Raw genomic sequence first — 110,769 nt, 5'->3', positions numbered from 1 at the left:
TGTTATCTTAACCTTCGTGATATATTGTAATGTCATTGTAAGATGAGTGGGTCTCATGTGAGATCGTCTCACGGATCTTAATCTGTGAGACGGGTCAACCCTAACCATATTCAAAATAAAAAGTAATAGTCTTAGCATAAAAAATAATATTTTTTTAATGGATAGCCCAAATAAGAGATCTGTCTCACAAATACAACTCGCGAGACCGTCTCACACAAATTTTTGCGTTGTAAGATATTAATGATGACTTTTGGAAGTGTCACGAATTAAGGATTCCAAGAAGCCTAAAATGTTGGAAAAAATTCATATTTAGTGACTATTTTGTATGTCATATATGCTTAATCTATGATAAAAATAAAAATTGTCACTAGAGATAATTTATAAAGTCAATTTAAAATGTATAGTTAACTAACCTATTCTGACATATATAAATCTCTTATGCTAACTTATAAAAAACATTGAAAAATGTCACTACTTTTTATTTATAAGGATATTTTGAAATGCCTTTTAATTAGTTTTACATTCATATTTATAATTGTTACGTATTAGCTTGGATACTCCATTATGGCAACAAAAAATGTGATGTCATAAAATAATTAGCCATTTTCACACCACAATTCACGTAGATAACAAATACAATTTACATACTGGCATAAGTAAACAAAGCAATAAAAATATAAAGTGAAAAATAGGTAATTCAAATGATTGAATACAATATCAAATGAGAAACAAACTATCATTTATCCAAACGTACCTAATAAAATTCTTCATAAACTATCAACTGCAAACATAATTGATCGATATATGTTTAAACTTGAATGATACAATAAGCATATAAACAACAATGTAATGGCGATATCGACTATCACACCACATGACAAACCAAGCTATCAGTCTTCCAAGTGCATCCTCAAACCTTTGTAAATGGTCACAAGGCCTAATTAAACTTTCTTTCGGTTTGAAGACAACATGTACTTGTATTTCACTCCAATTTGGTCCCAACATTTGTCTCTCTGCTACAATATTTGGGTCCATACATCGGATAAATTCTTTCACCAAAATTTTTTTTGAAAAAATATACGTAAGTGAAAAGAATCATAAACAAGAAGAGAAAAAACTGAAGAGTAAATAATTATAAGTACTCATCACAAAATTTAGCTTAAAAAAAGAGTAGGTCTTTTATAAGACGGTCTCACGGATCTTTATTCGTGAGACAGATCAATCATGTTCATATTTACAACAAAAATTAATATATTTGACATAAAAAGTAATATTTTTTCGTAGGTAACCCATATAAAATATATGTTTCACAAAATTGACCCGGGAGACCGTCTCACAGGAGTTTTTGTGTACAAAAAAATCAACATTCAACCCAATGTGCTACATCAAATGCTGAATAATATATAAAAAAAAAATCATTTACTAATCTAACTTATTATATTAAATGACATATATCAAATAATAAAAGAACTGGCTCAAGATAATTATAAACCCCGTTTAAACATGAATTACAAGAAAACGAGATTTAACTTATCAGGTCGTATCAATAAGTACACAATAAAAAATAAAGCAACAATAAATCATTTATTAATATTATTTATATTCTCAACCAAAATACACCATAGTAAATAAAAGGGTAAATTGAAGATAAATCATCAAATCAAAACACAAGTTGTTATTTACTCTCTATACCCTAAAAAATTTGTTTAAACTCCCAAGCCATGTAAAAAATGTCAAAAATACCCTTAAAATTATTATTTGTTTTATTGGGCCAGAAATGGTATCAGGTCTGAGATACAATTATTTCAAACATTCAATATTATTATTATTGTGTAATTAAATGTTTGAGAAAAATATTTTATCAAAAATTACGGATCTGAACATATGTTCATGATGAAATACTTATAGGATTTATTCCAATATTTGGAATATTTACAAGAAGAACTAACTAATGTTAGACGTCAGGAGTAAAGAGGAACATATCAGGATGCTAAGGTAAACTTATGTTCAAAATAATATGTTCCTATACATAGTTTGGATTCTTATAGATTCTCCGGAGATCTTAGAGAGATAAAAAAACGGTACATAACTCTGGCAATCAGCTATAATATATACCACATAAAATTGAGAAAAACCTTGAAAAAAAAGAAGAAATTCTTGGAATATTAAAATATATTCAAAAAAGAATCCAAACTCTAGAACAATAAGCAAGTTCTAGTAAAAGGATCTTGGAAGGAATGTTATCACAATCTTTTGGTACTGGACCCTTATTATACCAAAGAGGGAAGACCAAGGTAATGCCAAAACCTTTAACCGCCGACGAAAAAATGATCAATATATATGATTAAAACTGTCTCAAAAAAGAAATTAAGCAGCTGACAACTATAGAAAGAATTGGTCTAGAAGATCTTTAAGACTTTTCAGATTCTTTTGCAAATCTCAAGGTCGTATATTTGAAGAAAAATACATAGGCGAACCTCCCTCAATAATTTGGTCATCTTTCCATGAACTACCAAGGGAAAATGCGTGATCTCATAATACAAACATGAGAGGACTCCAAACAGATTTCCATGTAAGTGGATAAGTACACCTAGTGGGAACAAGGTCAATGAGAAATCAAATTCTCTTGCACCAAACACCCTATGATAAGTTTGTTTTAGAACCAATACATTTTTATGGGATTATGCTTAACCTTGTTGTACTGAATTTCAAAAAAAGAGAAGATCTCATAGATGACTAGATATCGACTATAAGAATCGCAACATGCACACTTGATCTCGACAAAGAATGATTCATTAATTTTTTAGAAATGAGTCTGACGAGATCAGTTAAAATCATCTAGGACATGAATTCGACATAAAACAAAGAGTTAGTTCTAGCCGGAGAATATCTTAGTGAGATAATTGGGATAATGACTATCATATTTAAAGCACAATTTATAGACGTCGATTATTTTAATAATCAAGACACAGAGAAAAAAAAAGAAATATATTCAAGCTCTGTATAGACTTGAATTCCATGAAATTTGTTTGGTTGATGAATATATTATGTTATTCACTAAATATATATGAAATTTTCAGGGATCAAAGCAAATATAGCAATGCAATTTTTATTTGCCAAAATGCCAAGTCCCCGGAGAGAAATTTTAATTAGTGAATATGACCTGGCAATCCAAATACTTTGGCAGGAAGAGCCTCGTTTCTCCAAGCAAAATTTGCATAATGGTCATCTGACAGCAATACAAAAGAATTACAAACGATTAATAAGTATTAGTAAATGCACTTTTTTATGTTGTGAAAAATTATCTGGACAAAAAAGTGGATTATCAAGAAGTAGGATGTCATTCCAAGCATCAAACTCATCTCATAGCACTGGGCGTACACCAACAAAGAAACTTTCAAAAGAGCTCAAATCCGAGCAAGTGAAAGTTTTAAAAATTGTAATTACTGGACATGTGGAGCAAGATCTCATATATCGACCAACTGTCCAGAAAATAACAGAAATTTAAAAAAAATTCTTCGAACCAACTCCAGATATTGAAGAAGTAATTTATTACCAAGATTTGGTTCAAGTATATCAGTTTGAAGATATTCTTTCAGACGAGGGTATATATGAAGAAGAATAAATCTTGAGTCATGAAGAATGTAATGGAACATAATTAGAATCTGACTGAAGAGTCTTTCGACACAACACATGAAGCTTCGTTAGGTTTCTTTATCCAGACAACAATATCTCATAATATGGTCAAATGACCATGAGGAAAAATTCTAGCCTATATAGATATCAAGGATTATCTACAGGAGAGGTAGAAAAGTTCTTAGGAAATCTTGGCCTAAGAAACAGAAAGCATCGTCTAATCTGTAAAATTTCCAGAAATAAAATGACAATCCCAATGGAATTTACGGGAAACTGGATGGAGATGAAATTAATTATTTCTGAATAAATTAAGGAGGAATTACAAAAGCTCAATATAGATGTAGCATGAACCATGTCTTGGATTCATATTAGAGCAATCCGGATTATGATAAAAGCTACTTTCAAAAATGAATATATCATATATTCACCTATTTATATTACTATATGTGATAAATGAATGTGTAATCTTCAAGATTCAATATTGAGAACAATCTCAAGGAATCTATGTGTAGGAAAAAATTTATGAGTAATTTACTCAAGAATTGCCTACAACCTGACAGATTGAGATTTCAGGTGAGCCATAACACTACATCAAAATTTCAAAGAAAAAAGGCATATGAAATATGATGATAAACCATATTCTAATACCTATCAAATTTCATATGATTTTTCTAATACACATCACACATAATTGTTTGTTAGAAATGAATTTATTGAAATAGTTGGAAAATTTGCTCAGAAAATTTATCAAGAAAGAACCGATTTTCCTTTACAAATAGATATTCAGATATAAGACAAACTGATTCTACAAAAGAATCAAAGTATCAGACTGAAATTAATAAGACTATATTCAAGGATAAGTCACAGGTAGGAAAAAAACACATGTACAGGAAAAGCCCAATAGATATTAAAAAAAATTCGAGAATAGAAAAGCTTAGATGTCCAAAAAATGGGAGAGAAGTCGAAATATTATTTGATATTACAAGACAAATTAATCAATTTCCTTGTAATATTATATACTATTTGAAACAATCTATGATAGAAACTTACCAATGATTGATCAATAATTTTGAATTGGAAGTTCATATCAAAAGAATCCCAAGAAAAGAATCAGATCAATTGGTTATTGGGTTAGAGTTTTTCGAGTAACACGAACCTTGAAATTGTCTAGAGAATTGGATATAATGATGTAGAGTTTGAATCAAAAATATCCCTAGAAAATGTCAAGAAAATGATCAAAGAAAAATATAATGAAGATCCCTTAACATGGTGGAACAGAAACCAACTCCAAGCAAACCTTAAAATTAAGGAAGACGAGGAATATGTGTTCGTCAGATGTAATCAAGGGATATGTGTTCGTCATATACTCGAAAAATCTCCTGAATATGATTATTAACTCAAGATGAAGATGATATGATATTATATACAAATTTCAGTTATCATTAATGGGTAGCGACTCTTACAAAGCTCACACCAGAAGGAGAACAACCATGCAGGTATTACAGTGGACTATTATCAGATTTAGAAGCTGCAAGATGTCATATTACATAGGTAAAAACTTCTTGAAAATATAACTGAATCTAAAATCGAGAAGTCTAGATTATTAAAATGGCAGAGTTTGTGTCAAAATTATATTTTTGATATTGTTATTATTAAATCTAATGATTTTTTTTTTTCATATTTCTTAATGAGATATGGACAATGTTAATTATGATGTCATCATGAAAATGCAGAGACATGTGAGGAACATCTTGAAATGCATCAAACCGAGTTTAATAAGCTTGTCGTAAATGCAAAAGTTGCGGGTAGGCTACAACAATTTGATAAGAGTATTGTCTCTGATCGAGTTACAAGTTGTTTAGAAGCTTGTACTAAGCTATGGTCTGTATTGCAAAAACAGATGCTTCAGGCTTTTGAGAAGCCACTAGTTTTCCAAATAGAGAGTTTTCAATTATATGGCTTTATACTTGGAGACGGGGATTCTAGTATCTCTTAGCACATATACTAAGTTTGGATCATTTTTAGATGAGTCGGCCAAAGAAAAAATTGAAGCTTTGGATCCTTATCTCGAGCCTTCAAGTCAGTCATTTACCTCGGGGATTGAAGAGAGAGAGATATCAACCTTAGACCAAATTGACAAGGGAAAATTTAAGGTTGATACTAACAAGCTTATAGTTTCTACATTTCAGATATATCAATAGAACTGAGAGAAACTGAAAACAAGAATAGGTATCAACCCAGCCACAATCCGAGTTGATATAGGAAGAAAGTGTCATAGGATATGGATGAAACCAAATTACTATCCCAATTAGGTAAAAGCATGGTATGAATTTTGGGGCTCTTGCCTCAGTTTATACTATATCATCTAGCTTCCTAGAAATCTCAGCACTGCTAAAATGGATTTAGGAAGCAGTTTATGAAACAGGGGAAAATAATAATTATTTTTCAAGATGAGATATTTTGAAGCTTTACATTTTATTGCAGCACCGGAACCAGCCAAGAAATGTTCACATGAAGCCTTTCACTTCATCAAGTGGAGAAGATAAGACATGAACATTCAAAAATTCATCAAGGATCCTCCGGAGAATGGAACACCTCTTGTTTCATCACTCTTGGAAGACAAAACCTCCACTAGATGAGCATGAGGATTATGGGTTTTTCTCACAGAGATGGACAAATTCAAGTTTCTATTTAAGTTTTATCAAAATTTTGTAAATAGATCTTGTTTTGTAAAATACCATGACAAGAAAACTACAAGCTTTGCAGAAGAAATATTTGAAAAGAAAAAAAAATCTTCTGTGGAACAGCAAGCTGCCGAGGGAGTAAAGAAACTCGTCAGAAATTCTGCAATATTGCTCATGTGGGAAGAAGATCAGAACGAATCTGCACATAATGCCCAAACCAGAAAAAGAGCCAGCATTCAAGAAAGTTTTCGGCCCAAACATGACCGAAAACATAATGTGGAGACAGATCCAGGAGGTGAAGGTCCACATAAGTCACGTTTTTCCCCAAGAGCATACAAAAGCAAAAGATTTCTCGTTAGAGGTAAATAAGACATGTGTGATCTAACCATTCCAGTAGCGGAGGATGAACCATTCAACCACCACAACATTACAACCTACTAACTAGTAGGGGTGAGCAAAATATCGGTCAAACCGAGAAAACCGAAAAAACCGAAAAAATTTAGAAATTCGGTTCGGTTTAATCGGCTTAATCGGGTTATTCGGTTTAGAAATTCGGTTTATTCGGTTTATTCGGTTCGGTTCGGTTTTTTTGGGAAAAAAATCGGTTAGACCGATAAAACCGAATATATAATAATATATATGTTGGGCCTCAAATTTGGATAGGATGCATTTTTATTTTTACTGGGTTTTTTACATGATGGAAAGTTAGAAACCCAATTCTATTGAAATAAACCCAACTATTGGCTGTCCTAACTCGGTAATAAAATTCAGTTGTAGTTTTGTGTAAATATCTCTGTATATTTGAATCATGTATTAAATTCAGTTGTAGTTTTGTGTAAATATGTTTAAAAAGTTAATTTAATAAAAAAATCGGTTATTTCGGCCGAAAACCGAAATAACCGAATTTTTATCGGTTCGGTTTCCTCGGTTTTCTTTTCAAAATTCGGTCGGTTCGATTTTCCAAAAAAAAATTCGGTCGGTTCGGTTTTCCAAAAGTTCGGTTCGGTCGGTTCGGTTTTGACCGATTGCACACCCCTACTAACTAGTGGTACACCAAACAAAAGATGTTGTCGACCTCAACTTGCAATGCAATTCATAAGTTAAAAGTTCGGATTTCAAATCCACCAAAACTTCTATATATATCACGACAAAGGAAAATGAAAACATCATTCAACCTCTTCATTTTTTTTCAAAATAAAATTTGTAATATTTCAATTTATGCGTGTTGTAATTCCAGCTACGATAAATAGCTAAATAAATTTATCATCCTTTACAGAAAGTTATTATGTAATAATATATTGTATGTTTGAATAAAATAATTAAGGCTTATTGTCACTTTCATGTATTATTTTCAAAATAAAACTTCTTTAATATACGTCTTGTTATAAAAAACGATAAAGGGTTGTGCTAAGCGTTGTTGAAGAAATCTACTTCAGGGACCATTTGTTGCTATTGTGTGGTTGGACTGAGAGGAGCAGTTTATAAAACCAGGTGGATACAACCTAACGACATTTTGGTCAATGAAATAATCTGTTTAATTTATTTTACGAAAGCGTGATAGACAAATAAAATAATAATAATAATTTGTTATATAATCTAGAAATCATGCTAAGTTATATGTCTTTAGATTATATGGCTTTAAAGAACATGATTGAAATGTATAACAATTTTGGAAATTTGAAATAATTAAAGAGCTCAAACAAACTTTTAAAATATCAAGGAGTAAGAATGTGAGGTCTGGGGCCGAAGAGGACGAGAGGTGATCGTCGGTACCATGAGGTTGCACGGACAATGAGCGGCTTCTGGCAGGCTTCTAGGCGGAGTGAACATGAGTGAACCGATCTTACACAAGAAGGAGAGGGATTCCGAAACTGTTCAGGTATGTGACTGTGCAGTTGAGGAGGACTTAAAATATTTGATATGTACTACTCATATCAAGAAGGTGTATCTTCTTTTCGATAGCTCATCACATAAGAACTTCAAAGTTAAGCGTGCTTGACTTATGTAAATTTGGTATGGGTGACCCTTGTAAAGTTCCCTATGGTGCGTGTGAGTGAGGACATGAGCATGCTGGAAATACTTGTATTAATACAGTGGAGACATTCGTCGAATCTGGAGCGCTACAAAAAATAAAATGAGTTTTATGTTTTAAGGACATTGACAATTTGTCCATATATAATTGGGGCATTAATAAAAATAAAAATTAAAAATAAATAAAAATATAGGGGTTGTTTGAAATTTTGATTAAAACTTGTGGAAGAATTCTAAATTTATTGCCTCTTCAGTTTCTCCTAGATGTCTTTCATTTCCAAGCAACCCAACCTTTTTCTTGTTCACCTGGACAACTCCAATCCCCCCTCAAACCCCTGAATTTTCGAGATCAAGCGATCAAATCACAGACGGAATTTGAACACTGCCTGACTCGGGTATGGCTGGTGTATCGCTGATGTGCGGAGACTGCGGAACCCTACTGAAGTCAGTGGAGGAGGCGCAGGAGCATGCTGAGCTGACGAAACACACTAATTTCTCGGAATCGACTGAGGCCGTACTTAATCTCGTCTGCTCCGCCTGTGGCAAGCCTTGCCGTTCAAAAACGGTGTGTTTCTTGAGTAATTCATGGATCTATTTCACTCGTTTGTTGCTTGTTTCGATGTATTAGTTCCTTGTATTAATTTTAGAAAAATCTTGATTATCAGATCACAAGTGTCAATTAATAGGTCGCTGTTGCTCAGTGCTTTTTTATGTAAGCCTTTGGGTGGTGGTGTTTCTAATTAGTTGAATTCAAACCACTTTAGGACAGTGATTTGCATACTAAGAGAACAGGTCACACGGAATTTGTGGATAGGACTTCAGAGTCGACTAAGCCAATAAGTTTGGAGTCTCCAAAGCCCCAGAAGGACGTGGAGATGGAGGAGACTGGCGATGGGAGTGGTACTCAGCAGGAAGGTATATTTTGCAAGTGATTATATTGCTAATGGCACATATCTAAGTGCCTCTGTATGGTTTACCTCTCTAAATTCTAAATGCGGAGGTATTTAAATTGTACTTTTCCGTCTGTCGCCACTCGCCAAGTCATAGTTTTTGGTGAATCTGATGTCGAAGATGAATTTGATGAGATATGCAGTTTGATTTCATGGAATGCTGCCAAAATTATGATCTAGAGGGAAATATTTAAAAAAAAAATGTACGACCACATTTAAATTTATCATCCAGTTTTTCATTCGGAAGTATGAACTGCACTTTAGATTTTGATTGAATTGAATTCTGATCGAGGGACAACCCATGCAAAATGAATATTCAGATCCTCAGATGAAAGTGGAATGTCTTTTTCTCATACTAATATCGGTACTTATGCTTAGCTGCACTGTGAGAGTGTAGATTGCATTTATTTGCTTCCTGATGTTTTTTCTGTCTTAGAAATGGTTGTTCCAGAAGTGAATCACGAGCTACTCAAGGAACTCGAAGAAATGGGATTTCCTAAAGAGAGGACAATCCGTGCACTTCATTATTCAGGTGAGTATTTTCTACATAAGACACATGACTATATCTCATTACTGTACCTTTCAGAAAACGAAATTTATGTTGTACAAGTTCACACGATTTTGAGTTTCTTTCTAAATATTGTTGTTATTTTGTTTTTAAATTTGTGATCATCATCTAAGTTAAATTACTGTTCTGTCAATATATATTATCATATTTTTATAGGCAATGTGAGTGCAGAGGCTGCTGTGAATTGGATAGTTGAACATGAAAATGACTCGGACATTGACCGAATGCCATTGGTATGTATATATGTGTGTAGCATATTATGTCTACATTAACAAAAGGCCATCCATATGAATTGTTGTGTATAACCGGCACTTTATGTCCACTTGTTTATTTCTTTCTTTCACACCCCCTTTTCATCAATAACGTACATGACTCATAAACTTGGAATTAGAAGACCATTTGTTTTGCTCTTACTTTTTTGCGCAGATTCTTATATGATAAGGACGATGAGGCATAAATGATTGCTATGATTGATAGAAGTGTGACTTGCTATACATTCATAGGATTATTCCGCTGACGACATTATCATATGTTTTGGTTTAAGAGCTTGGTTGTAAATGGGTCGGATCTTGTAGGATTAAGATTCAAGATGATGAAATGTATAGACATAAAATATTAGAACTTTGGATGCTGCTGGAATTTTTATTTTTTAACTAAATCTAAATACTTTTCCAATTAATGCTAGCTAACTGTTATTTATTTTGGACTTGAAATGAACTATTCTCGAAATCATTTGTCTAATATATTATTATTTTCATGAATCTGTTCAAATAGCAGTTTGTTATTTATGTTTGTAACACTTATGTCAATGAGCGTATTGTTAAATCCTCTTCATAAAAGATTATTCTTTCACTTTAAGTACACAACAAGGTCAACAAATTGCCAGATTTTGACTTTATTTGACAAAAGAATATTCAGGTCTTTTGTTCAAATTGTTTTATAATGTCTTTTGGTTTGACTATTTCCGATTTTTATGATATAGTTTAACCGACTCATCAAATCAGTGAAATTCAAGCTTGTTTGGTTGGCTTAGCCCCAATCTAATTTCTTTATAGATGATTTCTTTTGTTCCTGGCTGCATAAAGATTTGTGATTTTCCCTCTTAGCAGAATATATACTGTGATGGAGTTTGTTTTAATATCCTTTCATGAAGTCATACTCAGATGATTCCATTCACTTTTCCTTGATTGGCAGATATCAAGCGATGTTTGGATGCATATTTGTTGGATGTTTTCATTCTCCTTAAATAAACCCAAGCATACATTTCATTCTTCATTACAATCTTGCAAAATTATTCCTCCATCTTATTTTTGTGTGTCCCTACGTAATCATGGCTTTGTTTCCAACTTTTCATCACCTCTGACCACTGTAAAAAAAACTTTATTATTACATGATAAAAATTTTAAAATATTTTATTTTAAAAAAACCAAAGATATTGATGTAACATCATTGACCCAGTATATGCTATCATGGTATAGCATCTACAGTAATAAAATGGTGTTTCTTCAGTAAATAAAACAAGACATACATCACCATCTCCAAAATGCATAGTTTCAAAACACGCCAAAAAGATACCCAACATGACCTATGAGTAATCACTTTACTGAATTACTATCTTTTGTTTTTATGACCGGTTGGAACTACCATCATGTCATCTTTTTCCCCTACTAACGTGTAGGTACCTGTGAGTTCCAAGAAACCTGATGCTCCTAAGCCATCCCTGACACCAGAGGAGATTAAACAGAAACAACAAGAATTGAAGTAATTTTTTGTTATTGGAATTCTACAATTGTTTGTTTTATTCTTTTTTTGTTGATAAAATTCATTTGCTTTTCAAACATTGATAGAGTCATTGTACACGATACTTTCAGCCGCTGTGTATGGTAGTAAAGTTTAATGGAAAAAATTTGAGAACTTAGATAATTGTTGGGGTCTATATTGTAGTTGCACTAGCTTGGTTACGAACTAGTCATCTTTGTGACTTACAGATGTTAAAATAACTTATAGTTCTTTTAGAATAATTGAACAAAGAACTTTTAATGGAATTGGGGAAGTCATGGAATTGTCTTCCCTAGAATTATCGATCGTCATATGCAAATGATGTCATCCTTGGAGTTTCTATTAATGCCCACATTTTCCAGATGTTTTTCTCATTATGACATGGACTGATTTATGTTGATCGATTGCATTGTTTATTTGCTTCAGTTCCTTGTGTCATTTGGCTTTATAACCCCTTTGACTTACAGGGAGCGAGCTCGCAAAAAGAAAGAAGAGGAAGAAAAACAAAAGGAGAGAGAAAGAGAGAAGGTAAATTTGTTATTACTTTTCTGATACTTAATTCATGTATCCTCGTATAGGAGTTATTGCTTTAAATGGAACACTGTTTTTCTTTTTGAAGTTTTTATCTTTATTCTATTTGTAAACATTTTCTATTACTTTACAATTCGTCTCAGAAGTATGGTTTATCTTGTATTGATGTTATCTGTAGTTTCTGTTGTATCTGCTATTGGATTGTATTGAAATCACCTAATTTTCTCTAGTATGGCTTCATAAATGACAGGAAAGAGTTCGAGTTGGTAGGGAACTGCTTGAAGCAAAGCGCATTGAAGAAGATAATGAAAGAAAGCGGTCTGCAACCAATTCTGTCCTTTTACCCAGCATCAAGAATTATAGGTTTAGTTGAATTGGAATTTTACTTTGCTCTTGTAGTATGGTAGCTTTGCGAAAAGCTGAGAAAGAGGAAGAAAAAAGGGCAAGAGAGAAAATTCGTCAAAAATTGGAGGAAGACAAGGTCTCAACAGTTTCCCCTCCAACATCTTTTTGTCTTCATTTAATCATTCCTTTGTTTTCAACACCTTGAATTTATTGATAAGAATTAGGCTCTTTACTTGAACAATCAAACATTGTGGTTTAAAAGTCTGGTAGAAGACTTGGTTTCCTTTCATGATTGCTAGTGTATTCTAGTCGGCCTTGTGCAAGGCAACATACATATGAACTATTATTTTTAGATTACTTTCTTTTGCTTGTTTTTCCTTAACTTTAATCATTCACTTCATGTTTCTATATTGAAATGGTTCATCTATGTTTGACAGGCAGAAAGACGAAGGAAGCTTGGGTTGCCACCAGAAGATCCGACTGCCATAAAACCTTCAGCTCCACCAACAGAGGAAAAAAAGGTCTCGCTTTATCCTGATTGTTTCCTTACATAGCCTGCTTCATTTCCTATTTACCCTGTGATATCTTGCCCTGAGCTATTCTTCTCAAAAATAAATTGCAGAGCTCCCTGCCCGTAAGGCCAGCTACAAAGACAGAGCAAATGAGGGAGTGCTTACGAACGCTTAAACAGAATCACAAGGTAGTAATTTCCGTGGCTTGCATGTTGAATTTAACAACCAACGCGAGGATGAATTTAGAAAGGTGAATTCATGCAAAAACCCAGAAGATTGAAACTGAAAATAATCCAATTGAAAAAAGTTAAGAGCTGATTAAGTTTTTTGTACTCGTTCCCAGTCACTCATACGATGTAAAGGAACTGGTGAAAAACAGAGAAGAGAACTTTAACAATAAGATGTGGGTATTGAGCAAAAAGATGTGTTTCCGTGTATAATATCTGTGGGAGAACGTATAAATTATTTGCTTGAAGGGTGAAGATGGTTTATTGCTTGAAGGGTGAAGATGAAACTAATATAATTTTATCTGTTTCGGTGATGAGAAATCTTTTTGATAAAATGCTGTATTTGCGTGTTTTGGACTTCTTATGTTTCAGGTCCAAATTCACAATGGTACTTCCATTTTAATTGTGTAAAATACTTTTGTATGTGACTATATGGAATGATATGCTCTGTAACAATTATGTGTCATATATTTTGTTTACTTTTGCTCCAGGATGATGATGCCAAAGTGAAGGCCGCTTTCAACACACTTTTAACTTTCGCCAAAAATGTAGCAACAAATCCAAATGAGGAAAAATTTCGTAAAATCAGACTAAGCAATGCTAATTTTCAGGTGACACTAATTATTCTTTTTAGTTATTCATTTATTGCTCAAATAAGTCTCATTTTTCCATTTCTAAATGTTATAGTACCCATTTTTTTCTATCTTTTCTCCCCTTCCCAAATTCTCTCAGTTGGTCTTTGACTTGACTGCATCCATAAATGAATCGAATTTCCATAACAGTCCACACTTCTAATTTTCGTATGAAAAGTAGAGGCCAATGATGCCTCCTCATAATTTTGTTCATGTTTATTGGTGACATCATGTGGCATGAGGCCCCAGTGCATTAGAGCAGGCCACATATTCCACATCAGTAAGGGACTGAACCCACGGTTCTGAGTACGCTGTTGAAGACTTAAATTTTTATGTGAATGGCGCATCTGTAATGGCTAAATTTGGCATGAAATATGAAAACATCAGACTCGATGCAGACATTTCTTCTTTCACTTAACAGAGAGACTTTAAAATGTCATATAGCGACCCTGGAAGTGAGTGGCAAGTGGTAGTTTTGAAGATACCATGGCCATATTTGACTTTTATTCACATCTTAGATTCGTCTCCAAGATATCCATGGAAGATTGTTGATTAATAAACCCATTTTTCGTTCTTTTTAAGAGCAAATCCTGTTTATAATGTCTTAACGATCATATATGATTGCTCTCGGCAGGAGAGAGTTGGAAAACTTCAAGGAGGCATCGAATTTCTCCAACTCTGTGGATTCGAGAAAATTGAGGGAGGTGAATTCTTGTTTCTGCCAAGAGATAAAGTTGACATTGCGGTGCTACATTCTGCTGGAAGCGAGTTAAACAGTGCAATTAGCAATCCGTTCTTTGGAGTTCTCTGATACACGTCCCTTCAAGTTTTTACATGTATGCAAGTTATGTTTTTCGGGCCTCTTTCGTCAATTAACAGTCCGTTCTTCAAGCAAACTTTTTACGAGTATACAGCTTCTCTTTTTCGGGCCACTGTCGTCAACAATGTGAACATTGGATTTCTGACATGGCTATTAATGTTCCAGAAAGCACTGTGATATTCCTAAAATTCGAATCTTTCCATGCAAATACCTCTATTCCTGATCTCTTTGTTGTGATGAGAAATGTACTTGCTGACCCCAAATGGCTAATATATTGTGTGTATGCATATATATGTCTCTCTATTTACTTCTTCTAAATAAGCTACGTGATTATTTATTTTTTTTTTTTTTAAAAAAAGCACTATTGAGCTTGAATTAACAGTTAACCAAATCTATAATTACATCATTTTATTTTACAAAAACAAAGGTATACAATTTCAAAACTCAAAATCTGTTCGGAAATGAATAGCCATCCGAGCTAATGTGTCTGCCACTTTGTCGGCGTCACGAGGATGGTATTGAACCGAGTTTCCTAGTTTCTTGAACGGTGAAGGTCTCTCGCGAATGCACTTGCAGCTTAAGAATGGCTTGTACGACAGAGAAAGCATCAGTTTCCAGAATTCAATTGATTGAAGTTTTGGCGCGGAGTAACTTCAATGCCCAAGACGAATACTTAGTTCCATTATCTACACAGCGAATCATGTTTTCTCTTGCATTGTTATTTAATTTCAAGCTACGTTTTCAATAAATTATAATTTTTTTTTAGAATATAGATATAAAACATGAAGAATATGGATGCTGCTAAAAAATATAGCATTATATTAAAATACATCGAACGACGATGATTATAAACCAATTTTCTTGAATAAAATCGAATCGAACAACTTAGCTCCATTATTTACACAGCATGTTCTCTCTTGCATTCTTATTTACTTTCAAGCTATGTTTTCAGTAAAATATAATTCTTTTTTAGAATATAGATAAAAAAAAAACATGAAGAATATGGATGTTACTAAAAAAAATAGCATTATATTAAAATAATTCGAACGAAGATGATTATAAACCAATTTTCTTGAATAAAATCGAATCGAACCCCTCAAACTAGCACGTTCTTCTATAGTCCCTTAAAAATCCCACCAGATTAGCTTCATGCACCATACATAAAATGGATATACGTGTTATGTAAACTATGTAAAAATTTATATATAAAATTAAGTATGTGCAACATAGAATGAAAAACAAATAACATTACTCATTTTGAAAGGTGAAATTCTATCCACACACCAACTTATTGTTTTTGACACCAAATTGAATCCGTGAAGGAATCGATTTTATAAAAATCTTGATTGATGTGGGGGGAATGCAGGATAATAATACCTGATGACTAAAAACAAGTTGTTCCAACATCCTCAACAACAGGAGCCTCGTGGAAAATGAAGAGAAATATAATTTCTTTATTAAATTTATTTCTCAAGATTAAGTTTTTCTTATTGATATGATTTTGAATATTCAAATATAGTTTTGCCTTTCTAGCTTATGTGATAATTATGCTAAAATTTTTGTGATATGCTGAGATTCACCGTATTACGTTATACAACAAATTGGTCTATGTTCATCATGAGAACTTAGAGAAAACTTTCTATAAGTAATTTCACCTCTTGATTTTTCGAAAAGGATGACTATCTCAATATTTTGGTGGAATACTTGATAAAATGGCTCATGAGATGAGACACACAATCAGTATTTGATAATTATTTTGAGAAAATTAATTTTACATTTAATTTTGTAGAAATATTTTAGACCTGCAAGGATTCATACAGCAATTAGGTACGCAATATGGATGTAATAGGTATTTGAAAATAAGTTATCAACCAAAAACTCTGTAATTTACTATTAGTAATTGTATATATTGTAATGAGTATGCCATTTTGTTCATACCGACCTTAGCTCAGTTGGTAGAGCGGAGGACTGTAGTGGTGCTGTAATCCTTAGGTCGCTGGTTCGAATCCGGCAGGTCGGATTTTTGCTTTTTCATTTTTCATTATTTTTGTTACTTGTTTATTTTCCTCATAATATATTATATATACATATTTTTTTTATTTATTGGTAGATTGGGTTTGGCCGAAGTTCCTCCATCCTGATTTTACAAGTAAAATCTTCTCTCATATTCAAATATTACCATCCAAGTGCACATTAAAATCATTGTATCTATTAATCATAATTGTTTTTGACACAATCGTTTCTAAGTACGATAGCAGTGAATTTGAGATTTATGAAGGAATAATCTTTCCATCTTTACGTTTCACCCGACTAAAAAGAAAGAAAAGTTGCTCTTTAGTCTTTACTCCGCGAGGTACACACAAAACAATATCTACATGTGGTCACAAATAACATTTTTAGACATCAATAAATCATATGTAGTTTAATCTATTATGAGATATTTAATAAATATGGTACATCACCGAAATGCTATAATGTCAAAATCTAAACAAATCAACCAAACTTACTCCCTACTAAGTAATTTAAATTGCAATTTTCAAATGGATGAAAGACAAGGACAAAAATGAGTTGTGACTACTAGCGTTTGCTAGACAGCAAGTAACATGCTCGTACCGACTCCCACGTGTGAGGCATGGTTCGAATGAGTTGTAGGTTCTACTGGGACTTTGGTTTTTCAATCTTCACATAGGGAAAAATTCCGAAAAAGTGCATTACTTTCGGGTTCCATTCCCGTTGTTGAGCACGGCAGAACATCAGAAACGTATTGGCAAAGTATGAGTTGAAACCCATTAAAACATGCCACATTGCGTGGCCCTGAGGATTGAAGTACCAGCTTGTGATTTTCTTGCATAAAAGACGGTCAATCAGCCAGCATAGAGTCCCAAGCAGCAAAGTGATGACATACAACTTAGCAAGTCGTTTAGCTGATCTGTCTTGTGTGTAAATATAATACTTGTACATCCTAGGAATGCAAAGAAAGCAAAGCAGTCCATAGTGCAGCTTAAAAGCGATGTCGAAATGAATTACTGAATGTGCTACAGCAAAGACCACGCCGTAAAGGAACAAGAAAGTGGGCATTGTGCTCCGATAATGCCAATCTGGTGAGTAGAGAATGTAGATATAAAGGAGCATTTCCCACACCATAGGTGTTTCATCTCCTTGCTGTTGCCTGAAATTGAAATCCAAATGATTGTCAAACAGGAATTTGTGGCAGGGTGAAAATTGTGGCTAGCTCAAACTATTTTGTCAAATACGTGACCTTTTTCACGTCAAGAGTGCTTTTGTTTGTTTAAGAACTAAGTGGGGTCTAAAGTATATCATTTTGTCACAATGCAGGGATAATACAGTTGGGTTGCGCTTTGGACGGGAGGATTTCATTGGGAGGGAGAGATTTGATTGGAAGCAATTTGAATAATGACTTTGCAATCACACATGTCTGAGTGCATTTCATTTTAAATTCATCACAATAACCATTGTGTCCGCATAAATTAAAAAAAAGGGTAGATTTGATAAATTGGTCCATGCAATAAAATGGTGTATCAATCTAAGCACACCCTTAGGTATCCTGGATACAATTGATCTACAGGATGACATAGCCTAGGAAGTAGGAACCAAATGAATGATCAGATACTACTCATATTTCTGGCCCTAAGATATAGCTTTGAGGTAAAAGACTAAACATATTAAATCAAGAACGAAGAAAAATAATAATTCATATATAGAGTAAAAGAAGTCATTGATAAAAAATTGAGAACTTACAGCCGCCGTAGTGTGGCATGATACAACATGCTGCCTATGGAAAGTATCATATTTGATATGTGAAGGACAGTAAACCTTTTCTCAAAACGCTGTCTTAATGCATTCACAAGACCAATGAATGCTAAAATGATGCACGGAACATTAGAGATTGTGTTGAAATACTCAGCAATATAGGAAGAGTAAGTATAATTAGGTTCACACCACTCGTGTGTTGACGTGACAGGGCCCCAAAAACTCGACACTCCACCAGTCATTTCTCAACAAGTGGGCCCAAATACTTAACAGTTAACCCCTTCAAAGAACTTATCAGAATGCTGGAACTCTCCACAAACCCTACAAATGAAAACCATGCAGCATACGCAAAATAAACACAGTACATCTATTACAATAATCACCTAAACCATGACGCATATGTGCATCACAAGAAAACAGAACACAATACAATGTGGAACTGAAAGCTACAAATTAAACAAAGATGATAAAGCTATTCATTGATCACAATCCAATAGAAAAATGACAAACAGTCTCATGTAATACATTGAAGACCAGGGGGGTCCACATTATCAAAATGATAGATGCAAAATGTTGTGTACAGGGGGATTGATTCATATCATATACATGGTAAAACCGAGAAACAGGAACTCATATCCTTCAACCCTTAACCATAAAGAATCAGATCTAGATGTCGCAAGGATATTCATCCACAACTTCAATTCCTAACCATCTTCCAAGAAAGTAGGCAGCTTAATTAGTTCTTAAAATAAACAACACTCAAAACTAAACAAACTTTGCATCTCTTGCAAATAAGTTGATTGTCTAGAAACTTTCCAGCTTCAGAAAACATTCAGGCATTGAAACATATATCGACTTAATAAACAAGATCCTACAACAAACAGATTATTGAGATCCTGGGTAATCCAAGCAGCATAACAAGGTTACAGTACTATCTGTGTCTTTTAAACTTTTGAAACTAAACCTAGAACTTCCACCAGGATCCCAATTGTAAAGTTGACATTTCATCTCATTTTCCGTTCTTTTGGATGATCCATCGATGAGAAAGGGCCTATTACAAACCATGCCAATTTCGAAAAGTCCTCCAATTAATCCTCATGTTCAGTACAAAAAAAAACCCAGTTACAGAAATCATCCAAAAAATTAAATCTCATCGTTCAAATCCAATGCTATATCGGTAACAGAAAAACGCAATAAATTCGGTACATAATCGAAAAATGCCAACAGCAAAATCACGAGCGCGCACAAACAAATTTAATCCCAACATGTACCTCCGAATCCAGATCAGCTTCCCGCACACGGCACGCAACCCAGAAACCCTTGGAACTTTTTACAATCTTCGGTACGGATTCATGCGAGAGAGGAATGAATAAATATGGGTATTAGGTTTGGGACGGTTTTGAGTTTCAAAAGGATTCCGCATATCTTCCACGTCCAAGATACTTGACCCGATTCGAGGTGTTCCTCACGCGATTAAACAGGCGCGTGCGTATTTTACTCGAAATCGAAATTTTTATTTTCAATTTCATTTAATCCACAAACAATTCACTTGATCTAATGAGTTTTTAATGACATTAAATTACATATCATCAAAGATCAAAGAATATCTAAAAGGGCATGTTATTTGTGATACAGTTTCACAAATCTTTATATGTGAGACGAGTCAACTTTACCGATATTCACAATAAAAAATAGGTAAAAACTTGTGTGAGACGGTCTCACGGGTCATATTTGTGTGACGGATCTCTTATTTGGGTCATCCATGAAAAAATATTATTTTTTATGCTAAGAGTATTATTTTATATTGTGAATATGGATATGGTTGACCCGTCTCACAGATTAAGATCCGTGAGACGGTCTCACATGAGACTCACTCTAAAAAGTAATACTTTTAGCATAAAAAATAATATTTTTTCATTAATTCCCAAATAAGAGATATGTCTCACAAAATACGACTCGTGAGACTGTCTCACACAAGTTTTTGTCTATTTATTTTTTAAAACAAAAGTACGTTTTTTTTTTAAAAAATTCAAATATTAAGTCGACTTAAATTAATTGTACTTTTTTTAAAAAAAATTCAAATATTAAGTCGATTAAATTAATTATATAATCCTTCCATTGGCAGTATGTTAAATATAATTTTAAAATTCATTAAAAGAAATTCAATTTGCCAAAGTTTGACACTTCATCTCCACGTTATATGTTAATTTTATGCAAGCTGGTTGTAGCGTAGAATCAGAGTGCTGCGCAAGTTGTATTTTTAGCATAATCTTTTGCAGCAAATTCATAAATACTTAGCTTAGTTCCGAAGCTAGTTGGTGCTATATTGACGTGTGTATAAATGTTGAATTGTATAAAAATATGGTTTGTCTTATTGTTTTTGTTATTATTCACGTGTTGGTCGCTCTCTCGTATCCAAATCCACTATATCATGTGTGTCTATCGTATTTTAATATAATTTGATATAACATGTTGATGACTCGACAACTAAAATTTGAGTGGGTTTTATGTGAGATCGCCTCACTGATACTAATCTGTAAGATGGTCAACCCTACCCATATTCACAATAAAAAATTATACTCTTAGCATAAAACATTATACTTTTTCATGAATGACCCAATAAGAGATCCGTCTCACAAATTCGACCCGTAAGACCGTCTCACACAAGTTTTTGCCCTAAAATTTTGACATTTCGTAGGATGAGAAAACACTTCAAATGTAACATAGAAAAATATATTATTTCATGCCAAGTAAATCGCACGGGGCTAAATATGGTGTAATTCGTCGATTATGAATAGAAGATCTTCGGGTGAATTGTTTTTACGAGTGGAATAAAATTGAATATAAAATTTCAACTTTTAAACCCCTATGAATATTTAATTTTTTTCCATATTTTTTTTATTGATGCAATCGAGCCATCTCGAACTTGTTCTACTCTTCACTATGGAAAAACAGAGAAACGAAATTAGACAAACCGTCGCAATTTTGGATGTGAATTTGCTTCCAGGAGAATATTTCACCGTACTTTATAGGACACTGCTCCATGAGAAGATCAAAGGCTCAATTTTAACCACACATATGCGGGATCCACCAATTCATAGGCGGGGTCCATCAAATTCTTTAAAATCAATGGCCCAGATTATGTAGGGCACTGTCCCCACAGATAGCATCGACAGAACTGCTTCCAGGATTGATAAGTTGGTATATGTAATAAAAAAATATATATATATAAAAATTGACAACGGTACTTTGCCACTTTTTTAATTAAAAAAAAAAAGAAAAAGAAAAGTAAATTGTCAGTGGGGGCTAAAGCTTCTTTACTAAAATAAATGAACTTGCCACCTCTAGTGACGACTTTAGTATTTTATGTCATAAAGTCGCAATCTTTATTAGCGCTTTCTTTTATTTAATTTTGGAAAAGACAAAACATTCTGAAAACGTCAAAAGAAGTTACCAGTGACTACTTGTAACAATTTAATTAATTAATCGTTTTATATTAGATATTAACTTTTTATTAATTTGTTTTTAAAAAAACACCTAAAGAGCGATACATATACGTGTTTTGAAACATGGTAAAAAAAAGATGGAATAATTTTTTTTTTCACATTATGTTCATATAATTTTAATAATTCTATAAAAAATTTAATCGAAATATTTTATTCAATATAAGATATTTTGGAAATAATTTTTTTTGTTAGATGTTTTGGTAAATATAATTAAGCATGGCAAACATATTTTTCTTCAATTTCATTGATAAATTTATGTGTGAAGTTTTCAAAATTTGAAAAATGGACGAGATATGATAGTTATTGGTATTTTTTAAAAAAATTGAAATAGATTTTTATGATAATTTTATTAAATTTCAATAAGTGTCAAAAAGTTGGACTACTAAAGTATATATTATTCAATTCACACTATTAGTCCACAAGTCTGCATATTTTTTTTTAAATTTTATTTTTTTTCATCGGAGCGCTTATAAATGATTTCCATAATAATTTCAATAATTTTTGGTGACAAGTCGCCATTGTCATGTCTCAAAGTACTAAAACTTAAAAAATATAAACTAGTGAACTCGGATGGTAAAGTGATCGATAATATAATTAAAAAAAATTGAAAGATTGCAATTACAAATTTTAAAACAAAAAATATATTTTTTCCATGTATATTATGCTTATTATTATTAATTATAGTAACATTACTAAATTTTAATTTTATATTAAAAAATATTTTTAAAAATTACATAAACATACATGCTTGCGATAAATATGTAGATAATTAGTAACAGACGAAAATACCTATGCCCTATGTTATTACTAGTTTCGTTCGTGATTGCAAAAAAAAAAAAACAAAACAAAAAAAAGGGAAAAAAAATAAATTAATCTTTCTATAAAATCAAATTTGCGGGAAATAATGATGACAAAAATAATCTTTTCATAAGATTTAAAAATAATGATGACAAATGTGAGACAAGTTAATCAGTTCGAGATCTAATTATAATAATCTTTTCCCTCAACTCAAAAAATAAAATAAAAAAAACGTAAAACTTATAAGGTGACATTTATTTTTTAAAATTATACATAAATTTCTTTGCAAATATATTACATCAGGTAAGATTTCACCTTGCGACTACTTGTCATTGCCTATTTTTCTCTCCTAAAGTGGTACACATTTGGAGTGTGGTATTGTTTTATTGATGGCTTGTTCTCAAGAGGAGATGGAGTTATTTGCTATGATGATTCTAAGTGATTTGGTCTGAATATTGCAAGCACACTCAATGAAAATTCTCATTCGAATTCTGCAAGCAAAATTGATTGGGCTACCTTTTTGCTGGAAGAGAACAATGTGCCTTTTTAACGGATCGGGGCGGAGTTGCAACGACATGAAATCAATCCGATAATTCTGGAGACCACATCTTTTTAATCAACTATGTTTGGATGTATACGTGAGGGATAATATTTTGCGTAACCAAATTAATTAGTGTGGGGGTAGTGGTGCGTGATTCAAAAAGTTTTGTTATTGGTGCTCGAGTGTGTAATGAATTATTCGGGCTCAATTAAATGTGAAGAATGCGCGATTCAAAAGGTTTTGTTATTAGTGCTCAAATATGTTTAATAAATTACTCGGGCTCAATTAAAGGTGAAGAGTTGGCGGCTATTCGAGTTGGATGTATTTTTGTTACAAAACGAATTTACTAATGTGTGTATTTTCTTGTATAAAATTTTAAACTAAAAGATCATCATAATCAAAATCAAAACACCTTCACAATAAATAATAACCATTATTTTAAAAATAAAATCAAATAAAACCCAAAATTAATTTTACATAAAAAATGACATAAAATTATTATATATCACACAAAATTTATTATATATAAAATATTAAAATTTAATATAAATATATGCCTCACTGTGACAAAATATATTGATAGATTATAATACAATAGAAGTGGAAAAAATTGTTTCCATATGTAAAATAATTTCAATTTTTTCGGAATATATAATTTCAAACTCAGAAATCCATCATCCAATAATTAATAAAAAAAATAAACTTTCAACCAAAAGTCCAACTCTTATGCAATTGGCGGGGCATTGCGGGACCACACAGGAAAATTGCTCCTTGCATTTGGTCAACAGACTCCTCAACCAATGTCAGTAACACATGGGGAATTAATGGCGCTACGAAAAGGACTGAATATTGTATTGGAAAACGGATTCCAAAAAATTCATGTGGCGACCGACTCTCTTTTGGCGGTACAAGCAGTCACCAAACCACAAGATGAGTTGGGATACATTGGTACCATTGTGGCTGAGATAAATGGCTTGATTTCTAGCCCAAGGATATCATCCTTTAGTCATATTAAAAGATCCGCAAATGCAGTTGCACACGCATTAGCAAAATTTTCTGTTTCTTCTCCTGCACCGTTCTATTTGGTGCCTGGAGAGTTTCCACCTTGGCTTGTTGAATTTGTATTGAAAGACATTTGATTTCTTAATAAATATTACAAGTTCCCGTCAAAAAAAAAAAAAACATGAAAAATCATTTATATGATTAAAAATATAAATATTTATTACACACGAAAAAGAAAATAAAAAAAATAAAAAAGATTAAAACTTCAAACCCTAAACCCAATAGTTAAGTTTTGTTTCCACTGCGTAAAAGTCCACGATATCCTGATATGGGCGATCATCCCGCCGCCGCCGGCTCAGCCGCCGCGAAGCTGCCAATACCTGGAAAGAGAAACATACTCGTTACCAGCGCCTTGCCTTACGTCAACAACGTTCCTCACCTTGGCAACATCATCGGATGTAATTTTTACAATTTCACTATGCATGTTTAATATTTGCAAGCTTTCAGCAAGTATCTGGTGAATTATGTTCGTATCGAAAATTTTGAAGCTTTGGAATTATAATTAAAATATTCCTGTCAAATTTATTTGAATTTGAACTGGTTTTTTTTAATATGTTCTAAATTGTAAGAGCTGAATGATGCTCATCGGAGCATCCTATCTGGAAAATTGAGTTTATAATTTTTTTCCTTTTCGATGTGCAAGCTTCTTAGCTGCGCATGTCTTTATTGATGTTGTGAATCGTGTTAAATTTGTTTTTTTGTTGTTGTGCTATTAACCGAGTAACGGTCATGCTGGGTATGTTATGAAGATTTTCACACGATGTTGCCAATACATTGAAGTCTTGAAGTAGAATCAGAGAAACTTTCATTTATAACCGCTTACTTTATTAAGTCAGGACCTCAATTCAGTGGATCCCGTACCTCTACCATCAAAGTTTTTTTTTACCTCCCTATATTTTTTTTTGTGTGTTCGCTATTTCCAACAAGTCTATATGCATACATGGAATGATGGTTGGAGAAACTCATTTCTTGTGCGCAGTTATGCTTGCAAAGAAATGTTTCCAGGCATGGTGAATTTAATTTAGGAATTGCTATTTTCACTTATTTTCTCAACAGGTGTGTTGAGCGCTGATGTGTTTGCAAGGTATTGCCGAATTAGAGGGTATAATGTGTTATATATTTGTGGTACGGATGAGTACGGAACAGCAACAGAGACCAAGGCTATGGAGGAAGGGTGTTCTCCCAAAGAAATTTGTGACAAGTAATTTTATCATTCTGAACTCATGTTAAAGAATTAGTTGACTGTTATCTCTGGCCTTTTTTAATGTATTTTTCATGATTCTTTTAGTATTCCATGGGTATATGAATTTGATGAATATTTTCTTTGGATGAATAAAGGGGATTTGTATCAATATTTGTCACTGGTAATTGCAGAATGTTTTTTTTTTGAACGTAAAGACACTCTTTCTGTTATGTGATGTTAGTATTTAAGATATTTAACGTGTTGTGGCCTTTTCAAATAGTTGTTGCCAATTCAAGTATCAAGTCTAGACTGTCATTGGACTCTGATGCTTATTTATAGGACGGCATTTTCATACCCACCATCCAGGTCAATAAATAAAAGATAGGGCCTATTGTTCATTTTGTTAACAAAGATCTACCTTATATGCCATCCCCAATTGTGTTGAGCTTTGAAGTCAGCCTTCCTGATTTGAAAACTGACTTATCATTTTCCTTGTTACAAAAAATTGTACATCATTGCGAAGAAAGAAATATCTCATGATGAATGATTGAGCCAGCATATGAAACTGTACTTTATTTGTCCCATAAGCAATATGTTCATTATTCTGTTTTAATTTTGCTTTCTCCGTTTTTTTAACGGCAGATATCATTTTATTCATAAAGAAGTGTATGACTGGTTTAATATAAATTTTGATGAGTTCGGGCGCACCTCAAGTCCGCAGCAGACTGAAGTTTGTCAAGAAATTTTCAAGAAACTCTTGGAAAATAATTGGCTCTCTGAAAACACAATGCAGCAGGTGCGCATGATAATTCCTGAATATTTTTCTAACTCTGGGATTTTATTATGGTTATCCTTTGCTCTTGGTTCCTGTGCTTCATGCGATAATTTAATGTCATGATATGTTTCTCTAACCAATTGACATAATTTAGAAGTTCATATATAATGATGTCTTCATGCAGCTCTATTGTGAGACTTGTAAAAGATTCTTGGCTGATCGGCTTGTAGATGGTAATTGTCCGACTCCGGGTTGTGGTTATGATTCTGCTCGTGGAGATCAATGTGAAAAGTGTGGAAAGCTATTAAATCCGACGGAACTTCTAGATCCGAAATGCAAGGTGTGCTAATGAAACTGTTGCCTCAGACTCATTTTCTTGGATCAATGATTTGGTGACATTGAGTTGTCCTTCAATTGATCTTAATTGCATTGTGGTGCAAGTTATACACAAACTTCTAACCAAGAAAAAGTGAAAAAAGAATATATTTAGAATTAATTTTAAGCAGTTCAGCAGTTGCAGGGAGTAGAATAAAAAATTTGAGTCTGCTTCATGTACAGGTCTGTCGCAATACTCCACATATTCGTGACACAGATCACTTGTTCCTTGAGCTTCCTTTGCTGAAGGATAGGTTAGAAGAATACATTGGCAACATGTCATTGGCTGGAGGGTGGAGCCAGAATGCTATCCAAGCAACACATGCTTGGCTCAAAGAAGGGTTGAGACCGCGATGTATTACTAGAGATTTGAAATGGGGTGTTCCGGTTCCACTTGAGAAATTTAAGGATAAGGTGAATTTAGATGAGAAGAGTTGTGTTGAAACATAAATTGTGATTTGGGCCCAGAGTTTAAATTACCTTGGAATGGATATCAATCAAGAAAATGCCCATTATTGGCATTATTTCCGTATAACATGTTCTGTTTTGATGACTAGGTTTTCTATGTGTGGTTTGATGCGCCAATAGGATATGTTTCAATCACAGCATGCCATACAACTGAGTGGGAGAAATGGTGGAAGAACCCTGAAAATGTTGAACTGTACCAATTTATGGGCAAGGACAACGTGCCATTTCATACTGTAAGCATAAACGAGTTTAAGTTATGCTGTTTAAGTAATATTTGATGCATGGTATAATGTGACATATAAGCAAAGCATCATCAGAAATCATTGTCTTTTGCTGGATTTTTCTAATAGTTGTTTTTAAAGGTTTTCTTGATTGTTCTCTTGGTAACTGGCTATTGGCAGCCAATCTGACATGGATATTATTTGGTGATATTTCCTCTTTCCATATTTAAAACTGCTGAGTCACTGAGCATGTCTCTAGTTGGTGATTTTTTCTCTCTCTGGATTATAACTGGTGTCACTTCTGCTAATGATTCTCATACAGGCACCAATACAATGTCAATGGTCATAAATGCAATATCTTGTAAATTACTTATAGATTGAAGTGTTTATTTGTTAGGAGCTTCTAGAAAGTATTTGTGAAAATTCTTTTGTTTGGATGGTGTTTAACAAGATGGGAAAAAAGGAGTTCTTGTCAATTTGATATCAACGGTGAACGAGAGATTTTAGACCAAAGACCATGTTCCTCACAAGGCATTGAAGGCAAAGCTGTTGAACTTGAGTGCTCTGCAGAAGGGTAGTCGGTTTAGGCATGTGAAATGCTTTTTGAGGGATTGGACTAGGTTTCTAAAATTTTTTTGGATAGAAGAAAACTATGTTGGCTATTGAATAGAGAAGTAGTGATTCAAGGTAGATGTATATATTGATTACATTGAAATTCCAATATTATAAACTTCGAATCCAATAACTCCTTTTCTTAGCAATAGGGTTTAGATTTTTCCAACAGATTGCACAATCACTAATCTGCTTGTACATTCTGTATTCAGCATCTTGAGTGTTTATTATACTATTGTTGTGAAAATTGGTAGATTAAAGCTATGCAAGTGCTACAACCACATTTGGGTGCTACACCCTATTCATTTGGGTAATAGTTGTTTGATATTGATTCTGTGAAACCAAAATTTTCGTGTGGATGAACCATGGATGTGAGTTTTTCTTTGTTTTCTCTCGTGGGTGTGGACCACTTGGTAGGGAGAGGTGATAGCTTTTTCGAATCTTACTCCTTCATTTACATTAACTTCATTGACCTGGTTATTTGGTGGCAATCCTTTGTTAACAGGGTTAGTAAACTACGTCATAGTTGTCAATCGCGTGTAGCGCCCCGTAGCGCAGAGGTTGCCCGTGGCTATAGCGCGTAGCGAGGGCTATTTGAAAGTGTAGCGCCACAAGCATATAAATATATAATATATAACATATACTAACATCAATTCAATCTTTCATTCTTAAATAGCAAATATATAAGTTCAAAGCATATAAAACCTCAATTCTAAAACTAGAAAAACATAATTTAAAATTCATCTTCATCTTCCTCATCAAGATCGAGACCATCTTCTTCATTTGAAATTGCATAACGTTCGGCATCATTCTCTTCTTCACTTTCTTCATCAAAGTCAAATTCATCATCATCTATAAAATTCAGTGTGGAAGATGTTTCTATAGGCCTTTTCCCTCTAGACTTAGATGTGGCCGCCTTTGAGCTTCCTGTAGATGTAGGGGTCGCCTTCGAGGCCCCTTTGGGTTTCCTCAATGTGTAAGGAGATTCATCTACTCCAACAGCATCTGCAACATCTTGCCAAGTTAAATCATCACCATCATGAACAAAGTCAGGCTCTTCATCCTCCAGTCTCCCTAGCAGCCATTCATTGCCATCATCCACTTCAGTCAATATGATAGGATCGATGGTATCACGACTATCGTATCTACGCCTCAGAGCTCTGTTGTATTTGATGAACACCAAATCATTCAGTCGTTTTTGCTCCAATCTATTCCTTTTCTTGGAATGAAGCTGCATTTATTTATATATGTTTATAAGGCACGTGGCACGAGAACAAATTCTTAAAACTTCACAGTAATAGAAAATAAAAATTGTAATATTATAAAAACTTACATGTTCAAACACACTCCAATTGCGCTCGCAACCAGAGGAGCTACAAGTGAGACTGAGTATCTTTTGGGCAAGTTTTTGTAACTTTGGCGTCGAAGCTCCATATGAGTTCCACCATGCAGCTAGTTAATAACAATAGTTATATTAATATATCTCATTGAATTTATTTCAAAAAAATAAGGAAAAACTTGATTTTCATACCTGGTGATACAACATTTCTCATTTTGATTGCAACTTCCTTCCCAAAAAGACCTTCGGCTTGTTTGTATTTTAACAACTCTGTATGTATTTTTGTCTCCGTCTCAGCATCAAAAGTCAACCTACTGATTGCATTGTACAACCCCGTAACTACTTCCTCATCTTGTTCTATCTCAGAGTTTGAGTAAAAGAACTGAGGGTTCAAGAAATAACCCGCTGCATGCAAATCTTGATGGAGTTGCAACTGCCACCTATTGTCGATTATCTCAAAAACCTCTTTGTACCTATCTTCGTTATTACCAAAGGCTTTTGCTATTTTCTCCTTAGCCCTATCCATTGCCTCGTATATATAACCCATGGCAGGCTTCTTCTCCCCATCCACCAACCGAAGTACCTCCAACAATGGGCCACCAACTTTCATAGCATAAATGATAGAATTCCAAAATGAAGGCATCAAAATAATTTTCTGTGCTTGCTTACCGGTCTGTTCCTTCGCAAATTTGCTTTTACTCCAATTTTCTGAAGTAAACATCTTTCTCAAATGTTGCTTATGCTGCTGAAAGCTTCTCATAGTCAAGAAAGCGGTGGCAAAACGAGTTTTAGCTGGCCTGATAAGGTCTCTTTGGCCGGTGAACTCTCTCATCATGTTCAACAACAGAGTTCGGTTGTAAATATATCCATTAACATTAATTGCCCGCTCAAGTGCCCTCTTCAAATCTGACATTTTGAATATGTCCTCAAAAATCAAGTCCAAACAATGTGCTGCACACGGGGCCCAATACAAGTTTGGATATTTATCCATCAACTTCTTTCCTGTAAAGAACAAGAGAATAAAATGATAGTTAATGAAAATGAAACTAATCAACGAAAGTTAAAAGACGTTATAACCCATGTTTTCAAAACTGGACCGGACCGGCCGGTTGGACCGGTTCAACCGTGAACCGGCCTCCAGACCGGTCCGGACATAAATAAAAACCCGGAAAACAGGTTTAATCGGAAAAAACCGGTTAAAACCCGGTTCAACCGGAAAAACCGGAAACCGGCCGGTCTTCAGGAACCGGCCGGGTCTGTGAAATTATTAAAAAATTGCCCAGAGATCGGCGACGGTTATTTCAAAAACCGTCGCTATATAGCGACGGTTAAAGAATAACCGTCGCAATTTAGCGACGGTTTGTTTAAAACCGTCGCTAAATAGCGACGGTTTTTGATGTTTGCTACTTTTTTTTATAATTAATCTTGATGTTTAATTGGGCACTTAAACTTGGTCATCCCTATTTGGTTACATGTTATGTGTAATTTGGATTTTTGAATTTGAAAAATGATTTTTATTTTGATATTTATTGTAATTTTCATCTTAAAAATTAAATAAAAACTATAAAAACATAAATAATCAATATTTTACTATTTTATTTATTATATAAAATAAATAAAATATTAATTATATTGATCCGGTTCAACCGTCCGGTCGAACCGGTTGAACCGGTTGAACCATTTTTTAAGGCTTGACCGGTTCGATTAACGGTCCGGTTATAAAAACACTGGTTATAACTTAGTATATTAGATTTTCTTACCCGCATAAACATTATTTGATGCACTGTCAGTGACCACTTGAACAATATTATTCACCCCAACTTTTTGCACAAACTTGTCAAGCAACTCAAACATCTTCTCACCCGTGTGAGAGTAGCTAGATGCATCAACTGATTCAATAAACATGCTACCTTTTGGGGTATTCACCAAGAAATTGATAAGTGATCTCCCCTTTCTATCTCTCCACCCATCAGCCATCAAAGTACAACCATTCTTCGCCATCTCCTCTTCATTTTGTTTCAAAATCAGCTTTGTGTGGTTGATCTCCTCCTTTAAAAGTGGTTCTCTCACCTCATGGTAACTAGGTGGTTTCATCCCAGGACCATATTGTCCAATTGCTTCGATCATTGGCTTCAAGCTGTCATATTTGACCGCATTGAATGCGATCCCTGCATCATACATCCACCTTGCAAATTTTTGAACTGCATCAGACCTCAACTTTTTCTGAACTTCATTAAATTGGGGTGCTTTACCACCTTGATTCTTTGCGTCCAGCTTAAAGAAAGCATTTATAGGACCCAAGGACCGTGGTTTTTTGGGCATTAACATTGACGAGTTGCCCGAGGAAGAAATAGATGCCGGCCGCTTTCCACGAGAGGATGGATCCCCGTGTGTATCAATATCATCTCCTTGCTCTTCTATATCAAAAACATCATCAAAGTGAGGCATGGAATCCATGATAGTTTTTTGGGCTAACTTTTCTTCAAAATAATCTTTCATTTCTTGCTTGACAATTGCTGGGGCTTTTGGACAAAGTTTTGTATTTTTAAATCCTCCAGCAAGATGTTTGAGCCTTGTTATCCCACCTTTTGTAACTTTTTGACAAAAGTTGCATAATATTCCATCAGAAATCTTGTCCGGATTAACCATCCTCCCATAGTTCCATCCAATATCTTTTTTTCTCAATTCTTCTTGTTGGTTTTCCATCTTATAATCTCTGAAATCAAGAAAAAAAATTGATTATACATTGAGGAAATCCAATAAGCAAATGGCAGTAGTCTGTAGGCTAGTAGCTAATATTCCAGATAATCAAATTTGCTAGTAACTTATATTATAATGTTCATTAAAATTTGGCAGTAACTTATATTAAAATATTCCTACGCCTACTGCATCCATGGAATGAATTATATGTATTCGGAAATCAGACTAATTGCAAGAATAGGCATGAATATTTAGAATTATGAAGAAAACAAAAAAGGAAAAAAAAAAGAGAAGAGCATAATATTACCGAAATGAAGCGATGGAAAGTGGTGGCCAGATGTCCGGCGGTCGGCGGTCGGCTCCCGGCGGTCGGCGGTGCAAGGCAAGATTTCTTGGGCGTGGTGTTGCTGCTGGGAGAAGTGGAGAAGAAAGCGTAGAAAGCGTTCTGCTGTAGGGTTGTATATTTAAATGGGCCTAAATTATTTAGGCAAAATGGGCCTAAAATTGGCAGTACAAATTGGGCCCAAAAGTGGGTGGAAAAACTGGGCTGAAGTTTCTTACACATAGCGCGCTATTTCAGCGCTACAGAAATACCGATATAGCGAGGAAAGCGACGATAGCGCTCGCTATTTGCAAGTGGCTCGCGCGTAGCCCCCTGTAGCGACCGGGCAACGCTACGCCTCGCTACGCGCTATAGCGAGCGCTACAAGCGCTTTTGACAACTGTGAACTACGTTTCGTTTTTTTTGGGTGTAATATTGCTTTGTTTATTCTATTGTTACTTTTCAGGTGATGTTCCCTTCTACACTTCTCGGAACTGGTGAAAACTGGACTTTGATGAGAACCATTAGTGTTACAGAATACTTGAATTATGAATCAGGTTATTTATCCAATGGATCAAATAATCAAATGTATACTTTCTTGGGAATAGATAATACCCTCAATTCAAAATCTCCTATAAATATTCACCCTTATCGAATTGTTTCACGGTCTTTTGTATAGGAAAATTTTCCAAGACCAAGGGGATTGGAGTTTTTGGGAATGATGCAAAAGACACCAACATTCCGGTGGAGGCGTGGAGGTATTATTTGTTGACAAATAGGCCAGAGGTATGTCTTTGTACTTGAAGTACCTTGAAAACATTCCTATATAATTAATGACTGAATGCTTAATTTTTAATTGATAGGTATCAGATACGTTGTTTACATGGGTTGACTTGCAAGCAAAGTTAAATAGTGAGCTGTTGAACAATCTTGGAAATTTCGTTAATAGAGTCTTGAGTTTCATCGCTAAGGACCCAGGTCGCGTACCTTATTTCTTTTAGAACTTTTGAAATCGTGCTCTCATTTGGAAATACCTAATTGATTTCTTGAAGACTATTTATGGATTATAGCTCAGGCTTGGTTGGTTTCTTAAAGACTATGTATTGAAGCTTAGAGAGTATTCTTTTTTAACTGTTTTTTAATTTGATTCCATTAGTAGAATTTGTATTCAGTTGAGTCATTTACCATCAGAAAATATATAATTTAGTTCCTGTCATTTAACTCGTGGTCGTAACAATAGCCTTGAATTTTTTGGGGAGCATCACTTTATCACTCTATCCATGAATTTCTAATATAAATTATCGACATGTTAATGCTGTAGAGAGTGGAGGAAATTTCAAATTTTCGCAGCCTTTTCCTTTTGGTGTGTGCTGTTACGGGCCCAATTATTATGGGGCCTGTGTATTTAACAAGATTAAGTCCCAATTCAGGAAGGTCCAAAGGTATTTACATTTCACGTGGAAGGAGAGGAAATGAAAAGAATAAAATAAGAGGAAGGAAAGGGGGTACACATTGTACTACCGGGTTTCTTGGTTGGGATGGCAACCACACTGTTGAATGCAAGGATTGATGCATTGGAAGATAGGGTGCTGATTTTTGTGGAAAAAATGAATTCTATGGTGCTGAATATGAACTCTATCGGGTGCTGGAGTTACAGGAGAATTTGAATTCAATAGGCAAAACAGTGAATGAGTTGGTAAACTACAAAAGGTGGTTGGAGCAGGTAATTGGAGGAGAAGAAAGGGCGGAAGTGGGGGACAAGATTGATAACAGTTGCTCAACAACGAGGAAAAGAAACCCAACAAGCTAGCTGTTGAGGTGAAAGTGACCGATGAAGAGAATGATCAAGGCAGTGTGGACGTGGGAAAAATCATGAAAGAGGTTGAACGGCTGGATTTTGGGGGAGTTAAGGCCACGGGGGAATTCTTAGCAGAGGAATTGCATATCGTTGAAGGCAAGCAAAATATTGAAGAAGACCTGATAGAGATAAAGAAGAAGCGGGCTCTCAAACAAGGAGTTATACCTGAGATTGCTGGAATATACCTAGTTGGAAGGGCATCCGAGGCTGAACCATTCTCCAAAATAACCATGGGTTCCCCGATCAATCAATCAGAAATCATGTTCAGTTGTATGAATGATCCTGCACGTCCTTGGTTCCAATGGTTTAAGAAGAAATTCTAGGTAAGGCAATGCCTTTGTGGAAATGTCTTGCTGCATGGATGCCAGGGCATCACGATGGAGTGAGTAGTATGTGGCTAATCTAGTGGGCCGTACAAGAAGAAGAATTTAAGCCCTTGCCTTTTTTGCTTTGGTTATGGATGAGCTGACGGGGACGTATTCAGGATGAGGTAGCTTGGTGTATATTGTTTATAGATGATATTGTCCTGATAGACGAAACTAAAGAAGGTGCAAATACAAAATTAGATAGATGATGTGAAACTCTTGAAAATAAATGTTTTAGAATTAGTTGCTCAAAAACGGAATATCTAGCCGGTAACTTTAGTCCTGAATCTAGACGAATGAGTAGCCCAATTGAGATTGAGTTCGAGAAGTCCCGGAGTGAGAAGCTTTTCACAATTTAGGATCTATTATCCAAAAGACTGGGGGGACATTAGAGAGGATATAGACCCATAATATTAAATTATTGTGGATGAAATGGAGGATGAAATCAAAAGTCCTATGCGATAGAACGATGATTGCCAGATTGAAAAGAAATTGTTATAAGACTATTGTTCGAGTTCGACCAACGATGCTTTATGGCTCAGAGTGTTGGGCCACTATAGGACTACATATGCATAAGATGACGGAAGCAGAGATGCATATGTTAAGATGTATGAGTAGCAAAACGCGCAAAGATAAAATTACGAATGAAAAGGATTATGAGTTGTTTAGGTGTAGCCTCTTAGATTATAAGATTAGGGAGAGACGTCTAACATGGTTTGATCATGTGAAGAGGAGACTAAACACCCTCGATCCGACATATCTTAGATTGACAGGTTAATGAAAGAAGTAGAAAGTGGGGCAAGTCATTGAAAACTTTGATAATAGGTGATTAAGGAGGATATCTGAGATTTTTGTTTAAAAGATGACATGTGAGATATATACTTAGTTTGGAGAACTAATATCTATGTAGCCGACCCGCAACTAGTTGGAATGTGCTATGATGACGATGAATTCGTCAAAACTCCTTTGCGTTCGTAATGCCTGAACGGTCTAGACAGCAAGGGGAAGTTCAGTGACCTTACCTAATCAAGGTTACTACCATTACTTCAACATTGTTGTTAACAGGCATGTTTAGTAGAGAAATCAAAGTCCAATGCTCTTTACCAACTTGGCAGCAGGTGTAACCAACGGTTCCAAAGCATAACTAGAACCAGACAAAGGGAAACAAACAACACTTTTTGAGAAAGCTCTTTCTCTGTTAATAGACACTACACTTGAAATCAAGGAGCATATCTGTGGCAACGGCGAGAATTTTCAGCATTTAGTTGGTGATATATCACAAGGCTGAGTGACATGAATTTATTCATGACATGGCCAAGGCCTTCGACGAGGAACAAGAAGAGTTTCTCCCCACATCTCTTTTGAAGGATTTTACCTTTCTATATCCACATATTGCTTACTGTTTCCCAGCCAGTGTTGTGTTTGAAAAATCACGCATAGGAGTGGAAGTTCAAGTTGACAACATGTTATCAAAATTAAATTCTGGAGCCAAGCAAAAAAGGAACTTTAAAACCCAACTACCAACTCTAAGCCTTGAGGACAAGGCTAATCTTAAGGAGGTTACAATTGGGCCTAGATATTTAACAAGATTAAGGCCCAATTCAGGAATCCCCATAGGCGTTTACAGTTCACGTGGAAGGAGGGGAAATGAGAAGAATAAAATGAGAGGAGAGGGAAGGGAGTATGCATGCAGTTATTGTTTGAGAGTTGTGTTACTAGCGTTGCTAGGGTGAAGGGAGAATTATCCCTTGTACAAATATTTCTTCTCTGGGAAATATATTTCAATATATGTAGTTCATTTGATCTGTTAAAGTGCAAATACTAGATTGTACTCCTAACACGTGCATTACAATTTTTTGGTTGATAATAACATGTTGCAATTTATTAAGAATCAATACATAAAAAATGCCTCTTTAAGCTTCCTTGTGAATGACATTTTGTTAACCACTAAAAAATACCCTTGGAAAATATTTTTAAAGCCAAAGCAGTTAACAGAGTATCAGTGTTTGAATGTGTGCCCTGAGGCTCGGTACTATGATGTAGATTGTATCCTTTGATTGATTCACTGTTGAAATTTTTTTGAGGGGACCTTCCAACCTTTTTAATATATTCTTTTATTACGTCAGGTTCCGGATATGGTTCTATCATTCCTGACGCTCCTGATGTGTATTCTCATCCATTGACCATGACCCTGGGAGAAAGAATTAATAATTATGTAGATCAGTATATAGAAGCTATGGAGAAGGTAATCAAAATATGTAGCTGTCAATTATGCTGTTACGTAATTTTGACTTGAACTTTTGAAGGACTTTATGCCGCAATGATTTACATTTTAACGACCTTGATTCAGGTGAAATTAAAACAAGGGTTGAAGATTGCCATGACAATTTCTGGTGAAGGAAATGCTTATTTACAAGTATATCCCTGTGACGTGCTCTAAAGATATTAATCTTTTGTATGCTAACTATATATTGATTGTGCAAAGGTTTTATGAGGTTATTTCGTTTTTAAGTGGGGTCCTGATTTTATTTTCTGCCATGGCTAACGGATCTATGATGGCTCTCATGTTGAAACATCAAACTTATATTCGCATTTCACTATGTAGGAAAGCCAATTCTGGAAGCTTTACAAAGAGGATCAAGCTTCGTGCTCCGTGGTTATGAAAACCGCGGCTGGATTGGTTTATCTTCTTGCATGTCTTTTAGAACCTTTTATGCCATCATTTTCCCTTGAGGTAATTTGACCCCATATACTTTTTCAATCTCCAGATGAGCTGCTGCATCATTAAACTGTTGTGTTACATTTACTTCCACGACTGTGTAGGTGCTTAAACAGCTGAATTTACCACTTGAAGGACAAGTTTCACTTTCTGACGAAAAAGGTGATATTGAAAAAGTTAAAAGACCCTGGGAGATTCTACCTTCAGGTCATAGAATTGGAACCCCGGCACCTTTGTTCAGAGAACTGGTATTATTCATTAACTTCTTTTTGGCAGCTTGTTTTTTGAATCAATGTAGCTGGAGTAATTATCATGTTTTGTTTCCTCCCTCTATATTATTCTGCCCTTATGTAATGTGCAGAAAGATGAAGAAGTGGAGTTCTATAAAGACAAATTTTCTGGAAGTCAAGCTGATAGGATTTTGAAAGCAAAAGCTGAAGCCAGGAAAATTTCTGAAAAACTTAAGGAAACAAAGATATCAGGTTATGCTCGTTCCGTGTTTTTTGATTAATTTAACGACCCTGTAGGCTGTAACTTGTGGTCTCCTTGGCTTTCCACTGTGCACTTGAAAACTGTTCTGCACTTAACTTTTTTCTCTCTTTAAAATCTGCACTTTCATCTGTTATTGTTTCATTTTTTGTGCTATTATGTGGAGATGAGGTGCTCTATAACCAGTTTTTTATGTGGTGCACTGCAAATGTGGTAAATGGACTTTTTTTGCTCTGTTTTCTTCTCTGTTTCTTGTAATTGTACGGTTATACTTGATGAATGAGGCATATAACGATTTATTTCTTCCTAGTTTATTATTTTCAAACACCAGCACACGATATTTTCTAAACTGAAAAATGAATATATGGATCATCTTTTAAAAAATAATAATAATGCTAGTTACGCTAATCAAGTATCAACCTTCTTATGTGGTTGTTATGCGGGTTGAATGAATAATTCCGGCGCTGATACGAGCACAGGAAAGATAAATGTTTCAGTCTCTTAAATTCTTGTTTTCATTTTCTTTCTTGCCTGAGCCTCACCCGCAAATTCCTCCCTCATTTTAAGCCTTAAATCACCACAACTCCAAACCGCTCAAGCACTGCCTTTACCAGTGGTGGTTGCCATTGCCATTGTGAGTAGATAGAGAGTTCCTCACGCTGTGACGAGCTTGGAGTTTTTTGCATGTGTTGGCTGTTCTTGTCCCTTCCCCTGTCATGCCTGGCAAAAAACAAATGGAAATTATTTGATATTGATTTGCGCATCATGACTTTCGAGTATATATTCTAGATATATCATTCTGCACTGATTCATGACATCGTATAATGTCGTGCATAACATTTTATTCAAAGTACCAAATATGGTGTAATTATTTATGATATTCCAAGTAATAATCATCTTAGAGTGCAGTTATTGCTTGTGAAGTTATAAACATGCCTTTGATGTCTTGTGCATTTTATGGTAGGGCATCTTATTTAGGAGACAATATTGAAAAGGAGAGCTATCTATGTTGAAGAGAGACAGATTATTATCGTCCATCACTCCTGCTTTCTAAAAATAGTTCATCATATATGTTAGTGTTATTTGATATTAGCGAGAAGAATTGGAAGATATGGTTTAATGTATTAATGTAAATTTGACCCGGGTGGAGAAAAGAAGTGAACATGAATTTCTTCTAAGTACGACATCAAGGGCTTCTAACTGAGATTGAATCCCTTATTATTCTATACTGAGGATGCGTGGAATTTTTTCATGTCAGTAACATTTCTTTGCTCCCTTTCACTAAAGCTCGATAAGTTTGGTACAATGCATGCTAAAAGAATGGAGCTTATGAGAATATTTATGATTTGTGCTACCAAAAGATGTTGATGACATACCATTCAGTTCTAGCTTTAACTATCATGCAACTTCTAGTAGCTCGAGATAAACTTGAAAAGTTTCTATTGGATGCTATTTTTCAGCCAGTGCCCATTAGCAGACGCCAGACAACAAGACGTTAAGGGAAGAGTAAAAACATGTCATAGAATATGAGGTTAGAAGACATTTGCCGATAGATCCACAATCTGAAAAGAAAAGAAATGAAAAAGTTGCAGAGAATATAGTTTATGCAATTGTTTCATTTTGGGTTTATTATGTAAAGAGTCCTCCTATGGCTTAGTGTTGAATAATACTAATGAAGAGGCATCAAGATCCCAATCAGTGCTCCCTATGCATGAAGTCTTTAAAAGTGTCTTGACCGAACCTTTAGAATTTTCTCTATACATAACAAGGAAGAGTTCCATGAACTTGAAATAAAGTTATTTTTTTCAGAAATTATGCTACACTAAATTGATGGAAACTTGATAGGATGTAAAGATAAACATGAAAATGAATGTGTCCTTTTCATGTTTCTCATCACTAGAATAATAAAATTAGTTGAGAATATATTGAAGCTTCTCCTACTTGTACTTCAGTAAGTATAAATGTAACGTTGTACATAGGAGTGATATTTTTGAAAATTTTAGTGTTTTGTTTCATTAAATCTCTCTCTCTCTCAACTGTAATGGTTGAAGTAGCATTTATCAGATGCTTCACAGAAGTAAATTTTTTTGTACCCGTATTTGATGTGGACATCAACTCATTGACAGAGGTACAAAAAGTAGGTTATTGTTGCTCAATTACAACTTATTTTTGTTCTTTATAGATGGGAAAACAAAGAAGGATCGGCCAAACAAATCAGCTGAGGTGAAACCTAAGGTTTCATCTCCTGCTGAAACAGAACTTTCCATAAGTAGACTGGATATTCGTGTTGGTCTCATTGTAAAGGCTCAAAAACATGCTGATGCTGATTCTTTATATGTCGAAGAGATTGATATTGGTGAAGATCAGCCTCGCACAGTTGTTAGTGGCTTGGTCAAGTACATTCCCCTTGAAGAGATGCAGGTTCCCTCTCTCTCTTTTATGGAGTCTTGTTTTATATGTACAACAATGAATATACCAGCACTCTAATGAGTGATAATATAAATTGACTCACAAATTGAAAGAATGATTTTTGTTAGAATCGAAAGGTATGTGTTCTCTGTAACTTGAAGCCTGCAGTCATGAGGGGTATAAAGTCACAAGCTATGGTCCTTGCGGCTTCTAATAGTGATCATACGATGGTAAGAAATTAGCATCATTTACTTATTGCCTCGTATTGTTCTGTGTCATGAAATTTTATCTTGTCATAGTTTCTTTTGGTTTGGAATTTGGATGTCTATTTTGACTGAAACTGGTCAAGGAAATCATGCCATTCCTTGTGACCCCTAAAAAAAAGTTGGGACTCGTTTTTGTTACAGTAGAGGACATTGTTTTGCGGTCTTCATCACTCATGGGCAAACTGTATTATGGTTAATAAGTGGATGCATTGAGTTTTTCTTATAAAAGTGAAACTAGTTTAACTGCTAGCAAAGTTCCCTGCATCTGGTTTCAGTGCTGCCATGTGCCAACATTACCTAAAACATTGTACAGTATTTAATAATCACTACGAGAGTAATTTCTACCCATGGCAATTGCAAAATAAGTAAGCAGTTTTGAAAGTTTCACATGGATGATGTTACTTGCTTAGGTTGAGTTGGTTGAACCTCCCCCAGACGCCCCTGTTGGTGAAAGGGTGACAGTCCAAGGGTTCGAAGGTTCGGCGGACGATGTTTTGAACCCTAAAAAGAAAGTTTGGGAAACTGTTCAAGCGGATTTGAAGACTTCCAGGGAGTTGGTAGCCTGTTACAAAGATTTGCCGCTTACAACATCAGCAGGTGTTTGTAGAGTTTCATCAATTAGTGAAGGCTCAATAAGGTAAGTTGAGCTTTCAAAACATTCGGATTTAAAGCAAAATAGAGGAAATTTGAGATTTCCCTTCAAAAAAAATTATAGTAAACCTTAATTTTATTTCGATATTGTTGCAAACAAGCATGAAAGTGCAAATCACATATTATTTCTGTAATAAATTCCGCAATTCCGCAGTTCACGGTGTATAACAAATTTTCATTTTTCTAGGGATATTAACACAGCTTTGGTTTTACTCTGTTGTGATATATCTTGTAAAAAATGGCTTGAAGTTTATCTCAATTCCTTGAAGACAATCCATGCTCTAAAATTCTCTATGCGTTAGTCAGACGTAAGATCGGCGATTAAGCGGATTCTATGGTATCAATATAATAAATTACATATTTTAACTTCAACATAATAACATTAAATTTATATAGATTTAAAATTACACAATTAATAGAATGTTATAAATTTACTCTAACTTTTCTATAATTTTCAACCATTTTTTTGTTATCAGAAACAAATTCAACATCATTATGATTTTTCTTTTCTTATTATGCAAAATCATTATCGCAAAGTTTGTGTTGGGACAAGCAAATAAATTTTATTTTTTTGTCAGATTTTGGTTTAAGACATATAAAAATTACCTTTAATTTGTTTAATTGAGCTTTTAATTTAAATTAAAAGTTAAAATATTTTTTTAATGGTGTTTAATTGAGTTTTTAATTTCAACTAAAAGTTAAAACATTTTTTTAATGGTAAAAAAAACACTAAAAGCCCCAAGACCGTGTAGGCGTTGTCTAGATGGAATTTTATAACATTGAAGACAATAATGAGAATATTTTAAAAGTATATTAAAGGAGTTATATGCCTGAAAACTTATAAATTTTGTTTATGAAAAAAGAATATAGGAATATTCGATTGTAGTTTGTAAATGCGATGGTTTTTATCCCTTAAATCATAGATATCATATCATATATTTTGGGTTATTTGTAATTCGTGTTTGTATTTACAATTTATTGGGTTAGAATATGACATTATAATCGAAAATTCTTATACGTTCATCACCATATACCTAGAATACTATTTCCAACATTCAGAAAATTCTAGAAATATCTATATAATTATCGAACACAAATTTGTCATTATTAAGTAAAGTCATAAACATCAATAATATATTAGTGTCTCTTTATCAACGATCTTTCTTTTACAGCACTTTCATAGGTCACTCGACCACTTTTTTGTTCAACGTAATCAATGAGATGTTCTTTCGAACCTGTCATATGACTTGAACATCCACTATGAAAATATCAGAAAAACGCAGTGTTAGTTTTTAAATAGGTATAAAGAACAGTGCAACAAATTTCAGTCATATGTACACAAATCTTCTTTACTGAAGTTCTCTTGTTGGAGTTGATGCAGTAGGTGTTGTATGACATTTTGGTGTAACATCCGAGTAGCCTCCCAGCTCATGAAGTCTTCTCTCGTCTTGAAGCAATAAGGTTTGATGTGATCGAGTTTAAAGCAATAGTGACATACAAAGCGTTGTCTCTTTCGTTTTGCTTCTTTTGTGCAGAATCTTGCCTCTCTGTTTGAGGGTTCTTGACTAAAAAGGTTACTGTTGGTAAGATAGATGAATTAATACTTTCTTGCATGGATGCAGTTGGTTGTGATATAAAGTTGGATGATTCTCAAATTCAAATACACCGTTATTGAATCACATATTTGTTTGTTGTCTTTTTCTATTATCAGCATGATGCCAATTTTGGTTGAGCTCAAATCTTGATCTTGTGCATCTTCAGGTCCTTCTTACTTAGGATCACCTCAAGTTTGGCCACAGAACCATTCAACTCGATATTTTATTTTGAGAGAATCGATTTCAATTTATTTATTTTGATCCGATAAGCATATAGTTCCTCATATAGTTTTTGTACGCTTTATAAGGTGGCATATTCTTCATCTATTTCCCGGGTTTCCAGATTACTTGTATCAACAGTGATTGTTGCATTGAGACATATTAAGCTTGATGAGTTTGGGGGGATGTTCCTACCAAGTATGACAACACCAAACGTAACACCCAGTGTTACATCTCCTTCGTTTTAGTTTTGTGCAGAATCTTGCCTCTCTGTTTGAGGGTTCTTAACTAAAAAAGTGACTGTTGGTGATATATAGAGATAGATGAATTAATACTTTCTTTCATGAATACAGTTTCTTGTGATATAAAGTTGGACAATTATCAAATTTCAAACACGCCGTTATTGAATCCCATACCAGTTTTGCTGTCTTTTCCCATTATCAATATGATGCCAAGTTTGGTTGTCTCGAGTTGAACTTAGCGAGGGTTTGTGTTGCCTTTTCGAGCACAACCTTGATTTTTGTGAATCTTCGGGTCCTTCTTAATTAGGATCACCCCAAGTTTGGCAACAGAACCATTCAACTCAATATTTTCTTTTGAAAGAATTGAGTTCAATTTATTTCTCTTGATCCAATAAACATATAGTTCCCCATATAGTTTCTGTACGCTTTATAATGTGGAATCTTCTTCATCTATTTCCTGGTCTTCCAGATTACTTGTATCAACCGAGGTTGTTGAATTGAGACATATTAAGTTTGATGAGTTTGGAGGGATGTTCCTATCAAGTGTGTCAACACCTGACGTAACACTCAGTGAGATAACCTGCATCCAACATTTCTCCTCCAATAGTGAAAATAAGGATGTTTGGTTTTCCTTTTCACCAGATTATTGTTCTTCTTCAGATTGTCCATCACTTAAGGAGGCATTCGTTCCCTTGTTCTTACGAAGTATATTTGGACACTCATTTGTAGAATGTCCAAAACCAGCATTCCTTGCATCATACATAGTCGAACCTCTTAGTATCTGATTGAATCCTTCATTCCTCGACCGAAACTGTCTATGAGTGGGTAACATCCTCTGAGTTTTCTTGGGAACAACTATGTTTGGAGGTTTAGGTTGCTGGCCAGTAATCTCTTATCTTTTTCTAATAGTCTCCAAATTGGGTTGTGATCAATGAGATGAAGTCTTCACACATCACACAGATCAGACCTTCCGAATTCCTAGAAAGTTGAAGTAGATCATTGTAAGAGTCGTTAGAGATTTGAAATACAGTAGTCTTCCCTTTGTCCTTCTTTTGTAGGTTCAGGTTCATCTCAAAGGTTTGAAGGGAACTTATCAATTCTTCTAGTCCAAGCTTAGTGGTGTCTCGTGCTTCATCGACCACAGAAATCTTGATATTGAAGTGTTCTGGGAGTGATCTTAAAACTTTGATAACCAATCTTTCATTTGAGATTGGGTCACCAAGGTCGACGATCATAAGCAATCCTTGTCTTGGTTTCTTCCATTCTCAAAATTTTAAATTGGCTGGTTAGCATTCTCACCTTGGTTCTTCACACGTATTCTGATCCTTCAGAGTGTCTTTGAAGAATTTCCCATGCATCATTGGCAGAGACACAATTATTCATTAGACTGAACATATTTGTGTCAACAGAAGTGAAGATAATATTCAGTTCCTTTGATTGAAGTTTGAAATGTGGAGTTCATCAGTCGTCTATGTGCTTTCTGGTTTGAGCAAACTGTCACCGTCTTCATCAACCGTTTTTGTGGAGTCCAACCATCGACAACAAGTTGCCATGCTCTTTCTTCAATGGATTTGATGTAGACTCTCATGTTGGCTTTCCACAGAGCCTAGCTGGATCCATCCAGAACTGGTGGTCGTAGTACAATGTTGACAAGTGGTACGTCCATAGTATTTTTTTCTGTTAAGAAAAAATAACAAGAAACTCACTTACTCTGATACCAATTGAAAGAATTGTTTATCATATAAGTACTAAATAACTCGAGATTTGGGTAGTTTAGGTGTAGATGCTGTGTACGAGGTTGTAGCACCTAACACAACATGCGGTGGAATAAATAATTTAGCATAAAACTATTTATGCAGGTAAATTAAGAAAAAAATTATTATACACAAGTGTGAACATACAAAAGAAGAGAGCAAAGTGCATCTTAAATCTCTATCACTAGAAGATGTATTCAAATGACATACAAGACTAAAATAATTATACACAAGTGTGAACATATAAAAGGAGAGAGTAAAATGCATCCTAAATTTCTATCACTAGGATATGTATTCAGTTTGCATACTAGTGAATAACTAAAAACTAACTTTCTTGACATAGTGAGAGAGTACAGTGCATTCTAAATTTCTATCAATAAAAATAACCAAATAACAATGGATGCAAACACTGTGAACCGAAATCCAATTTAATGAACAATACTCTTAAAACACTTTGGCTAGCTAGGTGTTGTATGCGAAAGTCTTCAACACTTTATGGTAACACAATAACACAACGAGACTTGAATACTAGATTTTTTCAGAGCAACACACAATTTTCTTGGTCTCTCGCCCTATTTTTCACTTCCTTTGCAAAATCGAATCTTTGACATATATAATCTATTTGACTTAGAGATGATTCATTGATTAGATAGCTACAAAACATAGAAAATATAGTTTATTTGAAAATAAACTCTTTTAAAAACAGAATATCATATCTAGAGTTAGTATTAATCTCTTCATTAATATCATTAGTCTTGAAAAACAAAACTCTAATACTTTGAGTAATTTGAAGTGTAATATTATCAAAAAAGAAAACATAATTAAGAAATAAATTCTGTCTCGCATGCTAAGGCATGTTTCCTTTCACTTGCTGTCTGTTTTTTATACATGTTTTGAGTTGCTATATGAATGATATATATCCAACTTAATACTCGTGTATGTGTATGTGTATGTGTATGTGTATGTGTATGTTAACTATCCATTCCGCCTAACATTTTTGATCAAGGTAGCTCATAAAGTCGGGCAGAGAGAATTAAAAGACAGGGATATTCCTTTGCCATTCAATATCAGCAGCAAGTCACAAGTCTTTGAATCAAGAAATCTTGCCAGCATGATAAGAAGAACAAGCAAAACTGAAGCAAAACTCTTGCTATTGTTGGTACTAAAACAACTATGAAAAACTAGACATGATAAAATAATTATAATAATTAAAATAATAGTAGTTAAAATTAACAGTCTTTAAAAAAATAAATCAATAGTTGTAATCATAATTCATCACAAAAGAAGTATTATTTTTATCAGATAATAAGTGACAAAGATTATGGTGAATCGTTCCACCTTAATTTTTCTTTTAAAAAAACATTAAATAAGATACAATCCACTATTTGAGAATAAAATGATCCCAGATTTCTCCATTTGTGTTATCGAGCAAAGGTTGGAGAGGTATAGCTGTAAAAACACACTCACTAATATTTTATTTGGAAAAGAGAGCTGTCTGCATTGTGTGAAAGTGGCAAGTCAACTGACTAAGACAAGAATTTGCTCAAACCTTTCATCTTGAGCTTCCCCCGAGGCATCAATGTTTGTTCGATTTCTTTGTTGCAAAAATGGCGTTTGCTGCTCTTGGGTCCCTTTGCCATATTACAGTTCAGATTCTTGATTTTGATCTGTGCTTCTTCCCTTTCACAAAGGAAAAAATCGAGTCTTTTCAAGAAACTATTGTTTCTTTAACGGAATTTCTTGATAAGTGCCCACCTATTTGCAGCCAAAGAGTCCAAGATTTGATTACAGAAATCAGAGATGCATCATATGAAGCGGAAGACATCCTCGAGTCTCACATAGCAACTCACTTCCTTCGAATAGATGGAAGCGATAGTTATCAGAGAATGAAGAGATTTCCTGAATATAATAGCTTCGAACTAATCAAAGAACGGCTTGAATCGATTAGCATAGAGGTGAGGAAGATTCAGCTTGATGGGAAGAATGACGTACAGGAGCTGAGAATTTCAGCTCGTGCTGGTTCCTTGAGGCCGGCTTCGGTACAAAATAACTCCAATAAGGTGGCACTAGACAAAGATTTGGAGATGAGACTGATGGAACAACTTGTAGGAGGATGTTCCAAAATCTGTGTCATTCCGATTGTTGGTATGGCCGGGATTGGTAAGACGACTATCGCTAGAATCTTGTATGATAGTCAACTGATCAAGGAGACTTTTCATGTTTGTGGTTGGAGTGTAGTATCTCAATTATATGATATTCAGGATATTGTTATTGACATTCTAGAAGTCTTTGGGACACCTTTACATGGAGAAAAGAATGTCGAACAACATCTATATCAAAGTTTATGGGGCAGAAAGTATTTGATTGTATTAGATGATGTTTGGGATATACAGGCCTGGGATGACATAAAAAGGCTATTTCCGGACGACAATAATGGTAGTCGAATCATATTGACTACTAGGGATTCAAATGTGGCTGCGTATGCCAACTCTTTAGACACTTATCATGAAATGCAGATTCTAAGTGAGGATATGAGTTGGAATCTACTCCGTCAAGAGATTTTTCTACAAAAGAATTGCCCACCTGAACTGGTTGAAATTGGAAAGGAGATTGCAAGTCAATGCCAAGGTCTTCCTCTAGCGCTATCTGCCATTGGTGGACATCTCAAAAAGGAGCAGCAGACAGAAGAATACTGGAAGTATGTTTCTGAAAATATAAGTTCTGTCTTAAAGACCACTAATGATCCGTCATTGGAGATACTAACTTTAAGTTATAACTACTTGCCTCATTATTTAAAAGGATGCTTCCTTTATTTAGGATCTTTTCAAGAAGATTGTGCCATAAGTGTTTTTAAACTTGTTAGATTGTGGGTTGCTGAGGGATTTGTAGACCCATGGTCGGATAGCATGGAAGAGGTCGCAGAAGGGTACTTGTACGAGATTATCGAGAGAAATCTTGCTATTGTCAATGCCTTTGATTCATTTGCAAGGCCAAAGAGTGTTTACATCCATGATCTATTTAGAGACATATGCATTAGGGAGGCGGAGAAAGAAAAGTTTTTCTGTATCTTGAGCAAGGACATACCTTTGGATCTTATGGAAATATATACTCAACGACGCTTGGTTTTTGTTCCAAATATTGAAGAAGATGATGGATCTTCTTGTAGCAGTATATTTCCAAGAAACGATAGTTGTTCAGCTATCCGATCTTTTTTTTATCATGGTGAACAGAATTTTTCATCAACAATTGAACCATCTTTCGGATTGCTCAAGGTGTGGAAAGTTAGTACGAAATCCCTGAAGTTTCCGGTAGAAATTTTAGAACTAGTTAACCTTAAGTACCTTGAGCTTGACCAAGTTTTGGACATTCCATCTTCAATATGTAGACTCAGGAATCTACAAACCCTTATGGCTTGGTCTGAAGATTATCCATCTTTGCCATCTGAAATTTGGGAGATGCCGCAGTTGAGGCACCTTTTCACTTATGGTTTTCGTATTCCTGATATTCGTGATGTTCAGGGCAAAGGGACAAATGCATATATTCTTAAAAGCCTCCAGACACTTGTAGGGATAGTCGATTTTAGATATACTCAAGATGTCCTCTCAAGAATCCCTCATCTAAAATGGCTATGTATCTGTTGCACCATTCCATTTCGTTCTTCAAATAGCCTTGTCTATTTGTGCAAACTTGAATCATTACATTGCTTTTTCGAGCATTTTCCAACTGAGAATATCTTACCGAACTTCTTCTTCCCATCTTCATTGAAACAATTGGTGCTAACAGGCAGTCAGATTGCTTGGGAACAATTGACCATTATCGGAATCTTGCCTAATCTCGAGGTTCTCAAGTTGAAGGATAAAGCCATGGTAGGAAATTTGTGGGAAACGAATGATGGAGAATTCAAGCAACTGAAGTCCCTAAAGATTAGATATTCAGATCCAGTAAAGTGGAAAACTGATAAGGACCATTTCCCAAGTCTTGAGTTTCTTAAGCTTAAATTCTGCAATGCCTTGGAGGCAATCCCATCTGAAATCGGAGAAATCCCGACACTTACAATGATTGAATTAATTAGATGCTCGCTTGGAATAGAGTCTTCAGCAAAGGAAATGCTTGGGGAAGACAGTGACATTGAACTTCTGATTGACAATGATGAAAAGGTTTAGTATCAGATCCAGACAAGAAGTCATGTAAAGATAGTTTTATTTTCTTATCTATTTCTTTTTTTTTTGATGATCATTTCTCAGTGTTTAACCTTCAGCTTTTGCAAAACTAATTCTATATTAGATGAACTCCTTGGAATGAGTTTCAAGAAATTCAAGTGATGGGGAATTCCAAATTGAAAGTCTCTGGAATTGCAGCCAGACTTAGTTATGTCATGATCGAATACTTTAGTTTTTGCTTCATGTAAAACTAAACTATGCAGAATTGCAGATAGAATTTTCTGTTACTCATTTTTTTCTTGCACTGTTCTGTGACAATTGGTTTACTGTGAGTGCCACATCCCGAGCCCGGGTCAACGTCTGCGTGACAGCACAATGGAGCCTTATATTAACTACTTTGTATTCGTCATCGCTTTACGAAAATGATTATCCCAAGTTGTTACATAAATTTATTATAATCCATTATAAACTCATTTAAATACTAAATTTTTACCATGGGGAACAAGAGGTATTATCAAAGTGAGGATTCGTAATTAAGTTTCTTGGAAGTAGAGATCATTGTTCTGGAATTGTGGCCAATTTTAAAAATGACTATGGTACTTTTGTTTCTAGTATTCTTATGTTCTAACTGATTTTAACTCAAAATGTTAGGGTGCTACAATTTAACATTAATCTGTATTCATACTTATATTTTTGTGTCATCGAAATTTAATTTTAAAACGAACAAATATACTTCTAATTAATTAATGATCAACTTGTATTTAATATTTTATGCAAGAATTTTATCAACACATGAAAAATTAAGGCAAAAACTTGTTTGAGACGGTCTCACAGGTCGTATTTGTGAGACGGATCTCTTATTTGGGTCATCCATGAAAAAATATTATTTTTTATGCTAAGAGTATTACGTTTTATTGTGAATATGAGTAGAGTTAACCCGTTTCACGGATTAGGATCCGTGAGACGGTCTCACATGAGACCCACTCGAAATTAAAGGGTATTTGGCGTAATTTGTAAGCTCTCTCAAATAACTTACAACACAAATAATTCACAAATCTCAATTCACCAACCTTTATTCCCTTACCCTTAAGTTGATCTGGATAAATTTATCCAATGTTTATAATTTTTAGGTAAAATGTAGTAGTTTTGACCAAATAAACGTGGACAATAAGAAATTTAATATTTAGTATCAAATATGTTAAATTATTTTAAAATTGATTTTCATTGAAACTAAGTCTATCGTTTTAAAGTTTTATCATATTCTTTACACAATGAGTACTAAAGAATTTATTGTTCTGCAATTCTTATTTTGAAATTTCACAGTGACCTCTTTGTAAGATCTCGTACATAAAGTTGCATACGATATTGTATGATTTGGTTGGTTGGGTGAGCCGCAAAAGAGGAACGCCATATCTTAATAGGTAAGACTGACCTTTGGTTGAGATATAACCAACAGTATGACACGCAGTCTCCAAATAACAACCCAATCCATTGGAACCCAAGTATGTGTAACCCCAGATGTCCTCCTATCACTTAGTTGGGGTTCTACGCTCTCATAAACATAAGAAATAAAGTTGTGTCTCTAGAATGGATCTTATTTTCTGGTTTCAATTTCCCAGAATGGATCTTAATTTCTTGTTTAACTCCCCATAATGGATCGTCACGTTTGGCGGGGCACCCCGACCGAAGGCCGACATCCACTCGACCGTAAATATCAGTCATAAATTCACCATGAATCATTAAAAATCTTGAAATTTTCATCGTCCACGGCATTCAAGGTTGCCCCAATTTTTTTTTTAAATATACACATGTTCTCTCAAATATTTAAAATTTACACATAATGCTCGTGAATACATGATGTCCGAAAAACTCGACTCACCCATTTTTTCGTCTCGAAAATAAATACATACACAAAAGTGTTGCCAAAATGTTACTCACTCACGCACTGGCACTTTTTTTAAAAAATACTTTAATTGCCTTCCGTAAATTCCACGCAATCTTCAATGAAATTTAAGAGAAGCATTTTCACAAATAAAACAATTGTCTTCAAAGAGACACACTTAAAAAAAAAAACCTTTAATACGTTTTCCTTCCAATTTTCGCGCGCGTCTTGCCCGATGCATCTAATTTTGAAAAGAACCTTGTACAACTTTAGCACCTTGGCGTGGGTTTGATCGAAGAGTCGGAGTCGCAACCAAGCTAGAGGCCGTGTTCGAGCCATCGCACACACGAGCAAGTGCAGCACCTGCACTCAAGCTCACGGAAAGCTCAAGCCCGTGCCTCTTCACCTCGCATACATCCCCTTCGCGCCCCAGCCCTCGCCCTCAGGCAGCACCATGACATGATGTATGCCAGAACTGTTTGAGAGCATTCACAAAAACATATGAAGGAGGGAATTGCTTTGAAGGCAACATATTTCATGATAGAACAACAGTTACTCTTCGATTTTCACATAAATCAAAACTAGCATTTTTTAATGCCAAGATGAAAGACTTGAATAGTATCTCCAAAAAATTGAGGAGCAAAAATGTCAAACATAAATTCTTGTTCAAAAAATATTGTAAAATAACATAATTATCCAGTTTTCATGATAGCTGAATGATTGGTGACATATTAAAAATTACAAGCCACCTCCGAAGATGTTAAGAAAATGAAGATTATTTCAGCTTTTGGTCCAAAGAAAAAAATAATTCATCACATGCGAAAAACAAAGAAAAAGACAAGACAACAAGAGCACAAAGAAGCAGAAAATCCTATCAATTGACATAGGAGATGAAAAGAATCTATCAACACCCAAAGATACCAGAAAGACAAGATATTAAGATCAAAAAGGAAAAATTATGAAGGCAGTAATATTGATAAACTTTGGAACTGATCTACTTTGAAATTAAATTTCTATCATTATTGTTGTCCCTATTGTTTGACCTTACTTCTATTCTCACGTGCAACACACGTGTCTTTGCCTAGTCAACAAAAATGATGTATACAAATCATAAAGTAAAATTTTAAAAATGATTTTGATTTTTAGTTGATTATCGATGAATTAGAACGTAAATAAAAATAAAGTAATCATGCAATAAAAAATATATAAATTAAAATATAATTATTAGAAAGTAAAATAATTTATCATATTTAACAAAAAAATTAAGTATAAATAACTTTTTTAATAGATATGAAGGTTATTACTTTTATGACATTTTGGTTCAGTGTAGGCAATAATATACTATAATTAATAAATTAAAAAATGTATAAATATTTTAACTAAGTAATCATAGTAATTATCTTGCGAATGGTCTTTTCGAGTTTTTGTATTTTGACGTTATTTTTCAAAATTCGGAACGTATTAATAGTATATTTTGAAAAACTAGAATGTATGTCAACCTTGTTATAGTCGTCTAAAAATAGGTTTACCTTTAATTGTGAGGATGATCGGCTGACATATTTGTAAACTAGGAAAAATTTTGAACAACTTTTATATTATGATCGAAACAAAATTCAATTCATTAAATAATAATGAGAAAAACAAGCTACAAATATCTACCTTAGAAATTTTTCCAGAAACTGTTATTTGTGGATCATATTTTTGGCAAAATTGATTGATGATTTTGTTATACTTCCTATGCACCATGATTTATGGGTGGAAAAAGATTCTTGTGTAAAATTTTCAGAATTTTTGGAGATAGTTTGCTATTTTTCTCTATTTTCTAATTGGATACTTCTCTCCCTAAATTGCACTTACCACAATGCACAAATTTGACTTGTTTAACATGACCAAATTCTTCTTTAGGGATCTATTTATAGTAAAAAAATGAAGGAGAGCGAGTCATAATCTCATAGCAAGTTTAAAGCTCATTTATTGACATATATCTAAGTCATTATTTCTTAACATATATCAAGCTTATTTCTTGACTAAAATATTTAATGTTAAATTTAAATAAAACTATTTATTCATATTACTAAAATATTAATGTTAAATTTAAATAAAACTATTTATTCCATATTTTATTTTACTATCACTTTTATTTAATATTATTTTTTATTATGATTTTTATAGAAATGAGTATGTTTTTATTGTATTGATATAATTTATATATGTATTTTTACTGATATACTCTTTATTCCATATAAATTTTTTTAAATTTCATTTTGAAGATAATAAATTTTATTTTATATAATTAAATTATTATTTTTAGTATTATTATTTAAATCCATTAATAAAATTTTGACTAAATACCTCAAAAATTTTGGTGTGTTACAATCTATCCTTCTTAAAGAAATACAGTCCATAGATTCATTGTCATTTAAAAATCCCGAATCTTTTGGTCTGTTTTCATCCCCATTTTTTAGTCGCAATTTTCTCCGATTTTTCTTCTCTAAGAATAACATCAGGTATCTATGAATAATCACTTTATCCGCTGTTTATTCTAATTCTAAAATCTTAATATTTTAGAGCAACAGATTATTTTGTTCATAACGTCTGGGAAAGTAATTAAAAAGGTATTTATTATTTTAGGCAAGATAATTCTCAGCGATTTGTTATTCGTATAAGCTAAAGGTAATTAAAGTTCTAATCACTTTGGGACATTCTCGAATGGTACCATCATTTTTTTGTTGGTGGATCGATATCTTCTTCTTTTCCAACGAACGCATATGCTCACATTTTTCATGCTTCTTCCATCACATTTCCTCATTATGGTTGGGGTTAAGCAATATCTACATTTCTCGTGGTAGTTGATGTTTGAGTTTTCTTGAAATTTTTCTCTTTGAGGGTTTCTCATGCGTTTCCAATGGGTTTCTTTTTCATAACTTCTCTTCCGACTATTTGTTTCAAAGGAGTTAGAGATCTCATAATTTCTACTTCTTGTAAAAGTTAACTGAAAATGAAGGAACTACCGTCCTTTTGTTATTGAAGTGGAAAAATCAGAGCGAGTTTTTGTACAGATATGGAGCTTATTTATACAAGTTCTCAAATACTCTCAGTATACTAACTGAATAAGCGTACTAACAAGTATTAACAAAACACGACTTATGCTATATTCAACACACCCCCCTCAAGTTTGGTATAGGTCACGAACACCAAACTTGGACAACAAAAAATCATGCTGCTCTTTGCTCAACCCCTTGGTGAAGATATCTGCAAGTTGGTGAGAAGTAAAACGTGCTCCGTCTTGATCAAGCCTGCCTTGATCTTTTCGCGCACCAAATGACAGTCAATTTCGATGTGTTTGGTACGATCATGATACATAGGATTTGCCGCAATATGCAAGGATGCTTTATTGTCACAATATAAGACGGTAGGGCCTTGTAAACGCACGCCCATGTCTGACAGCAGACCAGTGATCCAAACAACTTCACATGTTGTTGTAGCCATGGCCCTATATTCAGCTTCAGCAGAAGACCGGGACACGGTGCTTTGCTTTTTTGTTCGCCAAGATAACAATGAGCTTCCCAATTTGATGCAATAACCTGTAAGGGACCGTCGAGTCATGGGACATGCGGCCCAATCCGAATCACAGTAGGCAGTAAGAATGAAGGCGCTGTGGACAGGAAGGAGAATGCCAAGGCCAGGCGATTTCTTGATATATTTCACAACTCGAAGTGCAGCATCCATGTAAGATTGCTTGGGGGAGTGCATAAACTGACTTAAGTGTTGAACAACATAAGATAAGTCGGTTCTAGTGATTGTAAGATAAATCAGCTTGCCAACCAAATGAGCATAAGAATCAGGATGAGAAAGAACATGATCATTTGAAGTGTCTTGGCTCATGATCAAATCCAAATCCAAGCTGGTCAACCGTTTATGTTGTTCAAACGGTGTATCAAACGGCTTCGCCCCCGAAAGACCAGCTTCAGAAATAAGTTCCAAAGCATATTTTCTTTGATTAAGATAAATGCCCTCTTTAGAGCGAGCAATTTCAAGTCCCAAGAAGTACCGTAAAGTGCCCACATCGTGAAGTTGCAGCTTTGAGTGTAGAAATTGCTTGACATGAGTAATGGAAACTTCATTACTACCTGTGATAACAATATCATCTACATAGACAATTAAGAGGGTAATGCCATCAGAATCATGCTGTAAAAATAGAGAATGATCATATTGGGATTGCTTAAATCCTGCATCAACCATGACACTAGCAAATTTGTGATTCCATTGGCGAGATGTCTATTTGAGGCCATATAAGGATTTACGTAACTTTCAAACTTTATTAGCACCATGAACCTTATATCCCGGTGGCACACACATAAAGATTTCCTCATCCAAATCTCCCTGGAGAAATGCATTGGCCACATCCATTTGATGAAGACTCCATCGATTAATGGCCGCCAAGGCCAATAGACAACGAATGGTGACAAATTTTGGCAGTGGGGGAGAATGTGTTATGAAAATCTATCCCCGGAAGTTGAGTGTAGCCTTTCGCCACTAATCTTGCTTTGAAACGATCGACCTTCCCATCCGGCAAATATTTTATTTTGTAAACCCAACGACACCCAACGGGTTTAGTATTTGCTGGCAAATCCACCACTGCCCATGTATGATTAGATTCCAATGCCGTAGGTTATAGAAGAAATTGCTGCCACAAAGTGTTGGTAAGATGGAGAAAAGTTTGAATATTGTAAGTGACGTGATATAGGATAGACGCATGAAGCAGAGATATTTCTGGATAGGGAAGGGCAGGAATAATCAGTTGTCCAAATAGGAGGCCGAGTGGGGCGAGTGGATTTGCGTGGCTGTATCATGGAGACATCAGCTGGTGTAGGAAGCAGGGAATGATCAGTGGATGAGTTAAGGTTAGGATCCGAATTTTCAAGCTCTGTAGAATCTATGAAAGATAAAGGATGGGAACAAAAGGGAGGAGAATCCATTGATTGAGCAAAAGGAAAGTAATCTTCATGGAACACTACATCTCTAGATATCAGGAACTTATTTGTCTTAAGCTCCATGAGCCTATAACCCTTTTGAACATTAGAATAATCTAAAAAAAACACACTCATTTGCTCGGGGAGAGAATTTTTGGTCACGAGTTAAAATTGTTGCATAGCAAAGACAGCCGAATACCCGAAGATGAGAGTAAGAAGGATATTTGCAAAATAGTATGTCAAAAGGTGTTTGGTTTCGAATAAGAGGACTGAGAGTGCGGTTAATGAGATAGACCGCAGTTAAAACACAATCCCCCAAAATTTAAGTGGAAGCGATGCTTGGAATCGCAAGAATCTTGCTATGTCAAGAATATGACGATGCTTTCGTTCAACTACACCATTTTGTTGTGGTGTGTATGGGCAAGAGCTTTGATGTATGACTCCAAGAGAGGAGAAAAAGGAACAACACTCTGATTTGAAAAAAATCAGAGGCGTTAATTGGCGCGAATTTTGGAGCATATCTTGTGTTAGTTACTGATCAATTCTATTGCCTTTGTTTCATCAATGGCGTATGCTGCTCTTTTGTCTCTTTCGCAAACTTTGGAGCAGATTCTTGATTCTGATCCATACTTCTTCCCTTGTGCTAAAGAAAAAATCGAGTCTTTTCACGAAACCATAGCTTCTTTAATGGTCTTTCTTGATAATTGCCCACCAACAATTTGCAACCAAAAGGTCAATAATTTGATAACCCAAATCAGGGATTCGGCCTATGAAGCAGAAGACGTGTTCGAATCTCCCGTAGCAACTCACTTTCTGCACAAGTATGAAAGTGAGAGTTATGAAAAACTCGGAATGCTTCCTCGGAGCTTGGAGAAAATGATGGAAGATATCCAATCGGTGAAAAGTGAAGTCCAGAATTTTCATCGTAAGAGAAATGGGGTGCTCGAGCAAAGGATTCAGACTCTTACTGATTCATCAACGCAGCTTGTGTCTGGCTTAAAAGCTTTAACGCAGGTTCTTGTTTCTGATCCATTCATTTTTCCTTTCGCTAAGGAGAAACTAGTCACTTCTTGTAAAAAAGCTAGTGCTTCTTTAAGAGCCTTTCTTTATGATTTCCCACCTATTAGCTCCCAAAAGGTCCATGCTTTGATGAAGCAAATTATAGATTCAACCGATGATGCACTTGACGTTTTTATATCTCTCTTAGTAACTGGCTTGCCGCAGAAGTATGGAAGTGATAGATATGAGAAATTCAAAATGTTTCCTCAGAGCTTGGAAAAAGTGATGGAAGCTTTCGAATCGATAGAGAAGGAAGTGAATGGGATACACGAGCAGAGGATTCCGACTCTTGTTAGTTCATCGAGGCCAGCCTCGAGGGGCAATACAACAACCAATATGGTGGCACTAGACAGTAATCTGGAGATGAAACTATTGGATGAACTTGTAGGAGGACGATCCAACACAGACATCCTCCCGATTGTTGGCATGGGTGGGATTGGTAAGACTACCCTCGCTAGGATCTTGTACAATAGTCAACTGATCAAGGAGTCTTTTGATATTCGTGGTTGGGTTACGATATCTCAAACATATAATGTAAGGGAAATTGTTTTAGGCCTTCTGGAAGATATTGAGGTACCTTTGGATGAAGAACGTGATGCTGCGCAACAAATATATCAAAGTTTATATGATAGAAAATATTTGATTGTATTAGATGATGTTTGGCATGAACAGGCCTGGAATGACATTAAAAAGATATTTCCGGATAACAATAATGGTAGCCGAATCATATTGACAAGTAGACATTCAGAAGTGGCAGCATATGTCAACTCTTATAGCACTTATCATGAGATTCAACTTTTAAATGAGGATTCGAGTTGGAGTCTACTCCGTCGAGAGATATTCCTGCAAAACGATTGCCCACCCGAACTAATTGGAATTGGAAAGAAGATTGCTAGACAATGCCAAGGTCTTCCTCTAGCAATATCTGCCATTGGTGGACATCTTAGAAAGGACGAGCTAACAGAAGAATATTGGAGATATGTTTCCGAAAGTGTAAGTTTGGTCTTAAAGACTAATAATGATCCATCCTTAGAGATATTAACTTTAAGTTATAACTACTTGCCTCATCATTTGAAAGCATGTTTCCTTTATTTTGGATCCTTCCAAGAAGATGCTGCAATATATGTGTCTAGAATTGAAAACTGTGGGTTGCCGAGGGATTTGTAAAGCCAAGCAGATCAAATAGCATGGAAGAGGTTGCAAAAGAGTACTTACGAGATGTTATTGAAAGAAACCTTATTTTTGTGCATGAATATGATTCATTTGGGAAACCAAAGATATGTGGCATCCATGATCTGTTTAGAGACATATGCATCAGGGAGGGTAAAAAGGAAAAGTTTCTTTGTGTCTTGAATAGGAACATTATACCCTTTGATATGTCGGAAATAAATAGCCAACGACGCTTGATTCTGAGTCCAAATATGAAAGAACATGATGAGTCTGCTTATTGTCATATAGATAGTTTTTCAGCTATCCATTCTTTGATTTGCCATGGTGATGATACTTCATCGAAAATTAAACTACCTTCAAGAATGCTCAAGGTATTGATTGTTAGGTTGACAGCAACAAAGTTTCCCGGGGAAATATTAGAACTCATTAATCTAAAGTACCTTGAGCTCGGGTGTGTTTTTCGAATTCCGTCTTCAATATCCAGACTCAAGAATCTACAAACCCTTATTTCTCAAGTCGTGCATATAAAATCTATGCCTTCGGAAATTTGGGAAATGTCGCAGTTAAGGCATCTTCTGGTTTTGGGTTTTCACTTGCCTGATATTCCTGATGTTCGTGGAAAGGGGACCATTCTTAAAAATCTCCAGAAACTTTCAGAAATAATCAATTTTAGATCTATGCATGAGGTTTTCACAAGAATCCCAAATCTTAAAAAGCTAAAGATTGCATATGACTGTAATGCTGCTGGCTTCAAATTTAACACTCTGGAGAATCTTGTCTCTTTGCGTGAACTTGAATCATTATGCTGCAAGTTCAATTTTGTGACAAAGGACAATATCTTGGCGAAGCTCGCCTTCCCTCTTTCACTGAAAAAATTAGTTTTAAAAGGCTGTCAAATTCCTTGGGATCAAATGACCATCATTGGTGTATTGCCTAATCTCGAAGTTCTCAAATTGAGTAGAGCTACGGTTGGATACTGTTGGGAAACAAATGATGAAGAATTCAAGCAATTGAAATTTCTGTTGATTCATGATTCACATCTAGTGAACTGGAAAACTGAAACGGACCATTTCCCAAGCCTTCAGCACCTCATCCTTTAGCAATGCCATGGCTTGGAGGCAATCCCTTCCGAAATCGGAAATATTCCAACCCTTGAAATAATCGAGTTGGATGGTTGTTCGCGTAAAGCAGAGACTTCAGCAAAGGAAATAGTAGGGGAAGACAGTGACATTGAGCTTAAAATTGCCAAAACTTAGTTCTTAGTTCAGATGATCTAGTTCAGATGCTGCCAGCTTACATGATAATGCCCGCACCGAGGCCGTTGCAAGAGATCTTTGTGATGCAATGCAGTCGAGCTAGCAGTATCAATTGGAGTTCTTGGTTTGTCCCTCACACCATTTGGTTTAAAGGTAATGCAATTACCACTTCCCCTTATTTTTCAATATTTACTATCAATTTTGGCATAACAATACTGATTTTCTTTATCACTTCATTGAATTGCATAGATTTTTAAAATTGGAAAATTAAATATTTGTACCATTATCCTTTAATTTTCCTCAAGCCTACAGCTCCTCAACATAAGTAACTAAGCTCGGTGAATATAGCTACAATTTTTGGTATAACGATAAATTTTTCATCTTATATAAATTACTTAAGAATTAGAAGTAACATGTTAAATTTTACAATATTTTAAAAACTAAAATTTTTTGTGAAAAAGTAAAAATTTATGGTAAAAAGTAAAAATATCAAACTCTCAAAATTTACCAAACTACACACTTTATAATATTTTTCCCTTTACTCAATTGTGATTTTCTTCACAAATGAGAGATCTATTTATAGAGTTACATAATCCAAAAAATAAAATACATCATTACCTACATCATCACACACAAATTTCTAATTTACAACTCTTATTTTCAACATTCAAATATTCAACTATTACTTTTCAATATTCAAATCATTTATTTTCAACACTTCTCCTTGTGATGATGATCATGATACGATGATGTCTTCATTACGTGTTTTGTATTGCCTCGTTAAAAACCTTACTTGGAAAAACCCATTGGGATAAAAACCATAGTAAGGGAAAAAGAGTACAGTCACGTAAACTCCCCCTGATGTTGACATGAACAATTCTTCACAAATTTCGTAGATTGCGTATCCCAATATTATATATGTGCTTTCTGAATATTGACGTAGGAAGTGCCTTTGTGAAGAGATCTGATGAGTTTTCACTTGATTGAATGTGACGAACATCAATACATTTATTCTTGTCAAGCTCCTTGGTGAATGCGAAGAACTTAGGAGGAATATGTTTAGTTCTGTCGTTTTTTATGTATCCTTCTTTCATTTGAGCAACACATGCAGCATTATCTTCATATAGTATCACAGGCTTCTCATCGAATGATAATCCGCACGAAATTTGGATATGTTGGGTCATTGATTTTAACTACACACATTCACGACTTGCTTCATGTAGTGCAATAATCTCGGCATGATTTGATGAAGTTGTTACGAGCGTTTGTTTAATTGAACGCCAAGATATTGCAGTGCCTCCACGAGTAAATACATATCCAGTTTGGGAACGTGCCTTGTGTGGATCAGATAAGTATCCAGCATCAGCATAACCAATTATACTTGGGACTTTTGAATACAAAAGTCTCAAGTCTGTCGTTCCTCGTAGATAACGGAATATATGTTTAATTCCGTTCCATTGTCTCTTTGTTGGATATGTGCTAAATCTTGCCAACAGATTCACGGCAAAAGATATATCAGGCCTTGTACAATTTGTAAGGTACATAAGGGCACCGATGACACTTAGATATGGTACTTCTGGACCAAAAATATCTTCATCATCTTCACATGAACGGAATGGATCCTTTTCTATGTTTAATGATCTAACAACTATTGGAGCACTTAAAGGATTTGATTTATCCATATTAAAACGTTTAAGGATCTTTTCTGTATAATTTGTCTGGTGAACAAACATTCCACATTCTTTTTGTTCAATTTGTAAACCCAGACAATACTTGGTTTTTCCAAGATCCTTCATTTCAAATTCTTCCTTCAAGTATGACACAACTTTTTGAATTTCCTTATTCGTTCCAATGATGTTTAAATCATCAACATATACAACAATAATTACGCATCCGGATGTTGTTTTCTAATGAAAACACAAGGGCATATTGAATTATTTACATATCCCTTTTTCATCAAGTGATCACTTAGTCGATTATACCACATTCGACCTGATTGCTTTAACCCATATAATGATCTTTGTAATTTCACAGAATAACATTCCCTGGGTTTTGAACTTTGTGCTTCAGGCATCTTAAATCCTTCAGGGATTTTCATATATATATTACTATCAAGTGATCCATATAAGTAAGCTGTAACAACATCCATAAGACGCATTTCTAAATTTTCAGATACCGCCAAGCTAATCAAATACCGAAACGTAATTACATCCATCACAGGAGAATATGTTTCTTCATAATCAATTCCAGGCCTTTGAGAAAAACCTTGTGCAACAAGTCGAGCTTTATATCTTACTATTTCATTTTTCTCATTTCGTTTTCGAATAAAAACCCATTTGTATCCAACAGGTTTTACACCTTCAGGTGTAAGGACTATAGGTCCAAAAACATTACGTTTATTTAGCGAATCTAATTCAACCTGGATGGCATCTTTCCATTTTATCCAATCCTGCCGATTTTTACATTAACCAAAAGATTTTGGTTCATGATCTTCGTTATCAATTATGATGTCGATTGCCACATTATAAGAAAATATATCATCAATTTCATCTATATCTTTTCGGTTCCATATTTTTCCAGTATTAATGTAATTGATAGAGATTTCATGATTCTCGTCAGTTTGTGGTTCTGACAGAACATTTTCATCATCATGTGTTTCTTCAGGAACACTATTCTCTATTTTGTGATCATCATGTGTTTCTTCAGAAACATCATTCTTTATTTTGTGATCATCGTGTTTCTCTATGAATTTTCTTTTTCGAGGATTTTTATCTTTGGAACCGACTGGCCTTCCACGCTTTAGGCGTTTAATGACATCATGAGTATCTTTCATTTGTTTCTTTGGAATTTCAATTCGAGCAGGGGCATTTGCAGCATGTATATATGATTTAGTTACCCCTTTTGTGTCTGCAAATGCATCTGGTATTTGATTTGCTATTCTTTGCAAGTGTACAATTTGTTGTACATCTTTTTCACATTGTTTTGTTCTTGGATCTAGATGTAACAATGATGATACATACCATGTAATTTCCTTTTCGGTATGTTTCTGTTCTCCCCCTAAAATTGGGAAATTTCCTCATTAAAATGACAATCAGCAAAACGTGCTGTGAACACGTCGCCTGTCTGAGGTTCAAGATATCGAATGATTGATGGACTATCATAACCGATATAAATTCCAACCTTTCTTTGAGGTCCCATTTTCTTTCGTTGTGGTGGTGCAATAGGCACATACACCATACATCCAAAAATTCTCAGATGAGAAATGTCTGGTTCTTTACCAAATGCAAGCTGTAATGGGGAGTATTTATGATATGCACTTGGTCTGATGCGAATTAATGAAGCAGCATGTAAAATTGCATGTCCCCATATAGAAATAGGGAGCTTTGTTTTCATAATCATTGGTCTAGCAATCATTTGCAGACGTTTAATCAATGATTCAGCCAATCCATTCTGTGTATGTACATGAGCAACAGGATGTTCAACAATGATTCCGATAGACATACAATAATCATTGAAAGTCTGGGAAGTAAATTCACCAGCATTATCAAGTCTAATTTTCTTGATGTATAATCGGGAAACTGATTCCTCAATTTTATTATTTGAGCAAGTAAACTTGCAAATGCAACATTTCGAGTTGACAATAAACATACATGTGACCATCTGCTGGAGGCATCAATCAATACCATAAAGTATCTGAATGGTCCACATGGTGGATGGATTGGTCCACAAATATCACCCTGAATACGTTCAAGAAACATTGGTGATTCAGTTTGGATTTTGACTGGTGATGGTCTTATAATAAGTTTTCCAAGAGAACATGCTTTACATTGAAACTTATTATTCTGAAAGATCTTCTGGTCTTTCAGTGGATGACAATGTGTATTTTCTATAATTCTTCGCATCATTGTTGAACCAGGATGTCCCAATCGATCATGCCAATTGGTTAATATCGAAGAATTATCAACTACCATGTTTGATTCAATGGGACTTATATGTGTATAATGCAATCGAGTAGAGAGCATTGGTAGTTTTTCAATCACATATTTCTTTCCTGATTTATATGTGATAAAACACATTTATTTCTCATTCCCTTCATTCATTGTTTGAGTATCATACCCATGGGAATATATATCATTAAACTCAACAAATTTCTTTTCGATTGTGGTGAATATAAAGCATCATTGATAAAAAATTTTGTACCATTAGGTAACAAAAATTGTGATTTACCACATCCTTTAATCAAGTCTACAGGACCTGATATTGTATTCACCGTTGTTTTTGTTGGTTTTAGTTCCAAGAAATATCTTTTATCTCGGAGATAGTGTGCGTTGTACCACTATCGGGTATGCAAACTTCAGCTTTGCTCATAGCATTTTCCATATTTGAACTTCAAAAAAATATGCAATGAAATAAATTACTGGCAATATATATTTAAATATAACACATATCATAATTATACAATAAAACATTATTCTATGAATACATGAAAAATAAATTATTGTACATTTATATTCTACCATTATATTGTTCATTTTCAGAGAAATCGTCGAGAAAACTTGCAGCATCAATATTGTTCATTTCTATCCCACCAACATATTGATCATTTCAGAGAAATCATTCATAAAATCACCAGCATCAAAATGAGTTGAATCACTCAAACGGTCACTGCGTTCAGTGAAGTTGGTCTCCTTTTCTTTTCCCTTTAATGATTCTTTATAAAGTTTACAAATGTGCTCAGGGGCTCGACAAACTTTGGGCCAATGTCCTGGAGTACCACATCTGTAACAAGAACTTTCATATATTTTTGAGTGATTATCATTAACACTTGTATTCTCATGAGGCCTTTTCAGTGGATGGTTTGGGACGCTCTTTTGAGATGAGTTATAAAAATAACTATCTCTATTATTTTCAAAACCATGGCCGCGTCCACGACCAATTCCACGTCCACGTCCACGACCTCGATCTCGACCAAAACCTGGTCTTTGAAATTGATTTTGGTTTCCAGGTTTAATTGATCCAGTGGGTCGGGACTGATGATTTCTCATTAATAGCTCGTTTTTTCCGCCACAAGAAGACAGACGATGAGTTCAGAATATCTCGCGAATCCACGTACTCTATATTGTTGCTGTAGAGTAATATTTGATGCATTAAACGTGGAAAATGTTTTTTCAAGCATCTCAGATTCTGTGACCTCATGTCCACAAAATTTTAATTGCGAGATTATTCTATACATCGACGAATTGTAATCACTGACTTTTTTAAAGTCTTGGAATCTCAATGTATTCCATTCATCCCGGACGGTCGGAAGTATAACTTCTCTTATATGTTCGAATCTTTCTTTTAATCCCTTCCACAAAGCCATGTGATTTTTTTCTGTCAGATATTCACATTTCAATCCATCGTCGAGATGTCGATGCAAAAATATCATGGCTCTTGCCTTTTCTTGTGACGTGCATATGCCATTTTCTTTAATGGTCTCGCTAGACCCAATGACTCAAGATGCATTTCTACATCTAGAGTCCATGGCATATAATTCTTTCCCGTGATGTCGAGCGCAACAAATTCGAGCTTTGTTAAATTTGACATGGTGGTACTAAAAAAATTACGATGCATTTTATTAGTTAATAAATATTGTAATACAAAGTAACGGATAAACAACAAGTACAAGTATTTGTAAAAATAAAGAAAATGCACGAGGAGAATATTCTCCGATAAATACAAGACTCGTGAATATGATAACCAAAATAATTAAAAATATCCTTGAGAAAGCCATCTTCTTTTTTCTTCGAAAAATTTGATGATGAATAATTTTTAGAGAAGAAGAGAAAATTGGAGTGATTGAATGTGTTTGTGAGATCATATTTATAGGGCAAAAACTAGCCGTTTTTTTACCATTTATGACCGTTTGTGTACAAAAAAAATAAAGGTATGTATTTGTATAATTTTATGGTAATAATATGGTATATATAATATTAGACATGTTTAAATAATTATGTATATCATATCATAATATTATAATGAATGTCATAATTTATTTTGTTTAAAAACCTTATAGGCTTTTATACTTGTCGTATCCCTTACCGGGAGTGTGGGATGTCGTCTTAACATCCTCCCAGGATTTATAACAAGTTTATGAAAAATTTATTTTTATTATTTCTAATAATAACATTATATTGTATATTAAATAAATATACAATAAATAAATAACAGTAAAATAAATATAATTACTTTTGTTACCTTTTTCTTCTGTTTGGAGCTTGGAAAAGTATATAGGACTTTTAGAGATTCGTGCTGATAACGTGTTGTGAAAAAGTAAAAATTTATGGTAAAAGTAAAAATCTCAAACTCTCAAAATTTACCAAACTACACACTTTATAATATTTTTCTCTCTACTCATTGTGATTTTCTTCACAAATGAGAGATCTATTTATAGAGTTTCATTACACATAATCCAAAAAATAAAATACATCATTACCTACATCATCACACACAAATTTCTAATTTTACAACTCTTATTTTCAACATTCAAATATTCAACTATTACTTTTCAATATTCAAATCATTTATTTTCAATAAAATTAAAACTTTAATCGTTAGAAAGCAAATTGGGTAGGAGAAGTCTAGTTAGATTAGCGGATTTTTCAGTTAATTTTTTATATTTTGAATAATAATATTAATAGTAAAATTAATGTTAATATATAATAGTAGACAAAATAAAAATAGTGATAATAAAAATAATAATACTAATATTAATCAGTATAATATTATTATTATTATTATTATTATTTATTATAAATATTATAGTAATTATTGTTTATCATCGATCTTATTATTTACTATTAATTTATTTATTTTTATACAAATTATTATTGAATAATTACTTATTCCATCTTATCAATTTATTTTTTAATATTGATATTATTAATCTTTTTTATTTTTATTTATTTCTTATTAATTCTGTATTAATATTATTATTTCGAAAATAAAGAAAATATATATTAAAAAAATGACAGTAGAATTAGCCTTGTATAAATTTTGTTATGGTAAATGTTTTTTTCTTCTAATTTCTCAAAAAATGACAGTAGAATTAGCCTTGTATAAATTTTGTTATGGTAAATGTTTTTTTCTTCTAATTTCTCAATGTCTGCTATAAGTTTTTGGCTAATTCTTGAATATGCAGCTTAAGTTTATTATATAATTGCTTTAATTACACAACCACATTTAAAAGTTAAAAATTATATTACATAAAAAATTAAAATTTATTCATCTACTCCAATGATTTCACAAAGTTCTATAAGTATGAGCCTCATTTGGATAAAGGATTCAATTTGTAGCTGGTCTATTGACCAAAAAAATTAAAGAATGATAACAATGACAACAATAACTGTTATTTTTGTTGAAAAATAATATTTAAAATGTGTGTGTTGAATATTTGAATGTTGAAAATAAGAGTTGTAAATATTGAAAATTAGTGTGTGATGATGTAGGTAATGATGTATTTTATTTTTGAATTATTTATAAAGATTTCCTATAAATAGATCTCTCATTTGTGAAGAAAATCACAATTGAGTAGAGAGAAAAATATTATAAAGTGTGTAGTTTGGTAAATTTTGATAGTTTGAGATTTTTACTTTTTACCATAAATTTTTACTTTTTTACAACACGTTATCAGCACGAAGCTCTAAAAGTCCTCCATATTTTTCCAAACTCCAAATAGAAGAAAAAGGTAACAAAAGTAATAATATTTATTTTATTGTTATTTATTTATTGTGTATATATTTAATATATAATATAATGTTATTATTAGAAATAAGAAAAATAAATTTTTCGAAAACTTGTTATAAATCCTGGGAGGATGTTAAGACGACATCCACACTCTTGATAAGGGATACGACAAGTATAAAAGCCTATAAGATTTTTAAAAAAAATAAATTATGACACTTCATTATAATAATGTGATATGATATACATAATTATTTAAACATGACTAATATTATATACACCATATTATTACCATAAAATTATACAAATACATACTTTATTTTTTTGTACACCAACGGTAAAAAACGGCTAGTTTTTGCCCTATAAATATGATCTCACAAACTCTTTCAATCACTCCAACTTTCTCTTCTTCTCTAAAAATTATTCTTCATCAAATTTTTCGAAGAAAAAAGAAGATGGCTTTCTCAAGGTTATTTTTAATTATTTTGGTTATCATACTCACGAGTCTTGTATTTATCGGAGAATATCCTTCTCATGTGTTTTCTTTATTTTTACAAATGCTTGTACTTGTTGTTTATCCATTACTTTGTATTGCAATATTCATTAACTAATAAAATGCATCGTAATTTTTTTAGTACCACCATGTCAAATTTGACAAAGCTCGAATTTGTTGCGCTCGACATCACGGGGAAAAATTATATGCCATGGACTCTCGATCTAGAAATGCATCTTGAGTCATTGGGTCTAAGTGAGACCATAAAAGAAAATGGCATATCGACATCACAAGAAAAGGCAAAAGCCATTATATTTTTGCGTCGACATCTCGACGAGGGATTGAAATGTGAATATTTAATTGAAAAAGATCCCATGGGTTTGTGGAAAATATTGAAAGAAAGATTTGAACATATAAAGGAAGTTATACTTCCGACTGCCCGTGATGAATGAAATATGTTAAGATTCTAAGATTTTAAGAAAGTCAGTGATTACAATTCAGCGATGTATCGAATAATCTCGCAGTTAAAATTTTGTGGACATGAGGTCACAGAATCGGAAATGCTTGAAAAAACATTTTCCACGTTTCATGCATCAAATATTACTCTACAACAACAATATTGAGTACGTGGATTTGTGAGATATTCTGAACTCATCGCCTGTCTTCTTGTGACGGAAAAGAACAACGAGCTATTAATGAGAAATCATCAGTCCCGACCCACTGGATCAACAGCATTTCCAGAAGTAAATGATGTAAGTAAAAATGAATTTAAATATCGAAACCAAAATCAAATTCAAAGACAAAGATTTTGGTCGAGGTCGTGGACGTGGACGTAGACGTGGAATTGGCCGTGGTCGTGGTCGAGGCCGTGGTTTTGAAAACAATAGAGATAGTTATTTTTATAACTCATCTCAAAAGAGCGTCTTAAACCATCCACTGAAAAGGCATCATGAGAATACAAGTGTTAATTAGAATCACTCAAAAAGATATGAAAATTCTTGTTTCAGATGTGGTACTCCAGGACATTGGTCCCGTATTTGTCGAGCCCCTGAGCATCTTTGTAAACTTTATAAAAAATCATTAAAGGGGAAAGAAAAGGAGACCAATTTCACTGAACGCAGTGACCGTTTGAGTGATTCAACTCATTTTGATGATGGTGATTTTATGAATGATTTCTCTGGAAATGATCAATATGTTGGTGGGATAGAAATGAACAATATTGATGCTGCAGATTTTCTCAATGATTTCTCTGAAAATGAACAATATAATGGTAGAATATAAATGTACAATAATTTATTTTTCATGTATTCATATAATAATGTTTTATTGTATAATTATGATATGTGTTATATTTAAATATATATTGCCAGTAATTTTATTTCATTGCATATTTTTTTGAAGTTCAAAAATGGAAAATGCTATGAGCAAAGCTGAAGTTTGCATACCCGATAGTGGTACAACGCACACTATTCTCCGAGATAAAAGATATTTCTTGGAACTAAAACCAACAAAAACAACGGTGAATACAATATCAGGTCCTGTAGACTTGATTAAAGGATGTGGTAAAGCACAATTTTTGTTACCTAATGGTACAATTTTTTTTTATCAATGATGCTTTATATTCACCACAATCGAAAAGAAATTTGTTGAGTTTTAATGATATATATTCCCATGGGTGTGATACTCAAACAATGAATGAAGGGAATGAGAAATATATGTGTCTTATCACATATAAATCAGGAAAGAAATATGTGATTGAAAAACTACCAATGCTCCCTACTGGATTGCATTATACACATATAAGTCCGATTGAATCAAACATGGTAGTTGATAATTCTTCAATATTAACCAATTGGCATGATCGATTGGGACATCCTGGTTCAACAATGATGCGAAGAATTATAGAAAATACGCATGGTCATCCGCTGAAAGACCAGAAGATCTTTTAGAATAATAACTTTCAATGTAAAGCATGTTCTCTTGGAAAACTTATTATAAGACCATCACCATCCAAAATCCAAACTGAATCACCAATGTTTCTTGAACGTATTCAGGGTGGTATTTGTGGACCAATCCATCCACCATGTGAACCATTCAGATACTTTATGGTATTGATTGATGCCTCCAGCAGATGGTCACATGTATGTTTATTGTCAACTAGAAATGTTGCATTTGCAAGATTACTTGCTCAAATAATAAAATTGAGGAATCAATTTCGTGATTATACAATCAAGAAGGCAAGAACAACATATCTACGGTTTTTCATCCATAAATAGGTAAAAAATTCTACAAACATGATCTCCACTGTTCATAATTTATCCGACGTACTTGTGCACGTACTGTGAAATTTAAGCCTGATCCAACGGTGCAGTAAGTCAAAAAGAATCCTGGAAGGAAATTTATTTTACGATCGAAGTGCTGATGCGTTCTCGAAGTGCCATTTGCTCGATTTTTCCGTGATTTTTGTTTTTTCCAATCTGTAAGTAAGGTAAGTGGGCTTGTTTTAAAAGTATAATTTCAGTTCTGTATTGTTTCGTTTTTCAAAAATTATGATCGAGTGCAATTCTTCTTCTACATCCTTTTGATACGATTATCGTATGCTTTATACTTTTACACTTTGAGAATTCAACTGGATACGAGTGAGAATCAAAATATAAGATATGGTTATTACTCTTACACGGTGGGATTGTAACCGTTATATGGCCTCGATCCCTTAGAAGATTAAAAATTAGGGACTGATGTCAGTAAACCATGGAAAGTAAAGAATCTCATGGACGAAATTATGCATATGATTACGACGATGACATGTTATGAGAATCATGTTATGCGTGATATGATATATGATTTTCGAAATTCGTGTATATTTGTTATATATGTGCTCGAACCACCCCCGCTTACTGAGTGACAACAATATCAATCACCCATTACTCTACTTTCCCAGATATGTCAGAAGAAGAATAAAGGAAGAAGAATCAGACACCAGGTTTTTGACTGGTAGTGTACGCATGATGAAGTTTAACTAAATTTTTGTTCTTTTAAGTTTTTAATCAAGTTTTAAACGAATCCGCAAATTTTTATCGTTTCCATAATTACTATTGTAAAGATTATTCATTTTATGATAATTATGAAATAAACTAGTTTTCTGTACTACGAGGCTTGTTGTTTAACAATTATGTGATTGTTGAACAACGTCGGTGTCGACTAACTCTGGTCTCGGGGCGTAACAATAGCAACTTGCTGCGTCATTTGAAAGCATGTTATCTTTATATCGGATTTTTTCCACAACATTATCCTGACATAAAAATAGCTAGTATGATCTGGCTATATGGGTTGCTGAGGGATTTGTGAAATGGAGTAGATCTAATTCTGTTGAGGTGGTTGCAATGGAGTACTTGCCAGAACTTATTGATGGAAATCTTATCTTTGTTCGCCTTTAGATTCATTTGAGGCGCTAGAGTTTCGTGGAATCCACGATCTTTTGAAGGACGTATCACGCAAAAGGCTCAGAAAGATAACTTTCTTTGTGTCTTGAATAGCTATGAGCCCTTTTGTATCTAAGAATCAAATAGTTAACGATGCCTGTTTATCGATCCAAATATTGCAGGAGATGACAACAACAATGATGAGAATGACTTGGCTGATGTTGCTTTGACTGACGGTAGTGGTTCAGACTTCAGATGATGAAGCTCCTCGTCCTACTGATGATTTGGGCTATTTCGCTTTAATTCATGGTAGTCATTCAGATGATGAAGCTTCTCCAGGTACTGATTCAGATGACGAAAATTGGAGAACAGCGATGTCTTGGAGTCTATTGATGGCTCTGATGATGATGGTGAAGATCGTGAGGGCATTGATTCTTCCGACAAAGGAGACGACAGATACATTTGCAATATAATCACAGCAATGCCACTTATCCATTCCTTGATCTATATTACTGGTGGTACGTCATCAATCCTTAGAGTGATCTCAGGATTGCTCAAGGTATTGTGTGTCGGTACATTGGAAACCAATGAGTTCCCAGTACAAGTTTTAGATCTTGTTAACTTGAGATACCCTGAGCTCGGATACGTTAATCAAGTCCCTCCTTATATCAAGACCATGGAATCTACAAAATTTAATTGTTCAAACCGTAGACGAAATAACTCGACATCTTGAAATCTGGGAGATGCCACAGTTAAGACATCTTCAGATCTATCACTTTCATCTACCAGAAGTTCTTAATTTTCGTGTCAGAAAAACAGACACAAGGGATTTTAAAGGCCTTGGAACACTTTCATACACAACAGATTTTAGGTGTACGGAGGAGGTCCTCGGAAGAATTTTGAATCTCAAAAGGCTGAATATTAGGTTCACGAAGGAATCAAATGACTGGTCGTTTTATTGTCTTAACAATCTTGTCCATCTGCGTGAACTCGAATCTTTACTATGCATGTTCTACCCCGAGCCTGACGGAACTCTTGTCCGAAACAACCTCTTCCCGCCTTCGTTAACAAAGTTGTGTTTTGGTAGGCTCTGTAATTCCATGGGAGAAAATGACCATCATTGGCACATTGCCCAATCTTGAAGTTCTGAAACTGAAGAGCAGAGCCTTCAAAGAACCATCGTGTGAGCCGAAAGAAGACAAATTCCCACGACTGAAATTCCTATCTATTGAATCTTCATGGGATCTAAAGGAGTGGCGAGCCGAAGATTACCAATTTCAACGACTCCGCCACCTCTTGCTCCTACAATGCTCTGCCTTGGAGGCAATCCCATCTGGAATACGAGAAATCCCGACTCTTGAAATAATCAAGTTGCATTTGTGTAGCCATGCTGTCGAATCCTCAGCGAAAGGAAATGCTTGGAGAGGAAAGTGAAACTAAACTCGTAGTAGTTAATAGCAAGCCGAGAGAAGTGGTCTAACAGTGATAATGTCGATCCTTATTAATATTTCACATGTTCTAAAAAAACTGATATTTATTGAATAATAGATAAGAATAAGAATAGATAAGAATATTATTTATTAAAAAAACACAAAAACTCATATGAGACGGTCTCACATGTTAATTTTGTGAAACGGATCTCCAACCTGATCCAGTTGATGAAAATATTATTTTTTACTTTAAATATAAAACGAGTATACTCGTATCATAAAAATAGATATGCGAAATTGGATAACAAGAGACATTCTATTAGAAGTGTGAATCTTCCAATTTTGCATTTTAACTTAGGGTTGTTCATTAAATGGTTTAAACTGAAAAATCTGACTGGATCGTAAATTTGGCTTGGTGCAAACATTTTTTAGGTTGGTTTCAATTTTAATTTTGATAATTTTGATTTGTTCGGTTAAATTTAAATTTTAAAAAGCGAAAAAATTGAACCGATCAATTTATATATAATAACAACAATAAATATTAATATAGTTAAATTTTTATATATAATATGTTAAAATAGTTAAAAGAGTAATGTTAAATAATTTAAGCAAACACTTGTGTGAGACAGTGTCATGAGTCGTATTTTGTGAGAAGGATCTCTTATTTGGATCATCCATGAAAAATATTGTTTTTTATGCTAAGAATATTACTTTTTATTGTAAATATCGGTATGGTTGACCTATCTCACATAAAAAGATTCATAAGATTGTCTCACAAGAGCCCTACTCAATCATTCAAATCGCCGTGGACTTTAATGCAAAGCTTACCTCATGAATGTTTGTAATCATTTGTTATATTTCATTATGTTATTATTTTTCGATTATATTTGTTTTAAATTGTTAGTTTTATTTAATTATCAAATATTTGATTTTTTAAAACTAAATAGTAATACAATAAAACTAAACTAAATTGAACCTAAATAAAATAATTTGATTTTTTCGAATCAAAATTTACCAAAACCAAATCCAAACTACGGGTAAACGGGTCAAAAGTAAAAAAGACTATAATTTTAATCCCACAAAATTAACTATTGACCCTTTTAGTCTTAGTTATCTACTTTAAAGGCTTCTTTTTAAAAGACCCCCTACTTACTTGAAATATCACTCTAATCCCTGATTATTGCCGAATAGTCTCTTCCCTGTTCTCTCGGACGTCCCCTGAAATTAGGGTTCGCTTATTCGTGATTGCAGTCCCATGGCCGATCGAAGCATCAATAACAACAACTCCAACAACCTGGTTGTGGCGGCAACGGCAGTCGCCAAGCAGCCGATATGGATGAAGCAAGCTGAGGAAGCCAAGCTGAAAAGCGAAGCAGAGAAGACCGCCGCCGCCAAAGCCGCATTTGAAGCCACCTTCAACAAATCCCAGACCCAACAACTTGAAGCCGCTTCCGCCGTGTTATCCTCCGAGGATTCTGATTCTGATGACGATAAATCATCGGAGAACACACGCCCTGCGGGTCCCGTGGACCCTGCTAGGTGTATGGCGCAGGGTGCGGGCATTGCGGGCGGGACGGCGTGTGTGGGGGCGACGTTTGCTGTCGTCACAAAAGACAGTGATGGGAGGAATGTGACACGGGGAGGGGCTAACGTGGTGGTGAGGATTGCTCCGGGGATGGGGGTTGGGGGTTCGGACCAGAATGGGATAGTTAAGGATATGGGTGATGGGACGTATAGCGTGACATATGTTGTGCCTAAGAGAGGGAATTATATGGTGAATGTTGAGTGCAATGGGAAGCCAATTATGGGCAGTCCGTTCCCTGTTTTTTTCAGCACTGGTATGTGGTTTCCTCTTCTCTTTTTGCTTTTTGGATTTGGAAGTGCACATTTTTGTATACGGTGGTAAAATTGGCCCCCAAGATTAGGAATCCTTCCGGCATCTGCTACTTTTATGCATGTATTTAAAGCTCTATCTTGCACTACTGTTCTGATTGAATAGCGAAAGATAACCCTTGACGTAAATTTTGGAACCTTGAAGTAAAATTTGGAGCTTCAATGCTAGCCAACTTGTCTATATATATGTGCTTAACTTCTTATCCACGTATTACTTTGTGTAATCATGTTGATGTTTTAATGTGGTATTGTTTTTCTTATTGATCATGAAATATGATAAATCATTCTACAGAAAGGCGTCAAAGCTTTCAAAATTTTTATTTGAATGTGTAGTAATCCTGTTAGTTTCTAAAAGACTTTATGTTACAACTCGTACGTGTAGGAACGGTAAACACACTATTCATATATCAAGGAATGAATATAAGCTTTGTGTATTGTATGTTACGTGCACATCTTCCTAATCGTTAATAGCATAATGTTCGGACTTGTTTGCTGTCTGAATAATTAGGTCTTTTTGTTTGTAGAAGCGTCACTTACCAATGCTTGTAAGCTGTATGTTCTGTAGTTTATATGTTATGTTGTGTAGCAATTGTTATTCACCCAAGTAGGTACATAGCTTGTGTATTAGCTTTGATGGTCACAAGCCTTTTGAAAATTTCCGAAGTGAAGTTCTATCTTTGAAAACTATTCAAACCAGAAACTACTGTTTCAAAAAAAAAGATCAAATTTGTTTTCAAATAACATTAAAATGGGTTTAAAAAAGGAAAGCCGTTTACGGGGTGAACCAAAAGGAAATTCAGCTTCCATAACCTAAACTGTTCAAAGCAAAAAACATTTTTTCCTTTGTTTTTCATTAAATTTTTCTAAGAGGATCCTAGTTTCAATTTTTGCCAAGGTTTTAGACAAAGGAAATAAGATTTTTATCTGCTGGTAACTCTTGAGTGGACAAAATTCCAGTTCAACCCTTGGATCTGATGCTGGATGTGTTTCAATGGGCTTCTTTATTGTGTGCATATAAACAAAGCATGATTTGTGGTCTTCAGTTTTTATTAATCTTGAATAATTTTGGTTGCTGAAAACAACTGTTGTGAATTTTTTAACTTCTTCTTGTTTGATTTTGATCGTCGTTGTCAAAAGTGCGAAGCACAAAAAAGCGCTCAATGTCTTGGGCCTTAAAGCGCGAAGAGAAGCGCACACTGTATGGAAAAAAAACGCAATAAACAAAATATTATCAAAAAATAAAAATAAAATAATTAGTCTTTAAAAATGTAATAGATGAAATATCAAGTGTCATAATAATCTTAATCTTCTAAATATATATCATCAGCCTCATCGCTTGATTTGTATCAATCGATATCTTTTTCTTCAGTGCATTTTTGGTGGCTAGGAAGAAATTTTATCAATAACTACGTGGTACAAATCTGAACATCGCAGTTCTTTTATACAGGGACACCCTCTGGAGGGCTTCTTGGGATGGCTCCAGCAGCTTCATTTCCGAATTTAGTTAACCAGACCATGCCGAATATGCCAAATTATTCTGGTTCTGTATCTGGTGCTTTTCCTGGGTTGCTTGGCATGATTCCAGGTGTTGTTTCTGGGGCCTCTGGTGGAGCAATTTTGCCCGGAATTGGGCAATCTCTTGGCGAAATTTGTCGAGAGTATCTTAGTGGGCGGTGTGCGAAAACTGATTGCAAGTTTAGTCACCCGCCTCACAATCTGTTGATGACTGCACTAGCTGCAACCACTACCATGGGAACCCTTAGTCAAGTGCCAATGGCACCTTCTGCTGCTGCAATGGCTGCTGCTCAGGCAATTGTTGCCGCCCAGGCTCTTCAAGCCCATGCTGCGCAGGTCCAAGCTAATTCCTCAAAAGACTCCTCTGGTAAGAATTTCACTCCCCAAGCTCCACCAATGTAGTCTTGAAAGTTTTGAGTTCCTATGAATAATTGTTAAATAACATAAAATCAGAGACTTGCTTGATTTTTTATTTATGTTTTTGTTAACGCTATTTATTTTGATTTACCTCATTTTTTACGGTTTCGATTTTGCTATGCCGTCGATATTTTTTGTCATTAGATTTGTTAACTTGTCTTGTCAATACTGATTCTGAATAATTTTGATAATTTGTACTTATTTATTCTTTTAATCTATCTGGATCAGCTGATAAAAAAGGAAAGGCTGATTCCCTTAAAAAAACTGTGCAAATTAGCAATCTCAGCCCACTTCTGACCGTGGATCAGTTAAAACAACTCTTTGGCCTTGGTGGCACAGTTGTTGAATGCAATATCACTGATTCAAAACATTTCGCTTACATTGAATACTCAAAACCTGAAGAAGCTACAGCTGCCTTGGCATTGAATAATATGGATGTTGGGGGTCGTCCTCTGAATGTCGAAATGGCTAAATCACTTCCGCCTAAGCCTGTTTTGAATTCACCACTGGCTTCATCATCTCTGCCTTTGGTGATGCAGCAAGCTGTTGCAATGCAACAAATGCAATTTCAGCAGGCTCTGTTGATGCAGCAAGCACTTACAGCACAACAGGCTGCTAACAGAGCTGCAACCATGAAGTCTGCAACTGACTTAGCTGCCGCCAGGGCTGCAGAAATAACTAAAAAGATGCAAGCAGATGGACTGGTTATTGAAGAAAAGGATTCTGATAAAAAATCAAGGTATGTTGCTTTTGATCTCAGTGGCCTTTGATTGGTTACTGTCAGGAAAGTTTGCTATCAATAAATTTGGAGGGGCCTTGGAGGCGAAGTTTTTAAGATGCAATTTTATTTGTGAAATAAAATGGGTTTGAAACTTAAATGGGGATCCAAAATATTCTCGAAATCACCTCTATGCATATTATGGGAGTCAATGCACTTATATGTACTGTATTATTGACATTCTAATGACAGTGGCCTGGAATATGTTTCCTGTCTGGTTTTTATTACATTCGAAAAGCAGTTGGTTAGTTTGCTCCTGTCATAACAATAATTTGAAAACTTTACTCTTAGTTTTAACTTTATAAAAAAATCGGTCGAGTTCTGTTGAGTACAGGTATGCACTGGCATCACACATGCTAAATTTTTAGTCATACCCCGATTAAATTCAGGAACTACCCTTCAGTTCTCTTATCGCATGTTTTTCTCTTGCTGCTGGTTTTAAATTGATCTTTAAGCTGTATCCTATATAATGATACCAATAAGGAAGAACTAATATTTTGTTTTCTAAAATGTCATAGGCTTCTTTTTATATCTTTTGCTATTGTACTGAATTTACTGATACAGTTAAAAAACATGAGTAATTTTTGGTAACGATCTTCTCTTTACTACAGTTCATTAACTGCATGTTTTTCCTGATTTGGGATTTATTTATCTTGTATGTTAAGTTTTTTTCCTTGGAAATTAGCAGTTTGTAGATAATTTAGATATACTTTATGTATGATATATATCATATATATTATACAGTTATTCTTTATTTCTCAAGGAAAGAACATTGAATTTTTAGTTACTTCACTTATTGACGTCTGTATCAGGTCACCTTCTGCTACTCGAACAAAGTCAAGATCTAGGTCCAAGTCAGCATCTCCTGTGAATTACCGGTCGAGGAGGAGGTCTCGCTCATTCTCGCCTCCAACTCGCCGAGCTCGTGGTTACAGATCCAGATCACCTAGGAGATTTCGTCATTACATGAGCAATGAAAAAGAACGAAGATATTTCAGGGATAGTAGGGATCGCAGTGATAGAGGTAGAAGAAGGGACTCAGATAGGTTGCGTGAAAGCCTTTCACCTGTTTCAAGGAGAAACAGGAGCAGAAGTGTGAGCCCTCAAACTAGAAGTTCTCATCGAGTTGATTCAAGTTCACCAAAGGGGCGCCGAATTAATCCAAAAGATAGAACAACAAAGTCATCCCGTCATTATTCAAGATCTCCTCGGCATCATAGGATCAGGTCTTCATCTTCAGGGGATGATGAGATTAAATCAAAACAGAGAAGGCGCTCTAGGTCAGGGTCTCTTGAAGTTAAGCATCACTCTAGTGATAAAAAAGACAGAAGAAGAGCAGAAAAGTCTAAATATCGGAGTCAAAGACGCTCCAGATCAACCTCCGTAGATGATCGAACTCATGGACGTAGATCTTCTCCGAGAGTTCCGGAAGAAAGCAGATCGAAACGCAGAAGGAGCTCGAGGTCCAGATCCCAGGAAGATAAGCGTCGGCCAAATGAAAGATCGGAAGGGGCCAGAGAAGAGAAATCAAAATACCAGGATAGAATGCATTCCAGATCAAGATCTACTGAAGGAAAGCAACATAAAGGCAGTAAGCGTTCAGATTACCACAAGTCCAAACACAGAAAGCCCTCGGGGTCTATCTCAGAAGAAAATAATCATAAATTAAGTGATACTGATCCTGTGGAACATGAAGATAATGTTATTAAAAATAAGAATGAAATATTAATCACACATGGTGATGTCTCTGTGCACAGGCTGGATGATTCGCAGAATATTTTTGAAAGAGATGAGGATGATGATCAAAGAAGTGGTCATCAACAAAGTCACATTGTTGAACCTTAGGCTAGACGGACTGCTTTCAAGAGGTGTATGGGTTGATAACCAACATGTGATTAACTGGGAGAAAGGATCCTTCAAGAACTCGGGCCTTCTTATTTGATGGTCAATACAATTAGGTGGTTTATCTCTTGAAGTGATGAATGTGCTCTTTGTTTCTTTTGCAGGTCTGAGGTTGAATAGATTAACGATGAAGTCTGGAGACTTGCTTGCTCTTTTTAAAACACTTCAAGAAGTGTGTTTCGCTGATCCAATCATGAAATGTATTTTCCAAACTACTTGATATTAATGGTTGTGTTATTATATTCAAGAATTGATGTTGGTTAAGTGTGATTCCTTTACCTTGTAAAATTTCATCCACCATACATCAAACTTATATTTATTTTTTTAATTTTTTTTATAGGAAATCATTAAATTTTAATTTAATGAATTCCCTAGCAAACTAAGTTCAATTTTATGAGTTAGCCCTGGATTCAGGAACGTGGCCTTGTTTCCTTTCCTTGCTGAACAGCTGATTGACTAGTACCGTTGGATTGATGATTTTGTGTGATATGGTTGATATAAATCTTTTTAATATAAATTTATTGGTTTGGTGGGCCTGTTACAACACATGAAGATGCAGGTATTTGGACTGCTGCTTCTTGTTGCTCAATCAGTTGATTTGGATCTGCTGAATTTCTCTGATTGTAACTGAAAGGTATGCAACAACCGCATTTGCCGATGTAGCAGAAGGTTCATTGTTGCGTGTGTAGTATGCTCCATGATTTGGGAGTATTAGCTACAATTGTTGCATTAGGATATATCTAAACAATAATATTTTGTTGATAATTGTACTGTATTTTCTACTTACTTTTCCTCGTCTTTATGTTTATCTTTTCTCTTTCTCCCATTTTCCTTTTTCTTTCATTTTTTTTCCTTTTCTTTCCATACCCTTTTTTTCTTCCTCTTCCTCTTGAAAGTTGTTTGGTCAAGGTACTCTTAAGGCCGATATCAAGTCAGATGTGGCGGGTGGGTTGATTAATTTGTTGTTCAGTCATTATTCTTTTTTAACAGGTATTTCCTTCATTTTATTTCATTATAACACTACTTTTCATTTATATTGGAAAACAAAGATAATTAGGGAGGATCTTCTCTCTCATTTTCGCTTCTGCTGCTCATTATTCAATGTGTTTACGGATTATCTCTGTTGAATGAATTTTACTTAATTATCCCCATTTTAGGCGTTGCATTCTATCTATTTGTTTAACATAGTTATTTTTGTAAGGATACACAAAGTGTCCAGTGTAATTACTCCTCACGATGCCTGTAACATCCCAAGCACTTGCACGTTAGTTGCACATATTTCTGTGTGGTTTGTTAATGTAATCTTGCTTCTTAATATTAATATATTAAAAGATCCAATCGTTTCTGTTAATTCACCCTTTGAATGAGTACGTAACTAATCTCCATTTTTTCTCTCCGACCAGGGCATGATGCTTTACTTTAATAATATTTTCGTGCTCTCGTTGTTTTGCTATTCACTTCCCATCTCTCTCTTTCCCCCCTCGCTTTTTTCCCTTTTTGCCTTTTTTTGGTTGTCTTTAGTTCGTGCAAGGATGTTTGTGATGGAGAGGATGACCCAATCAACAACCGATGAGGTTATTGCATCATCTTCATGGGTAAATAGAGAATGTTATTCCAATAGTAGCTGTTTTATGTCCCAGTGCCCGTGCCAAGTTGATTTCTTTCTATTGTTAAGGTTGAACCTTATGAACTGTAATAGAATGATGTGTTGGTCAGTGAAATTTATGGTTGTAAGGTTTTAGCGTAAACTTTGGAGTCATGAATTGAGATGATAACAAATGCATCGTTGAGTTGATGTTTACCAACGGTGTGTACACGACGTCTTCCTTAAAATGTACCTAAGAAATCGCCTTTAAAGTGTATAAAAGAAAGGTTTGTTTAGGTTGTATGTTCACGGAGTCATCCGGAACATTTTGCAGTCATCACACTTTGTGCTGAATTTCATCTACTCAAGTAAGCTTCTGCCCAACAAATCGTTGTGCTATACGAGAATGAATTTGGCAGTGTTTGTTCTCATTCCTGGGTTTACCTTGAGGGTTGGAATTTGCTTCCTTGTCGGGTGGTACCCGGTACATATTGAGATGACATTTTTCCTTTTTCTGTTGGGTTGAGGTTGGGGAAAATGGTAGATATCCCTCCATAATTTTGGATTCGAAAATACAGGATTTAAATTGATTTCCTTCGTTGAATCCTCCCAGTTTACTATATATGTTTTCTAATTGTATTCTTTCGGTTGAGATTTGGTTATTTGCTCCGGCCATCTGTTTTCTCGGAAGCAGTCATTCTCCCGCTACAAGATATAAAACGTACAAGATATTCTGCAAGTCTTTTCGATAAATTTTCGAGAAAGATCTCAAACGTATATATATATATATAAACAAAAATAGTTTATAAGATTATTTCTCTAGAAAAATTAAGATCTGCCCGATTTTTTAATGTTATTCAATATATTTTCACTCGCAATATTTTTCTTTCTCGTTCTCTATATTTGTTTCTTTTCTCTTTTTTTTTTGATATATAAATAATCTACGGATTTTTGGCAATGGATGCAACATCGGAAATATTTTAATTTTCTCGAAACGATTTTAAAATTGTAACATTTAACAATTTTTTATAGTTAAAAATCCAGAAGAAACGTATTTTACTTCATTAAATTATTCATGGCAGTTGATTCTGTCACGAGGTCTTCGATTTATTCGATCCAACTTCAAATCTTCTCGAAGATTTGGTGGTCGGAGAATAAATAAGATTTTCGAGCGACAAAACCAAAGTATGACAACTTTTTATCAATTTTTGATTTAATAATATTTTTAAATTGTGCATTGTATTAAGCCATCATTATAAAATCCAGTCTCCCGGAGTAAATTATTGCTCAACAAATGGGTAAGAGTGAAAAAAGGACAAAAAATAATAAAAAAGATTATTCAAAGAATTCAAAAGGTAAGAAAGAAATCAACAACTATAAGAAATTATGTGTTCGAGATCTTCCAAAACATCGATATTAACTCCACGTAGTATTAAATTCTTAATTCATAACTATTTGGTCACTTACAAAAAAGTTTTAATGAAACCATCTCTCTTGTGATTATCATCATCATAAACTTGCATGAGACGGTCTCACGAGTCATATTTTGTGAGACGAATCTCTTTTTTGTATTCATGAAAAAAATTTAATTTTTTATGTTAAGAGTATTAATTTTTATTGTGAATATCGATAAAGTTGACCCGTTTCACAGATAAAAGTTGACCCGTTTCACAGATAAAAATTCGTAAAACCGTCTAATAAGAGACTTACTCATGTTATAATGTTAGAACCGATAGGTTTGGTAAGTCAAATATAATAATCCTTCGCAATTTCCTATCGTCAAATCGTTCAAAAATAATCTTTACATACGAGATACACTAAATATAATTATTTCCGATATCGACATTTCACAAGGGTGAAGTCCGTGACATTATGTTCTGAATGATATTTTTTAATGATTGGACGCTTTTTTTATTAGTAAAATTGAAAAAAAAAAATTACATAAAACTTTCAAAAGTTACTAAAGGAGATTAATCTTATTTGATTTCTCCCATAGTTTGTCAAACTCAAGTTTAGAGCAACAATAAATGCGATGGCTTGAAGGTATTAAAGAATTAGCATTATTAATTGAGCACTAATACATGCCACATTTTTCTGTAGGTGTGAAACGTGACGAAATAAACTTAAATTAATATATAATATTAATAGTTAGCTGTAGTACAATATAAACTAATAAAATAATACTCCAACATCATGTTTATTTCAATTGTCTTTTCAAACAGGTGGAAGGTTTAACCTAATAAAATAATACTCCAACTTCATTGATTTGTTTAAATTGTCTTTTGGAACGCATTGAAGGTTAGGTAGGCACATGTTTTTTTCCCTCCAATCAAACAAGTATTAAAAGAGGTGGTTGATTCTTTAATAAACATTATATAACTGATGTAAATCAAATATTTTAAATTTTATCGCATTTCGACCTGAACATTACAATTCTGAGTAGTTTCACAGTAAATATAATCAAGCGTTATCTATTGTTTTTTTATTAGGACAATTATTTCTCAAAAAATTATAGGTGAAACATAGTTACTCCGGTAAGATCTTAGTTCATCCTTGGACTCGAGTGTGGGACTAGAAATTTAGGCAAGGCAAGCCCAGAACTGGTCCCGGTAGTCTTTGGGTGGGAGTTAGCCTTGATAATGTCAATGCTTACCCGAGATCATAAATTTGTGTATTCACTTGACTGACTTGAGCGTCAGAGTGGATACGCCAAAAAACCTTCTAACACAGCACTAACGTTTCTTGTTCTCAGAAAAGGCCTGCTTCATCCCCGATCTCGAGGAAACATTAACAACTCTTCGAGAATATATCATTTCTTCCAAGTGTTAAGAAAAGCTCAAAATTTTGGATGAGATGACAAATGTGAACAGGCTTTCTAGGATTTGAAAGGTCATCTGTTCGGGTTTCATGTCTTGGTAAAACCTGAACCCAAAGAGAAATTATAAGTTTATCTATCTACAATTGAGTATGTTGTTAGATCTGTACTTGTCCAAGAAGAAGAAGCGGGTCAAAAACCAGCTTACTATGTCAATCACGCTCTCAAGGGGCACGAACGGATGTATACAGAGGTGGAGAATGTGGTTCTAGCCATGGGAACCACTGCAAGAAAACTAATACCTTATTTCCTGTCTAACCCTATTATATTACTCTAATAGCGCAATCAGGAGAATCATGGCTCACCCAGAAATCTCGGTTGTGTTGGTGAAATGCACAGTGTAGTTAGGAGAATATGATTTTGAGTATCAGCCCAGGAATGCGATCCAAGCTCAGGAATTGTATGATTTCCTGATCGATATGGCAGGCCTCGGGCAGGGAGAAGTGTGGAAAATATTTGCAGATGGAAGTTCCAGCAAAGAAAGAAGTGGCGTAGGAGTTATTTTGATCTCTCCGCAATGAGAAAAAGTAAATTTGTCCTTTAGATTGGATTCCTAGGCTTATAACAACGAGGCCAAAAATGAAGCTCTTGATCGGGATGAGAATGACCCGAGTGACGGGAGCAACGAGGTCATTATTTACTCAAACTCACAATTGGTCACCATACAAATACGGGGAACCTACGAAGCCCATGTAAGGTTGGAAAAATACTTAAAGGCTGTCATTCAAGAATTGTCAAAGAATTTTACCGATTGAAGTATGGAACAGATCCCCCGAGAAAAAAATATAGAGGCTAATTCCTTGTCACAAATGACAACATCTCTGACCAAGATAAATGAGTGAGAGGAGTTGTGTCGTGTAGATTTGGTCGCAACAATTGATATCGGGCCTTCAACTCTCATGGAAGTTACCTCGATGTCTCATCTACTTGAATACATCCTTACCTCTCGTTTACCCAAAAATCTAGACCAGGCACGGAAATTCAGAAAATAAGAACCTCGGTTTGTGGTAATAAATGGAGCGTTGTACTAGCATTCTTATAAGTGCCCGAGCTCAAATGTGTGTTAGGGGAGGAGGCCGAATATGCGCTTAAGGAAATTCTTGAGAGATGATATGAGATCATATCGGGGGAATTATGTTGGCCAGGAAAGCATTGTTGTCAGGATTTTGGTGGACAACTATGAACTCGGATTCCACCCGCGTGGTTCGGTCATGTGAAGGGTGCAACAATACAGTAATTTTCAGCACAACCCAGTTTCAATCATGAAGTCAATCCGGACATCCTGCCCCTTTGATCAGTGGGCCTGGACATTGTGGGATCTTTACTAGTATCCCGGACTTAAATATAGTTTGCCCATTTAGTGTGCCAAGAAACTGATATATGATAATGGCTGGCATTTTCAGGGGAGCAAAATGATAACCTGGTGTCAAGAAAGGAATATCGCACAATCTATGACCTCATACGCCCATCCACATGCTAATGGACAGATCGAGGTCATCATTCTCTCCATTGTTCAAGCTCTCAGAACTCGGTTGTAAGGAGTCGGGAAAGATTGGGTCGAGGAGATACCAAGTGTTTTGTGGGCTTATCGAACTATGCCCCGGACCACCACGGGGGAAACACCTTTCAGTTTTGTGTATGGGTCTGAGGTAGTGCTACCAGACGAAATAGGTTAGATTTCAGTTCGAGTAGAAACTTATTGAGAAGGGAATGATGAATCTAGGTTCAGGAGTTGGACTTCAATGAAGAGAAGAGTGAAAGGACATTATTTGGATGAATGCACATCGAGGCCGGGTCATGAGGGCATACAACAAGCAAATCCAGCCTTGGGATTTTCAGATCGGGGATCTCGTTCTGAAGAAGTCCAACCATATAGGAGATGTAGGAAAGCTAGAAGCACGTGGGAAGAATCCTACAAGGTGGTCCGGAAGGTAAGCTCAGAAGCCCTGTATTTAGAAGATAGACAGGGCTGAACTGTCAAAAGACCAAGTAAAGCTTTTCATTTAAAAAATTAGTATTCCTAATTTGTACTCATCATTTAAATATTAATGAAAATTATCTTTCCGATTCAATACGTGTGATAAATCTTATTCAAAGTCCGGGAGGCATGAGGCCACAAAATTTTATGTAATTAAGTCTGGGAGGCATGAGACCCCGACATTTTATCTTAATAAGTTCGGGAGGCATGAGGCGCCGACATCTTATCTAAATCTCAGAAGGCATGGGGCCCTGACATTTTATCTTATCCGGGAGGAATGGGGCCTCGATATCTTATCTAGGCCCCGAGTTATCTCTATCTTGGAACTGGGTTCAGGTAACTCTATTTAACTGGGTCAATAACAAAGTGCTGTCAATACTCAATTCTTACCGAGTGTTTGAGGCAAAACAAGTCAACCCGGTTACTTTATAGTAATTGAAATTTTATAATTTTGGAGGTTGCCTCTTTATCAGCCAAGAGAAGACTAGCCTCTTCAAATTGCTCCTTGCACTTGTAGAAGCCTTTCTGGAAGAAGGAATAAGATTTATCTTCAACGGAAATTTGAACTCCTTAGATATGAGGAAGTAAGTTCAGCATTCCTCCTCAGACAGCTGTCGGACTCCCAGCATAGCCACTACCTCATTGTCCCGGGTTAAGAAAGCCTCTGCTTTCTCTGTCACCACCCGATCCTGAACTCGAGAATCCTCGAGCTCCTCCTCCAATCTCTTTTGGGAGACCTCAGCCTCCACTTGAATCTTTCTCAGCTCTATCTGAGACCCCTCCATATTTTGGTGGGCTACCTCTACTGTGGTTCTCACCTCGGCTTCCTCTTCTGCATGCAGCTGGCGAGCCTTATCTGGTTCATCCTTAATTTGGTCATGGAGTTCAATGGCAGCTAGGGTCGTCCGCCTCCCTTTCGGCCATAGTATAAACATCCACATGAGCAGCCACTAGCATTTGAAGGCCCTGCCTAAATAAGAAGGGAGTTAGAAAAAATTATTATTAAAAAGATGGACATATTGCAAGATAGAGATACTTAACGGGAGACCCCGAGCAACACTTTTGAAGGCTTGTGATTGGGGTTCAGTCCCTGAAGATGGCCCTTCTCAGCAAGGGACATCAAACTCTTTCTCAGCTGGATCTTCGTCGAGGAAACCTCGTTTAAGAAAATATTGACCCAGGCCTCCGAGGGACAGAATGGGTTCAGGAGGGAGAGAAGAAGGAGACCAGACTGATGGCCTAGAGAAAATCTTGAGCCTCCTATTCAGTGTCACTTAGATACAAAGTCGGCGTAAACATCAGCTTTCCTTTTCGGTGATTAAGGGGGACGTAATATTCTGATTCCTCGGGGGTAGATTGAAGCTTGGGGTTCTGTCCCTAGACTCGAGTAACATTCATTTCTCCCCTGTCATCGCCTCGACATCGGCTCTCTCGGGCTTCAGCAGTTAATCTCTTCTCGGCCTCTCGGGCCTCCGTAGTTTCTCTCTCCTTGGCATCTCGGGCATCGACTACTTTCTTAGTTTCCTATGACAGTTTCTTGGCCTGAGATTTTTTCTTGAGTGTAGCTTTCCGTGCAGTTGCCTTCTCGACTGTCTGATTTTTAGCAAATGCTCGTTTCATTTCCACATATTCCACAATATCCAAACAGATTTGGGTCAAATGACATAAATATTAAGAAAAAAAAAGTTAGATGTTCAAATAGTGTACCAGGTGGAGTAGCCGAGACAGCAAGAGCATCAATTACTCGGTCTAGGGATTCTCCACCAATGAACTCAACCCATATACAATCAGATTCTCCTCCGAAATAAGAGCAGAAGATTTAAACATTTGCCATTACACGAGCTCTTGGCTCTGGATATAGGGCTCTTCGAACTTGTAGGCTCAAGGAAGTTCGGGCTGAATGGGCATGGTAAATAAGAAGCGGTCGAGCAAAGAACACTGATGAAGAAATATCGACCTTTCCATTCCTTCAGGAAAAAGAATGTCATCAAGGAATTTGTGATGGGTCCGGGCAGTCAGAGATAAACTGTTCTTGTTGAAACGACAAGAAAAGTAGTAATGCAGGATTGAGGGTTGATCAAGAGGTTGTTCATCCTGAATAGCACAAAGGTCGATGCCATTATACAGAAGGAATTGGGATGGTGTTGGTTTAGGTGAACCCCGAGAAAATGGGCTACCTCGATATAAAAAGAGGATATGGGGAATCGGATACCACTTTTAACTTGGTCCTGGAAGAAATTATAGAAGATCTCGAGAGGCTGATCAGCACAGTCCGAGTGACCGAGAATAATAATCATGAAGGTAAAAGGATGGATGCGAGAACTCGGAGGTCCTCATTTGAGTCGGGTCACAGGGTGCTGGCCGTGGCGAAAAACTAAGAAACACCAAGGTTCTCGGCCCCAGCTTCAAGAGCCATTTCAAATTTTTCCTTGTACTTTTCCCAGGCACTGGAGAGCCCGGTAGCTGGGTGGGAGAGTTTAGGTTGTTTGTATTTTTTTGGGGTGTTGGCTTACAATTCTGACATAAGGGACGAGGGTGGGATTTTTGGAGGTGGCAATAGAGCGAGGAAGGGCGGAATCATAACGCACCACCGTGGACTCATACTCAGACGAGCCACACACATTGCTCTGGAAGTAGAAGATGTAGAGTTAGAAATTTTGGAAAAAACATGGAGCAGGAAAACTTACGAGATGTAGAGAAAAAACGGTGGGGTTGGTTGGAAAAACAGAAACAGATCGCCGGACAAAATAAGCGCATCTGAGAAGCTGAGATGGATGTCGATAAGTGCGGAAGATCAAGGTTTTGTGAAAGTGAAAAATGATGAAGGCGTTCAAATACTTATAGGGACAAGAGGATTAATCGGGGCCGTTGGTCGGAGGATGAGAAAAAGATCAGGATTTACCTTGGAAAATGAACCGGGTCACTCGATAAGATGAAAATTCGGGTCGGATAGGTGAAGCAACGCCTAACATGACATTCATATTTTCAATTTCTAGGGCTTACTTAGCCATAGTCCGCCTACAATTAAAAACGGAGTTGTTTTTCCTCCTTGATCCAATCTGACTACTCAGGCAGCGAGCATGACTCAAGCCCGACTACTTAAGGAGGGAATAATGATACCCTAGTAAGAGCCCGATTCATCCTTTAACTCAGGCATGAGAATAAAAACTGAGGCAAGGCCAGCCCAAAACTGGCCTCGAGAGTCTTGGTGTGGGAGAGCCCCAATAATGTAACGCTTATCAAATATCACAATAGCTACCTTGGTAACATATGTACTCAAAAAACCCGTCCATATAAGGAAATAGTACTCTGTTCTTATTAGCCCTGGGCTTGCACTAGCTCGAGTAGCTTATCATAACGTTACAAGTTAACACAAGCTCGGATCCGTATCCGAGCCCAAGCAACGTAAGGGGACTAAGTCAAAATGATCGTGAACCTTGTCCACCGGAAATCTAGGGATCCGTTCTCTCCCCATGTTCACAAATGTGCACAAATCATAACATGGGCCATATTCCCACACCGTGACCACTACCTGAGCATCTCAAGATGATCCACAATCTCAGCATCCTATAAATACCCCAATAGAGGTAAAATAATAATAATAATAATAAATCATGATCATAGGCACTCATTATATTTTCATTTATATTGCCTTATCTTTTCTTTGTGTATCCACTTAATAGACTTGAACTTCGGAGTAGCTACGCCTAGAAACCTTCCAGCACCCCACTAACATGTCTTGTTCTCAGGTGTCCGAGCTATATAGATAGGGTTCATGATCATCTCATTCGGTCATGACTGCATATAAGGAAGGACATTTCTTTAGCCCTGTAAATTGCCCCACTAACAACATGTCTTGTTCCCAATTGTCTAGGCTATATATCTTATTTTTTAAAAAATTGGACAATAATTAATCAAACATTATGCACCGATTTTTTAATAGGACAGCTATTGCTCAAAAAAGTATTAGGCGAAACATAGTTACCGACAAAAAAAAAAACTTTAACACGTGATAAAGTTAGAGGTCCATTCTCTGTGGAGTAGGTCTCATGTGAGACCGTCTCACGGATTTTAATCCGTGAGACGGGTCAACCCTACCATATTCACAATAAAAAATAATACTCTTAGCATAAAAAGTAATACTTTTTCATGGATGACCCAAATAAAAGATCTGTCTCACAAATATGACCCGTGAGACCGTCTCACACAAGTTTTTGCCTTCTCTGTGTACTATCAAATAAAAAGAGCTAATCAGGAGATATTTTCGCACTTTCAATGTTTTTTCACTTTTATTGGGGAGGTTCGAAGCTGATATTGTAGTTCAAATATTCGATATTTTTTTAGGGGCGAACGAATTTCAAACATTTTTTTTTTGATTAAAAATAAGAAATGCTGTAATATATTTACAAAATCTCTCCGTATATATTCATATTTAAAAAAAATGTTTGAAAAATTGTCTCCTTTATAAAAACATAATTCAATTAGTTATTTTTTTTTATTAAATAAACCTAAAAAAATTGGTAGCCTAGTTGACCATAAAATTGGTAGCCTAGTTGCTTGAAAACTTAGATATGAAAGTAATAAAATGAAGGTTAATATTTTCTACACCTCTTGTTGTAGGTTTGAATTATTATTGATGTAATATTCCTTGTTCCCATAAGTTAGAGATATGAGTTTAAAAAGTTTCTAATGAGAAAAAAAACGTATTCATATAACTATCTAGATTGACAATTTTTGCAAAACGAGAACAAATACGAAGTAGTTGTTATAGACACTCGCAGTACAATTGTGCTTGCACGGACTTGATGAACATATGGCGTGACAAATGCCTCTAAAATAATTGTTTGATACTTCATGACGACACGATAATTTATTTTTCTAATGTAAGCATAGTTTTCTACTCACCGTAGAATGACCCGAGAACTCGGACTACTCAATCTTGTTTTTTCTATTCCAGAAACATGGTATATGATACTATTATCACCTGAAAATTCCTCTATCACTTTGCTTGTCAGGCTCTTAACAACTGTTGTAAATGAAGCTCTTTAGCCGGAATAACATGACTCTCATATGTCTATTGTGAAACGGTCCCACGAATCTACATCAGTGAGACAGATTCGCGAGACGGGTCGACTAGGTCAATATAAAGAGTGAAAAGTAATATTTTTGTTATAAAAATTAATATTTTTCCTGGCTCGGGTCAAGCGGGAGATATGTCTACAAAATTGAAAGCATAACTACGCAGAATCGAGGAAAAAAATAAAATGAAGACTACAGAAGGGCCGGGTGTCATTATAACTTTTAATAACAGTTAAAATTATCTCCCATGTATAGTATTGATAATTAAGAAAAATAATTTATGAGAAACATCTCATTGTGTTAATTAAGAGATATAGTTAATAAATCAATAGATTTAGGACCATTCTATTAAAGGGAGATATTTATGAATTAATATAGCGTTAGGACCATCTAATTGTCCTAAGCTATTAAACATTAAATATTCACAAAAGACTAGGAAATTATTTCAACATTTCGAAGTTCATTGTACGGAACAAATGACGTCAAAAGCTTTAATGAAATATTTCATGAAGGATAGATTAACTCAAATTCCTAAATTCATTAGAGCATCTAATGCACGTTGAAGTTTGGAAAAAAGTGTAATAACATAACAAGATATGGACCTAATGTTTCGTATGTGGTGTTTGAGTTTCTGTACGCTTTAAAAAATTTACATTTGTATTAACCACTAGCTATTGCATTTGGTGAAACACCGAACACTTAATCATATAATTGATATTAGAGTCATTATCACGTGTTCGATTCTCATGGATTACTGAGTGAACAATTGTTAGGAATCAATAATTTTCATGTCAGAGTTGCGATGGAAACATGGTTTTCGGGTTATTGTATGAATGTAAAGATTTTTGTTGCCCCATTATCATTCGCTTTAACTTTTGGTAAGATGAGAATAGCTCTTTACGATAATTTTGTACTGAAAATATTTTCGACTGGTGTTTTATTTTCTAAAATTACAATTTTTTTGACATAATTATATTTCTAGTTATGAACATGTATTGATTCTTTCCTACCTACTTGTGTAGGCCTATAAATAAGTTTGAACTTACTTTTAAGTTATTCAAAATAAAAAACCGAATTGTTAGGAAACCGTCGAATCGTTTTAGCAAAGTTATTTGTAGACCTAAAATTAGAGGCAAACACAAAACGTTAATTTATATAGATTCTTTGAATTTTAATAAAAATATTCATACATAATAGGTTTTAAAAAATTAATAACTAAAATGATATAGGTCCAAACATTTAAAAATTACATATAAAAAATAAATAGAACTTAATTGAAATGTTTGGTCCAAATTCAAGGCCATGCATGATGCATCAGATTATTTGAGAGTGAGCTGAACTTAAAATTTTGGTACATAAGAAAATATAAAATACAATAATATAATGCTCAAAATAGTTATAATATAATCAAATAATAAAGATAAACATTTTCAAAAAAAATAATAAAGATAAATATTTTATTAAATAATACAAAATTTATCTTGATGTTTTTGTAGTAATAAAATTAATCAAATTTACATGATCAAGATGAAGCTTTTTTTTTATTTATCATATTGTTGTAAATTTTAATTTTTAGGTGCCCATTAAATACTTTGCCTTAGCATGAAGGTTGAGTTTGGCAGAAGGAAAAGAGAATCGGTTTGAATTGTGCAATTGATAAGTTTGTAACATCACATCCTACTAGTCAACAACTAATTAATTAACAAAAAATTAAATATTTATAACAAATCCATTAAAAAAATGCTGAATTTTTTATATTTTCGAAACATGGTATTTGGATTGTTGTACTTTTTAAAAGATTATGAGTAACATTATTATCAATAGCTATAATTTTTTTGTAACCGATAAGCACTCGGTCCTACAATTTATATTAGAGTCAATCACATATTAAATTATCAGGCATTACAAAGAGTGTAATTATTGTGAGATAACTGTTAGGAAACAATAATTGCCTAAGAGAGTTATCAAAATATGGCATTTTAATTATTGTATTTTTTAAAAGATTTAATTTTTACAGTCATCACAGTTGTGTACAATATTGGTAAATCCAGAAACAATCGGCTAAATTAAATATAGATAAATAGTGTCTAATATATCTTTATTAGACCTAGCCAAGAGCCGCGTCAAATCCGGACCAGAATCGGAATCGGCTCATGTTCCATGGGCGGCCGTTGATTTCAAGTGATTTTTTTACAAAAATAAAAAAGAATGGTCGAGCCGACAAGTTGACCTGTCGGTTTGCCTGTCTCGACCGTTGCATAAATATTTTTTTCCAAATTTTTTTCCTATAAAACCCCTCCTCCTTCATATTTTTTACTAATTTTCTCTCAATCTCTAATTCTCAAAATGTTTCTTGATTATCAAAATATTCCAATATCTTCCAACATTTCGAAATGGCCACGCTTCCTTCCTATGATATGCAAGCCAAATGAAAATATTGTTAAATTTCAACAAAGAGGTGGTTATGGAACTTTGATGTGGCACGTAAAAATCATCTGGTGAAAATTGGTACTGATCATTTTCAAATTCAAATTCCAGCATACTCTTCTCAATCGAGTAATGATACTCAACTTTTTAAATTTGAATAATCTAAATTTAGAGAAGAAACTGCTAATTTTTTTGCGGTTAAACAATCTTATTTTATTTTTAATGATAAATAAATTTTTGAACACTTTCTATTAGATGTATCACACGAAATACTCTCAAATACACACTTAAAAATTATTCATTGTTAAAAAATAATTAAAAAATTTTCTAGTTTAAAATAAATTTTCTTTGTGTTTCGATATTTGGAGTGATCGTTGATAAAGTTATTCATATATGAGTATTACATATCATTGGATTGATAATTATTGGAACATTCAAAAAATATTGTTTGCAAATATATTTTTTAACGAAACACATACAACACAAAATATTTCTCAACTTATATATGTTATTTTAGAAGAATATGATCTAATTTCTCAAGTTTTTCAATTTGTTTCGACAATTCTAGTACAAATACTTCTAATATTAGTGATCTTATTGAAATATGCAAATAATCACTAGGTGGTAAATTTTTCATATTAAGTGTACATGTCATATTTTAAATGAGTGTGTTCAAGATGATCTATAAAATTTATTATCACATATTGAACCAATTGGGAACACAATTAATTATTTATGGACACAATCCCTAGTTATGAAACAATGTGACAAAATTTTCAAAATAAATTGTATAAGGCATAAACAATTTTCACGAGTCATTCCAATTCGTTGAAATTTAACATATAAATTGTTATTATTGTTTTTTGAATACGAACATTTATTATATATATTTTTCATCAGCATTGTTAAGATCAAACCCTTGTCACTAGTCCAAGAGCAATAGTTGGTAGCCAATATACAACTTTATTTGTGGCATCAGAGTGCGCCTAATTAGGATTTAATGGGTCGGGCTGTTAGGCTCATGAATTTGGGGAGGTGCATGTTTATCTACTGGTGTTGTATCATATCTCTTAGAGATCAGTTTTACCATTTCTCCATCATTGGTTATGTCCCAGCAAAGACAATATTACCCGATAAGATCTAGTGTCGCTCTTTTATAGCTCACTTAGCCAATCATGACTTTGCTCCGATACCAATTATTAAGATCAAGCTCTTACCACTAGGCCAAAATCTATAGTTGTTCGCCAATGCACAATATTATTTATTTATACTCGTGACAGAGCACAGTGCACTTACTTCGGTGCTAATGGGTTGGGTTGTTAGCCCATGAATCCGAGGAGGTGCGTGTCTATCTGCTGCTGTTATCTCAGATCTCTTAGAGATCAGTCTTTTCATTTCTTTACTATCAGTCATGTCCTCGACAGAGATAATATTACCCGTTAAAATTTGATGTAACTCTTTTACGGCCTATCTAGCCAATCAGATCAAGCAGCATAACGTCAACAACTTGATGCACTAGATTTCTCATGAGATCACCCATCTCAGTATTACTCTCACTCATGTAAGCTTATCCTAAGAAACATGTTCAATCTTATGATATTTATTCAACAAATCAATGAAACATATATATTAGCATTTGTGAAATTTTAAAAGTTTTAAATATGCTAGCAACCCATTATCCGAAGTTTACTATCCTACTTCTCATTTAGTTATAAAATACTGTTGATATTGCGTACATTTCTAGTGAACATATTAAATCCAGTAATGATGATTCGGTTCAATGTATTTATGTCATGAATAAAAATGGCAAAATTATTTTTTAAAAATTCCTGAAATATTTTATGCGCTTTTGTTTTAGATCATCGACTTAAATTAGATGGTTTACAATAAATATTAACATTATAGTATGAATCTCTAGACCATGTAATGAAAACTACTCCTAATATCTCACCGATTTTGTTTTATACTAAAACTCATTTATATGGTATTAAAAATGAATATAACACCAAATATGATGGACAAATTGTGCAACATGAAACACAATCAACTATCAATAGTAATATTACTTCTAAACTTACTAAATCACATTTTTTATTAAGAGAGCAGACAAAACGTCCATGAGGATTTCCAAGTTTCAGTCATGAACTTGAGAATTATTTTATCCTTATTTTTTATTTTAATGATACAAATGAGAAAACTTTTGACTTTTTGCGATGGTGGTCGGAAAAAAACAAATATATCAATTTTTTCTATAATGTCAAAAAAAATTTCTAGTTTGTTCTGTTTCAACAGTTGTGGGACAAAATTTTAGTATTTGAGAAAATACATTAAATGAGAGATGTTCTAGCTTAAGTCGGAAAATTCGGAAGTCCAATGTTTGATTAATGATGGGTCAAAATCCACTAGCCGAAATAACATATTAAAAGTCAGGGGCGGATTTAGTGTAGGGCGAACGGGGGCCACGGCCCCCCCAAAAAATTTAAAAAAAAATTTAGTGTATATTAATTTTTTTAAAACTAAATATATAAACAGATATATATATACATGGCCCCCCCAGAATGAATGATACGTCCATGTATATCAGTGGCTAAAGCCAATTATAATGTTTGATCCGCCCGATTTCGAAACCTGGCCCCTCTTTTTTTTTTGCCTTAGCGAAATCCGCGACGGTTTCTTAAAACCGTCGCAAAATCCGCGACGGTTTTTTTTAACCGTCGCCATATAGCGACGGTTTTTGAGAAAACCGTCGCAAAATAAACTAAGCGACCTAGATCCGCCCCTGTTAAAAGTGATGAAGAAGGTCAAGACGAAACCGAAAGAACATCCAAAATAGCGACGAGAAGAAATGGGAGTGAATGTATTTGAACGTAATGAAATGTAATAAAAGTTTTTACATAAAATGTTGAAAGTTGAATCGTAACATAATTTTTACTGAAGAAATGTTATAGATTTTTTATTGAGATAATGAAATATTTGATAGAATTTTAATAAATTCAATATAATGCAAACTTTTTAAAATTTATTTATTTTTATTAATGTTTAAATTTTTTAAAAATATACAAATCATTTTTTAAAAATTAAAAGGTTAAACTGGACCCAAAACCGATGATTAACCAGATCCGGATTTAGATCCTCGGTTTCATCACTTGGACCGTAACAGGCCACAGGTTGACCAGTTAAGGGTCGAGATTTTTCCGTCCCGAACCTAGACCCGGACCAAATCCAACCCGTGACCAGGTCTAGTCTTTATGTTTATTTTTTAAAACCGACAGTAGAAATTTGTTACAATTGATGTAGATTGATACAAACCTTGGGCATTCTTCATGTTTTGTTGGGGAGAAGTCTTCACGTTTTTATGATGAAGTTGACTGAAAATTACATGGTGATGTGGACTGTTGCCTACCCTCCCACTAGGCCATAAACACCATTTTAAGTCTGTATCGAAATTTTAGGCTTTTCTATGTTTGTTCAAACAAAATTCAACCTTTAATTTTTCTTTTCTATAATTTTCTATCAAAATTCTTATAAGTTTCTGAAATCTCTATTTAAAATTAATATAAAAAAACCATAAGAAACAGATGGCCGTTTACCTTTCCATAAAAAATTGGAAGTAATACGGAATATAATTCACGTAGTAATTGATTATATTAATCAGTGCACTAAAAAGCGATGGACGGTAGGCGAGCGGCTACCTACCGCCTAGCGCCTAGGCCTAGATAATTCTTTTTAAGCTTAAATCCTTATATATTGATGAATATTATGTTTTTGTATGAAATATATATTCTTATAAAATTATAATAATAAATTATTAACATACAGATATTAATAAATTTTTATATATCAATCAACACATCACATGTTCTAAACTTTAAACCGGAGAAAGTTTTATTTTGATTATTTTCAACATTTTTTTAAAAAATTACGAAACGACCTAAGTGGCGCCTAGACAACCTAAGCAAACGATTAATTTGAGGACTCCTAGAAGCGTTGTCCAGCCAAACGTTGGGGCATTGGGCAACCACCCACCACCCTAGGTGGTTCTAGGCTGAGATTTTTAGAACATTAATAGTAATATATGTTTTCTCCTTTAATATACCGTATCTATTAGAATACTTATATTTTGGTGATTTAACAAGGTTGTTGATTTAATACACAAAGCCTATCCGAACTGAATTCAAAGAAGGAAACTATATGCGTCCTAAGGAAAACTGTTAGATAGAGTCCAATTAATGCATAAGCCTTGCTGAATCAAAAAATAATCTATGGCAAAGGATTAATGTTATAAAAGCTTAACTGGTCTAAGGAGAACTGATGGAACATAAATAACAGTTTATTTCAGTCGATCAGTCAGCTCAAATCCAAACATTCTCTAAAGAATATCAGTATACTCGGTGACAAAAATCAGAGCTTAGGAGAAATGCCGGATAAAGTTTTTCGTACTAACAGTCTGATTCCCATCAGAATGTACTACTCAGTGTACTATTTCCAGAAAGGATAATGACATGACCAACGACTATTTCATTTGGAATGGATATCCTATTTTATTTTACTGACCATTTTAAATTGAGGAATATATCAATTTTTTGGCTCTCTGATTTTTTCTTACACTGCGAAACTCTTGTGCATTTGTGAAAAGTTTCAATGTATTCAAGAGCCCAAGTGATAAAAGAAAGCACATGCTTAGTTGTTTATTCTGATAAATGACGATCGTACTTGTGCTTAGCAAATCATTTCCCTAATACTTGTAATCTGACAATAAATATATTGTTCAGTTTTGTTAAAAGAAATTACTAAGAGTTTCAGTTAGGCATTGTGATAAGAACTGCTGAAGTGGGCAGATGCAAAATTTGTGACTGTCAAAATCTTTTAGTGCAATCCTTCCGCAAGAAAGAAGTGTGATGTACGTGTGTTGAATTCTCCGAACATTCAGTAAAAAAATTTGTGTCATTTACATTTCATTCAACATATATTTAATTATTCATTTGATAGCTTAGTCAATTATAATCAAACCATTCTTTCAGCGTTCGGCCCATTCAATGAGCCTCTTTTTGAGCATTAACACACTGTGGGTTTATTGGATGCTCAATTGACAAGAATACATTGAAGCGTAAATTATTTACCCTCTCTAAATTAATCTCTGAACCTAACAAGTGGTAACAGAGAAGGTTACTTTTTATCTCTTAACACTATACTCAAAATGGTCTAGTTCACCCAAACACCAATGTTCTCTAAAGAAGACTTTCATGATTGGAAGATCAGGATGCGGCTCATTTAACTACATAAGATGATGATATGTGGTATATTTTCATAGACGGGCCAATAAAAATAATGAAAGGTAACATTGACATTATATCTGATGTACTCCTCAGGTTATTGAAAAATCAAGAACGGAGTTTACTACTGTTGACAAAAAAAAGAAAAATATAGACAATGTTTCCAATGATATTCTATATTAGACATTAGATAATAATACCTTCAGCAATATTAATATGTGATCCACTACCAAAGACATATGCGAGAAACTGATACAACTATACAAAGGAAACGATCAAACAAAAGAGAACAAATTGTCTGTTGTTATTCAAAAGTTTGACAGTATCAAGATGAAGGCTAGAGAATCAATTCCTAACTTCGATGAAAGCGTGAGCAGATTGAACTAGCTGCACTTGGCAAATAATATGGAAACCAAGAAATATCATTGAAAGCTATGATGACACTCCCAAGAGAATAAATGTCAAAACAATAGCTATGTGTGAATCAAAAGATCTTAACAAGTTTGAGTTGCACGATCTGTTTACTGATCTTAAAGCATATGAATTTGAACTTGAAACTAGAACTGATGATAAATCAACAGTCAAACTCATGAAGGCTCTGTCTACTACAACAATTTACCAATATGTCTTTAAAGAAAAGCCAACAGAGCAACTGAGCATTGATGCAATGTCATTGTTCTTGAAAAAAATTGGCAAATTCCTAAGAAAGAATCTGGAAATTTTCAAAACACAAGCAAAAGTAATCATTACAAAAAAAAAAATTCAACTGATGAGTACAATTCATGTTTCAATTGTGGAAAAGTTGGATATTTCATAGCTGACTATTTTTAGAATTTGCTAAATAATTTATCTGTTCCCTCTAAATTAATCTCAGATATCCACTTCACGTGAATTTGATGTGTTATTATATTTCTTCGTAGACATGATGAAGATTATATATATATATGTCGACAATGAAATTAATAGGTGAGGCCAAAGTTGGCAAATTTGAATTGCCTACTTTGAGAAGAAGAAAAAACGTGCTGCAGGAAATTTCGTGGAAATATGAACGCGTATTCACACTGACAGGAGGCTCTATAAATAGATATCCCCCCTTCATTCTGAAATCATCCCTTATTCGAGTCTTCTCTCATCTTATAAGCATTTGAGTACTTAGTTCTATAATATTTGTGAGTTGTTTTCTTCTCCTGTATTAAGAGAGTGCGTGTTCTCTTTGAAAACACAGTGAGTGAGTTGTACACCACAAAATATTATAGTGGAATTCTTTTCATCTTGCCCGTGGTTTTTACCCTAATAATTTTTAGGGGTTTTCCACGTAAATCTCTGTGTCCAGTTTATTCTTTATTTTCGGGTTTTATTATCTCAAATTCCGCACGTGGGACCAACAAGTGGTATCAGATAGTTGGTTTAAAATTTCTTAGAATTCTGAGTATGCTCTGTGGTTGCAGCCTAGACTGATCTTCTACATCAGAAAAGATTTTTTGAGATCTTTTATTTAATGCGGGATTCCAGTCTACTAAAATTGTTGTAGACATAATGGCGGGAAGGTACGAGATAGCAAATTTCAATGGAAGCAATTTTATGTTGTGGAAAATAAAGATACAAGCAGTTTTAAGAAAGGAGAATTGCTTGGCGGCTATTGGAGATAGATCGGTAGAGATTGCGGATGATGGAAAGTGGAATGAGATGAATGATAATGTTGTTGCCAATTTACACTTGGCTATAGCTGATGAAGTTTTGTCAAGTATCTCTGAGATAAAAACAGCCAAAGTTATCTGGGATACTCTGACAAAGATATACGAGGTCAAGTTGCTACACAACATGATTTTCCTATAGAGAAGACTTTATACTCTTCGGATGGCAGAATCTTCATCGATGACCGACCATATCAACATACTAAATACTCTATTTGCCCAACTCACTTCCATGGGGCATAAAATAGGGGAAAATGAACGTGCGGAGCTTCTACTTCAAAGTCTACCAAATTCATATGATCAACTTATCATCAACATTACCAACAATATTCTTATGGGCTTTTTAAGATTCGACGATATCTTAATTGCGGTTCTCAGAGAAAGCCGGCGCAAGAATAAGGAAGTTAGGTTGATAACCTCGAAGCTGGCAGAGGCTTTGCCGATGATAAGAGGAAGATTTATGGACCGTGACTCCAGTGGGAGCCAAAGACGAGGTAGATCAAAGTCAAGAAGTAAGAAGAAAAATATTTACTGCTTTAAATGTGGCGGTAAAGGGCACTTCAAGAAAGAGTGTACGAGTATCGAGAATATTTCTCAAGAAAATGTGGCCAGTACTTCAGACAGTGGTGAAATATTATTCAGCGAAGTAGCAACTGTTGCAGAAGGCAGGCACACATTTTGTGACACATGGATTATGGATTCAGGAGCGACGTGGCACATGATGTCTCGAAGAGAATGGTTTGATCATTATGAACCAGTCTCAGGAGGATCTGTATTCATGAGAAATGATCATGCCTTGGAAATCGCTGGGGTCGGTGCTGTCAAAATTAAAATGTTTGATGGCACCATTCGCACCATACAGGAGGTACGACATGCTGAGGACTGACAATGAAGGAGAATATATCAGTGACAAATTTGATGCAGATTGTCAACATGAGGGCATCAAAAGACAATTCACGACGGCTTATGTAACGCCCCAGATTGGACGACTGTCCTCACTGTACCAAGACGTGTCTTTCCAGCGTGCTTATGTCCTCACTCACACGCACCCTGGGAAACTTCCCAGGAGGTCACCCATCCCAAAATTGCCCCAAGCCAAGCACGCTTAACTTTGGAGTTCTTATGTGATGAGCTACCGAAAAGAAGATGCACCTTCGTGATATGAGTAGTACAAATCAAATCTTTTAAGCCCTCTTCAACTGTTCAGTCCATTACATTGCACAGTCTCGGAATCCCTCTCATTCCCGTGTGGGTCGGTTCATTCATGTTCCCTTCACCTAGAAGCTTGCCAGGAGCCGCTCATTGTCCGTGCAACTGATGGCACCGGCGTTCACCCCCCGCCCTCTTCGGCCCCGGGCCTCACATGCCCACCAGCTTCCGCTTGGTTCGTCCCCGAACCACATCGTACTAAGAGAGGTCGGCTCTGATACCACTTGTAACGCCCCAGATTGGACGACTGTCCTCACTGTACCAAGACGAATCTTTGCAGCGTGCTTATGTCCTCACTCACACGCACCCTGGGAAACTTCCCAGGAGGTCACCCATCCCAAAATTGCCCTAAGCCAAGCACGCTTAACTTTGGCGTTCTTATGTGATGAGCTACCGAAAAGAAGATGCACCTTCGTGATATGAGTAGTACAAATCAAATCTTTTAAGCCATCTTCAACTGTTCAGTCCATTACATTGCACAGTCTCGGAATCCCTCTCATTCCCGTGTGGGTCGGTTCATTCATGTTCCCTTCACCTAGAAGCTTGCCAGGAGCCGCTCATTGTCCGTGCAACTGATGGCACCGGCGTTCACCCCCCGCCCTCTTCGGCCTCGGGCCTCACAGCTTACACACCTCAACAGAATGGAGTGGCGGAGCGGATGAACAGGACCTTGTTGGACAGAACAAGAGCTATGTTGAGGACTGCGGGTCTAGAAAAGTCATTTTGGGCGGAAGCAGTCAAAATCGCTTGTTATATTATCAATCGTTCTCCTTCAGTGACGATTGATCTGAAAACTCCGATGGAGATGTGGACCGGGAAGCCGACAGATTATTCTTATTTGCATATATTTATAAGTCCTGTGTACGTTTTGTACAATGAGCAAGAAATATCGAAGTTGGATTCGAAATCCAGAAAATGTATCTTCTTGGGTTATGCTGATAGAGTAAAGGGGTTTCGCTTGTGGTATCCTACTGTTCACAAGATTGTCATCAGCAGGGATGTTATCTTCAAGGAAGATAAAGTAAAAGGAGACAAAGGCACATCGAATTCAGAAACTACTATTTTTCAGGTGGAAAATAAGACGGATGAATGTCAAGTTTCTTTTGAAGCCGTACCAAAGCACGAAGAACAAGAACAAGATCATGTTGATTCTGAGGTTTCCAATGTGAAGCAGTCAACTCAAGACAGAAGGCCATCAGGTTGGCTTTCAGATTATATCACTGAAAGCAACATTGTATATTGTCTATTATCAGAGGATGGTGAGCCATCGAGTTTCCACGAGGCTACTCAAAGCTCGGATGTATCTTTGTGGATGATAGCAATGCAAGAAGAATTGGAGGCATTAGACATGAATAAAACTTGGGATCTTGTTACACTACTACAAGGGAGGAAAGCCATTGGAAACAGATGGGTCTATAAGATCAAGCGTGATGGCAATAACCAAGTGGAGCGGTATCGTGCTAGATTGCTGGTAAAAGGGTATGCTCAGAAAGAAGACATTGACTTCAATGATATATTTTCTCCTGTGGTTCGACTTACAACAGTCAGATTAGTGTTGGCATTGTGTGCGGTGTTTGACCTACATCTAGAACAGCTAGGTGTGAAAACAGTATTTCTTCATGGAGATCTTGAAGAAAAATCTATATGCTCCAGCCAGAAGATTTTGCGGAAAAAGGCAAAGAGAACTTGGTTTGCATGTTAAACAAATCTCTGTACGGTCTTAAAAACAGGCGCCGAGGTGTTGGTACAAGAGATTTGATTCTTTTATCATGAGCCTTGGATACAACAAATTGAGTGCAGACCCTTGTACGTATTTCAAGAGGTCTAGTGATGATTATATCATTTTGCTGTTGTATGTGGACAACATGTTGGTAGCAGGCCCCAACAAAGATCAGGTCCAAGGATTGAAGGCACAGTTTGTAGGGACCCGAACCTAATTCGTTTTCTTAATCACAATTAAGAGTCAATATAACAACTAATAAATGTGGGACATAAATTTTTTTTTAAAATAACAACTGCGGAAATGTAATGTACTCGATCCGATATACATATCCATACAAAAGTACAAATTTTGTACAACATATGTTCATCTCAAACTAGAATCGAGTCACTACATCACGTACTGAAAACCAGTCTATTCTAAGTCTGGATCTCCATGCTAATTCTGAATCTCTCATCCTCTTCCTGATCCCGATCCTGCCCCACCTGTTGTCATAAACACATACAAACAAGACAACAGCCGGATAACTCCGGTGATAACATAATCCCAGTATAAACAATGTAAACATGCAATCATATAAAAGCATATATAAAGCATGAAATACATATCAATAACATGTATCAAAATCAGAAAACATGAAATGATATAACACTGTAAATCATTCGTGACTCATCATCTCAGACTCGACTCATCTCTAATCTAGGGATCTTGGTTTCTGGATTTTGTCACATATATCGGATTTTAGCGATATGAATGAATCAACCAGGGACGAATCCAGAAATTAAAGTTGAGGTGAGCTTGAACTTAACATAATAAAAGTTAATATATATATATGAAGAACCTAAAGGGGGGGGTGAATAGGTTCTTTTAGGCCCTTTAGCGTTTTTTAAAACGAGTTTGCAAAAATTGCAAGCGGAAGACTTGAGGGACAATCACAAATAAAAAATGAATGCGTAAAGTATGTGCGTAAAATAAATGCGTAGTAAAGTAAATGCGTATAGTAAAGAGGGATAGAGATGTTTATGGAAGTTCGACGAAGAATCGTCTACGTCTCCCCTTCTCGATGAGGATCGAGGTATCACTATATCGACTTGGCTTTAGGAGCTCCAAGCTAGCTTTTACAACCACGCCTCGATGCGTCTACTTGGCCTTGAGGGCTCCAAGGATAGCCACGAACTTTACAACCCACTCGAGAGTATTACTCTTTTTCTACAACTCTTTTGATATTACAACTCTTTTAATCAACACACACAAAAGATAGTAGAAAGCTTTGTAAGAGACAAGAGAGAGTGGAGTGGGATATTTTTGAATGCATCCTCAAAGGCCTATTTATACTAGTCTTGGACGCCAAGGTTCGGATCTTCTGTTTATGCTTCGGAACGTCCGATGTGATTGAAATCAATTTGCGTAATTCTGGGATGACTTCGGATCGTCCGTTCTTGACTTCGTAGGATCCGAACATATGCTTCGGAGGGACCGATCAAACTACGTTTCTTCCGAACAGTTCTTTCAGACAGTGTATGACAGCTTCGGAAGGTCCGAACTCAAGTTCGTACCGTCCGAACATTCCCGCGTTTCCGGAGATTTGAAATCTTCAACACTTCGTAGCGTCCGATCATGTCCTTCGTAGCGTCCGAAATCTACTCAATCAACAGTCAGATCAATTTGTCTCCGCATTGAAGTGATTTGATTGCTTGTGTTCGGAACGTCCGATCACGTCTTCGGAACGTCCGAACTGGCTCCTCGCAGCTTCCGAACAGCTTCTACTTTGCTTCTGATTGGCACCTTTTCGGAACGTCCGAACCAACTTCGGATCTTCCGAACTTAACTTTGTTCTTAATTTCCTGCATGCCTCAATATAAAACATTAGTACATTTTTAAGCCAAGTTTTGGTATCATCAAAACAAAAACTTTGGGATATGTTACAGCATTAAAAACATTAATCTCATCCTCGAGATTTGTATGCGTTTAAGGCGTAACAATCTCCCCCTTTTTGATGATCACAAAACTTGGTTAAAAATTGAGAAACAATAATCAACATAATCTAAATGTTATTAAATAACTCCCCCTTAATCAAATAACAAGTCTAAGAGGTTGAATTAAGGCGAATTTAACCATTTAATAGCATAAGGCGAATTTAACCATTTAATAGCAATTTTAACCAAATAAATTCTCCCCCTTTTTGCGATAATCAAAAAGACATAAGCATAAAGAGAGACAAATAAACAGGTAAAATATCCACTAATAAATAAGTCTTTTATACAATGATACATCAAGATAAAATAAACAATAAACAAAAATAACAAAAACAAGCTAAGAATCCGCATCCCGCGACTCTCTATGGCTCCTCATCTCAGCCTCGATGGAATCAAGACGCGAGGAAGTCTCAGTATGATGGCGCTCTAAGGTAGACTCTAAAAGAGAAAAACGAGTGTCGAAACGAGTCTCCAATCGCTCGAGATACTCGAAAATCCGATCGTAGGGTCCAGAGGGAGCAGGCGGAGTGAAGCCATGAGGAAGGTCATCCATGGTCATCAAAGGAGTGCTAATAGGGTCGGGAACACGCTGATGGGATGTAGAGGGAATATCAAACGAAGGGGTAGGAGTGGTACCCGTAGTAGGGGGACCAGCGGGAAATCCTCTCGTCTGAACGTGAGGAGGAAGGAGACCGAAGGGAACATGAAAGTGTTCGGTCGGACGATAGGACGCAAAGATGCGATCCTTGTCGATGACCCAAGAGGATAAGACGGGATTCCAAGAGAGTCCCATCTTAACAACAGTATCATGGTCGATAGTCTCGCGGGGAGAAATAGACACGGATTCTTCATCTGTAAAGTCAATGCCCAGATGGGCTAGAATCCGGTTAATGAACCGGCCAAACGGAAAAGAGACGCGAGTAGAAGAAGCCGCGTACTCCATGGCGTACATAAGAAAACGGGGAAGGTTAAAAGGACGCTGGGAGACTAAATAATAGAGAATGTACAGATCGAGATACTTGCAAGTGGAGAGGTCTCCACTGCGAGGAACAATAGAAGAAGTGATGAGCTTCAGAACAAGCTGAAGCTGAGGAGGAAGGTCCTTCGCATGAGGACGGTCATCGGCAGGAGTAGGCGGACGACCGAAGATGGTGGTCAAGGCAGTGACTCGATCAAAAGTAGGGTCATTCTCAGTCCAAGACTGAGAAAAGAACTCACTCGGTCCGTCTCGAGGAAGATCGAACCAAGTGGAGAGGTCGGCGGTAGAAAAAGAAATGAACCGACCCTGAACAATGGTAACAACACGAGTGTCATCACCACCAAGAACTAGGGAAAAGTTCGCATAGAACTGATGTATGAGAGAGGGGTAGATGAGATCGGGTACGGAAGGTAGAAAGAAGTTTCCCCAACGTTGAGACTCAATAAGAGTAATCAACGTAAAGGAATTCGCACGGAGGTATTCGGTGTGAAGGGTACGACCAGGCAGAATGTTACGGGTTTCGAATTCAGGTGGGATAGGACGAGGGTTGGGTGGTTGGGTAATATCATGGTGAAAGGCACCGTGACGAGGGCGAACATTTCGGCCAGCTGCGTTACGGCGCGGAGGCATAGTGAGTAGTGAGTGTTTTGTGTGGGGAAAGAAAGAGAGGAGTGAATGAGCAAATAAATCAGAGGATCCGAACGCCTATTTATAGGCCATGTTCGGACGGTCCGAACATGAGTTCGGAAGGTCCGGAATTTGAACGGAACGGTTATCTGGCAGGAATTTCGGACGATCCGATTCACATTCGGACTTTCCGATCCAAGACCGGAGGCTACGATGAGTAAACGGAGGATCCGAAGTTCTACAGGCAGGCATTGGGAAGGCGCGAACATTTAATGACATCGGAAGGAGGTTCGGACGATCCGATGTGTGTTCGGATGGTCCGAAGAGTGAATCGGAGGTTCTGGAACCTATGGTCAGGTTCGGACGATCCGAACACGTTCGGTGGATCCGAAGTGAAACGAAGCATCCGAAAAGGAACGGTGATTCCGAAGTAGCCAAGATGAGGAACACCTAAAATTTAAAATATTTAGCACATAAATGAATGTTGAGCCATAATTATGGATAAATACAATTAATTTGTATTATCCGACATTATAATGCTCACATTAATAATACTCCCCCTCAATTTAACAAATATGTACGAGAGTATTCGACTAGTGTTTACAACTCAATCATGCCAAGTTCACCACGCAAACGAGTAAAAGTAGATTCATCTAGTGGTTTTGTAAAAATATCAGCAATTTGATTCTTGGTGTCAACATAGTGAAGTTCAACATCATTTTGCTCAATGTGATCACGAATAAAATGATGTCGAATGTCAATATGTTTAGTACGAGAATGTTGAACTGGATTCTTTGTTAGACATATGGTGCTTGTATTATCACAAAAGATTGGAATTTTTGAAAAAGTAACACCATAGTCGAGTAATTGATACTTCATCCAAAGAATTTGTGCACAACAACTACCGGCAGCCATATACTCGGCCTCGGTCGTTGAAAGTGCAACACAGTTTTGCTTTTTAGAAAACCAAGACACCAAGCAATTTCCCAAAAAGAAGCAAGTACCACTAGTGCTCTTTCTATCCACCTTATATCCTCCAAAGTCGGCATCACAGTAAGCTTTTAAATCGAAAAATGAGTTCTTAGAATACCATAATCCGAGATTTGAAGTATTTGAAAGATATTTGAAAATGCGTTTTAAGGCGAATAAGTGTGATTCCTTTGGACATGATTGAAATCGTGCACACAAGCAAACACTAAACATAATGTCAGGTCTACTAGCAGTTGCATAGAGTAGGGAGCCAATCATGCTACGAAATAACTTTTGGTCAACAGGTTTACCTCCCTCATCTTTGTCGAGTCTGACTGTCGTGCTCATAGGTGTGGATGAGGCTTTGGAAGACTCCATCCCAAACTTTTTGAGCATCTCCTTGATGTACTTCCCTTGGTTGACAAAGAAACCATCCTTGCATTGCTTGATTTGGAGACCAAGGAAGTAGTTGAGCTCGCCCATCATGCTCATCTCAAAGTGATCCTGCATAAGCTTAGAAAAATCTCTACACAAGTGTTCATTAGTAGTACCAAAAATAATATCATCTACATATATTTGTACTATCAGCAAATCATTGTCTTTAGTCAAGGTAAACAAGGTAATATCAACTTTACCTCTACAAAAACCATTAGACAGCAAAAAGGTAGATAATTTCTCATACCAAGCTCTAGGAGCTTGTTTCAAACCATACAAAGCCTTATCAAGTTTATACACATAATCAGATAAGTGCACATCTTCAAAACCAATAGGTTGCTCAACATACACTTCTTCTTTCAAATCACCATTTAGAAAAGCACTTTTAACATCCATTTGAAACAATTTAAAGTCTCTAGAGCAAGCAAAAGCAAGTAGCATGCGAATGGATTCTAGTCTAGCGACAGGGGCATAAGTCTCATCATAATCAATTCCCTCTTCTTGACTATATCCTTTAGCTACTAGCCTAGCTTTATTTCTAGTGATTGTACCATGCTCATCTAACTTGTTCCTAAATACCCATTTAGTTCCTATGACAGGTCTATCAGTGGGTCTAGGTACAAGATTCCAAACTTTATTCCTTCTAAATTCATTTAGTTCATCTTGCATAGCAATAATCCAAGAATCATCAAGTAAAGCTTCTTCTATGTTCTTAGGCTCTATGTGAGAAAGAAAAGCAAGATAATTGCACATATTAGAAGAGCGAGTAGATACTCCCTTCGATGGGCTACCAATGATGAGGTCCATGGGATGATCCTTGTGCGTAGTCCACTCCTTTGGAAGAGGTGCGTCCTCTTGATCTTTAGGAACATCATCTAGGCTTGTGGACTCCAACTTTTCGCCAAGGATATCTATATCATCATCATCAGAAACAACAGGTCTAGGCAAGCAAGGGTTAGTTTCATCAAATATGACATGAATAGATTCTTCAACTAGTAAAGTGCGTTTATTAAAGACTATATGCTTTGCTAGAAGTAGAGTAACCAAGAAAGATACCTTTGTCCGATTTAGCATCGAACTTACCCAGGTTGTCCTTACCATTGTTGTGGATGAAGCATTTTGATCCAAAAGCGCGGAAGTAAGAAATGTTAGGCTTTCTCCCTCTCCATAGTTCGTATGGAGTTTTCTTGAGAATTGGCCTTATTGATACGCGATTGATGATGTAACAAGCCGAACTCATTGCTTCAGCCCAAAAATATTTTGGTAGAGAATGCTCACATAGCATGGTCCTTGCAATCTCTACTAGGGTCCTATTCTTCCTCTCAACGACACCGTTTTGTTGAGGAGTTCTAGGACAAGAAAAGTTGTGACCAATGCCTTTGTTTTGACAAAAAATTGAAAAATTTTCATTTTGAAATTACGTTCCGTGGTCACTACGGATTTGTTTGATCAAAAGATTTTTCTCCTTTTCAACCTTTTTGACAAAAAATTTGAAATGATCAAAGGCATCACTTTTATGGGCTAAAAACAATGTCCAAGTGAAACGTGAAAAATCATCCACAATGACAAAAGCATAGGATTTACCTCCTAGACTGGTTGTCCTCGAGGGACCACATAAATCTAGATGAAGTAACTCAAGGGGCATAGAAGTGGATACAAAATTTTTATTTTTGAAGGATTCCTTTGTGTGTTTACCAAGTTGACAAGCATCACAAAAAGAATCTAATTTTAAATTCAGCTTTGGCATTCCGGAAACTATGTCAAGTTTTAAAAGTTTTTCTATGGTGCTCATCCCAACATGACCAAGTCGTCTATGCCAAAGAATGTTGTCATCAACATTTAATGTTACAAGGCTTTTTATTTTTGAAAAAGATGAAATCTTTAAATCGACCTTGTAAACATTTTCATTTCTATAACCTTTGAAACTAATGGTTTTGTCAGTTGTGAGTGATACAGTGCAATCGTGTGGTGTGAATTTGACTTCATAACCCCTATCGCACAATTGACTAATGCTTAGGAGGTTATGTTTAAGTCCTTTCACAAGAAGTACATCATCAATGATAGTGGAGTTAGATATACCTATTGAGCCGATGCCTTCTATGATCCCTTTGCTGTTGTCTCCAAAGGTCACCGATCCCTTTTCTTTTGGTCGAATGGATTGTAGCAGCTTCTTTTCTCCCGTCATATGTCGAGAGCATCCACTGTCAAGATACCAAGTGCTCGATGACTTGTCTCCCCTTTGACCCTATAAGATTGAGATACAATTTGATAGTTGGTACCCGTTTCTTTGGGTCCTTTGAGGTTAGTAGTAGTTGGGGATTTGGGAATCCATTTCCAATAGCTATTCTTATTGTGTTGGTGTCTAAGTTTCTTGCATTTAGGTCTTATGTGGCCTATCTTACAACAATAAGTGCATGTTGGTGGTGTTCTTAGTTTTGCCTTTGCGATAAGACTAGCGAAGTTGACTGATTTCTTTTCATATCCTAGACCTCCTTTGTCGAAGTTACACCTTTGCATGCTCAAGAGGTTTTCTAGTTTACCACTACTCACATTGAACTTGTTGAAGGCTTTCTCTAAGTCTCTTAGGTTTGTCTTGAGCTTAGTGTTGTCATGCATCCTAGCTTCTAGTTCAGTTTTAAGTTGCTTATTCTCATTTCTAAGTGACTTAGCCTTATTGTACATACTAGTGTAAGCGGAGAGTAATTCATCGTAAGAGGGTACCTCGTCATCATCCGAGTCGGTCAGATGATCTTCCTTCGCCATGAAGCATAGGGTAGACTCCTCTTCGTTGTCGCTGTCGCTCCACGTGGCTAGAAGGGCCTTCTTCTTGTCTTTGCCGGCCTTCTTCTTGGAGGGACACTCGTTTGCATAGTGACCTTTTTGTTGACAGTTGTAGCAGGTCACTTCCTTCTCAAT

The 110,769-nt window shown here is 35.2% G+C and overlaps 7 protein-coding genes and 1 non-coding gene across 17 annotated transcripts; 6 read left to right on the top strand and 2 right to left on the bottom strand.

The window, feature by feature from the left end:
• The first annotated feature begins 8,574 nt into the window (after nucleotides 1–8,574).
• Nucleotides 8,575–14,971, top strand: LOC140827781 (uncharacterized). The gene is made up of 12 exons (XM_073190613.1): nucleotides 8,575–8,916; nucleotides 9,116–9,266; nucleotides 9,738–9,833; nucleotides 10,026–10,102; nucleotides 11,548–11,630; nucleotides 12,116–12,176; nucleotides 12,430–12,497; nucleotides 12,579–12,660; nucleotides 12,962–13,045; nucleotides 13,147–13,224; nucleotides 13,755–13,874; nucleotides 14,530–14,971. Exons 1-12 carry the CDS (start codon nucleotides 8,749–8,751, stop codon nucleotides 14,704–14,706), a joined length of 1,245 nt encoding a protein of 414 aa, XP_073046714.1. The 5' UTR covers nucleotides 8,575–8,748; the 3' UTR covers nucleotides 14,707–14,971.
• A 1,681-nt stretch (nucleotides 14,972–16,652) lies between these two features.
• On the top strand, nucleotides 16,653–16,735 carry TRNAY-GUA (transfer RNA tyrosine (anticodon GUA)). Its single transcript is given in 2 exon segments — nucleotides 16,653–16,689; nucleotides 16,700–16,735. It is a non-coding gene; the product is annotated as a tRNA-Tyr (tRNA).
• A 383-nt stretch (nucleotides 16,736–17,118) lies between these two features.
• LOC140827780 (alkaline ceramidase-like) lies at nucleotides 17,119–19,924 on the bottom strand. 3 transcript variants are annotated; one of them, XM_073190612.1, is made up of 3 exons: nucleotides 19,333–19,924; nucleotides 18,475–19,297; nucleotides 17,119–17,884 (listed from the first exon to the last, which is right to left on the bottom strand). In XM_073190612.1, exons 2-3 carry the CDS (start codon nucleotides 18,726–18,728, stop codon nucleotides 17,371–17,373), a joined length of 768 nt encoding a protein of 255 aa, XP_073046713.1. In that variant the 5' UTR covers nucleotides 18,729–19,297; nucleotides 19,333–19,924; the 3' UTR covers nucleotides 17,119–17,370. The 3 variants fall into 3 exon arrangements, with proteins under 3 accessions (XP_073046713.1, XP_073046710.1, XP_073046711.1); XM_073190609.1 differs by having other exon boundaries at nucleotides 18,475–18,807; nucleotides 19,758–19,922; XM_073190610.1 differs by having other exon boundaries at nucleotides 18,475–19,924.
• A 4,681-nt stretch (nucleotides 19,925–24,605) lies between these two features.
• On the top strand, nucleotides 24,606–41,331 carry LOC140827777 (probable methionine--tRNA ligase). 2 transcript variants are annotated; one of them, XM_073190605.1, is made up of 17 exons: nucleotides 24,607–24,791; nucleotides 25,450–25,594; nucleotides 26,219–26,372; nucleotides 26,536–26,691; nucleotides 26,910–27,140; nucleotides 27,284–27,427; nucleotides 32,855–32,945; nucleotides 33,068–33,174; nucleotides 33,252–33,366; nucleotides 36,738–36,856; nucleotides 36,962–37,027; nucleotides 37,217–37,345; nucleotides 37,435–37,578; nucleotides 37,692–37,812; nucleotides 40,002–40,240; nucleotides 40,357–40,458; nucleotides 40,905–41,331. In XM_073190605.1, the coding sequence occupies exons 1-17, from the start codon at nucleotides 24,662–24,664 to the stop codon at nucleotides 41,133–41,135; spliced, it is 2,424 nt and encodes an 807-aa protein (XP_073046706.1). In that variant the 5' UTR covers nucleotides 24,607–24,661; the 3' UTR covers nucleotides 41,136–41,331. The 2 variants fall into 2 exon arrangements, with proteins under 2 accessions (XP_073046707.1, XP_073046706.1); XM_073190606.1 differs by lacking the exons at nucleotides 40,002–40,240; nucleotides 40,357–40,458; nucleotides 40,905–41,331 and adding an exon at nucleotides 38,784–39,955 and having other exon boundaries at nucleotides 24,606–24,791.
• On the bottom strand, nucleotides 27,959–32,814 carry LOC140827779 (uncharacterized). Of its 2 annotated transcripts, XM_073190608.1 has the most exons (5): nucleotides 32,374–32,814; nucleotides 31,127–32,082; nucleotides 29,559–30,368; nucleotides 29,361–29,479; nucleotides 27,959–29,258 (listed from the first exon to the last, which is right to left on the bottom strand). In XM_073190608.1, exons 2-5 carry the CDS (start codon nucleotides 32,070–32,072, stop codon nucleotides 28,761–28,763), a joined length of 2,373 nt encoding a protein of 790 aa, XP_073046709.1. In that variant the 5' UTR covers nucleotides 32,073–32,082; nucleotides 32,374–32,814; the 3' UTR covers nucleotides 27,959–28,760. The 2 variants fall into 2 exon arrangements, with proteins under 2 accessions (XP_073046709.1, XP_073046708.1); XM_073190607.1 differs by having other exon boundaries at nucleotides 31,127–32,814.
• A 5,231-nt stretch (nucleotides 41,332–46,562) lies between the features above and the next one.
• On the top strand, nucleotides 46,563–47,968 carry LOC140827424 (putative late blight resistance protein homolog R1C-3). Its single transcript, XM_073190091.1, has 2 exons — nucleotides 46,563–47,870; nucleotides 47,945–47,968. Exons 1-2 carry the CDS (start codon nucleotides 46,563–46,565, stop codon nucleotides 47,966–47,968), a joined length of 1,332 nt encoding a protein of 443 aa, XP_073046192.1.
• An 8,524-nt stretch (nucleotides 47,969–56,492) lies between these two features.
• LOC140827776 (putative late blight resistance protein homolog R1C-3) lies at nucleotides 56,493–59,897 on the top strand. Its single transcript, XM_073190604.1, is given in 2 exon segments — nucleotides 56,493–58,190; nucleotides 58,193–59,897. Coding segments are annotated over 2 exon segments (2,763 nt in total). The 5' UTR covers nucleotides 56,493–56,534; the 3' UTR covers nucleotides 59,300–59,897.
• A 13,780-nt stretch (nucleotides 59,898–73,677) lies between these two features.
• Nucleotides 73,678–80,908, top strand: LOC140827774 (uncharacterized). Of its 6 annotated transcripts, none has more exons than XM_073190603.1 (6): nucleotides 73,678–74,360; nucleotides 75,863–76,297; nucleotides 76,576–77,086; nucleotides 77,938–78,716; nucleotides 78,883–79,661; nucleotides 79,924–80,908. In XM_073190603.1, the coding sequence occupies exons 1-5, from the start codon at nucleotides 73,778–73,780 to the stop codon at nucleotides 79,065–79,067; spliced, it is 2,493 nt and encodes an 830-aa protein (XP_073046704.1). In that variant the 5' UTR covers nucleotides 73,678–73,777; the 3' UTR covers nucleotides 79,068–79,661; nucleotides 79,924–80,908. The 6 variants fall into 6 exon arrangements, with proteins under 6 accessions (XP_073046704.1, XP_073046702.1, XP_073046699.1 ...); XM_073190601.1 differs by having other exon boundaries at nucleotides 77,938–79,227; nucleotides 79,587–79,661; nucleotides 80,549–80,908; XM_073190598.1 differs by having other exon boundaries at nucleotides 77,938–79,227; nucleotides 79,587–79,661.
• The last annotated feature ends 29,861 nt before the right edge of the window (nucleotides 80,909–110,769 follow it).

Source organism: Primulina eburnea, chromosome 3 (genome assembly GCF_022965805.1).
Source record: "Primulina eburnea isolate SZY01 chromosome 3, ASM2296580v1, whole genome shotgun sequence".
NCBI lineage: Eukaryota > Viridiplantae > Streptophyta > Magnoliopsida > Lamiales > Gesneriaceae > Primulina > Primulina eburnea.
Note: the sequence above shows the minus strand (reverse complement) of the source record. Positions and strands in the feature narration are given on the sequence as shown.

What these genes read in the sequence shown, in the direction of transcription:
- LOC140827781 (XM_073190613.1), top strand. Translation starts at nt 8,749, where the DNA reads ATGGCTGGTGTATCGCTGATGTGCGGAGACTGCGGAACCCTACTGAAG. An exon ending in AAAAATTGGAGGAAGACAAG is followed by an intron (nt 12,661 to 12,961) that starts GTCTCAACAGTT and finishes TATGTTTGACAG; the next exon opens with GCAGAAAGACGAAGGAAGCT. An exon ending in CACCAACAGAGGAAAAAAAG is followed by an intron (nt 13,046 to 13,146) that starts GTCTCGCTTTAT and finishes AATAAATTGCAG; the next exon opens with AGCTCCCTGCCCGTAAGGCC.
- LOC140827780 (XM_073190610.1), bottom strand. Translation starts at nt 18,728, where the DNA reads ATGACTGGTGGAGTGTCGAGTTTTTGGGGCCCTGTCACGTCAACACAC. An exon ending in CATGCCACACTACGGCGGCT is followed by an intron (nt 17,885 to 18,474) that starts GTAAGTTCTCAA and finishes TTTCAATTTCAG; the next exon opens with GCAACAGCAAGGAGATGAAA.
- LOC140827777 (XM_073190605.1), top strand. Translation starts at nt 24,662, where the DNA reads ATGGGCGATCATCCCGCCGCCGCCGGCTCAGCCGCCGCGAAGCTGCCA. An exon ending in CTGAAAACACAATGCAGCAG is followed by an intron (nt 26,373 to 26,535) that starts GTGCGCATGATA and finishes GTCTTCATGCAG; the next exon opens with CTCTATTGTGAGACTTGTAA. An exon ending in TTCCCCTTGAAGAGATGCAG is followed by an intron (nt 40,241 to 40,356) that starts GTTCCCTCTCTC and finishes GATTTTTGTTAG; the next exon opens with AATCGAAAGGTATGTGTTCT.
- LOC140827779 (XM_073190607.1), bottom strand. Translation starts at nt 32,072, where the DNA reads ATGGAAAACCAACAAGAAGAATTGAGAAAAAAAGATATTGGATGGAAC. An exon ending in ATCAAATAATGTTTATGCGG is followed by an intron (nt 30,369 to 31,126) that starts GTAAGAAAATCT and finishes TGTTCTTTACAG; the next exon opens with GAAAGAAGTTGATGGATAAA. An exon ending in GAGAAATGTTGTATCACCAG is followed by an intron (nt 29,480 to 29,558) that starts GTATGAAAATCA and finishes GTTATTAACTAG; the next exon opens with CTGCATGGTGGAACTCATAT.
- LOC140827424 (XM_073190091.1), top strand. Translation starts at nt 46,563, where the DNA reads ATGGCGTTTGCTGCTCTTGGGTCCCTTTGCCATATTACAGTTCAGATT. An exon ending in GGTCGGATAGCATGGAAGAG is followed by an intron (nt 47,871 to 47,944) that starts GTCGCAGAAGGG and finishes TTCATTTGCAAG; the next exon opens with GCCAAAGAGTGTTTACATCC.
- LOC140827774 (XM_073190601.1), top strand. Translation starts at nt 73,778, where the DNA reads ATGGCCGATCGAAGCATCAATAACAACAACTCCAACAACCTGGTTGTG. An exon ending in CCCTGTTTTTTTCAGCACTG is followed by an intron (nt 74,361 to 75,862) that starts GTATGTGGTTTC and finishes TCTTTTATACAG; the next exon opens with GGACACCCTCTGGAGGGCTT. An exon ending in TTCCTCAAAAGACTCCTCTG is followed by an intron (nt 76,298 to 76,575) that starts GTAAGAATTTCA and finishes TATCTGGATCAG; the next exon opens with CTGATAAAAAAGGAAAGGCT.